The sequence below is a fragment of the Schistocerca cancellata genome, chromosome 10 (assembly GCF_023864275.1).
Source record: "Schistocerca cancellata isolate TAMUIC-IGC-003103 chromosome 10, iqSchCanc2.1, whole genome shotgun sequence".
NCBI lineage: Eukaryota > Metazoa > Arthropoda > Insecta > Orthoptera > Acrididae > Schistocerca > Schistocerca cancellata.
This window is the reverse complement of record NC_064635.1, coordinates 157,453,454-157,597,632: the sequence shown is the minus strand read 5'-3', so window position 1 is coordinate 157,597,632 and position 144,179 is coordinate 157,453,454. Positions and strand designations below refer to the sequence as shown.

Sequence of the window (144,179 nt, the reverse complement as noted above, 5' to 3'; positions counted from 1 at the left end):
GACGATGTTCACTATGGACAAACGGTAGTTACTGTTATTTTGAAGAAGCTTGGATTATCCCTGCTGAAACCTACGTAAATTCTTGGTAAACGGTGCAATTGAGGCTGTTGATTATTAAAATTTAAATAAAGTCTTTTGAAAGTATTGCGTAAACGACAATACAGGAGGCAGAGACGGAAAGCGGACTTTTTGTTGTCCAGTATACGAAGCTGCACACATTAAAGAAAATATCTAGAGGCAACTACCTGAACCGAAACTCCACAGTCAGGTTACGAACGTAGGACCAGCTGCTCGCTAGTGGCCAAACTCGTAACTATCAGTGCTGAAATCGATGTAAGTGGGGTTTTAGTTTATCTGAGGTCTGTTCTTAAGTTGCCCGAGTATACTCAGCATTTTAAGTTTGTGTTAGAATAATAAAAATGAGGTAACTTGGGGTTTCATGTTGAGGGGTCGAAACCCTTTTTATATAAGGACTTGCATCAGTATGATTAGTTACTTTCATCAGTATGATTAGTTACTTTCTTGTTTGTGCCTAACTTATCAGTCTATTTTAGCAATTACTCCTCGATAATTCTTATATGAATATGCTGATAATGCAGAAACTAAAACAAAAATGAAACAATGACTGCTATGATGAGGAGGATCATCCAATTAATTTTCCGTGCTTTTAATTTGTTTTAGTGTGGCTTATACACATTTCCTTACACCTGTCATATTATAGGCTTCTGTCAGTTTGGAAGCATTGGAACTTTGCAACATTGTAGAATGTGCGTGACAACACTGTGGGAGTAGGTACACTTTGAAGTGACACGCAGTTATGTAGAAATATATATTAGTGTCCGGCAGTCGTAGGCCAGTGGAGCAGAAACTGTTCTGATCAGGGCAGGCAGCAACGAGGTGTTTCTCTTTTCCAAAGTTTTACTGTTACTGGCAGGTTAGAAAATTAAGTGAATTGTATCTGATCTTCCAACAGATTGATACTGTTTGCTGACAGGCAAGGTTTTGTTTACTAAATTACAGAAAAAATGGGTTAGTAACACAGCTTGCCTTTTGTAGAGTGCGACATTTACCACTAGCAGATAGTTCGGCAGAGTGGCTCGAGTGGTAGGCAATAGAATCTGTGAAAATTTCCTCATCCTACTGTGTCACCTGTTTGTGTAGCTCACCATTATGTGATATCATTTCAGTAATTACAAAATCAAGTCAGGTTTATACATTGAGTAGCTATGACAGCTGGGTAATTGTGATTTGATCAAATAAGGCAATGAATGCATTGAACAGGTGCTAATCCAATGAAAGGAGTCAGGGAGTCAGAATTCTCATCCAGTGTGGTGTAATTCCATTATGACAACTTTGTTACCAGACTACATGTGGTGTTTGGTGGTCCGATGTGTCGACGGTAGGTTTGCATACATAGTATCTGGGTATCTGGGTTCGATTCCCTCCTCAGCAGTGGCTATTCATTGGCACAAACAGGTCCTATTTGCCTCCTGCAACAAAAATGTAACATTGCATCACAGTTCCAGATTTAAGTAAAACGTGATGCCCCTTCACCACTGACCAGGCGTTTGTTTGAGCCACAACACGGGTGCAAGTGGCAAGATGTAGTAACTCTGCACCAGTTACTTTACTTACGCTTGTAATTTTATTTTAGTTAAAGGTCATGTAATGATTCAGGACTCTTACTTCATCTTTTATTTGAGCTTGAGATGTTGGGTATATTCGATCTGGACTCAGACATTGTCTTTGAACTTGCAGGATTTCATGTCTTAGTGATGAGGCAGTTCCATGAATTCTTTGCCTGCTCAAGATTTGAAACTCCTCAGTGTTTCCACAAAATGAGCATGTGTGAGGCAATGGCTTAGGCACTGACAAGCCTCTGTGGATATCAAACTTATTTATACCTGGTGACCTTACTGCTAATGAGTTTGCTCCCCAATGAATTTAATTACACATGTCGTGCAATGGATTACCTTACTGAATTTTATTTCTTAAACTGTGGTAGCTTTAGTGTACATTAAAGATGAATGTTGTAGCTCACAAAATAATAAAAATGGGAAGTTTTATGAAACTACTGAATGAAACAATGGTCAATATTAGACCCCACTTCTTCCAATTTATTGTAGACTTCAGTTTAAACATAAGTACACAAAGACATGAAATCATTACATTTATTAAACCTTAATCAAAAATTAGGTTGAAGTTGATTTGAAAACATTAATACGTGATTTGAATACATTAAGGTGACATTTTAATTCACAAAAATGTCATAGTGATTGTCTAACATTACTCAGGGAGAACAGGAAGAACTATAGAAAGAACCATGTATGCACCCATTATCTGCATGGAGCACATTTTGAGTTTGAGGCTGGTAATAAATGTAATTAAATTAGAAAAACTTGGTGTTCATCCCATCAGTCAATTTGTGAATTCTGCAGTTGCCCACCGTACTTAGCATTGCCGTTCTCTATGAGTGGTGGCAGACAGTTGAAAGTGATCTGGCTTGACTGATGGCTGCTCTCCCTCAGGGCCCAGAATTGAAGCCTCTCTCTCAGCAGAAGTATCCCCTGGCGAATGTGGAATGGAAGAAGTTCCATGTTGCTCTCCCAGCAAAAAGAAGCATTTTTGTGTGTGACCCTCGTGCATAATTTTGAGTACAAATGACAGCGTTTCTTCCCATTACTGACAAGTAAGGTCCATTCTAATAATGCAACAATCGTGCTTCCGTACTGAGTGTAATCATAATTAACCAGTGGGTTTTTTGCCAGAGTTCAGAACGTGCAGCTTCTGATCCCCACCATCTGCCCTAGTCTTCATCTCAACCTTACCCAGTGGTAGCTGCTCTTATGGTTTCTCAACAACAAGGCAGTTAACTTAGCACCAGTCTGACAGCTGTCGGTGCCGTGTTCTCAAATGCAGAAGATTCAGGTGCCCTCTCCTCTTGCTCCACGCCAGAGATCTTATCTTTGCACTGCCCCACTTCCGACATTTCCCATTTTCTGCAGAGTGCAGGGCACTTCAGTACTGTGCTCCCTATCATTGTGTGCTCGCCGTGCGTCTCCTTGGCACCGGCAGACTTCCCACATTGAAAACAGTGTATAACCATACTGTCATTTAGGATACAAAGTAGGTGGCAACTCGCCAGTGGAGCTTGGCACTCGTATCGTGTACTGGTTCCATATTTGTTCCTGTCTCCTCGTCCCCCTGTGACAGTGGTGCTGTCATCTTTTTTTAGAGGACTGCAGCCTCCTCTAATAATGGCTGAACCCTGCCCCCCTCTCACACATTTTCATTCATCGTTTTATATAAATTTTTCAATTATTGTCTACTCAAATTCCCCATTCACACTCATTTGCTTTATAAAAATTGCAATGCCTCAATATTAGCACTCGCTCACTAATTGCTTATGAACTACTTTGGACATATTCCTTATTGAACACAAAATGCTTAAAATCACTGAAACTCATACTTTATGCAATTAAAGATTCACTATCATTCACACTTTTGGATGTCTATGTATAATATGAGCATTATGCCAAATTATTGTGCAATGTTTATTTCTTCTACGTAGTTCTCAAGATTTAATGATATTATTGATGCATGTTAGATTTTATCACAAATATGCAATGATTATTGCATTGACTATTAATTCGACATAAGACTGGTAGTTCCTTTGTAACAGGTTGATACTTTTGGTTCATTATTAACACCTTCAGTCCAGTACCTGTGAACCAAAACATGCAGCACATATGAAGTTCATTACTCAGTCCCTGTAAGAAAAATATAACACACAAATTTATTACAAATTTGAGTTTCTTCAATGTGCTCATCACGTGAGATAAGAAAAAATATTAAGGAGTCACAGTTTACTGGAATGAAGCCATTTTCGTTTGCAATGTAGAATTGACTTTCCATAATTGTTGGCCAAACTTACGAGTTTCATCTCAGCACAAAGTTTGTCCTGTCTTCTTCTTGTCGTGCACCAGTGTATGTTAACTCACTCACACCCTTCTCTATATTCAAATTGTTCTAGTATAATATTTAGTCACCACTGTTCTTGTATGTTCTAACTGCATACGAGATTGTTAGCTAATAAAAGTCCAGTCTTTCAATAATATTATTAAATTTAAGGAACCTTAAGCAGATAATAGTGTCCCTTCACTTGCTCAAGAGTTGGAGTATCACTTGTCACTTCATAATGAGAAGCATTACATGATAGTGAGTTCAATTACATCATCTCTTCTCCCTTAGCAAATTGATTGTGTCTTGTGCACAGTATGTTGTGCTCATTGCTCGCAGTTGTCATAATTGAATGTGTGATGTGAGTGAAGAGGAATTCATAGAGATACATGAGTAACACATAATAGATCTCTGCCAGCCGGGGTGGCCGAGCGGTTCTAGGCGCTACAGTCTTCAACCGCGCGACTGCTACGGTCGCAGGCCCGAATCCTGCCTCGGGCATGGATGTGTGTGATGTCCTTAGGTTAGTTAGGTTTAAATAGTTCTAAGTTCTAGGGGACTAATGACCTCAGAAGTTAAGTCTCATAGTGCTCAGAGCCATTTGAACCAATGGATCTCTCTATAGTGTCCTCATGCAGACCCCATCCGCCATATCTGGCTCATTTGTTGTTATGTGAGCTCTACCCATGTCGGGGAACTCTGGCTCCCACAAACAGATTAAATGAAGAATAAGCATCAATATATCATTATTGTTGTCACTGATCCGAACTTTATTTCATGAGCTCCTTCCTCTGCAGCACAGACTGAGCCCTTTTCCCACCAGTTTTCAGAAAGAGGAGCTGTAGTGGAAAGTGTGGGTGGGGAGGGCCTGGGAATTTCCGAGAGGGGGAGGGGTTAGTTAATTGGTGAATTTAATTAATTAATCAATTAATTTCATATTAAAATGGCGCTTATATTGGTGAGGAGCAGAGGGAGGGGATGGTGATTTCCCAGAGGGTGTGGCTTTGGTAGGGGGTTCTCTAGAGGTGGGATTATTCCCATGGGGTCATAAATCGACCATCTGGAGCCATAAATCTATTAACAGAACAATAGGTTAGTCAATGAATGTATACGTCCTCCCGAACGGATGCAACACTGACAAAGAAAGTGGCTCAGAAACAATGTTACCTTACTACTAAGGCCATCATGAAAGATGGTGTTCTGAAAGCAAATTAGTCAAATTAATTTACATGCCTGCTGAGGACCTGTACTCATTCGTGTCCATGATTGACAGTATAGGTTTGTTGTCAGGGTTGCACAAAGTATGTGTCCTTTAGAGAAAGACAGCAACTTTTGGTCATCAGACCACAAGGATCAAATTATCGCACATGTGCGCCTAGCCAATTCTTACGGCGTAGAGACAAACATATAAAAAATCACGAGTTCACGCTGAGCGAGCGAGGCATGCGCATAGCTGCTGACGTTTGCTGTGCTACTGGGTCCGAAGGAGAGCTGCGGTGGTGTGCTCCTGCTGTGGCGTTTGCTCAGAAGCAGTTTGTCATGCTTTGAGCTGCAGCATGGGCAAAAGAACCACGCAGAAAGAAGCAGAGAGAGCTGAGGCTACAAAGAGGCCTTCTGTCAAGCAACTCAGCGAGCATGCCAATTGGCAGAAGACCGAAGACGACTGTACACCTGTCGCTCATCTCTACACCGGCTGCAGAGGTACAGGTCGGACAGAGACGTACGACGATAGAGCCAGCTGCTGCAAACATAAGATCGGTATCGCGTCGGTCAAATATGATGCTACGATTGAGCAGTGAGTGTGGCCGACTTGAGGGCACTAAAGAGCAATGTGATCGCCCACATCTTCGAGACACTTGAGGGGAAGAAGATGCCAATGACACATCGCAGTTAGTCGACTGAGGCACTGCTCTGTAGCCTGCCGTGCACCTGTAGGGAAGAGACTCTCAAAGAACATCTACATCTATGTGATTACTCTGCTATTCACAATAAAGTGCCGGGCAGAGGGTTCAATGAACCACCTTCGAGAGGGTTCAATGAACCACCTTCAACAGTCTCTCTACCGTTCCAATCTCGAACGGCGCGCGGGAAAAACGGGCACTTAAATTTTTCTGTGCAAACCCTGATTTCTCTTATTTTATCGTGATGATCATCTCTCCCTATGTAGGTGGGTGCCAACTGAATGTTTTCGCAATCGCAGGAAAAACTGATGATTGAAATTTCACGAGAATCCGTCACAGCGAATAACGCCATTGTTTTAATGATTGCTACTTCAATTCACGTATCGTGTCTGTGGCACTATCTCCCCTATTTCGCGATAATACAAAACGATCTGCCCTTCTTTGAACTTTTTCGTTGTCATCCATCAGTCTCACCTCATGCGGATTCCACACCACACAGCAATACTCTTAATATTGTATATAATTGCTAAATATGGAGCTATTGTATCACAATACTCTGAGATGAACCTGACTGCTATACAATCTTGACCGGAAGTCTTGCCTTCATCAAGGATTGAAGCTGCTATGCGACACCGAGGAAGAGCCTTTGCATGCTGGTTTCACAGATGTGGCAGTCAAGCTGCAAAACCAGACATACATTAAGTAGCTGCCACTGGCTGTCATAGCTGTGCGAACAGCAGACGACGTCTTCATGCTGAAGAAGCAAGCTCCTAGGCTTGCCGATTCAGGTAGGAGGCCTCCCTCCAGGTGTGGACACTTAGTCCCAGTGCTTCAGGTGCCAGGATGACGATAACGGAGCAACATTTTACTGCCACACCCTGAGACGCATCAAGTGCTCTCGTGGGCACATGAGCACCTGTGACAGATGAAGAGAAGACACTCCGGCAAGTGCTCGCTACGCTGACTCACATGTCACCAAGTGGCTGCCCGGCCTTCTCTGGTCACAGCCCAGCCATGGTCAAAGGGAGACCCCAACAAAGAAGAAATCCCTCTGAAGGAAAGATGCTGGTAGACGGCGACAACACGACTGAGAGGCGAGCAGCCAACTGCAGACCACGATAGGCAGGAACATCCCACCAGGGTCAGAGCTGTGGAGGGCCGGCCACTAGCAGAGGAGCGACGGATGCTGCCTGCAGCAGGCACGCGTGACTTGCTGACGGCTGCTACCGAGCAGGTGACTGTAGCCTTCGAGGCAGCCACAGTAGCAGAGAGGGCTGCTTTCGTGGCCATCCTCACAGTGGAGACCGAGGAAGCGTGCCGCAATCTGCGTCAGTTGCACGCCGCTCTCACGAATTGACCGGCAGCAGAGGCAGAAGTGGAGCCAGCCCCAGCCACTGCCTCAACTGTGGAGCGGATAGTGCAGGAAGGAGCCATCGAGTAGACAACCACTCCCGTCGTGCTGGGGCGAACTGAGTGTAGCTTCAGTTGCCTGAGACTGCAGTCTTGTGTGTGTGTGTGTGTGTGTGTGTGTGTGTGTTGCCTGATTTCGACATGGCCTTACTGGTTGAAAGCTATATTTCTGACATTCTCTTTGGTGTGCCTATTTGCGATTCAGCATCTCCACTACATGGTGTGTACAAGGTGTATACGCGGACATGGAAAAAAAATTCCCGTATTTTTCCCGGATTTCACGCTTAAAAATACATTTTCTCCCGGGTGAAAACACACTTTTTCCGTGCTAATTGATAGTATATTTTCCCTCCGAACTGCAAAACGTATCAATCCTTTGAATGGTTATGGTTTTATACACGTGCATAGAATTTCCTGGCGCTTTAGAAAACGCAAGTGAGGGAAAAAGACACGTTTTGGAAATATATTTGATGTGCAGCAACATGCACACCGCATATTTTCCTATTGCGAAAGTATGCATTGGAATTCCACCAAACACCGCATGTTACTTCCCGAACATTGAAATCGATATTGCCATGAGCTTTTGTAAGCCAGTCATAGCTCATTTCACGTGATCTCACCAGCCGTTGACAACGGATATTCAGAGCACAGGACACGTGATGTAGTCAGCCAACAGCAACATCACTGTTAAGTAGCACGAACACACGAACAGGAAAAGTCCAAATTCATATACACAGTCTTGCTACAAGAAAATCAAAGCTTTCACATATAATATTGGTCTCTAAGGTTAATAAGCTGCAAGAGAAGCTAAACTTTCGCAGCTAATGTTGAACTTTTTTGCGCGTATTACACTTTAAGATATATCACACAAGCGTACCACTACAATTTTTAACAATGACATAAATATCTGATCTTCAAGATTCAAAATTCTTCTAAATGGCTCGTCAGCAAAGAGTTGATTTTTAAATGAGAGTCAAACGCCCTGTGATTTAAGAAATTCGTGGTACATGCTTGTACATAGTTCAACTTACATAAAAGGATATTTACTTGAAAAGTAACGCTTTTCAGACCACCATTCGGAATATTTTCCCGCGACCTGTTAGAAATGGGTTCTATAATGTTACTTAAAATCCATCTTGATTGCAAAAATTTTTTTTATTATTCATATGACCGGTTTCGGTTCATTCAGAACCATCTTCAGATCTGATATTTCAGTTACAGGAGTAACCCGTCCAAATCCAGCACCTTTCACATGCTACGTCACATGTGACGTAGCATGTCCGCGTATACACCTTGTACGTAGCATGTGAAAGGTGCTGGATTTGGATGGGTTACTCCTGTAACTGAAATATCAGATCTGAAGATGGTTCTGAATGAACCGAAACCGGTCATATGAATAATAAAAAATTTTTTTGCAATCAAGACGGATTTTAAGTAACATTATAAAATCACTGATTGCTGTTATCCCATAAGACATTATGTCTGTTTTTGCAAAGAAATGGGTTCGTTTCAGCATTTGCCAGAGAGTGCAGATAACAGACGACACTGAGCTTGCGCAGCTACCATGACGTAGGCTCAAAATCAAAATGGTTCAAATGGCTCTGAGCACTATGGGACGTAACATCTGAGGTCATCAATTCCCTAGAACTTAGAACTACTTAAACCTAACTAACCTAAGGATATCAGATGCATCCATGCCCGAGGCAGGATTCAAACCTGCGACCGTAGCAGCCGCGCGGTTCCGGACTGAAGCGCATAGAACCGCTCGGTCACCACGGCCGGCCATGACGTAGAAAGCCCGTACGTACATACGTGTAAATCATTGAAAGATCATACATTATGTCATAAAATAAACAAGACATCAGAGGATACTCCAAGAGCATCAGAAATTTCATGAACCATACTAAAATGTGCACATATAAAGTGCATACTTAAAGTGCACATTCATATGTCCAGATTCACAACGAAGTAGACATCAACCTGATACTAAACTTTTCAGTGTGGTTTTAGGGATGTAAATTTTCTTGGAGCACCAGTACTGTATTACATCATGTTTTGTTCTTTATTGTGGCATAATTCCATACGCACTAGAAGATGAAAACGTGCACTTGCAACGCAGCAAACACAGTTGAAACTAGCCAGTACTGCGGAATTAAACGACTGCCTCTGAGGAAAAGGTTAATAAAAGTCAAATTTCTTTAGCAAGCAGACCAAAAATATCTTCATTGTTCTGCAAGGCGGTAATGCTTGACTGTCAGAAAGATGGAAATAAAATAAAATTTGAAACTAATAACATATTTTAGCTTTCCGTAATTATATGACTATATTTTAATTCACTTGATAGCTCCTGGCCACACATATCTCTTTTGTTTTCATTTGATGTGAGAGTAAACTAAGGGGAAACAGCAAAATCACTAAATGTAAACACGGGTCAATACTAAAAAAAATCGAATTTTCAAAAATATGTTCATCTTGTAGCGCACATCCTTCTGAAAAGACTGAAACACAAAACTTATGTGTTCGAGAAAATATAAGACATTTTATTTGGTCTCCAGTGTGTCAAAGTGCAGTGCCACACTTGTTCATACAGCATTCTTCTATCGCACATCACTGTATGTCATTCTGTAGTACTCAACCATGTAATATTTTGTAATGGTTTTGTGTGACATAAAATTAAATATAGGATACATAAAACCAATAAAAACAAGAGAGAAGCAAGAAAGTACACATTTCTTCAAACCTTAGCTCCTAGCATTTTTTTCTCAATCTTGCTACAGCTTTACATGGCATGCTTTCCTTTCTGCGAAAAAATCTATTACCTTATCAAAGTTCGTGGAGCGTTGTGCTACATGAAAAATTGAAGTGTTATCTAATACTGAGAAAGCTGTTAATACAAGTAATACCCAAGACTGGTGTGGTCTCTCGATCTGATTACGTCTATTTTGTCACTGACTGCTAGATAAAACAAAATAGGCCTTTCTAATATTGCAGCAATTTTGTAACACATACCAAATAAACGAGACTGTTTTGGCACAAATGGTCATTTTTATAACACGACAGAATATAATTCACAAAGTACCAATGTCAAATGCATATTAGGCCTACTACAAGCAAAAAGTTTTATGTTAGGAAATAGTTTCACATTTCATTCATACACACCAGTTTCTCAAACATGAGATCTAAATCTGGTATTACAAAATTTTTATATAAATTTGGAATCGTCTTATTCTTCCATAATTTGTGTGATGTTCCCGCTTATTCTCCTTCCTCGTTCTAACAAACGACCTTGTAATGACTAATTCTGTAGCTGTTCCTGCCATTGTCAAAATCTGTACACTGATTATCGTCACTAACCCTGCCAGAATCACCGGTTTAATTATTCCGTGATTATTCTCTGTTTATGCGTTGTTACGTGTTCGTACAACACGTTTTCCGAGTTTCTTCCAGAATAGAGCATAAGCGGACGCTAGCTGGGGACTGTATAGTTGGTCCTTACTAGTGTAGCGATCTGGCCAAATATTTTCTGTCAAAATTTCATTTTCTCGCATACACGAAGAAGATAAAATGTAGTCATTCGCATCTGCTATTCCTGTTAGTCGTTTATTTCCACTCTGGTAGTATGAATCTATGGATTTCGCTTGTAATTATAATAACGCCGATCATTCGCAAACCCAATCAACCACATAATCAGACAGTGATTGGCATTCATCCGTTCAGCTTTTCTAGGCTCAGCTCGTATAATCCCGTCCTCTTTTGTCTGCGGAAAGTTTATTTCTAGATGTGACGAGGATACTCCTGACAGATACATCACGTACACTATGCACGCATTCAAAAATCAACTTATGATTCATTCAGTAATCACCTTAAAATGTATTCAAAAATATTCAAAAACCAACATGGATGCGTTTCAAAATCATATGAATAATCGATAGACCAACGTGCGCTGGATGCTATGCGCTTTGTGATACAAGTTTTTTTCCTCAAGAATTCGAATTTTGCGCCCCCTTTTCCCGGTAGCATCTAGCTGCTTGCTGAGACTGCTTATACAGCCAACAGCCACAAACAGCCTCATTGCTGTAACCAGAAGCGGGAGAATCTACTACTCAAACGCGACTCAACTGCGCAAGCGCATTAGCCTGCTCGTAACTGCTAAAACGAATCTAATGTAAACAGTTGTGACTTCACGCTCATCGGAAGCAATTTTTTGTTATGAATCATTGCATAGTGTTCCTAAAGCCTTTGACACGTTTCGCTGTTGGCAGACGTTTGCATGAGCACTGTGTGTCGTTGTTATATATGGTGGATTTCCTTCGCAATTTAAGTTATTTTCGCTTTTTTCTCTCATTTATGTTTTATTGTTGAAGTATTATTCTGCAGGAGCGGGATACAGTAATATCCTTTGTTAGTGTATCGGTTCTTACTAGTCAAAATTATAAAAATTTAACAGAAAAATAAAACAATGAAAATTTCCCGGAATTGTAAAAAATTCCTGGGTTTATGCTGGATGAAAACATTCCCGCGTCTCCCGGGTCGTATACACCCTGTGTGTAGCTACTTCCTTTTCACAATATTGAATACCTGGATTCCGTGGAGGGACTCCACGAAACCACACTGCCTGATATAACTGCATTCACCAGCAAACTCACAAACACTGCCACTTCAGATACAGAGTATAGGCATGTGGTGAATTTCTGGCAGGAGTTCAACATCTCTGGCTTAGAGGGATATACAAAATTTTACATAAAGACAGATTTGCGTTTGCTCACACACGTTTTTAAGAAATTCCAGGGTGCACACCCAGGCACATATACCCTGGACCCTGTGTTCTATTACATCGTGCTGTGGGATTTGTGGGACGCAACATTCAAAATATGTGTATTGTTATCGAATTGTTGACTGATATCGTTATGTTGCTTTTCTTCAAACACAGAAGTCGCAGGCGACTTTGCCAATGCTTCACCAGAGAGCTTCTTTTCACCCGAACGAGCTAAGGAAGTGACGTCAAAAGGACGTAGCTTACATGAAGTACATCGATCGGGGAGTACAAATCAAGTTGACATAAAAGCTTAGGCCAGCCATGGGCATTAGGGTGCAGGTGCAGACTTACACGGAGTCTCCGCAAAAATAGACTGTGTTAACCACGCAAGAAAAATTTGTAGTTAACATGTGGATAAGTCATTGAGGTTTCTCTTGTATTCTAATTAACTATACTGTGTCTGTTCAGTGATCTGTAGCAAAGTATGCATACGACCTGTCTTCCAATTGTATTTGCCAAAGTTTATGTGCTTTTCCTAGTCAATTAATGACATGCCATATTAACAGACGTAATCCAGAAAAGTGCATATAGAATCGATAAACGAGTTAACTGGTTTGTTGCAAAATAATTCATCAAAGTATGATTAAAAAACGAAAGTTGTCATAGACTCAAAGAGTTCTTTCTCTACATTTGCTGCTGTATATATGAAACGACCATGTCACTATATCATTTAGAACATTCATTCCCATGCTGTATCCGGTATTTCAGAACTGAATGTGGATGTTCAGACGACTACTTAAAAAGACTATTAAAAAAAACGTAAAAAAATTATGAAACAAATACCTGTACTCTTAAGTGAATGCTATTTTTCTGAAAATGTATGCATTGTTTTACTGTTTTCATTAAGAGCAATCTACAGTCTCCACCCAAACACATAATCATGATTCCATACATACAGTACTGTACCAATAGTGTGCAATAATGTGTTAATAAAAATTGAAAATAATATATGGCTACCTTCTGAGTGGTAGTGGGTGATTAAACAAAATTCACAACCTAAATATTCAGGTAAGTGTGTGATCTGACTGGCTGTTGGTTGGCATAATATATGCAGCTTCTGAATCTTTTTTACCCTTAGGGGAGGGGTGGGTTTATTAAACAGCAACAATTTGTATTGTGTGAAAAAAGTGCATCACTGATATTATTTCTTTGTGTACTGTATCATTTATAAAGTACTCATCTCTATTTGGAATGTATTCTCATATGCCAATACTGAATGGAAATTACCAAAGTAGTTAGCTTGTATGGAAAGTAGCTGCATAGCCCATACAAATATGTCAGTTACACAGCCACAAATATGTTTTATTTGTTTTTGCATCCAGATACTGATGGTGGAGACTGTTTTCATACAGTGACAACACTGCTTTAGTATTGATTCTGTTGTGACTTGGCAAGACAGCCAAGCCACTATGATTGGTAGCCGAAAGGCATGCGTTAAGCTCACGCAGGCTGGCGTGAGGTCTGGAACAGTTAAAGGAGTTGAGTCTAGTAAAAATAATACCTAGCTGCTGGAATACTTAACTTTAATCCATAATTGGTGAACATCGGTCTGATGGTACATGCATCACAAGATAAATAGCAAATGATAATGGCGCCTTGCTAGGTCGTAGCAAATGACGTAGCTGAAGGCTATGCTAACCTATCGTCTCGGCAAATGAGAGCGTAATTTGTCAGTGAACCATCGCTAGCAAAGTCGGCTGTACAACTGGGCGAGTGCTTAGGAAGTGTCTCTAGACCTGCCGTGTGGCGGCGCTCGGTCTGCAATCACTGACAGTGACGACACGCGTGTCCGACGTATACTAACGGACCGCGGCCGATTTAAAGGCTACCACCTAGCAAGTGTGGTGTCTGGCGGTGACACCACAGATTCTTCTTGCACCATCACAGAATTTAGTATGTGTTGTCCATTGCCGTGCCCTCAGTTTCAGAAAGGTTATTTGCAATAATTTTAGCCACACTTGTGACAGTATTTTATGCTAGGACACTGAGACCTCATTTTTTGGTAGCATAAAACCAGTCAACTTCATGGCATGAAAGTGAGATGTAAAGCAAAAGTGGCAGAGCTTGGTGTCCTCTACAGATGTAGTACAATATCAAATATCCAGTTCAGTCTGGTGTCAATCATTTTCTACTTTAGTTATTGTGATTAAAATTATGTTTGACATTTGTTAGCAAGACAGACTGTCAGGCACTTTACAGAGGTAAATTGTAACAGTAAACAGTGGCTGGACAGAATACTATTTATTCTCAGGCTCTGAACATATTCGTGTATTCATGGAGGAGATGAGGGAGCCAAAAACCAATATTGACAAAGCTCCTAGCTACACTTTTATATGATGGCATGGAGGATGGGGTGCAGATGAAGACAGTAATGGTCAGGGTACAAAAGGACAGAATTTCATGGGACTGGGCTTGTCTACTCTGTTCCCAAAGTAGTTCTCATTATTTTTTATACATCAGTTTTCTTTTCAAATACTGTCAGTACTATATAGAGGAGACTGTCATAAACTAGAGTTTATGGTTGCAGATTTTTCACTGTACCTCTAACTGGTTGTAAACTGCAGAAACACTGAACAACTAAGGTCTTTCTTAGCTCTTTCAGTTAAATAATGTACATTACAAATTCCCAAGATTATTTCTCTTTTAGTACTAGGTGAAGCAGATATGTTTCTTATCATACAAGTACTGCATAGATATATGTGTGATTTATAAACTGTCAGTTCTTACCAGCTTAAGATCGATTTTCATCTGTGTACAGGCCTACAATTACTAGTGTGCAATCATTTGTTAATTTCTTGTACATCTATACATGTTTGCACAGAATAATTACACATCCAGTCTACAATAATGAGTTACATGATTGTGTCCATGCAGCATTCCATGGTGTATTATGAGAAGCACAGCAAATGATGGTGGTCTGCACACTCTATTGTGTTGTTCAAGCACCCAGTGAATAGGTTTGTGTTATGCTTTTCAGCAAGATGATGGCCCAGCTCTAATACAGACAGTAGAGCGCTTGCTTGCGAAAGGAAAAGGTCCCGAGCTCGGTCCAGCACACAGCTTTAATCTGCCAGGAAGTTTCATATTAACACACACACCGCTGTAGAGTGAAAATTTCATTCTAGAAACATCCCCCAGGCTGTGGCTAAGCCATGTCTTCACCATACCCTTTCTTCCAGGAGTGATACTTCTGCAAGGTTCGCAGGAGAGCCTCTGTGAAGTTTGGAAGGTAGGAGACGAGGTACTGGCAGAATTACAGCTGTGAGGATGGGGCGTGAGTCGTGCTTGGGTAGCTCAGTTGGTGGAGCACTTTCCTGTGAAGGGGCAAAGGTCACGATTTCGAGTCTCGGTCAGGCACATATTTTTAATCTGCCAGGAAGTTTCAGATCAGTGCACACTTCACTGTAGAGTGAAAATTTCATTCTATGTGCTTCTAATGGTTGAAAAATGAATAATTGGTGGAATTTCACAATGTTGTAAAAGATATGTAAAAGTAAATAATAAATATTTAAAAGGTTTTAATAATGAAGAAATATCAAATTGTATAATGTATCTAGAAGCAAATAATTTATATGCTTATGCTATGAACCAATATTTACCATATGGCAGATATCACTGGAACGAACCAAACAATTTTTATTGTACAAAAATAAATGAAATTTCCAACAATTGTGAAAATGGGTAAGTATTTGAAGTAGATCTACAGTATCCAAAAGAATGACATGATGTATGTAAAGATTTACCATTAGCTCCTGAATAAAAACTTGTTCCAGGTACAAATGAAAGTAAATTAATAACTACTTTAGATAAATAGCATTATTAAGTGTTACATTACAGAAATCTTAAACAATATTTATCTTTAGGAATGCAACTTACAAAAATACATAAAGTTTAAAATTTAACAATCTGATTGGTTAAAGAAGTATATAGATCTAAACACACAGCTAAGAACTATAGCCACGAATGATTTTGACAAAGATTTCTATAAATTAATGAATAATTCTGTATTTGGAAAAACAATGGAAAATATAAGAAAGAGACAAGCTATGAAATTAATTTGAATCAGTAAAATTTGTGATAATCTTGTAGCTAAACAAAACTTTAAACATAGAACTATATTTAATGAAAATTTTGCTGCTATTCTTATGAGTAAAACTAAAATAATTTTTAATAAACCTATTTGTGTTGGATTAAGTATATGTGATATATCTAAAGAATTAATGTATGATTTTCATTATAAAATTATGAAACCTAAATTTTGGAAAATATTGAATTATGCTATCAAGATACAGATAGTTATATTTATAATTTTAAAACTGAAGATTTCTATGAAGGTATGAAATCGATGATTGATTACTTTGATACAAGTGATTATTCAACAGATGATATATATGGTATTCCACAAGTAAACAAGAAAGTTGTTGGTAAAATGAAAGATGAATGTAATTGAAAATGAATGGAAGAATTATGTGGCTTAAGAGCAAAGATGTATGCTTACAAATTTGTCGATAAAATAGAGAAAAAATCTAAAGTTATTAAAAAATTTGTTGTTAAAAACAGAGTAAGTTTAGAAGATTAAAACGATTGTTTGTTCAAGAATATAGAACAATATAGAAAAATTAATTTAAATAAAAATGAAAAACAAGAAATATATACAATTCAAGTAAACAAAACACCACTAAGTCCTCATGATAATAAAAGATATATATTGGAAAATAAAATAGATACATTACCATATGATTATTATAAAAATAATTCTATATAAAATTAATAAAATTTTTATATAAAAAGTTTTTAGATATAAATTGAATCGTTTTACAGAGATAAAATAAAATTTTACATGAGTCAAATAAATCATAAAGTTGAGTGTATAAAAAAACTATGAAGATTAAATAAATTAAACAATGGAACAATTAAAATAAAAGATGAAAGAATTAAAATCAAAGATGAAAGTACTAAAGTAAAAGAAGAAAGAATTAAATCAAAATAACTCAAATTCAAAATTTGATGGAAATATTTGATACTTATTTTTTAAAACATAATTGATTGTTCAACTTATTCTTTAAGACAGCAGAAAGTTGACTTAAGACTGCATTTTTATAAAATTAGTTTATCTTTATTTACCCAATTGTTGTATGTATTATCAAAACCTACCAATTTAACATAAGCTTTATTAACTTTATTTTTTAAACTTTTGTAAACTAAGTATACATCTGGATATTTAGTTTTTTGTAGTTCCTTTTATATCTTTTAATTTATATGTAATTGGATTAGAATGAATAACATCTTCAATTTCAAATATTTCTGTTGACCAATAAGCTGTATATCCTTTTTCAAAAAGACCTTTAAGTTTATCACCTTTATTAAATTTAGGTTCTTCATTAGATATAATATTACTTATTTTAAAATTATTTTCATTTACTTCTACTGGTTTCATTTCGTTTGTAGAATGTTTTGTATTTTTGTATTAATGAATTACATTTTTTACTAAATTTAACCATTAATAATTTCTTGTAAAGCCAATTTCTTCCACATCATTCCTTTAAGTGTTCTGTTACAATGTTCAACAATAGATACTTTTAAATCTGAAAAAGTCGAAAAAAGATTAATGTTATATCTCTTCATTAATTCTTTAAATTCTTTGTTATTGAATTCTTTACCATTATCGTCTGTAAATTATTTGGCTTTCTATCTATAAAATCTTTTTGAAACACATCAAGTACATTCTTACTTGTTTTATCTTTAATAGGTTAAAATTCTTTCTAATGGGTTTATGTAATGCATTAATTATTTTTCACAGATATTATTATTATTATTATTATTTAAACATTCATCATTTACAAAATTTCTTAACAAATTTCCTTTTTTGACATTTACATAATGTACAGGCCTTCAATTCATGGTCTTCCATTTTTAGTTAATATTCTATGTGGATTTTACATTTGAAACAATACATATGATAGTCATATTGAGTATGATTTTCCATTTATATAGATAAAAAATTTATTAAATTTTAAATTTTTTCACCAAATACAATTATATTTATTCTACAGTAACAGTTTTAACAGAATGTTTCTCTATTACAGTTATAAAATTTGATTTATGTAGCATTATTGATTGATAAATATTATTCATTTGATATAGCTTATCAGCTACACTTACTGTTACAAACAAAATCAACAAAGTTTAAATCTCTATTTATATTTTTAACAACAATAATAAACCTTTTAGGTATGAAATCATTTTCAAAATTATACATTTTTGTTCACCACCTATTATAAAAGTAAATTCAATTATTTGTTTATCACATACCTTTTCTTTAAGATTACTTAATTGTCCTAAGTATGGAGTAAAATCTGTTTCTGAAAAATAATCTGAAAAAGCTTTTTCTATATCCTTTTTTGTGAAATAATCTGAAAAAGGTTTTTCTAATTTCATGACATTATTGATAGTCAGGTTGTCATTTTGATTAATCTGATTCATTTTTTCATTGAACTATGTATTGGTTTCATAATTATTAAATTATGTTAAAATGCAAGTGCTTTCTGGTTTCGTAACATTCTTTTTCTGAAAATTGTTTGTTAACTACATCTTTCAATTAAATTGGATCATTTACATTAGCTAGTCTTCTATTTTTAAATTCAATATAACCTTAAGTTATTTTAAAAATCACATTACATAATTTTTGAAATTGTTGAATTGCAATAGTTATCTTTGGATCTATTGATGATTGTAGTTGTTTAATACTATTTTAGCATTTTCTATATTTAATGAAGATGTATTAATTACTTTTTCATTTTGTTTAATTAGATGTATCTTATTTCCAAAAATGACCTTTTATTAAATCTAAAACATTATTAAAATTACAATTTTCACAAAGCAAATCATAAAACAAATAAACATAAATGACCACCTATTAATTCATCAAAATTTAGTATTCTTTCTGTATTGTATCAAAGTTCACTTTTTCCTAAATAGTTAACTAATTGTTTTGGTATATTACCACCAAATGATTCAAAAACAACTTTTTTATAGATTCAGTCCAAAGACTGCTTTAGCTCTTGCTCAATATTTTTATAACAACAAATCAAATATGTACCAGGATTATCAGATTTATCTAAATTTACTGTACAACATTCAATTTTAAATGACTTATTTGGCAGTTCATCAATCATATATAAACAACGACAGTTTTTAATTTTTAATTATTTAGTTAATTGTTCTATATCGAAATTGGTTAATGCATTAGAATATTTATTAATTAGTTTTTGAAATTTTTTTCTTTAGTCCAGCACCAGCTGAAGCAGGCTTAAGACTGTGTCCAGTTCTTGCTTTCCTTTCCATTCTAAGTTATGTCTTTTTTGTTCTTCTAATTCTTTATCATTTTTCTTTTTATTTAATACTGCATTTGCAATTACTGCAGAACCACCAGCTAAAGAGCCAGTTGTTCCTAAATATGGTAATGCAGCTAATAATAATGGTAAAAATCCACCTTCATGTTGTGTTAATCCTTTATCTCCTTTCTTTTTTGTTAAGTTTTCAATAATTTTTAACAACAGGAATAGCTAATGTAATAATTAAATTTCCACCAAATTTCTTTTCTTTTTTATGTTTTTGTGGTTCACTTAAAAATGGTTCAATTGGATTCAATTATTCATTATTTTACTTCAATTTTATTGATTTTGGTTTAGTTTTTCCACTGGGTAGCAAAGTATAATGAATTGTAAAGTTATTCATTTATATAGTTAAATTTTAAATAATGCTTTTATATATAGTTAAAAATTTATATAGTTTAAATTTATTATGATATTTAATGTAGTTAATATTTTACAATTATTTTTTACATAGCTTCAAAATTTATAACCCCCCACCATTTTCATCAACATTAACTGCAGCACCAGCTGAAGCAGTCATAGCTGCACCCATACCTAATTTACATTTTTCATACATTATTCCTCTAACTGCTGTTGGTGCTACTATTTCACCAAAGTAAGTACCATTTGCATACATTCCTTATTTTGCAGTTAACTGAACTTCTTTATCAGCTATATGTCTTCTTCGTAAAAAGTTATTATCTCTATAACCAATATCATTTTTTTACAATCTTCATCTAGTGGATTTATACCTTTATCATGTATAGCTAATCCATTTATAATAATTATATTAATAATAATTATAACCTGGAAGATGCATTTCAAATAGTAGTTTGTTAATTAAGTATTTAGTAATTCTTTTCCATATTTATCTCTTTTCCAAAATGTATGTGGATGATTATCCAAAAAAGTAATTAAATATGGAATTCCTTTCGGATTATCAATTTAAAATCACTAAATTTATTTGCTCACATTTGTGCAATACTGACTTTTTCATTGTGATAATTTTTATTTCCAACAATTTCTACCCCATGAATTAATACTAATCTATGAATTAATTGCCTAACATTATTTAACAAAACATATTCAATTCATCCATCGGTATATTTTTTAATTAAACCTTTACCTTTTCGTTCTGGAGAACTACTATGTGTAGAATCCATAGTTCGTTATCTTAAATTTGGAAAATTAACATCAACAATTCCTTATAATAATTTTTATATTTATTACTTGATCTTAATTTGTTTGGATTATTATCAGAATATAATGCTCCTGAATTAAATATTATATCTGCATAATTTGATAAATCTACAGAAATGAAACTTTTTATTTAAAACTTCCATAGTAATATGTTTTTCAGTTAAGAGTTTCATTAATCCATCTGTACCTTCATGAGTCTCATCACCAATTTTTAAATTATCAGCATTAAATTGTACAGGTAAATTACCAACAAATTTAAATATTCCAACAGTTTTTAAACCAAATACTTTATCTTCAGTATAATTAATATATTTTAACATTATTCAACTAACATTTATATATTTACTTTCATTTATATTTTTACATTTATTTATACATTTTATTTCTATTTTCATTTATATTTTTATTTTTATTTTCTTCTTGATATTTATTTAATATATCAGTAATTTCTGTTTCACTTAATGGATAATTATATTTTCCAGGGATATCATCAGACCAATGTTTTAAGGGTTTAATTCGTGATAAAACTCCAAAATCGTATATATCATGGTGATATGGAATGCTTTGTTTTTCAACTTCCCTATTTCCTCCAATTGCTTTTAAAACATTATCACCTAAACCTTCAATACCTTGTTTTACTTTTTCAATAGCAGCAATAACAGGTCATCATCTTTTTTATATTTTTCATATTGTGTTCTTTGATGCTTTTTCAAAAGTTTAAATTTTTCTTTTAATTCATCAGCTTTCTTTCTATTTTGTTTAGCTTTTTTGACATTTTTTTCATCATACTTTGCAAACATTTATTAAGGAAGAATAAACATTAATTATGTTTATGTTTAACATCCATGTTTATCGTTTATGTTTACGTTTAAGTTTACATTTAATGTTTATTTTATGTTTATACTTATACTTACCATATATGTTTAACATTTACGTTTATGTTTAATGTTTATGTTTTGTTTTGTTTTAATGTTTAACATTAATGTTAATGTTATAATGATTAGTGATTATGTTTTTAAGAAATCTTGTATTTGACTTCCAAACTTACCTTCATTTGGTTGTCTAGATATATCTACTGTTAAAACACCAAATTCGTCATTACAACATTTCCTACAAATTTCTTTAAAATTATCAAACTTTAAATCTCCACCAACAAACTCATGCTAAATATGATTTAAATTTGTATGATCTTGTCCAAATATAGTTAAAAAATTTAAATTGTCTCTAACTGTTTTGGTATTTTTAATATCATTCAGCTAAATAAAAACAATCTATACCTTTGTGGCAGCCTATAGTAAAATAATCTTTAACAATATCTTAATTTTCTAAAATAAAATCATAAAATACTACAACTTAATTACTTTCACATTTTTCTATAGGGTTAATTTCTTCATTATTTTCAATAAAACTAACAATATTTTCCTTAATTCTATCTTCAATTTTTTTCATTGTTTTATCAATTCTTGATACTTTGGTTGTTCTAAACTTTTTGAATAAATAGACAAATGTTTAATTTTGTTCCAATTTAACCATCCTGGAGCAAAAATATAATTATCAATCATTAATTCTGTTTTTCCACACCACTTGTCCAATTAATGCACATCTTACAGTATTTGGTAAAAGTTTTCCATGTTTGTATTTTGAATTATTTTCTGGAAATCTTACTTTAGCTTCGCAATCTGTTTTGTTCATTTATTTAATAATTTTTTTATTTATTTATAATTTCAGTTATTTATATTTTTACACTTATTTATATATTTCATTATTTTATAATTTTTATATTTATTAATAATTTTTCAGTAGTAAATGAGCCGTTTATTTCAACTTACTGGTGAATCTTCTATACCTAGAAAAAGATTAACTGTTCCAATAGATTATAATTATACTAATGTTTCATTAGTTGGTTTTTATTCTACTTTTTTAACACAATATATTTCAACAAAAAATAATAAATTTTATTGTTATGGTGAAACAATAGCAATTCCTGTAGGCCAATATAGTTTTTAAAATTTTTTAAAAATTTATACATTTAAAAGAACGTAATATACACATTAAAGCAGATGAAATTTTAAGCTGAAATGTTATTGAAAGTGATGTAAAACTGTATATGGGTATAAAAGATATTATTGGCTATTTACTTGGTTTTAATAATCAAGTTGTTTTAGCTAATGTAAAAGATGTAGCTACAGGTGTTCCTAAAACAATTCCTTTTGAATTAATAAATATAAATTTTTATCTTCCTAATGAATTGTATGTAAAACATAATGAACATTTTCATAAAGAAACTAACATTATTGCTTCATTTTAACATAATGCAGAAAATTGGTGGAGTAATAATTTATGAAACAAAATATCCTATAAATGTTCCGATTTTTAATACAATTCAGAATTTAGTTGTTACTATAACTGATGAAAATGATATTTAAATTGACTTTAATGATGCTACTGTAACAGTTATTTTAAAAATATCTTAGTTGCAAACTTAAGTCTGCTTTAGCTGATGGTAATAAATTTTTTCCATGATAAATAATAATTTCTTAAACTATGTTAGACTGTGTGATGAATAAAGTTGAAAGTTATCAGTTTTACTCATTGCCTGTTAATGAAAAAACTAAAAATAATGTAAATGTTCCTAACAAAGATACAGAAATTGAAATAAATATTGCTGATGGTTGGATACATCCAAATCATGCACAATTATACATGAATTTTAGTATTATTATGATGGTACAGATTATCCAACTTATGATGGAAAATAAAATAAAAAATTAATTTATAATTATGTAGCTAAATTGTATGAGTTTGTGCCAACAACATAAAAGAAATTATATGTTATCTAGAATTCAACATCCTTTTATTTCATCAACTGGTTTATTACATTTAACTTCATCTGTTACTGAGAAAATAAGTTGAGAAAGTCGTATTCATAATACAGGAAAAATAAATTGCAGAATATGTATTTGAAAAATGGTAGAAATGAAGTATTTCCTCAAGAAATGTCGAACATTAATCCACTAAATAATTTTCTAAAAGCATATAATGCATATTTAGATTTTAAACGAATTACTTTACTAAAATCAGATATTAATATTAGTCCATTTAGTTTTACAACTAATTATCCAATTTATGTAATCAATATGACATGTGGAAAGAATGTTGTAACTACACAAAAAACAACTATGAAACTTTGTGCAACTTTTAATGATAAAATTCCAAATGGTACGGTTGCTTATGTAATTATGTATGTTAAAAAGAATCTTACATATGATGCACAACATAGAATACTTACTGAAAATTTTTCATTATTAACATTTGCTTCTATATAAATGAATGAAAAACTTCAAAATTTTAAAAATGTTAACTTCATGTTGATATACATTTCTAAAACATTTCAAGAAAGATATAAAAATAAAAAGTGATTTTTAAAAATAACTTACCTTTTTTAACTAATTGTTTTTAATTATATACTTACATTCAAAATGCGATTTTTAAAATAATGTACTTTGTTAATTTATTCATTTTATTTATTTTCTTATTGTTATCCGTTTTTTGTTGTACATATCATTTTTAATATAATTTACTTTTGTTAACTAATTCATTTTAATTACTTTCATAAAAATTGTTTTCAAAAAGTAGCTGAAACTAGGTAGGTGAAAGCAAAGTAAAGTATTTTTCTTACACATCTGAAAGTAAAGTATTTTTCTTACATACCTGAATGTGGTAGAACTGTAAATAAGTATTATCTCAAGAAACATTTACGAACAACAAATCATAATAATCTAATGGACACATAAAGTAAAAAGTAAATAAAAGGCACTGCTGGCGGCTCACCTCCAACTGTGCAACGCTACACGCTGTTCACATCCAGCTGCCCAACACTACAATGGCAGACAACAATGCAAACTAGCCACAGACTGCACACAGCACAGCCAGTGATTTTCATACAGAGAGCGCTACGTAACATTGCCAATAAGAAAACATAAACAGCCTACTTACACTACTAGGAAAAATATGGAAATAGATTCATATTCTCTGTATCACACAAATCCTATAGTTCAATATGCTTGTCTATAACATTTCATTCACCTTTTATTGAAGTAATGCTGTAGAGAATTTTTATATATTTGTAGTACTACTGCACTCAAGCCAACCTGTACAATATACATTTTGCAAATCCGATTTTCATCCATAAGGAAGTCTTTTTTAATGTCTCAGTGAATTGCAAAAAGAAATTGTTACACTGTGTCACTGATAACTACACTGATTCTTAAATGGACAATATTGGTTGACAATAACTTGAAAAATTATTTTGATACGCTTTCCATGTAACATGATTGCCTCATGGACCAATCACATCATAGTGTTAGCACAAATTTGGTAAACACTTACATGAAGCAGGAATTTGCTCAATGACGTACTTTCCAGTGAATGTTTCTTCTGAATCTGTATTTCTGAAGTCAAACAATCTATACTAGGGAATAAGTTTTCTCTTTTGCAGATTTTAAATAAGCTAATGTTTCAGTGAACCATAAGTATACCTGAAAACCAGTGCAATTATTAAAGAAAAACTAAATAATACTGGTCTAATGTAAAGTTTAGGCAAAATTTTCACGAAAGTTTGCAATTTAAACAAGAATGTGACAAGGAGGTGGCGTGTCTCTGTTACCTTACAACTCCGTCTCATAAGAATCGAAAACTTGAGCAATTCAGAGCTTAAAACGGACCAATCATTCAAGTTAAGAACTAATAACATAATAATCTGCTTAGCTCTTGCATACAAACTAGTAATTCCGTGTTTGAACATACAAACAGAACGAAAAAAATATATATTCTTAACTGTGCATTGCATGTAATGAGCATTGGAAGTCCTTGAAGGTCTTACTGCTTAAATTTTCTTGTAATTCTTGATTTAATTTCAAACTCCTTTCCAGTATTCTTCCGCTTACCATCTGGCATCCCTCTTATCAAATCCACACTAAATTGTTTTTCAGGATTTTTGCACAGTTCAAAATATTTTCCAAAACACAATTAATGCATACGCAGTTCTTTAGAAGCCCCTTACAGTTATACATGTTTTGAATTCCATATTGACTTCTACATTCATTTAGGAGCCATTATTAATTGAGTAATAATTGTAGTAGAGGCAGTTGTGGTATTACCAGTAGCAGCAGCAGTAGTAAATGTAGTAGTAGTATAAGAGACAAAATCATGGTAATCACCTTCATTTATTAGAGATGTCGATAAACCTTTGAGATTTTCGCAATCACATGATTTATTGTTACACAATATTTTTGTTCAGTTCAAATGGTTCAAATGGCTCTGAGCACTATGGGACTCAACATCTTAGGTCATAAGTCCCCTAGAACTTAGAACTACTTAAACCTAACTAACCTAAGGGCATCACACACACCCATGCCCGAGGCAGGATTCGAACCTGCGACCGTAGCAGTCCCGCAGTTCCGAACTGCAGCGCCAGAACCGCTAGACCACCGCGGCCGGCACTTTTGTTCAGTGCTGTTACGGTCACCATCATGGTTAATTTAGTTTATTTGTTGCCTCATTGCTGGTAATGCTGCCATCGTGAATTGTTTAGTTTTGCATTAGCGGTCGGTCGAGTAATACATATTTTTTATTGCTTTATCAAGAAAAATAAGAGACTCAGTGTGTGCAATAGCTGCTAATTTTGATAGTGTTCCCACTCAGTGGTTTGAAGAAGCCAATTCATGCGAAGAAGGAAGTATTTTTCAAGATAAAAGTAGTGAAGAATCAGACTTTGAACATGTTGATATGAATGTTCTCTAAGAGTAGATTATTTCAGATAGTGTTACTTCATCAGAGACTGAAAATGGAGTTCCACATCAACAACTCGGAGATACCAGCACAAACACCAATCTCAATGGAACCATTTGGAATTTAGATCCTCCTGCAACTTCTTGTACACGTCTTCACAATATCATACAGAAGGCACCCGCTCCAGCTTTTGGTTATGTAATGCTACGTCTTCATATGCTTTAGATGAAATAGTCTACATGGGAAGGAAGCCACATGAACCTGTTTAGAAAAATCTTAGACTGAATTTGGTGGAAGATCTTGCTAAAAGTATAGAAAGATCTTCCAAAAATATTGCAGTTGACAGTATTCAGCTGGCAGAAGAGATGCTTCAGAAGCAAATTACGATGGTGGGAATCCTCAAACAAAACAAAGCGGAAATTCCCAGTGAGCTGAAACCGTCGCTGTCAGGGGAAGTGCATTTATCATTTTTTGCCTTTAGAGTGAAATCACAAAGGTGAGGTATGTTGCCAAAAACAAAAAAATGAGTAGTTCTCATTAGCAGAATGAATCACAAAAAAGACACGCAAAAAAGTTCTACAGAAGAAGATGGTCATTTGCATTATGGATGAATATGACAGTTGTCGCAGCCATGAACACTGAAGTTTTATTTTCTGCACACCATCCGACATATCATAGTACAAGACCCAAAAGGAGGCATTTGTTCCTAAGAGATTCAGTAGAGCAAATAGACCACTAATGGAACTTCGTACTCATATCACCTATTCCCCCCCCCCCCCCCCCCGAAGAAAAGCTTGTGTCACGAGAAAAAGAGTAACTATTCTAATCTTGTTTATAAAAGGACAGGTACACGTTTTGAGCCCAAAGTTTTATACGCTATGGAAAAAGAGCTTAAGTTTCTCTGTATTTCAGCAAAACCATTTAAGAGACAAGCCTCTTAAATATTATTTATGAGATTCATTGTGACAAAATTCAAACAGCTTTAACCTTATGGAAGAAATTTACAGTAGAAACTCTATAACATGATCATCAAATCATAGTTTCTTGTGATTCTGTAATATGCGTTTTGTAAAAAAAATAGGCATTGAACTAATCCGAAAGAGAACTAGGCAAGTTGTGAAGTTCTACAAACCTCGCAGCAAAGATAAAAAAGGAACAACCAGCGGAAAAAATGCTTCTTTCGGAGAACATTGGCGAATATGTTCAACTTTCACTAAATTCTGACAGAGAAGTGGGGAAACAGTTGCGCCTCAGTCCTCAGTCTGTCTTCTTCAGCCTCGGGCAGGGATGTTGTGATGCCCTTAGGTTAGTTAGGTTTAAGTAGTTCAAAGTCTAGGGGACTGATGACCTCAGATGTTAAGTCCCATAGTGCTTAGAGCCATTTGAACCATTTTTTTGTCTTCTCCAACAAAAAATTTGGGATACGAACAAATCCTTTTAGCCAGTCTCTCTTTGCAGTTAATCCTTCATACTCTGCATCTCTCTCTCTCTCTCTCTCTCTCTCTCTCTGCCACTGTCTATATACGTCTCAGTTTTCTCCCATTCATTTACAGTGTGTTGTGTTGCCACTGTCTCTTCTTTCACTTACATTGTCCTCTTTGTCTTTCTTTCCCCCTGCCATTGTCATCAGCATATTTATGGCAGCTAAAAATTCTGAGGACACTGAATTTATTTTATCCCTCAATACCCACAAGTTTAAAATTTTGGTAAAAATGCGCCCTTCCCTACACCTATGTGTTAAAGTTCGCTGTCTGTGGGGGTCCAGACCACCTAAACTATATATGGTCTCCACTCATCTGTACTTTTCATTTCCCCTGTCTCCTCTTTCATTTGCTCCCACTACTACTACCTTCACAATCTCTCATTCCTTTTGCTGCTATTTTCACCCACGTCTCTTTCTCTTTCATTGACACTCCTGCTTTCGCTGTCTTTTCTCTCTTTCTCTCCTACTAGCACTGCCTCCTCTCTCTTTCACTGTCACTCGCTCTCTACTACCTCTTTCAGCATCAAAAAGTGCAAATGTGTTTGTATGCCAACACTTCTGGCGAACAAGGCGGCATAAGGATTGAGGCAGCTATTTGCCCACTTTTCTGTTAGAGTCTTTTAAAAAGTAACATATTCACCTACTTTTACCCTCCAACAGGAACATTTTTCCAATGATTTCATTCTTTTCCCATCTACAGCAGGGTACAGTACTTATACAAAATGAATTTTGTAGATCACTAAAGTTTTTGCATTTTATTTATATACTTCGACACATTTATATACGTTGACATATATAAACAGCAAATAAGAATGCATTACACAAGGGTAACACACAATCGTTTGCTTTACTTTGTTCTTATATCACAGTTCAATGAAAACGCTCAGCTTAAATTTGTATCTTTAAAAGAGCAAAAATATTGTCAGACATATTTTAATTAGTTTGCAAATTTTTGCAGATTTATGTAATTTTTAGGAGTCATTTTAAGTCATGTTAAGAGCCTTTTACTCCATTTTTGTCATTGTGGTACCACTTTGTGCATATTTGTAAATGCATGACATGGAGAGACATCACGTCAAAGTTTTATTGCTGAAAAAAAGGTGACTAAAAACATATTTTGGTGACCTGAGAACCTTTGCGATTGCACTGTTACCCTTGCCATGCGTTCATTATGTCAATTTAAACTATATTTTATATCATCATGCATATCTTACGTGCAAATGTATAATAAATTTGGACCTCGGGATTTCGATGACGAATAATGATATCGAGTAAAGTTTCTAGGTTCCTGGAGAATATCACCTTAAGAACGTGTGGTCAAATTTCGACTATCTGTCATTAATAGAAACTATAGAAATGGCCATCTCCGCTATTGGTACTTTTTGTACCCAAGAATCGTCGTTTTCCGAGGTTTTCTCAAGAACCGCACATGAACAAATGGTGCTTCGATCTACTACATCATATTCCGCAAGCCACCTAATGGTGCGTGGCGGAAGGTACTTTTGGTACCACTATCTGATCCATCCAACACTGTTCGACTCGCGACTAGTGCGTGGGAAAGTGGCTCTGAGCATTATGCGACTTAACTTCTGAGGTCATCAGTCGCCTAGAACTTAGAACTAATTAAACCTAACTAACCTAAGGACATCACACACACCCATGCCCGCGGCAGGATTCGAACCTGCGACCGGAGCGGTCGCTCGGCTCCAGACTGTAGCGCCTAGAACCACACGGCCACTCCGGCCGGCAGTGCGTGGGAAGAATGATTGTCGGTAAGCCTCTGTATTGGCTCTAATTTCTCGAAATCTCTCCTCGTGGTCAATACGCGAGATGTATGTGCGTGTGTGTGTGTGTGTGGGTGGGGGGGGGGGGGGGAGTAATATGTTGTCCCACACCTCCTGCAAAGTGCTGTCCCGAAATTTCAATAGTAAACCTCTCTGTGATGCACAACGCCTATCTTGTAACGTCTGCCAGCAGAGTTTGGATAGATGAACAATACTCAGTAATCGGGCGAACAAGCGTCTTATAAGGCACTTCTTTCGTGGATGAGTTAAATTTCCTTAAGATTCTTTCGATGAATCTGAGTCTGGTATCTGCTTTTGCCACTATCTGTTTTATGTGATCATTCCACTTAAGGTCGCTCTGGATAGTTACGCCTAGATATTTTACGGTAGACGCTGTCTCCAGCTGTTTGTCATCAGTAGTGTAGCTGTACAGTAGTGGATTTCTTTTCCTATGTAGGCGCAATATATTGTATTTATTTTCGTTCATAGTCAACTGCCAGAACACCATTCGTCAAGTCTGTGCATGCCGTTCTGCAAATTCTTACTATCTTCTGGCGTTGCTAGTTTGCTACAGACAACTGCACCATCTGCGAATAGCTTTAAAGAGCAGCCTACACTTTCTAGCAAATCATTTATACACAAGGTGATTATAATTACAGTTAAACTTTCAAAAAACACCACTGGTCAGAATGGCGTCAAATTTCAATGGAATATTATCGGAGAAGCGGGCTAACGTATGGAGCAAGAAGAAAAAAATTGAAAATTTATCAATAGATGGCGCTGTATGTGTTATAATACGTAAATTAAAACACCTGTCATGCGCACTACCCACTGAAGTTGGTATAAACAGGCCGGGTACACGGCTTTTCCTCTTTTCGCGCCTGCGACGTTCGCCATGACAGTCCCAATGCAGGATCGCGTGCTGCTTGTAAAGCTGTATTACAAGAATGATGACTGCACACGTCGCTCTGCAGAAGTTACGGACACTGTAGGGTTTGAAAAACGGCGTTGGTTCGATGACTGCCGTGGGTCTGGAGAAAATGATTCGAAAATTCGAAAAGATGGGTTCTTTTAGTGTGCAGCCTGATAGAGGGAGGAAACGAATTGATTCGACGTCAGTGGAAGCAGTGGTCACAGAAATGCGGGAGGAGAGGAGTGGTGGTGTGCAAACATATAGTGTACGGAGAATTGCCCGAACATTGGACATACCCGTGACAGGGTGCGTAAAATCCTACGAAACATCCTTCTATGCTATCTTCGGGAGGACGACGGTTCAATCCCGCGTCCGGCCATCCTGATTTAGGTTTTCCGTGATTTCCCTAAATCACTCCAGGAAAATGCCGGGATGGTTCCTCTGAAAGGGCACGGCCGACTTCCTTCCCAATCCTTCCCTAATCCGATGAGACCGATGACCACGCTGTCTGGTCTCCTTCCTCAAACCAACCAACCTTCTATGCTATCCATTCAAAATTACCCATGTGCACGAGTTGCTTCCTGTTGACCTTTGCTTTAGAATTTCTTGCTCGCATGGAAGTGGACAATGATTGGCTGTGGAAGATTTTGTGGACAGGATATGTCAATAGACAGAATTGTCGAAAATGGGCAACGGAAAATCCACTTGAAAATCAGCCAGTACCACTTCATCCTGATAAGGTCACTGTGTGGTGCGGGTTTACGGCATCGTTTCTCATAGGGCCACATTTTTTAGAAGATACAGATGCTTCCGCTCCTATTTCCTGTACCGTCACTGGTAAGAACTATGAGTAACCACGTCTTTCCAGCTCTCGAACAGCTTAGATGGGATCGTTTTTATGCAAATTCAGTTAAGGAAGTGCTGAAGCGCCATTTCGGAAATGCTAGAATTATCAGCTGTCATCTCCCTACAGCCTGGCCATCCCGGTCACCTGATCTTAATCCGTGTGACTTCTGGCTGTGGGGCTGTCTGAAAGATGCTGTGTTCAGTGTTCCGATTGCAAACTTATCTGCTCTGAAGGCACGCATTGCGCAACACTTTCTGAACGTGACCCCGAAACTCTTCGATCAGTTGTGGTACACGCAATTTCTCGATTTCAGCTTGTAGAAAACGGTGGACAGCATATTGAACATGTTTTGCGCCAATCACACGGACATTAATAATCCGATTTGATTTTGATCGATGCTTTTTATGAGGTTTTTGGCCTCAGGACAATTAAAAACCGATTTTTCCCATCCCATGTGATATGACCTTACCGTGGTGTATGGGCTTACGTAACTAACAGTACCACGCCTGTACACCCATGCACACTGAGTGGTACAGTTTGTTTAACGTCAAACGTACACCTTAGGCATTGCTGTATGATTCATTTGTCATTTGTAGTCGACCACTATTAAATTATGGTGCTTACAGCTCCATCTATTGCTACATTTTGTAACTATTTATTTTTCTTCTACCATACGTTTTCTCCCTTCTCTGATAATATACCGGTGCAATTTGACATTACTCTGACCAGTGGAGTTATTTCCACAGTGGTTTGAAAGCTTAACTTCAATTATTATCACACTTCCCTGTGGTACTCCGGATATTACCTTTACATCTGTCGATTTTGTTCCGTTAAGAACGACATATTGAGCTCTATCTGCAAGAAAGTCTTCAATCTGTAACCGCCCTGTTAAATTTTTAAAAGCTTAGTCAGTCAGCGTCGTAATTTTGAAATGATAGTTCGTATGGATGTCGCGTGATAAATATTTCGCATGAAGAACCGTTCCGACACAGGCAATGGTCAATTGTAGAAACTAAGTCACTGAATATTAAAAGTAATTTTACTAAGGAACACACCCAACTGACTACCCAAAATAAGAGGGCACGTACATTCGCGAGTGAGTGGTTCAAATAAGAATTAATACTGTAAGAGAAATGGGTTATACGTATAGTTACGTCGGTACACACTCGGTTGTATGCGAATGTACGATCACGATAGAGGAACGTACATTCTAAGTACCATCATTCCCCGTGGATTGGGTAAAAATAATTGTGGTTAAAATGCATTTACTCATCTCAAAAAGAAAATAATCGAACTTAGTAATTAAATGAAAAGAAAGACTGCAGGATCTGAATGTCGCCGCAGATAAGACCAAAATATTAAAATTGACGTACTTCCATTATTGAGTAGAGCCGTCGTGAAGATCGTCGCCTCCATCTAAATTCTCCATAGAAAATTAAAATAATAATAACCTTCCAGAGTTACAGGAGTTGGGATCCATGGTATCGTAAATAAAAAAGTCCCTTTGTTTCAGCACTTGCTTTCATTATTTAGCACAATATTACTAGTAATTACACAGCACGTCTTACCACCAGGACATGAGAGCAACAAAAGGTAACTATTACCAGAACCAATGAACGAAGATCGTAAATCTTCTTTAGTCCATCAGTGTCAAATACTTTTCAAATTAATCTTCATCTACATCTACATCTACATTTATACTCCGCAAGCCACCCAACGGTGTGTGGCGGAGGGCACTTTACGTGCCACTGTCATTATCTCCCTTTCCTGTTCCAGTCGCGTATGGTTCGCGGGAAGAACGACTGTCTGAAAGCCTCTGTGCGCGCTCTAATCTCTCTAATTTTACATTCGTGATCTCCTCGGGAGGTATAAGTAGGGGGAAGCAATATATTCGATACCTCATCCAGAAACGCACCCTCTCGAAACCTGGACAGCAAGCTACACCGCGATGCAGAGCGCCTCTCTTGCAGAGTCTGCCACTTGAGTTTGTTAAACATCTCCGTAACGCTATCACGGTTACCAAATAACCCTGTGACGAAACGCGCCGCTCTTCTTTGGACCTTCTCTATCTCCTCCGTCAACCCGATCTGGTACGGATCCCACACTGATGAGCAATACTCAAGTATAGGTCGAACGAGTGTTTTGTAAGCCACCTCCTTTGTTGATGGACTACATTTTCTAAGGACTCTCCCAATGAATCTCAACCTAGTACCCGCCTTACCAACAATTAATTTTATATGATCATTCCACTTCAAATCGTTCCGCACGCATACTCCCAGATATTTTACAGAAGTAACTGCTACCAGTGTTTCTTCCGCTATCATATAATCATACAATAAAGGATCCTTCTTTCTATGTATTCGCAATACATTACATTTGTCTATATTAAGGGTCAGTTGCCACTCCCTGCACCAAGTGCCTATCCGCTGCAGATCTTCCTGCATTTCGCTACAATTTTCTAATGCTGCAACTTCTCTGTATACTACAGCATCATCCGCGAAAAGCCGCATGGAACTTCCGACACTATCTACTAGGTCATTTATATATATTGTGAAAAGCAATGGTCCCATAACACTCCCCTGTGGCACGCCAGAGGTTACTTTAACGTCTGTAGACGTCTCTCCGTTGATAACAACATGCTGTGTTCTGTTTGCTAAAAACTCTTCAATCCAGCCACACAGCTGGTCTGATATTCCGTAGGCTCTTACTTTGTTTATCAGGCGACAGTGCGGAACTGTATCGAACGCCTTCCGGAAGTCAAGAAAAATAGCATCTACCTGGGAGCCCGTATCTAATATTTTCTGGGTCTCATGAACAAATAAAGCGAGTTGGGTTTCACACGATCGCTGTTTCCGGAATCCATGTTGATTCCTACATAGTAGATTCTGAGTTTCCAAAAACGACATGATACTCGAGCAAAAGACATGTTCTAAAATTCTACAACAGATCGACGTCAGAGATATAGGTCTATAGTTTTTCGCATCTGCTCGACGACCCTTCTTGAAGACTGGGACTACCTGTGCTCTTTTCCAATCATTTGGAACCTTCTGTTCCTCTAGAGACTTGCGGTACACGGCTGTTAGAAAGGGGGCAAGTTCTTTCGCGTACTCTGTGTAGAATCGAATTGGTATCCCGTCAGGTCCAGTGGACTTTCCTCTGTTGAGTGATTCCAATTGCTTTTCTATTCCTTGGACACTTATTTCGATGTCAGCCATTTTTTCGTTGGTGCGAGGATTTAGAGAAGGAACTGCAGTGCGGTCTTCCTCTGTGAAACAGCTTTGGAAAAAGGTGTTTAGTATTTCAGCTTTACGCTTGTCATCCTCTGTTTCAATGCCATCATCATCCCGGAGTGTCTGGACACGATGTTTCGAGCCACTTACTGATTTAACGTAAGACCAGAACTTCCTAGGATTTTCTGTCAAGTCGGTACCTAGTATTTTACTTTCGAATTCACTGAACGCTTCACGCATAGCCCTCCTTACGCTAACTTTGACATCGTTTAGCTTCTGTTTGTCTGAGAGGTTTTGGCTGCGTTTAAACTTGGAGTGAAGCTCTCTTTGCTTTCGCAGTAGTTTCCTAACTTTGTTGTTGTACCACGGTGGGTTTTTCCCGTCCCTCACAGTTTGGTATGAGAGTCGAATTATTATGTGTACATTTATCAATGAGAAAAAAATTGTTAAGTTCCTTTATATCACCCCCTTGGGTGAACTGTCTCAAGAAATGTCAACTTCTGGGCAATAAACCCAACCAATTTACGCACTGACAGTCCTTTCACTCCTTTACACACGTCATTGAAGTGTCTTTTAAGGGATTTCTTATCACCACTTTGCTTACATAGTTTTGGTACTGGCCCTGGCACGTAGCAATGAAAACAGAACATACACACTAGGGTACACAAAATTTACACTAACTTACATACCATACACAAAAATTACTGCATCGTCCTATACGTCAAATACATTATTATTACATTACATTATATACAAGTCCATTGTTCAGTTCTTTACGACTGTTTTCAGCGTCATTGTTAATGTGTACAAATAACATTTTCCGTAGCACGTTGAAAACAATATTACATTTCACAAGTCTTTTCTATGATTCTACAATTACATTTTTCGTGAAAATAAAAAAAAAGCATTCACAAGAACGTCGCATATTTTTGAGTGTCGATCCAGGGTATAGGGTTAGCAAGGGTATCTGGAGTGGTAAGTCTGATAAATTCTTCCTCAAAATTGCTTATGCTCCCCACTACGTCCCTCTTTTATACCATTATCTATTTGATAGCGTCCCAGTTTATGTCCTTTATGGCTTTTTATCGTTGTCTCATCACGGGCGAAATAAACATATACCAAATAAAATTCACAGAGATTAGTGCTTAGTCTAACTTAACCCTAACATATATTATACATAAACATAGGTATTGTTCCGACTTAAGTTCAACGAACAACCGGCCGGAGTGGCCGAGCGGTTCTAGGCGCTACAGTCTGGAACCGCGCGACCGCTACAGTCGCAGGTTCGAATCCCGCCTCGAGCTTGGATGTGTGTGATGTCCTTAGGTTAGTTAGGTTTAAGTAGTTCTAAGTTGTAGGGGACTGATGACCTCAGAGCCATTCAACGAACATGGGTGTGGTTTTTATTTCGTAACGTGGGACGTAGATCATGAGCTGTAGTGGTAAGACTTTATGAGGTGGGTCAGGAAATTGTGTCTCTAGATCTCTTTGCACTTTGGTGAGTGTCCATTTGAAGGCAAACTTTGCTTTCCGTTCAAATTGTCCTCCTGCTTCGCGCCGTCAGTCAATAATAACAACCACACACGCAACAATGAGTCTGGCAGCACGCTACTCACCGTTTGGCGTCCAGTAGCCGTGAACCCACCTCAGGGTAGCGACGTCGCGCATGCCGGTCAATACATCTTTATGAAGTGTTTTGTGCAGCGTTCGCAGCATTTGCGAAACTACTGCAACCGCTTTAACTCGTCCAACACATTAGATGCGAGAAGGGACCACAGGGCACATCCCACGTTCACTGCACGAAGGTAAGTACAGCACTTTATTGTTGTTTACCTTGCCAACGACACACTGTCCTAGTGACAAACACGCGTACCGTAGCAGGCTTCCTCGATTCACCAAGTCTCCTTTATTTCCAAGCAGAAGGCTCGTGGTATAAAACTTGTTCTCACTTGCCTCTATGCGTATAAATCACTGTCACTGAATAACTCACTGTCACTGAATAACTATACAATGTCCCATTCATTTTTACCGTTAAAAAATACAGTAGCTCATGAGACCACTGGCTAGTTTTTAGTAGTTTATGCCCACGTTCGTTATTTGCTCCTGTATTCTCTTTCAAAGCTTTATCGGTGTATAAATTGCTCAAAATATTTCATTATACAAGTTGGTAGGTGAATGTGTTCTCAGAAAATACGTGCCTCTGGTAGTAGAGTTCCTGATTGCGGTCATATCTTACATCTCACAAGGCATAAGAGAACACATTTTCGAGAACAACAGCACTTCCCTAACTTAGGATCGTGCTACAAATGCACTTACACATCTAAACGACTAAAAAAATGAATGTACCAAAAGTACTTATAGAAATTGTCCCCAAATGAGGCAAAATCTGTGCATTAACTGCCCGTGAGTTACTGAGGGGGTGGAGAGTGGGGGGGGGGGGGGGGGAATTTCATATTTATATCACCCAACATTGTAACAACGCGTAGTACATATATCAAAAACAAGTAGAATGAAATGAAAACATAAATAAACGAATCACTACACTTACACTCCTGGAAATGGAAAAAAGAACACATTGACACCGGTGTGTCAGACCCACCATACTTGCTCCGGACACTGCGAGAGGGCTGTACAAGCAATGATCACACGCACGGCACAGCGGACACACCAGGAACCGCGGTGTTGGCCGTCGAATGGCGCTAGCTGCGCAGCATTTGTGCACCGCCGCCGTCAGTGTCAGCCAGTTTGCCGTGGCATACAGAGCTCCATCGCAGTCTTTAACACTGGTAGCATGCCGCGACAGCGTGGACGTGAACCGTATGTGCAGTTGACGGACTTTGAGCGAGGGCGTATAGTGGGCATGCGGGAGGCCGGGTGGACGTACCGCCGAATTGCTCAACACGTGGGGCGTGAGGTCTCCACAGTACATCGATGTTGTCGCCAGTGGTCGGCGGAAGGTGCACGTGCCCGTCGACCTGGGACCGGACCGCAGCGACGCACGGATGCACGCCAAGACCGTAGGATCCTACACAGTGCCGTAGGGGACCGCACCGCCACTTCCCAGCAAATTAAGGACACTGTTGCTCCTGGGGTATCGGCGAGGACCATTCGCAACCGTCTCCATGAAGCTGGGCTACGGTCCCGCACACCGTTAGGCCGTCTTCCGCTCACGCCCCAACATCGTGCAGCCCGCCTCCAGTGGTGTCGCGACAGGCGTGAATGGAGGGACGAATGGAGACGTGTCGTCTTCAGCGATGAGAGTCGCTTCTGCCTTGGTGCCAATGATGGTCGTATGCGTGTTTGGCGCCGTGCAGGTGAGCGCCACAATCAGGACTGCATACGACCGAGGCTCACAGGGCCAACACCCGGCATCATGGTGTGGGGAGCGATCTCCTACACTGGCCGTACACCACTGGTGATCGTCGAGGGGACACTGAATAGTGCACGGTACATGCAAACCGTCATCGTACCCATCGTTCTACCATTCCTAGACCGGCAAGGGAACTTGCTGTTCCAACAGGACAATGCACGTCCGCATGTATCCCGTGCCACCCAACGTGCTCTAGAAGGTGTAAGTCAACTACCCTGGCCAGCAAGATCTCCGGATCTGTCCACCATTGAGCATGTTTGGGACTGGATGAAGCGTCGTCTCACGCGGTCCGCACGTCCAGCACGAACGCTGGTCCAACTGAGGCGCCAGGTGGAAATGGCATGGCAAGCCGTTCCACAGGACTACATCCAGCATCTCTACGATCGTCTCCATGGGAGAATAGCAGCCTGCATTGCTGCGAAAGGTGGATATACACTGTACTAGTGCCGACATTGTGCATGCTCTGTTGCCTGTGTCTATGTGCCTGTGGTTCTGTCAGTGTGATCATGTGATGTATCTGACCCCAGGAATGTGTCAATAAAGTTTCCCCTTCCTGGGACAATGAATTCACGGTGTTCTTATTTCAATTTCCAGGAGTGTATATTCACACATTAATAGATAATTGTTTCCCCCCGGTAGCTGAGTGGTCAGCGCGACAGAATGTCAAACGTAAGGGCCCGGGTTCGATTCCCGGCTGGGTCGGAGATTTTCTCCGATTGTGTTGTGTTGTGTTGTCCTAATCATCATTTCATTCCCATCGACGTGCAAGGCGCCGAAGTGGCGTCAAATGGGAAGACTTGCACCCAGCGGACGGTCTACCCGACAGGGGGCCGTAGTCACACGACATTTACAATAGGAAATTAAAATGCTAGGTAATACGAACAACAGACTGATAATGAAGTCTGGCTGCTGTACGTTATATTGTTTCCTAAGTCTGTCTGTGTTTGTACATCTTTTCATGTTCGTGTGTTCATCATTGTATCACTGGTATGTGCACAATTCTTTTTTTTATATAGGCTACTTTTTTATACTGAACGTGATCTTAGTCACTCCCTACTTTACTTCTTCCACAAAATATCTTTAACTCAGATTGGATAAAATATTACAAACGCAAGAGAAAATCAGTGTACGTATTCTCCCAAAGTCAACATAGATTCTTAGTACTTTCATGCCGAAGAAAATCTCTGGTGTTACTGAGCTTCAGGCAGTGTACTTCTCAGCGATATTGGAAATATTTTATAACGTCGATTGTAAATCGTAGTGACATTAGTGTAACTTAGTTGCTTCTCATCGCCGGTTGAAGTCTCGTAGCATCTTGATGAACGCCACCTCTAAAGAACTGTATTTGTTTTGCCATTACCTAATTTCTTTGCCGGTCAGTTTCCTGTAAGTTACATCGTACATATTCCTTTCTTTCTTTTTTTTTATTAGTATGAGAGAGGGTGTTAATTTTGCCTCAGATAACGTTTACAAATCGTACCTCAAAAGTGTACTTGCATTCTAACATGTGTACAAAGTTGAAAAACTATTTGTGTTTCAGTAAGATCACAGTAGTTTTTATTCATAGGTTATATCTTTAGATGCACTTTGCTTAGATTAGCTTGTCATGCGGATGGTATATACCGCGCTGAACTTTCATTAGCAGCCAGAAATCATTTCATCATATCAGCATAAAAAAAAGTTAATACCGTTTTTCACGATGTATTCACAGATAATGCCTAGTGGTGTGGATATGTCAGAAAAAAATATTCTCTCTTGGGACCATATACTTATGTAGTACCTTACGGAGTCCAATATTTTCTGTATCTTACCCAGTACTTTACAATCTTGATGCACAAGTGGCATAAAAAAAAACTTACAGCTACATTGTTCTGAGGTCTGTGCTAATTGTTCGCTCTAGAATCCTTCGTACATAAACTTAAAACTAAAATACCACTGTGATCATAAACTATTCAGTCAAACCTTGCAAGTACACCCTGTGCTTACATTGTTAGTCATCAATTGATGTGTATATCCTAGCTTGCTTGTGTATTGTGTATACAGTGACTGACAAATCTAAATAAAGGTAGTGAAATGCTCTGATTCAAGTAGCTGCATGAAATATACTTACTTTACCCTGATCGTATTTCTTCTTTTTTCCATAGGTTACTTATTTCATTTGTGTGCATAAATAGATGTGAAATGTGATACTTAAACATGATAGAATTTCTTCAAGTCTCTTGTGTGCGTAGAGTCCTTTGATTTTACCTTTGTGAGGATACGCAAGTACATAACATCCGTCGTGCGGAATATATACAATAATGTACGGACCAGTATACCTTATTTGCCACTTAGCGTTTTTCCCGGCTAAGAGAAGATTTCACATGGGTCTTAAGTAATACTTTTGCTCTAACCACAAATATAGCTGTTTGTCAAAGTGTTTCTTACGGCGTTGAGCTTGTTCTGTATTGGAGATCAATACCTGTCTTACCTTGGATCGCCCCCACGACTATCTGTAATCAACATTGGGGAGCATAATTAGGCCACGTTTAGTTTAACGCCTCATTATTAGTGTTTGTAGGTGTTCCGTTTGTCATTTCTATAATATTCACTGCCGACGTGTTGTTCCTCTGTTGCACATTCCGATCATGATTCTGTCCTGAGTTTATAGGCGTAATATTAATTTGGGCTTGTGACTGATAAGATTGATTACTAATTAGGTACTGCCACTGCATATTTCGTGGGTCTTATCAATAAGAGAAAAAATATAAGTTCCTTTATATAATCCAGCCTTCACCGATACCCCGTAAGCTCGTGTTTTTTTCATTAAACAGCAATGCGGGACGGTGTCAAATGCCTTACTGAAATCAAGGAACACAACATCAACCCGAGCACTGTTGTCCACTGCGCTGTCGGTCTCATGTAGGAACAGAGCGAGCTGAGCTTCGCAGGTTTGCGAAATCCTCTCTGATTTTTATGGAGGAGATATTCATTTTCCAAGAACGTCACAATACTTGAGCATAAAACATGTTCCATAATTCTACAACAGATTGACGGCAACGATATAAGTCTATAGTTGTGTGGATCTGTCTTACGGCCTTTCTTAAAAACGGAAATGACCTGCGCTTTTTTCCAGTCGTCAGGCACCATTTCGTTGCTCAAGCTATCAACGATAAAATACTGCTATAAGGGGAGCGAGTTCTTTCGCATAATCTTACAGAAACTTACAGGTATCTCATCTGGTCATGACGCCTTTCCACTACTAAGCGATTGTAGCTGCTTTTCATTTCCGCATCGGTTGTCTCAGTATCTGCGATTTCGACGTTCGCACGACGATTGAAATGAGGGACAGTGTTACGATTTTTCGCGGTGAAACAACTTCGGAAGACCGAATTCAGTATTTCGGCCTTCTCTCTATTATCTTCCGTTTCGTTGCAAATGTGGTCGCCGAGAGAATGAATAGATGATTTTGACCCACCTACTGGTTTTACATACGACCAAAGTCTCTTAGGCTTTCTACTCCGGTCGGTTGACGTCTTACTTTCAAAATCATTGAACGCTCCTCTCATTGCTCTCCTTTCGCTCATTTTCGCTTCGTTCAGCTTTTGTTTGTCAGCTAGGTTTTTACTTCTCTTGAATCTGAGATGAAGTTCTCTTTGTGTACGTAGCGCTTTTCTAACACGGCTATTAAACCGTGATGAATCTTCCCCATCCCTTAAAACCTTACCGGAAGATACTTGTCTAGAGCATATTGAAGGACACCTTTGAATCTTTTCCGTTTGTTCTCCACATCTTCGTCCTCATCACAGAATATTTGATGCTGACCGCTGAGATATTCTGAACTTTGTATCCAGTCCGTCATAGATATTGTCACAGCCTTGTGATCACTGATACCTTCCTCTACGTTAACTGATTCGATAAATTCAGGTCTGTTTGTTACCAGGACGTCTAAGACGTCACTCTCACGAGTTGGTTCTCTATCTGCTCAAGGTAATTTTCAGACAAGACATCCAGAACAATGCCAGACGAATCCCTGTCTCTGCCACCAGTTTTGAAGGTATAACACTCCCAATCTATACCTGGAAAGTTGAAGTCACCCCCTATTACAACGACCTGATCAGGAAAATCACTAATGCTATTCTGCAAGTTCTGTCTGAAGCGCTCTACAACTATATTACCTGACACTGGTGGTCTATAAAAGCATCCTATCACCATTTTTGACCGTTCTTTGATACTCAGTTTCAGTCAGATTACATCACACTCCGTATCCGTGATAATTTCGCTAGATTTTGTCGAATTTTTTACTGCAATAAACACGCCGCCACCATTGGCGACTAACCTACCCTTACGATAAACATTCCAATCTAAACTTAGAATTTCGTTGTCATTGACGCCTAGTTTCAACCATATTTCTGTGGCCAATACCATCTGTGCATTATAACCTTCAGTAAGCGATACTAATTCTGGGACCTTTCCTTGGATGCTCCTGCAGTTTACTAAAACCATAATAATCTTTTCTATCTCTGATTCGCGAGGACCAAGATTCTCTGAGGTCACTATGGATGATTTAACAGGCAAATCGTCTTTGATCCCAAGGGAGGAGTTCTGCAGCCTTTCATAAGCCACTTAAGGTCCACTCTAGACTACACGTAATGCAAAAGAAGAAACTGATTTACTCAAATTGCCTTGACTGGATGATGTGTGTAATGTGTAAATTTTGACCTTGTACTGCAGGACAGATACAGTAAACTCATTCTTCCAATAGGTAGACAAATGATCATGAGACCAAGGGCTATCTAAACTACTTAACTCATTATTTCTATGATCAACAGAACCTGACATATGACGCTCTGCAAAATCTCGTTTTTGCTGGTGGCTTTTTAGAACAGATTGATAACGTATGCTATTGTGCACCGACCGATGAAATGAATCACAGCAGTAAAAGGAGACCTGTAACAACCGCGAAAAGAAGAATTTGGGTAGAATATTCAGAAATGAGCAGTTATCCAAGAAGTAAAACCAAAGCCGACTTAAACTACTTGCTCATGCTGAAGAAGTGACTGTAATATGGGGGCAAGGAAAGGGCAAAAGACAATTCAGTAAGGTCTAAACGTGAATAATAATAATGACAAAACTGTCTTCAGTCGTTACATGTTTATTGTTACCACTATTTAAAATGAGCTAAGCTACGTTTCCAGCTTTACAGTATTCGTTCAGGTGAACTGGCTTTCGAACCTTCCACTAATTTAAAAATATAATAACTTTCGTCAAGGAATTCAAAGCTACCATTGGAGAATGACAGCTGATGGGTGTCGCCAAGGTTAGTTTACGGAACCGTAATTTAGCAATACTAAGAGGACCAATGAGCAACAGACAATGTAGTTTTCTGCACTTGCACTGACAAGCCACTACGAGACTGAATGCTGACTGGTGGCGTTTTGCAAATGAAACACAGTAAGGAAAGTATATGAGAAGAATAGTGACGAACGAGGATTCATTCCATCGATGAAAGCGATGGAATCTTCCATCCAAAACCTCAACATTCACAATTATGCTTCTCTAACCACTCATAGCCAACACTTGGTTCAAGAATCATAAAAGGAGGTTGTATACCTGGAAGAATCCTGGAGATACTAGTAGGTATCAGATAGATTATATAATGGTAAGACAGAGATTTAGGAACCAGGTTTTAAATTGTAAGACATTTCCTGGGGCAGATGTGGATTCTGACCACAATCTATTGGTTATGAACTGCAGATTGAAACTGAAGAAACTGCAAAAAGGTGGGAATTTAAGGAGATGGGACCTGGATAAACTGAAAGAACCAGAGGTTGTAGAGAGTTTCAGGGAGAGCATAAGGGAACAATTGACAGGAATGGGGGAAAGAAATACAGTAGAAGAAGAATGGGTAGCTCTGAGGGATGAAGTAGTGAAGGCAGCAGAGGATCAAGTAGGTAAAAAGACGAGGGCTAATAGAAATCCTTGGGTAACAGAAGAAATATTGAATTTAATTGATGAAAGGAGAAAATACAAAAATGCAGTAAATGAAGCAGGCAAAAAGGAATACAAACGTCTCAAAAATGATATCGACAGGAAGTGCAAAATGGCTAAGCAGGGATGGCTAGAGGACAAATGTAAGGATGTAGAGGCTTGTCTCACTAGGGGTAAGATAGATACTGCCTACAAGAAAATTAAAGAGACCTTTGGAGAGAAGAGAACCACTTGTATGAATATCAAGAGCTCAGATGGCAACCCAGTTCTAAGCAAAGAAGGGAAGGCAGAAAGGTGGAAGGAGTATATAGAGGGTTTATACAAGGGCGATGTACTTGAGGACAATATTATGGAAATGGAAGAGGATGTAGATGAAGACGAAATGGGAGATAAGATACTGCGTGAAGAGTTTGACAGAGCACTGAAAGACCTGAGTCGAAACAAGGCCCCGGGGACAACATTCCATTTGAACTACTGATGGCCTCGGGAGAGCCAGTCATGACAAAACTCTACCACCTGGTGAGCAAGATGTATGAGACAGGCGAAATACCCTCAGACTTCAAGAAGAATATAATAATTCCAATCCCAAAGAAAGCAGGTGTTGACAGATGTGAAAATTACCGAACTATCAGTTTAATAAGTCACAGCTGCAAAATACTAACGCGAATTCTTTACAGACGAATGGAAAAACTGGTAGAAGCCGACCTCGGAGAAGATCAGTTTGGATTCCGTAGAAATGTTGGAACACGTGAGGCAATACTGACCTTACGACTTATCTTAGAAGAAAGATTAAGAAAAGGCAAACCTACGTTTCTAGCATTTGTAGACTTAGAGAAAGCTTTTGACAATGTTAACTGGAATACTCTCTTTCAAATTCTGAAGGTGGCAGGGGTAAAATACAGGGAGCGAAAGGCTATTTACAGTTTGTACAGAAACCAGATGGCAGTTATAAGAGTCGAGGGGCATGAAAGGGAAGCAGTGGTTGGGAAAGGAGTAAGACAGGGTTGTAGCCTCTCCCCGATGTTATTCAATCTGTATATTGAGCAAGCAGTAAAGGAAACAAAAGAAAAATTCGGAGTAGGTATTAAAATTCATGGAGAAGAAGTAAAAACTTTGAGGTTCGCCGATGACATTGTAATTCTGTCAGAGACAGCAAAGGACTTGGAACAGCAGTTGAACGGAATGGACAGTGTCTTGAAAGGAGGATATAAGATGAACATCAACAAAAGCAAAACGAGGATAATGGAATGTAGTCAAATTAAGTCGGGTGATGCTGACGGAATTAGATTAGGAAATGAGACACTTAAAGTAGTAAAGGAGTTTTGCTATTTAGGGAGTAAAATAACCGATGATGGTCGAAGTAGAGAGGATATAAAATGTAGACTGGCAATGGCAAGGAAAGCGTTTCTCAAGAAGAGGAATTTGTTAACATCGAGTATAGATTTAAGTGTCAGGAAGTCGTTTCTGAAAGTATTTGTATGGAGTGTAGCCATGTATGGAAGTGAAACATGGACGATAACTAGTTTGGACAAGAAGAGAATAGAAGCTTTCGAAATGTGGTGCTACAGAAGAATGCTGAAGATAAGGTGGGTAGATCACGTAACTAATGAGGAGGTATTGAATAGGATTGGGGAGAAGAGAAGTTTGTGGCACAACTTGACTAGAAGAAGGGATCGGTTGGTAGGACATATTTTGAGGCATCAAGGGATCACAAATTTAGCATTGGAGGGCAGTGTGGAGGGTAAAAATCGTAGAGGGAGACCAAGAGATGAATACACTAAGCAGATTCAGAAGGATGTAGGTTGCAGTAGATACTGGGAGATGAAGAAGCTTGCACAGGATAGAGTAGCATGGAGAGCTGCATCAAACCAGTCTCAGGACTGAAGACCACAACAACAACAACCACTGCAGCGCGATTTTTGCCTTGTGACATGAGATAATGAATGTTGACATTTTGGCCACCAAATTCGTTCACTCTGAAGTCGGTGGAACACATATGGGATGGTATTGGACGCCAGCTGCACATCCACAGAGCACTGGCTCTTAATTTATGGCAATTGCGTAATTCGTGACTAGATATTTGGTGCCACGTTGTTGTCGTTGTGATCTTTCTCCTGTAGCACCACATTTCAAAAGCTCTCACTCCGTTCTCCTCTGAACTGCTTATCTAACTAGTTTCACTCCTGCACAAGGCTACAGTCCAGACAAATACCTTCAGAAAAGACTTCCTAACACTTATCCGTTTCAGACTCACTGATGCAATTGTGTAGATTAAATTTTGCTGTCTCTTCGTTGCAACAGAACAATTTTTTTCCTACGTGGAAACCTCACGAACACTTTTGTGAATGTTCAGTCTTTTTATCATGTACAAGTACTGCCAACTATTGGTCTTCACTGTAAAAATCTCAACAACGCACCGTAGTAGTGCACAGCAACTTGTGGCCGCCAGAATACACAGACGTGTTTTGGTACTTGTGTTCTACAGTGTAAATGAATATTATTATTGTTATTTTGCATGGTAATTCTTGAATGATCAGTTTATTTATTACAGCAGTGAATATTTCAAAATTAGTTATTTTAGTACATAAAAAGAAGAAGTGACAAAGTACTTTCTAGAAGTGGGTACATAATTTTGTATAAATCTTGCATCTAAAATGACTGAAAGATCACCTAAGAGCGTTACAGCATAAAGAAATTGTTTCTTCGTCCAGAAGAAATACAGGTGTGAAAGGTTTAAGCTGAGATTAGATGTTAATAAACTCTCCTTTTTTTATAATACTTCTCTTGCTATTGCCAGTCAAAATTTTGTATCCTCTCTATTTCGGCCACCATCAGTTATGTTACGACCCATAGCGCAAAAATTCTTCTACTATTTCTAGCGTCTCATTTCGAAATCTCATTCCCTCACCATTCGATCACAATCCTTTACCCTTGTTTTGCTTTAATTCATGTTCATCTTATATACTTTCAAGACACTGTTTATTCCGTTGAAATGCTCCTCCAAGCCCATTTCTGTCTCTGGCAGAATTCCGGTGTCATCGTCAAACGGCAGAGATTTCATTCCTTCTCCCTGAACTCTAATTCTCTTCCTGTATATCTCCTTCGTTTGCTTCACTGCTTGCTCGATGTGCAGATTGAATAATATTGGAGATACCTACGATCCTGTCTCACTATCTTCTGAATCACTCCTTGCCTTTCATGCACCTCACCTCTTATAGATGCGGACGGATTTCTGTACAAGTTATAGATACCATTTCACTCCCTGTATTTTATTCCTACTCTCTTCAAAATTTCAAAGATTATAGGGCACTTAACATTGTCAAAAGCTTTCTCTAAATCTAGGAATGCTATAAACATAGGTTTTTCTTTCTTCAATCTATCTTCTTGGATAAGTGGTACGATCAGGCATCTGTGTTCCTGTATTTCTCTGAAACCCAAACTGATTTTCCACATTGTTGCCTTTTACCAGTTCTTCCACTCTTGTGTAAATAACTTGTGTCAGTATTTTGCATTGATGACTTATTAAACTAATGGTTCGATATAATTCACAACTTAGAGCGACTGCCTTATTTGGAATTGCAATTATTACATTTTTCCTTAAGTGTGAGTGAGTGTATTTCCCCAGTATCATATATCTTGCACACCAGATGCAATAATTTTGTCATGGTTAGCTCTCACGCCGGCCTCAGTGGCCGAGCGGTTGTAGGCGCTTCAGTCTGGAACCGCATGACCGCTACGGTTGCAGGTTCGAATCCTGCCTCGGGCATGGATGTGTGTGATGTCCTTAGGTTAGTTAGGTTTAATTAGTTCTAAGTTCTAGGGGTCTGATGACCACAGATGTTAAGTCCTATAGTGCTCAGAGCCATTTGAACCATTTTTGAAGTTTCCCTTGTATAGACATTCTATATGTTCCGTCCGCCTTTCATTGTCTCCTTTGCTTAGTACTTGCAAAACTCTTGATATTCACACAGTCGCTTCTATTTTCTTCAAAGGTCTCATCCGTCCCCTAGTTCTGCATACCATTCCTGCTTACCTGTTCTGCACTTTCTGTCAATTCATATTTTATACATTTGTATTCTCTTGCTGCATTTTTATATTTTCTCCTTTCATCATTTAAACTCAGTTATTCAGGGACTTCTACTAGGTCTTGCTTTTTTACCTATGTGATCGTGTGCTGCCTTTACTATTTCATCTCTGAAAGCTATGCATCCAACTTCAATCGTATTCCTTTCACCTGTTACAGTCCAGTGTTTCCCGATGTTCTCTCTGAAACTTTCCTTCAGCCACATAGTCTGGAAAACTACCAAACAATTATCGAACGCATGTCAAGCACATTCGCAGCTGTATTGCGTTCCAATAGTGGAGGAACGCGCTATTAAGCACATGGTAATTCTGTTTTGGCTCAGCAATATATGCATTTGCTACAACAAAGCATTTCTGGGTTATCATCTGATGCTGATTTCAATTGTTTTGATGGTGGCCAATGGTGCCTAATTGTGCATAATGATGCAAAATATTTTCTGAGATCACATAAAAAAATTTGTACAATTCAAAAAATTAACTCTTTCATACCCAGCAGCGAAGAACCTGTCCATAGCTACCAAGGTGTGCGTTTTGTGAGCCAGTCTTGGTGAGTCTTAGTAGCAGAGAGAACCACCGTTCCCATTTCTGGAGGCTTCATGTTTGCTGAGTTACAGAACTCTACTTAACCCGAAACAACAGCCACACTGCAATACTCACGTCCGGTGGTCACCATTCTTCACTCAGTCTCTTTCCTGGTGTATTCAACTACAAGTGTCCAACAATTGCTCCAGCCACTCGTCAAACACACACACTATTTGTTCATCCAAGACATGAGGTCATCACACATATCTTACCAGATGGATCCTCACAGGTTACCTGCGCCCAACAACTGTTCCAGCTCTCTGTAAATGTCGCCCAATATGTTCACATAATCCCTCTGATTACACAATAGGTAGAAATTCTCCACAAAGCTTATGTCCTCATGGACTGCCTTCCACACCTGTTCGTTTTTAGGGTTGAGCCTGTACAGGTCCCCACCAGCCTCTAGCAGCTCCAGACCTGGGACACTGCCCACATCCTGGCGCTGAAACATGCTGTGGCTACTGTCATCGAGGCAGACGTTCGTCAGCAAGACGCATGTGACTCTGCCCTTCACCAGTGACTTGCAAATTTCTCTGTAGGAGGTGCAGTACTTGCTGAGACTGAAGTCAGGCCTGGGAGACAGGGTCAGCCACATGCGGCTGGGGATGGTCTTCCTCCCAGAGGATTTGTGTTTGACCTGGACGAGCAGGGCGTGCGCCTCAGAATGTTCCTCGCGTCGCCACACCAGCACCACATCGTCGAACTTGCCTGCATCGCGATTGTTGGGAGACAACTGGAAGAGAAGCCCACGCCTCAGGCAGCGGAGGAAGACTAGGGCCAGCACACGCTTCTCGTACAATGCTGCAGTGAGTGCTCCCTTCTTGTACTCCATAGCAGCAGACCTACAACAAGCAGGATGATGATGATGATGATGATAGTGGTGGTGGTGGTGTTGGTTTTAGGGTACTCAAGTGCAAGGGTAGCAGCACGCTTTCTGAATATGAATGTACTTATTTAGTACGAAAGTAAGTCAAAAAGTATCTACACAACACCTTTCTAATATATTAGAACACCATTATAAAATCTACAATGGCACAATTTCGCAACATAGACACCCTACCCTGCCTGCCAACATCTTCTGTCTATCGCTGCATCAGTTTTCCAGTACCTTTAGAAACAAGTTTCTCAGTTGAGCAGCATGGGATGTACTCGCCACTCCCTTCCAAAATCTCTTTCTTCACTGGAGGAGAACTGACAGCCTTTTAAATTAGAGGTGCTGTCTGGGCTCCAACAGGGTGGGCAGCTCCGTCAAAAATTTAAAATTAATACCAATAGTTTGGTGTGGGGTTCCTTACAATCTTGCAAGACGAAGACGTAATTATTTTGATTGGACTGCTTGTGCTAAACACATTCACTTTTCAAACTTCGCTCTCCATCAGGACAAACTCCGAGTGGTTCCCGGACAAACGAATCGCACATGAATTAACATACTCAAAAGACTTTTAAAAGAAGTTTTAAAGGACTTTCAGATGAGTTGGTATCCAGCGAAAGTTGATATCTTCCGTTCCTCGTTTCATCCCAAAGTTGGCCCCATAAGGCATCAAACACTGTTCCCCTAATATCACTGCTGTGAAATGACGTACTTGCCCCTTATAATCGCAAAGAACAGTGGAAAATTGAAATATATCAGAAGACGGATTCGAACCTTCATATTATAACACAAGGCTCAACGATTTGACACCATTGAGTAATGAAAGTGACGTCTTAAAACAACTAAGTTAACAAGGTATTATAAGAAGCTTGATGAGAACAACGAAGTAAAACAGTCGATTCAGTGGTTTGTTAGAAAACATTCGACTTACTCGTATTTGGTTGTAGTTTGATGTATCGATTGAATGCTTCATTCATCCTTTTGAGTGAAACCAGTCTATGGAGACAACTAAAAGGAAATAATTTATTTAGCTAGCTGTTGTTTTGTGGCCATTCATTTCTTTTGAGAGAAACCAGAAACCGAATGAAAACAGGGGGTACATTCTGTTGTAGTTATACATATTGACTAAGTTATTAGTTATTTCTTTTCAAGTGAAACTATTCTGTAGTCTTTCTGTTGGCCACCCGTTAGATTAACTGTTGTTTACCTGTTCATTCTTTTGAGAGCAGTCAGTCTGTGGTCCTTCTATTTGTTGAACCAAAGAACTGGTATATATCGGGCATATCTGTGGTACGAAAACATCTCGGTGGGAGAGGCGGGGGAGGAGTGAGGGGGGTGGGGGGCGGCCGTGGCTGGAGGTACACAAAAGTTAAAATACGATATTGCAGTGCCTGTAGCGTTCAAAAGTACGATGCTTAGTTCCTTCAGCTTGCATGCATGATCGAAGGAACAGGTGTTGTGGCAACTACAGCCGTTATGAAAACCATCAGCTGTATATGGGAATGATGACAATGAAAATTTATGCCTGACCAGGACTCGAGCTCGAATTTTTCGTTTTATGTGTGTGGTCGCCTTAACTGCTTTGGCTATCTGTGTACGACACATGGCCAGAACCAACCTTCCATATGTTGTCGTTTCTGTCGCGACATATATTCATACACACATTATGTAACTCCCATACTGGAGAGGACATTTTAATTGAAAGTTGCTGCCTGGTATCGGTGGATAAACACACTATTGCAGTGTCTGTGTTGTCAATAATGACACATTCATCCTTTGGATATGCCTGCATATTCAAGAAGCGATGGTAGAGGAGAGGAATAGAGAGGAAAGAGGAAGAACGGCAAGATCAAGGCATTTAGCGACAGAGATGTGACATGTGTCGAGAGCTGTAGAACCCCGCCACAAGCACAAGAAGAAGAAGAAGAAGAAGAAATATTATGAGTGATGGATGAAAACTAGCGAAAAACGATACAAAGAATTTCAAAAATTCAAATCAAAAAGTAGTTGTTCATATATCCGAAGTGCAAATTTAAAATGGAGAAACTTTGACGTCAACCGAATATTGATATGTAACAGCAGAAGTACGAAAAAATATTTTTAAGTAAATGAATAAGTGAGACAGTTTAGAACTATAGCTTTTTTACATCTCTTTGAAATGAGATACATTTCTTGTGCCTCAAAATTGTCATAATAATGTAGTAACGAGTACCTGGTGCCCTTGTCGCTATCCAGCCAGTACTCATGCCACTTCGCTGTTTGCCCACAGCCACTGGAGCCTGCTGGAGACCCCACCTGAGCCTCTGGCAGGGGTGTGGTACACCCATCTGGAGCATCAGTGGCACGACAGGGGCTGCTGCTGTTGTTGCTGCCATTTCCTCTCTTCTCGCGAAGATAGCTCAAAACTCCTACTGTTCTGAAGTTGTGAGGGTCAATGAAAATGGGCACCTGAAAAATAACACCTCTCTTTAGAATATAATCGCAACAAAGTGATAATGTAATAAGAACAGTAACTGTTTTGTGCTGTCTGCAGTACTAGGTACCCTTGCCTGGGGGCAAGGGGGACCGTGACCAACCCCTAATTCTCAGGAAAGGAGAAGTATTATAGTGTAATCAGCTGTTTTTCTTTCGAGGAAATGATTTAAATATCTGTATTACGGAGGTTTTTAACATAGTCGGAACTGGAACTTTTTTTTATGGCTACTTACAAGTCACCGTTCACCTTCCAAAATGCACGTTAAGACAAAAAAAAAGTACCACAAAGGAACTATCCGACTGGGATGGAAATGGGTATTTGTGATGTGCATATACAGCCAAACAAGTGATTGCAATTTCAGGAAAAGTGGGTGATATATTCAAGAGAAAGATCTTCACAAATTGGGCAAGTCAGTAAATCGTTGGTCCACCTCTGACCCTTATGCAAGCAGCTGCTCGTCGTGGCTTTGGTTGACAGAGTTGTTGTATGCCCTCCTGACGGGTACTGTCCCAAGTTCTGTCCAACTGGCGCTTTAGACACTCAAAATCTCGAGCTGGTCCCTTCCAGTAACGCTAATCTTCTCAATTGGGGAGATATGTGGCGACCTTGTTGGCCATGATAGGGTTTGAAAGGCACGAAGACAGGCAGCATAAACTCTCGCTGTGTGTGGTTAGTCATTATCTTGCTGAAATGTAAGCCCAGGATGGCTTGCTATGGAGGACAACAAGCCTGGCCATAGAACATCGTCGACATATCGACATACCGCTGTGCTTTAAAGGCAGCTCAGTGGACAACCAAAAAGGTCCCGCTATGAAATGAAATGGCATCCCAGATCATCACTCCTGGTTGTTGGGTGACAGTCAGGTTGGTATCCCACCACTGTCTGGGGCGTTCAAATGGTTCAAATGGCTCTAAGCACTATGGGACTTAACATCTGAGGTCATCAGTAGAACTACTTAAACCTAACTAAGGACATCACACACATCCATGCCCAAGGCAGGATTCGAATCTGTGACAGTATCAGCAGTGCGGTTCCAGACTGAAGCGCCTAGAACCGCTCGGCCACAGCGGCTGGCGTCTGGAGCGTCTCCAGACACGTCTGCGCTGGACATTGGGGCTCTATTCGAAGCAGGGTTCCTTACTGAAGACAATTTTACGCCAATCAATGAGATTCCGGGCCAAATGTGCCCGACACCACTGAAAATAGGCTTGTTCACTTGTGGGTGTAGAGAGGTCAATGGTAGTTGGTGCAAGAGACGCCGTGAGCTTAGTCCACTTTTTGGCTCTGAGCACTATGGGACTCAACATCTTAGATCATAAGTCCCCTAGAACTTAGAACTACTTAAACCTAACTAACCTAAGGACATCACACACATCCATGCCCGAGGCAGGATTCGAACCTGCGACCGTAGCAGTCCCGCGGTTCCGGACTGCAGCGCCAGAACCGCTTGGCCACCGCGGCCGGATAGTCCACTTTTTGTGAACGTATTAATGGTCTCTGTGGGTTTCTAGGTCGACCACTTTCTTCCTGGCATTATATTCGACCATAGTTCACTCATTTCTGGAAACGTCGTCGAATACTGACATCAGTCCCATTCAAATGTCGAGCAAATTACCTATTACTCCAATTGGCTTCTTTGAACTCAACATCCTCTCTCAAACGCAGACATCTGTGCCTATTGCTCATGTATCTGTCTGTGGGGCATAATCACTGTGCATATGAATATACGGAACGAAATTTGGAAAAACTTTATGCCCTGGTATCGACACGACTGTTGTTTACTATCCTTGCCAGCTGTGAGGTGAAACTGCTCTGCAACATCACACATCCATCCATCGGCCGCCAAAGTTTATATATTTGATTTTCTGTCGATACCTTCATGATTTACAATTTGTGACCAACTTGCATAACTCTGTATCGTTTTCTTTTTCTTAAGAGTGGATTAAAAGTACTCCGTATCACCTGGTTATCCCCCCCCCCTCTCCCACTACAAAGTAACGTATGGGCACACTTCGGTACTACAACTCAAAAATAAGTAATAAGTTTGCATAATCTATATACTGACTGGTTATAGTTAAACTTACCCTATTTAACACGTTATAGGACAGAAACTAATTACCGTACAAGTACCAAACTTGGTAGCATTAATCTCCGGAGAATTAAGTTCACGATTTCCATGTTTCACAGCGCCACCGTCCAGTTCCAGCTGTGGCCACCAGGTGTCATGTTCAGTCATTGTGGTTCACAGTCTCACACACCTGACCAGCCGCAGTGCACTTGACATGTCAACATGGCCTTGGACAAAAGGAGCAGGGCATTATTGGTGAAGCTCTATTATCAAAACAACAGCAATGCTGCAGCTGCACTTCGGGAATATTGCTGGCTGAAAGGATTACGGAAGGGTGTTCTTCATCCACGTGCTGTGTGGAGCATTATGAAGAAGTTTGAATCAACTGGAGAAGAGGGAAGAGGCCAACGACCGCTTGCACCACAGGTTGTTGATGAAACCGCTGTTGCTATGGCAGACAAGGCGGCTCAAAATTCCCGATCGTCAGGCAGTACACGTGCTGTTCCACGACAGTTGAACATCCCGTGGTCCACTGTACGGAAGGCGCTTCGAATCATTCTCAAATGGTGTCCATAGAATATCCATATCGTACAGCAGCTTGCACCTCAGGCCGCACGACAGCGTCCCGATGTCGCTCTCCACTTTCGCGTAAGGATTGAAGTTGACAAGGGCTCGCCCTGGACCATCTTATGGACAGACGAAGCTAATTTTTCTCTGACGGATGAGGCGAACACACAGAATTGCCGAGGGTGGGAATCTTCACCACAATTCATTGTGCAGGAAGTTCTCTGTATGGTGAACGTGTCAGCATATGGTGTGGCTTCACAGCTACGTTCATCATTGGCCCATTCTTTTTTGAAGAGATTGGCGCTATAGGATGAAAGACGTGCAGTGTGAGTGGCCAGCGTTACTGCAATATGCTTCTCCAGCATGTCATACCCGCTCTGCACTAGAGAGGCGCCTTGAACTCAACAGTTTTCATGCAACATGTGACCCCCACCGCATATCGCTCGTGAAGTTCACCTGCTTTTCTGAAACACAGTTGGAAACGATCGAATTATTAGCCGGTCGTTTCCAAATGCTTGATCGGCAGCATCACTTGATCTCACTCTCTGTGACTTCTGGTTGTGGGGCTTATCAGTAGGACAGGGTTTACCAGGGGAACATTCACACATGTGCTGGTCTGAAGTGCAGCATATCAAGAGAGGTAGCCACCATATCCATTGACATGCTTCGTTCTGCCGTGCAAAATGCAATCCTGCGCTTTCAGACTCTTCTGGACACTGATCGGCGCCATATTGAACAGCTTTTGTAGCAGTCATGATACTGGTTTGTATTGGCATGATGTACCGTAGCAGCGCATTAAAAGTGTTTCAATTGAATTGATTCTGCATTATTTCTTTTCCTTAACATTAATGCCACCAACTTTGGTGTTTGTAGGGTAATTAGTTTTCATGTTATAACGTGTTAAAAAGGGAAAGTTCAATTGTAACTATTCGGTATATAAAAAAGAGTGTTCGTTTGATTATTTGTTTGTAATTCAAAAAACTACAGTTTTATTGCGACCTTCATGATGTTTTTCGTACTTTATCTTCTAGACAAGAGGAAGATCATTTTTGTTGTGGGTTGGCAAGAGAGCCAACCCGGTATACTAGAGGAAGCCGAAAGGCACGCGTTTTAGCTCACGCAGGCTGGCGTGAGGTCTGGAACAGGACAAGGAAATTAGACTTAAGAAAAAACTGACGTGGCAGGTGGAATACTTAACTTTAATCCATAAATGGTGAACGTCGCTCTTGACGGTACATGTTTTACAGCATCAATAGTAACTGGTAATGGCGCCTTGCTAGGTCGTAGCAAATGACGTAGCTCGGCAAATGAGAGCGTATTGTGTCAGTGAACCATCGCTAGCAAAGTCGGTTGTACCACTGGGGCGAGTGCTAAGAAGTCTCTCTAGACCTGCCGTGTGGCGGCGCTCGGTCTGCAATCACTGGTAGTTGCGACACGCGGGTCCGACGTATACTAACGGACCGCGGCCGATTTAAAGGCTACCACCTAGCAAGTGTGGTGTCTGGCGGTGGCACCATAATTTTCAACATAAGATTTCTGACTATAAATATATACATGTGTAATCTATAAAGGGGAAAGGTGGTTGCCAAAAATCTCTAAAAAGTTTTTGGCCGATTTACTTCAAATTTCGTAACGATACTCTAGTGAACATGTGAGCGGACATAGGCTACATATTTTTTCTCCCCCCCCCCCCCACCCCCCCTCTCTCTTTCTCTCTCTCCCCATATGTATACAAGTTTAGTCAGGAGATAAGGTACGTGTTTTGATGGATGATACTACTGGTGATTCTGAATAAGAAAACTTCTAATAAATATATGGCCTTTTCTTAACTGTCTCTGGGTAAACCAATGAAAACAGCTAGGAGCAGGAAAGGTGCAGGTGACGGAAAATTAAGATACTTTAATGTTATGGTTTGTTTAATTGTGCACGTTTCCTCGCAGAAGATGTTCAAACAGTCCATCGTCAAATTCAGTGCATGATGCTGCTCTTGTAGACAGGTGTTGCGTCGACGATCGGAGCTCAGTTTCGCATTCCTTTACTTGGGCACAAGCACGTAAAATACGAGCTAGAAGTTCCTCTCTTGTGTCCACTCTGCGCTTGTAGACGTCACTCTTCAGCCAGCCCCACAAACAGTAATGCAGTGGGGTAAGATCGGGTGACCTCGGTGGCCAAGCAATGACTCCACGGTGACAGATCCAACGACCAGGATACGTTGTGTTGACATACTGTGTTACTTGGTTGTTTGTGGGAAGAGACCAAACAGCGAGGTCATCGGTCTCATCGGATTAGGGAAGGAAGTCGGCCGTGCCCTTTCGAAGGAACCATACCAGCATTTGCCTGGAGCGATTTAGGGAAATCACGGAAAACCTAAATCAGGATGGCCGGACGCGGGATTGAACCGTCGTCCTCCCGAATGCGAGTCCAGTGTGCTACCACTGCGCCACCTCGCTCGGTACTGTGTCACTGGCCGTACGGAATGTGTAGGAGCTCCGTCATGCTGAAAGTACACACGGGCTCATGTTGCCAAATGAATATCCTCCACGTATTCAGATAACACATTTTGAAGAAACTCAAGATACCGTGTCCCAGTAAGACAGTTATCTAAAACAACTGGAGCCATGAGTTGGTCATCAATAATACGGCATCACACGTTGACTGAGAAACGTCGTTGAAATCTCGTTTCCACAGTAGCGTGCAAATTTTAATTTGCCCGTACATGATAGTTGCGCGTGTTGTTGATTCCGTTGCGGGTAAATACTGACGTATCAGTGAACTGAATATGTGGAATTAATCGATCGTTGGCAATGATCCATTGACAGAATTCTTGCCGGGCGGCAGCATCATCTTCATGCAGATGTTGTACACTCTGCCGATAAAAGGGATACAGACTGTGCTCGTGTACTGTGCGTATCACTCGTGTCTGTGGAATACCAAGCTGGGCAGCAATTCTTCTAGAGCTAGTAGTGGGGTTGCGTTCCACTAATGAAGAATGTTCTTAGCTACATTAAGAGTTTGTTGTACGGGACGTTCAGAGACAACATTTACGCTGGGAAGCGTACCACGCTCACGGAATCAGTGAAACACCCAGCTAAACCCCCTGCTATCTGGCCCTCTGCGATTCGGAAATCGTTGTTGGTATTCTCGCACAGCACCTCTTTAATTCCCATTGGACAAACCATAGACAAACACCATGTCAGCATACTCTGCATGTGTGAAGATCCGTGGCATTTTCACCACACAAAACTGTATTCGTTGTTCACGTAACAACACTGTAGTACCTTACACTACGACAAGCACTGTCGGACTGAGACTTGAGGTAAACAACTGCACAAGTGAACTGCGTACTGACATAGTTAGTAAGGACGACGCTGCACGTTTCCCTTTCCTAGTAGTTTTCATTGGTTTACTCGGAAACGATTACGAAAAGGGCACATGTTTATTAGAAGTTTTTTTTTTGTTGTTCAGAATCATCACTTGTATCACCCATCAAAGCATGTACCTTTCCTCCTGACTCACTCTGCATATACCCTCATCAAAAGAAGTTTTGCATCACCTCGGTTCCGAGAGTTCCGGAACCTGTACAGAAAATTGGAATAGAGACCCACATAAGCATCATTGCACGCCTGTATTCGTTGTGGCATAGTATCCACAAGTTCATCAAAGCACTTTTGGTCCAGATTGTCCCACTCCTCAACGGCGATTCGGCGTAGATCCCTCAGAGTGGTTGGTGGGTCACGTCATCCATAAACAGCCCTTTTCAATCTTTCCCAGGCATGTTCGATAGGGTTCAGGTCTGGAGAACATACCGGCCACTTTAATCGAGCAATGTCGTTATCCTGAAGGAAGTTATTCAAAAGATATGCACGATGGGGGCGCGAATTGTTGCTCATGAAGACGAATGCCTCACCAATATGCTGCCGATATTATTGCACTATCGGTCGGAGGATGACATTCACGTATTGTACAGCCGTTACGGCACCTTCCATGACCACCAGCGGCGTTCGTCGGCCCTACATAATGCCACCCCAAAACAGCAGGGAGCCTCCACCTTGCTGCATCCGCTGGACAGTGTGTTTAAGGCGTTCAGCCTGGCCAGATACCCTCCAAACACATCTCCGACGATTGTCTAGTTAAAGGCATATGCGACAGTCATCAGTGAAGAGAACGTGATGCCACTCCTGAGCGGTCCATTCGGCATGTTGTTGGGCCCATCTGTACCGTACTGCATGGTGTCGTGGTTGCAAAGATGGACCTCGCCATGGATGTCGGGAGTGCAGTTGCGCATCATGCAGCCTATTGCGCAAAGTTTAAGTCGTAACACGATGTCCTGTGGCTGCGCGAATAGCATTATTCAACTTGGTAGCATTGGTGTCAGGGTTCCTCCGAGCTATAATCCGTAGGTAGCGATCATTCACTGCAGTAGTAATACTTGGGCGCCACGAGCGAGGCATGTCATCAACAGTTCCTGTCTCTCTGTATCTCCTCCATGTCTGAACAACATCGCTTTGGTTCAGTCTGAGATGCCTCGACACTTCCCTTGTTGAGAGCCTTTCCTGGCACAAAGTAACAATACGGACGCGATTGAACTTCGGTATTCACCATATAGGCATGGTTGAACTACCGACAATACGAGCCGTGTACCTGCTTCCTGGTGGAATGACTGGAACTGATCGGCTGTCAGACCAGCTCCATCTAATAGGCGCTGCTCATGCAAGGTTGTTTACATCTCTGGGCAGGTTTAGTGACATGTCCGAATAGTCAACAGGACTGTGTTGTGATACAATATCCATAGTTAACGTCTATCTTCAGGAGTTCTGGGAACGGGGTGACGCAAAACTTTTTTTGATGTGCCGATTTGCTTCAAATTTCTACATGCAGATGAGATACATAATCTGATGATGACTCAACATGGCACAAGGACACTCACTTTGTGTGGTAGTGAGAACCGCACATGTATGAAACCATCTCAAAGGACATTATGGGGCTGATTCCCCATCGAAAATGATCATACTACTTCAGTGCAGCACGACTGCAATATTCGCTCCTGCCAAGTTGTTCGAGTTGCCTGCAGGCAGACAACCCCTCGGCACACCTTCTGTTTCACGTGCCTTCCTGTAGGCGCCTAGGAATACTTGACAGGTTGAAACTTCCTGGCAGATTAAAACTGTGTGCCGGACCGAGAATCGAACTCGGGGCTTTGGCTTTCGTGGGCAAGTGCTCTACCATCTGAGCTACCCAAGCACAACTCACACCCCGTCCTCACAGCTTTACTTCTGCTAGTACCTCATCTCTTACCTTACTGCGAGTTCGAGTCTCTGTCCGGCACACAGTTTTATTCTTCCAGGAAGTTTCATATCAGTGCACACTCCGCTGCAGAGTGAAAATCTCATTCTGGATACTTCACAGGTTGTTTCAGTACAGTTTCACGTTTAACATTCTCGATAAAAATAGGTAGGTGGATTTCCTGAACCAAAGAGTCTTAGAGGAACCCTTTGCCACTTTGTTCACATGTGTGTCAATGTTGCACCCCCTCATCACCAAGCTACAGGAGGATGCGAAACAGGAGGTTTAAAAATCATAAGCACCTTCTGCTGCTTCGAGTCACGTTCAGATTCCATCGAATGGTACTGAGGGGTCCCTAGTGGTTGGTTGGGTTGTTTTGGGGAAGGAGACCAGACAGTGAAGTCATCGGTCTCATCGGATTAGGGAAGGACGGGGAAGGAAGTTGGCCGTGCCCTTTGAAAGGAACCATCCCGGCATTTGCCTGGAGCGATTTAGGGAAATCACGGAAAACCTAAATCAGGATGGCCGGACGCGGGATTGAACCGTCGGGTCCCTAGTGGTGCCAACCTCTACACGAGAGTAAAATTGCCGATCGCGCTGCATTCCGAATGAATGCAATCACGTTCATTAGAGGTGCAACCCCCCAGTGTGCTCAGGGAAGGCTTGAAACGTCGAGGGTTGTCAGTAGTGTCGAAGGCTGTGAAGCACTTCGTCCTGTTGCCCATCGCATTCTGAACTGTATGGATATCAACGCCCCAGGGAAAATGGTGGTTCCATTTATGAACCCCCCCCCCCCCCGTAGCCCTTTCGTGTGGATCCTGAGCGGCTGTGTGTGTGAAACGTTTCCCTCGGGCACCCGTAAACAAACCACGTGACTTCAACGCTGGCGTCGCGGTTCTGACCTCCACAGCAGAGGCGTCAAGAGAAGGGGTGAAATGAAATGTGGGTAAGAGGGGTTGCGGCGACCTTCCCATCGTGAGACACGCCGACGGCGGCGTTGGGAAGAGCTGTAGTGGAATTTGGTGCCAATGTGACACCATTAACCCACCTTACACCTCACATGAAGTTCTGAGCTTTGGCCTTTTCTTCGCATGTGTCGACACGTTGCTGTTTGAAACACCGCAAGGCAAATGCTGGTTGGCACCTTTTAGCCAAATTTCAACCCCGCCTCCGCGTAGCGCAGGGGTAGTGTTACCGCCTACAGCGCTAGGGGGGCCCGGGTTCGATTCCCAGCAAGGGGCTGGGTGTTGTGTGTCCTTCACCATCATTTTCATCATCACTGACACGCAAGTCGCCGAAGTGGTGTCAACTAAAAAGACTTGCAATACGGCGGCCGAACCCCGAAGGAGATATCCCGGCCAATAAATGCCGTACGCTCATCTCATTTTCAACCCTTTGCATCGCAATTGGGAATAACTGCGGAATGAGGGGATTTCGAAAAAAATAATCCTATAATTCTGTTGCGCAGCGCGCAATATTAGCCATAGACTTTACCACTTGTAAATAGTTAGGTCAGTAAAAGCTAATTACAGTTCATTTGTCAGTATATTGTACACTATATTAGGCAACCTTCAATATCATCTTAAGACGGTCATTATTATTGTGCAATATGAAATATTGCGCAGTATGATCGCCAGTCTATGGGCCACTTAAGGTACGTTTCACACGTAGCGTAGATGAGCTAAAGAGAAATTCCATTGGCTAATTATGTGATTGTCTTTCAGTAATCGTAATTAATTCAGTTAAGGACTTGCTGCGTCAAGATTGATTGTTAGATCCACAGTAAAGCAGTAGGTATTTCTATGCAATCAGCGAGTACTCATGATCATATGTGCTTCTTCTTCGACTCTCTGGAGTCATTCATTGTGAGCTAAGAAGGGTTTCACTTACTGGCTAAGATAGTACATTTTTTCAGTGAATGGCTTCAGTCGTGTCGAAGAAGTGACTTTTGTCGTATTGGGATACGTGACTGAATGCGAGTTTGCACATTTCATCAGATACTTACACATTTTTTTCGAATGCGCCCTCCTCAGCTGACATGGCCCTTCACTGCCCCAAACATTTTGCCTACTATATTCCTAATGAATATTCTTCAGTCCCAATTTTCACATGCATATGTTGAGTATAAGTGATTTATAGATGCCCGTTTTTGTTTTTCTATATATACATTTGCCCTTTAGGATACCACACAAGGCATAAAATATTTCATGTACGTTTTCAATCCTAATTTTACGTTGTGGGCTTCATTTACGAATCCTCCATCTCACATATCAACATTTCATTTATTTCTTCAACTGTTTCGGTTTGGATGTTTATAATTCTTATTATCTTTGGCAGTATAAGTGAGCACAGAATAATTTGTTTTGTTGCTGATATTGTTGAAGGTAAAGCTAAGAAACTGAAATTTGGATCTTCGGTAACACTTGAACATTTTAAGTGTCAAATTCCTTAAAAAAACATAAATTCAAGGGGAAGTCAGAAAGTAAAGAGATTTTTGAGAAAAAGAAGCCGGCCGCGGTGGCCGAGTGGCTCTAATCGCGAAGTCCCGAACTGCGCGACTGCTACGGTCGCAGGTTCGAATCCTGCCTAGGGCATGGATGTGTGTGATGTCCGTGGGTTAGTTAGGTTTAAGTAGTTCTCAAGTTCTAGGGGACTGATGACGTCAGATGTTAAGTCCCATAGTGCTCAGAGCCATTTGAGAAAAAAAATATTTATTCTGACGACAGAAAATTGAAACACACATTATTTTTCTACACAACCTCCCTGGACTTCAACACACTTTGTGCAACGTTTCACAAGTTTTTTGATTCCGTCGGAAAAAAGCTTTCTGGTTGTGCCTGTAAACATTCTTGCACCGCATCAACGACGTCTACATCGGTTTGCGAATCTTCTTTCCGCTGAGCGCTTCCTTCACTGGTCCAAACATGGAAACCGGTTGGAGCCAGGCCTGGACTGTATGGCGGGTGTTCCAGCAATTCGAATCCCAGCTTCTTTACTGTTCCAGCCCTCCGTTTGGAAGAATGTGGCCGAGCGTTTTCTTGCTGCAGGGTAACAACTTTTCGCAGTTTCCCGCGACGTTTGGATCTTATTGCAAGATTCAGTTTAGTTCGCAACACATCAAAGTAGCTCTCACTGTTCACAGTTTCGCGTCTTTGGGTAAGCTGAACGGCTACAACACCTTCCATGTCCCACAACATTGTTAGCATAATCTTACCAGCTGATGGCTGACGTTAAAATTTCTTAACCTCTGGTGATGATGGGGGCTTCCAAACCATGCTCGCGCCCTTACTTCCCAGTTCGTTATGCGGCATCCACGTTTCGTCTACCGTAACGATTTGCTGTAAAAATCAATCTCCCTCGCGATGATAACGAGTCAAATTTTTACGAGAGATGGCCATCCTTTGCGCCTTACGCTACGCTGGAAGTTCGTCGGTACCCATCTTGCACATACTTTCCGAAAGTTTAGCCTGTCGTATAAGATGGAATGTGCTGAACCACGGCTGATATGTAAAGCATTGGCGATTCCGTCCACTGCGTTTTCCATCACCACTCCCTCAACGACTTCAAAATTGTCCACAGTTGTTGACGTCGATGACCTGCCCGATCTTGCCTCGCCATTCCTTGTTTCAAGCGCTCTGTTCATTCGTAGATCTTGCTACGCTATAAATAGCTGTCACCACACTACACTTGCATTCGACGAATAATTTTCACAGGTTTAACGTCTTCTGAAAACAAAGAGCGAAAGACTGCCCTTATATCCTCCTTGGTGCAGATCGACAATGGAGCTGCCATGTTCCACGGTCTGCTACAATACACAACTAGCGCGAGAATAAGACTGACACGTTGTCTAGAACTGTTCCAGACGACATACTTCAGCCCTGGATACTAGCAGTGTTACCAAGCCCTTCGGTGGCAAACTGCAAAAGTCCCTTTACTTTTCGACTCCTCCTCGTTGTCGCCGAAAGATTTACAGTGAAGCGCCAAAGTAATTGGTATAGGCATGCGTAATCAAATATGGAGATTTGTAAACAGGCAGTATATGGCGCTCCAGTCGGCAATCCCTATATAAGACAACAAGCGTCTGGCGCAGTTGTTAGATCGGTTACTTCCGCTAAAATGGCAAGATATCAAGATTTAAGTGAGTTTGAACGTAGTGTTATAGTCAGCGCACGAGGGATGAGACACAGCATCTCCGAGGTGGCGATGAAGTGGGGATTTTCCCGTACGACCATTTCACTAATGGACCTTGAAATCAGGAATCCGGTAAAACACCAAATCTCCGACATCGCTCGGTCGGATTGAGATCCTGCAAGAACGGGACCAACGACGACAATCATTCAATGTGACAGAAGTGCAGCCCTTCCGCAAACTGCTGCAGATTTCAATCCTGGGCCATCAACAAGTGTCAGTGTGCGAACCACTCAACGAAACATCATCGATATGGACTTTTGGAGCCGAAGGCCCACTCGTGTACTCTTGATGACTGCACGACACAAAGCTGTACGCCTTGCCTGGGCCCCTCGACACCAACATTGGACTGTTGATGACTGGAAACATGTTGCCTGGTCGGACAAGTCTCGTTTCAAATTGCATCAAGCGGATGGACGTGCACGGATATGGAGACAACCTCATGAATCCATGGACCCTGGATGTCAGCAGGAGACTGTACAAGCTGTTGGAGGCTCTGTATTGGTGTGAGGTGTGTGCAGTTGTATTGATATGGGACCTCTGATACGTCTAGATACGCCTCTAACATATGACATGTACGTAAGCATCCTGTTTGATCACCAGCATCCACTCATGTCCATTGTGCATTCCGACGGACTTGGGCAATTTCAGCTGGACAATGCGACACCCCACACCTCCAGAATTGCTACAGAATGGCTTTAGAAACACTCTTCTGAGTTTGAACACTTCCGCTGGCCACCAGACTCCCCAGACATGAACATTATTGACCATTTCTGGGGTGCCTTGCAACGTGTTGTTCAGAAGAAATCTCCACCCCTTGTACTCTTACGGCTTTACGAACAGCCCTGCAGCATTCATGGTCTCAATTCCCTCCAGGACTATTTCAGACATTAGTCAAGTCCATGGCACGTCGTGTTGTGGGACTTCTGTGCGCTCACTGGGGCCGTACATGATATTACGCAGGTGGACCAGTTTCTTCAGCGTATTTTCGAAAGGAAATCTTATAGTTCCACTCAAACCAAATGCTTAAATTTGCAATAGGCGTGAACCACTGAACAATCGAATTACAATATCATAGTGCAATAACGCAATCAGAGCCCCTCCAAATATTTTCAGTCAGAAAAATTTCACAGACCTTAATGTGACACCTCCCTCATAGATAAAGCATCAGTTGTTATAAAAAAATCATCATACTTACCCATACGTGTCCTTGCTCCCAGGCCTTTTCGGCGATGAGATTGAGACACTGTCTTGGGATATCTTCATATATCAGGTTTACAGCAAACTGAAACGTGAGACTATGTCAGTAGGGATTCTATTTTTAATGATCTTACTTGTGATAAAACAAAACAATAATCACTAAGAAGTTATTGAGTTTTTCGATATGGCTACATTTTGTGCCACAATGAAAAAACTCTTTCGTCCCAATCTTGTCACAAAGCACTCCTGAACTATTAGTGTCGGCCGCGTTTGTACGGTAAACATCGTAGAGTTCTGGATAGTAAAGTGACCAGTGCGATTTTTTACATTAACTACAGCAGCGCAGATACATCGAAAATGATGCAACATATTCACATGTTAACCCTGTCAAAGTGTGTGTACTGTTCCATAGCTCTGTATTTTAATCACTTCACACAAATTCCACATTTGCACTTCGATAATGAATAAAGGAAGCACCTACAGAAACACATCACCTTCTGTTTTGGGAAACATGAGTGTATAAGCAAGTGGTAACATACAATGTTTCGAGCAAATGCTGGGCTTTTTGCCAAGTAATAACTCATTTATGACTCTTGTGAATCTGATGGATATAATAGTTATCCATTACACTGTAGTGTGTATTTTGTATTGAAGCAGGGACCTACAAACGACGGAGAGGCTTCGTCTCGCCTTAGCTCTCAGTGGTTCACAACCCCACAACAGGCCACAGCAGTCCACCCACCCCACCGCCGCCCCACACCGAACCCAGGATTATTGTGCGGTTCGACCCCCAGTGGATCCCTCATGGAAACGTCTCATACCAGACGAGTGTACCCCAGATATTTGCGTGGTAGAGTAATCATGGTGTACGCGTACGTGGAGACAGTGTTTGTGCAGCAATCACTGACGTAGTGTAACTGAGGCGGAGTAAGGGGAACCAGCCCGCATTCACCGAGGCAGATGGAAAACTGCCTAAAAACCATGCACAGACTGGCCGGCACACCGGACCTCGACACTAATCCGCCGGTCGGATTTGTGCCAGGGACCGGCACGCCTTCCCGCTCGGGAAGCAGCGTGTTAGACTGTGTGGATATCCAGGCAGGCCAGCTACATGTCCTTCTGTAGTCTTTACGACCATTAAGAGAAATTTGTGGCACAACTTGACTAGAAGAAGGGATCGGTTGGTAGGGCATATTCTTAGGCATCAAGGGATCACCAATTTAGTACTGGAGGGCAGCGTGGATGGTAAAAATCGTAGAGGGAGACGAAAAGATACACTAAACTGATTCAGAAGGATGTAGGTTGCAGTAGGTACTGGGAGATGAAGAACCTTGGACAGGATAGAGTAGCATGGAGAGCTGCATCAAACCAGTCTCTGCAGTGAAGACCACAAAAGCAACAACCTCCAAGCATTGACTGCACATATAAACTGAGTTTGAAAGTTAAATGATCTTGATAGGTTGCAGAACTGATTCGTCTTAGAATTTTAGAGGTACTTTTATTCGACTGCAGCCGTTCGTCACAGGGTACTTCTCTTGTTGTAAATAAAAGGCGGTAACGTGGAAAAGCGAAATACGTTTGTAGAAAATGAAAAACGTCGCAAAATATTTTTTATGATGAATGTACAATTTTTCTCTCATCGAACAGCGATTATATTCCGAATATCCCTCGAATGTCACCAACAATACTGAAATGAAACTGCATACAAAAACTTAAAACTGCAAGGTCCATACTATATTTCACTAGTCAAGGTAAGAACTGAAGTAAAGTGCCACATTATTACGTAAATTAAAAAGGGAGTTAGACTATGAGCTACACAGGAATGGCATACCGTATCTGATAGTTAATGACATGTATACATGTTGCCGTTCTTAGGAGTCGTCAATCGCGTTTTCTGTGGCATTTCGCTAGTTATTTGTAAATTTCTTTTTTTCCAATGTGTAGCTGGAGTCAGCACAGACAAATGCTGCTCATCACAATTGTAAGCGACGCCAAACGTCAACGGAAAGCGTAAGTTTATTTCCCATTACAAATAAAATTTTATGTGCCCAATCGGCAGAGCGGTGGCAAATTAGTCTAGTGCGATATTCCTTTTATCGATGTGTATTAACGGCGGCAGTAAAACACGAAGAATAGCCATTACCCCAGCACCGCTATGGCCCACTGCGTTTGCTACCGCGTGCAGCAGCACTTGTTAGTACCTGTGTAGTGCTGGTTAATCTTCGTGTTTAACTGTTGCTGTTACGAGAGTCACTCCAAAAGAAATGCACACTATTTTCCTAAAAATACAGTTTTCATTCTGCATGTGTGAAAGTTTCACAGTGTGTAGATAAATCATTCCCGCTTGTTTTCAAACTTAGTTCAACTTGCTCCCGTGAGTGGCGCCGTCGCGGCATGCCTTCAAGATGGCTGCTACACTTGACGTTCGTCAGAAGCAATGTGCTGTCATAGAATTCCTGTGCTGTCAAAACGAGACAGTGGGAAACATCCACAAGAGGTCGAGAAAGGTGTATGGAGATGCTTCTGTCGATTTCAGTACAGTTAGTCGGTGGGCAAGCAGGTTACGTGATGAAAGCGGGCACGGCAATATTGAGGATTGTCCTCGCAGTGGCAGGCCTCGTACTGCACACACCCCAGACAATGTGCAGAGAGTTAACGAATTGGTGACTGCTGACAGACGCATCACGGTGAACGAATTGCCACGCTACGTCGGGATAGGGGAAGGAAACGTTTGCAGAATACTGAAAGTGTTGGCGTTATAAAAGATTTGTGCGACGCTTAGGTTGAGGCCGTGTTCCTTGATTTCAGTAAGGCATTTGATACCGTCCCGCATTGCTGTTTAATGAAAAAAAATAAGAGCTTACGAAGTATCGGAGCAGATCTGCGATTGGATTCAAGATTTTCTTGCAGATAGAACTCAACACGTCGCTCTTAACGGAACCAAATCGACAGATGTAAAGGTAATATCCGGAGTACCATAGGGATGTGTTATAGGACCGTTGCTGTTTACAATATATATATAAATGATCTTAGAAAGCGTCGGCTGCTCTTTAAGGCTATTCGTAGCCGATGCAGTTGTCTATACCGAAGTAGCAACGCCAGAAGATAGTAAGAATTTGCAGAACGAGCTGCAAAGAATTGATGAATGGCGCAGGCTCTGGCAGTTGACCCTGAACGTAAATAAATGTAACATATTCCGCATACATAGGAAAAGAAATCCACTATTGTACAGCTACGCTATTGATGATGAACAACTGGGGACAGCGTTTACGGTAAAATATGTAGGAGTAACTATCCAGAGCGACATTAAGTGGAACGACCATATAAAACATATAGTGGGAAAAGCAGACACCACACTCAAATTCATAGGAATAATCTTGAGGAAATGTAACTCATCCGCGAAAGAAGTGGCTTATAAGGCGCTTTTTCGTCCGAGTCTTGAGTATCGTTCATCTGTCTGGGACCCCTATCATGGAGAACTGATAGAGGAGATACAGAAGATCCAACAAAGAACGGCGCATTTCGTCACGGGATCGTTTAGCTGGCGAGAGAGCGTTACGGAGATGCTAAGCAAACTCCACTGGCAGACGTTACAAGAAAGGCGTTGTGCATCACGGAGAGATTTACTACTGAAATTTCGGGACAGCACTTTGCAGGAGGAGTCGGACAACATATTACTTCCCCCTACATACATCTCGCGTATTGACCACGAGGAGGTAGTTCGAGAAATTAGAGCCAATACAGAGGCTCACCGACAATCATTCTTCCTTCCCCCGCACTGTTTGCGAGTGCTCAGTGTTGGAGGGATCAGATAGTGGTACCGAAAGCACCCTCTGCCGCACACCATTAAGTGGCTCGCGGATTATGATGTAGGTGGAGATTTTCCGCTGCGCATGTTGAAATCGCGAGCGTGAGTCGCAAACACGTAGGCAACGACGGCCTGCGTGGTTGAGTCACTGCAATGCTCCAATCCTGGGCAGTCGTCATGTTACCTGTGTTGACGTTATTTCAGCTCTGTTAAGGGGGGAAACCACATCAGTAGGTTAAAAATATACGATTTTTTTTTAAATTGCATAAATCGGTAGGTTAACTATCTAAGAATACCTGTCAAAATTTCAAAGCGAAATTCGCATTCGTTTAGATTTTCTGGGCGTAGAACCGAGTGCACATCGGGTCCAGAAGGAAATTCTTCCGGTATATTAAGATTTAGCAAGGGATGAATTACTGGAGAGATGTTTAGGTGGCCACACTTAAACTGCGAATGAAAGTTTTAATTCCACCTCCTAAACACTTTCACTCCGGACTGAAAGTCGTTGAATTGGCATCGTATGTAGCAGCGGGCTTATTCAATGAAGGAAATTCATCCCCTCTGATGGTGATGAACGAGGCAGGAATTGCGGTAGGCACACGAAGCTTCAGTTAAGCCGAACAAATGGATAACCAGCGCGTGAGCCGGCAGAATCGACGTAGTTAGATGCAATCGAAGGAAGGTCGTTAAGCTCGAAAGCACTGCTGCAAGTGCAAAACGAAGCCTATGACGAAGACGAAGGATTGGTATATAATGCTGGACTCGCAGATTAATCGATAAGCATTTTACGCTATTGTTAACTTCTTTGAATTTCTAGTTTCCGTGAATTTATTTTTCAAACGCGTTTATCTCGAAATGACTTTTTTCACATTTGCATGCCGTCTAACTCAAAAAGTATAGAACGGATCATCATGAAAATAGATAGTATGATTCTTTACAAAATTACGACTATATATGAACTAAATCTGAGATGATATCATGAATTTAAGGGTATTTTTATTTGTATAATTAGAAAAAATATGATGAAAATCGAAGAAAATTATTCCAACGCCTGTAAAACGTTTAATTTTCAGTATTTTCACCTGCATTGAGGTTCATATTCTTAGAAAATAAGTAATTAATGTAAACTCAAAACCTTTTTGATTTCAGATTAAAATCGGAATGACTTTACTGCACGCAATTGAAGAACCATACTCACGGCCTTCAGCGGACATCACAACGTAACTTCGTTATTTTTGGGTGAAATTATTGAAAAAATTCGCAAAAACTGTTCGAAATATGAATGAAATGATGTCAAAATTTGATTAAATTCTAATTAATTCTTACCACCCAACAAAATCCCAAAAAATCAGCCGCCTAATGTGGTTAGGGTGGAAGGGAGATTTACTGTCACTGAACCACGCAACATTTATTTAATTTATGGCCAGTTAAAAGGTGTTGCGAGGGCAGCTATACGAGATTGTCGAGAACGCTTCCCACGACGAAGAGTTCCCAAACGATCGATATTTATTGGTATTCACCAAAGGTTTATATCATCATGAATCTCTACTTTTAGTCGATTATTTTGATTGGTTCGTTGATTTGGGAGAGAGGAGCAAACGGTGCTATAGGATTAGGAAAGGATGGGGAAGGAAATCGGCTGTGGCCTTTCAAGGAAACCATCCCGGCATTTGCCTGAAGCAATTTAGATAAACCACTGAAAACGTAAATGAGGATGACCGGATGCGAGTCTGAACCGTCGTCCTCCAGAATGCGAGTCCAGTATGCTAACAACTGCGCCACTTCGCTCGGTCGATTATTTTGCAATTCACTCGTAACACAGTACACCTGTTATCAAACTGCCCGTTGGCTTCTGTCTATGGTTCTGCGGCCGATGTTTGTTTGATGATTTTTCTGGCGTTTCGCCAGCTCAAATGGCTGGCATTGTCTGAGCTTCATCCTCCATTTCTGGGGCGGACAAAAGCCAACAGACAGTTTGTCAACAAGAGGTCACGAAAACCGTAACAATTTTGTACAGTAGTTATCTTTACTTTTTCATATTTAAGTCTGTATGCGAAACCGATTGTCTGCTCTGATATGCTTCCGTTTTATTATCAAATAAATAATCACAGACTACAACTTACACTACCTACTTAATTTGAATAGATTGAGAGATGCTGCTCTTTACTAACCCACACAGATGGCAGAGGCCCACAACGCGAAGAACGTACGTTGGAGGCTGAGGAACAAATTCTCGACTGCATCCACGAAGATCCTACTCAGGGTATTAGAAGCATCGCCCGCCAGGTGGGTGTATCGCACACTGTCGTTTGTCGCAGTTTGAAAGAGGAGCGTCTGCGGCCTTACCACATTTAACCCGTACAAACGTTGGAAGAGGAACATTTCCCCCCGCGACGACAATTCGCTGTGTGGTTTTTGTTACAAAGCGCGCAGCATGTTTTTGTAAACAAAATACCCGTCACAGATGAATCGTGTTTCACACGCGACGGAATAACTAATTTCCTTAACATGCAGACATGGAGTGTACACAATCCACACCAAATAGTAGCAACACTTTTCCGTAAATGTATGAGCGGATAAAGTCGATGCTTAGATTATTCCGTCTTACGTTTTACCTGCACAATAGACTGGTAACCATTACCGAACCTTTCAATAGGAAACATAGCTACCAACTTTATTAGAAAATGTTCCGTTAACTGTAAGTCAATGGCATGCGGGGTAGCCGCGCGGTCTCAGGCGCCTTGACACGGTTCGCCCAGCTTCCCCCGTCGGAGGTTCGAGTCCTCCCTCGGGCGCAGGTGTGTGTGTTGTCCTTAGCGTAAGTTAGTTTAATTAGTGTGTAAGCCTAAGGACCGATGACCTCAGCAGTTTGGTCCAACAGAACCTTACCGCAAATTTCCAAAAAATTTCCGTACGTTATAACATGTGGGTCCTCAACGATGGTGCTGCATCCCACGTTAGTCTCAGAGTACGAAGATTTTTGAATAGACGATTTCCAGGACGATGGATAGGACGTTTTCGTCCACATTGATAAACAGCACGCAGCCCTGATTTAAACCCACTGGGCCATATGAAGGAACTTATTCATGCTCAGAAAGTAATTAATGTGGACAAACTTACGCAGAGGACTTTCACGGTTGCCAGAGCCATAAAGGCAAATGTGCATGTGTGTGAACGAGTGCGACGAATTGGGTGCGCCGTAATGAGGCATTTGTCGAACCGAATGGTGGGGGGTAGGGGGGGGGGGGGCGCTGATGACCTTGCCGTTTAGCGCCCTCCGCTATAAATTATCATCATGCCGAATGGTGGGCATTTTAAACACTTATTTTAATATTTGTGTACAGGAGCAAAGTAATCTCGGTTTCATTTTCATTGCGGTACTGTTGTAGAAACGGAACATAATCTGATTTTAATTTTCGTTATGGTATTGCTGTAAAAATCGGAAACAGTTCATTGTAATTAATGCATAACAAATTACGTGGTAAGTGGTTCATTTTGTACTGAAGGAAACACATTTTATTTTATGTTAGCTTCTCTTTAGTACCACAACCTTCGTTATAGTAACGCTGTAAAAGAGGAAACGTCTGTTTGTACTAAATTCATTGTTTATGTAAAACGAATTACACGTTCTTGACAACCCTGTGACCGTTTACATTGCTTGTTTCGGTAGTACCTAGCCGCCGCGCCGTCTCGTACACATCCAATGTTTACATTTCTCTGGTTCGTCCGTTACCTTTCTCTGACCGCATCAGTTGAGAATGTAAAGAGAAATGCGTCTACCATCAAACCTATAAATATCTGTTTTTTAGGAATACAAAAATAAAGAACGTGATTCAACGATATTTCAGTAGACTTTTTTGTCAAGCACACCGAGATGTGCCGCCTGAGTAATTTTAGTAGCTTATACCGTTTACACCTTGTACCAAGTAAACCAAAGTTGTCGCTGATAGGGCGACGTAATACCAGTATAATGATACACACTTTCCCTCCACTGTCACTAAGGTCGCAACTACATATCTTTGTAGCATATTATGACGAATCTATTTTTAAAAAAATATCCACGTGTCTTAAATTTCTGATTAGTCTTGCCGAGTCTACGAGACACAGGCAGAGTTGCAGAGTGTCTGTGTTCTGCTGATCATTCTTCTTCCGTTTCCCTGTCTACTATGAAGCCCGCTTTTTCGAGTTTGGAAAATTTTATTTTATTACTTAACTTCGAGTCCAGGCATATGCTCTTCCTAACGCCATAGTCGTGAAGGTAGCCTAAGTGGAGGAAGTCGTGTACACCCTCTGTGTGTGAAGCCTGTTAAGTCTCTTGTGTGTGTTCTCGTACCTTAACTGTGTACATATCGTATACTTGGACGTCAAATTCGGGGAGCAGCGCAGCATTTGCGCAAACGACCGTGACAGTTGCCTGAAAGTCACGCGCAGGGTGGTCGCTGTACCTTATCACGACCGCTATTGCGACGCGCATTCGATTCAGGTCGGACTCACCTCCCTGTCTAGCAGACTAACGCGTTACATGTTACGTTATTTGAGGTGGTCACTGTTATGTTCAGACTCATTATGTTAATTCATGTCAGGGCACGGTGCTTCATGCTTCTTTTTTCGTGATAACAGTGCAGACGGGTGTCAAGCTGGGTTCAACTTTCAAGTCTGGTTTAGTGTAAACTAACAAGGCCTTCGCCTACTGCTAAAGATAATGTCTGTTTTCGATGGGATGACTTTATTCACATTGTGACAGCTGTTACGGCGGGATCGCACTTTGTAATAAACAGCGTACATATAAACTGCACTATTATTGGCGGAGAAAATTACGTGCATGATTGCTAATTGTAAAGGTCTAGTGACATTCACACATGCACGTGTTAAGAGAATATTAGTTATGTTTATTATGAGGAGTAGTCAATGAAATCCGGACTCCTGCCACAATGGGACATGGAATGGTTCCATTCAAAAGTATTCACCACATGCGTCGACATTTATCCCACTGGGAAACAAAACGATCAATTCCTGTTTCGTAAAATGCGTTCGGCTACTGGCGTTTCCACAACCACACCCACTCTTACACTTCCAGAACCCTTACACAACTGAAATCGACGTACATGCACGTCTTTCTTCACGTTACCAACGTTGAGAAAATCGCGTGGTGAAATATCCAGGCTGTGCAGAGGGATCCCAACCAAATCGCTGAAGCGTAGCCTTCGTCTGATTGGCAACGTCGGGAGTAGGCATTACAGTGCAACGGGACGATTTTATGCAACAGCATTCCAACAGCCGGCCGTTGTGGCCGAGCGGTTCTAGGCGCTTCAGTCTGGAACCGCGCAGGTTCGAATCCTGCCTCGGGGATGGACGTGTGTGATGTCCTTAGGTTAGTTAGGTTTAAGTAGTTCTACGTTCTAGGGGACTGATGACCGCAGATGTTAAGTCCCATAGTGCTCAGAGCCATTTGAACCATTTTGAGCATTCCAACAAGCCAAAGGCAAACAGCAATGACGATAGTGTAAACATTCCACATCTACCTCACCAAACAAATCCAAAGCTGTTTTCAGAAGTTCCGCTAAGGTGATGATGACCTGCTCTTTCAACCGCAGGGCCCCTCTACGCATTAAGTTCCCCGCCTGTGGGATCACAATTGATCTCCAATGCTCTGAAGACACTTGCAGAGAACCAGTGCGCCATAAAGTCAAAATTCCCAGGAATGCTGTCAGAGGGATTGATCCTGTTGCACGATAGCGCCCATCCCCACACTGCCAATCGGACGAAGTCTACACTTCAATGATTTGATTAGGAAACACTCCAACATCCTCCGTACAGCCTGGACTTTTCACTGTGCGATTTTCAAGTCTTTGGTGACTTGAAAAAAGATGTGTGGACATCGGTTTCAGCCAGACGAGGAAGTACAAGAGTGGGAAATGTTGTGAATCTGTCATTAATTGCGCCCGGGTTCCCGGGTTCGATTCCCGGCGGGGTCAGGGATTTTCTCTGCCTCGTGATGACTGGGTGTTGTGTGATGCCCTTAGGTTCGTTAGGTTTAAGTAGTTCTAAGTTCTAGGGGACTGATGACCATAGCTGTTAAGTCCCATTGTGCTCAGCGCCATTTGAACCAAAATCTGTCATTAACTGATCACATTCTATGAAACTGAAATTCATCATCTTGTCTCCCAATGGGGTAATTGTCTTAATACATGTGATGATTACTTTTGAATGGAACCATTGCACGGTCCCATTGTGGAGGGAGCCTGTTTTCATTTAAATGTCCCTCATAATTTCACTCCATTGCGGAGTGTGCACCTTTCTTGGCAAATGAAAACCGCGAGCCAGACCGGGCCTCGAACCTGCAAGCTTTTCCTTTTGCAGACTGTTGTGTACATAGTTCCACGTAGTCAGCGCGTGCACAACTTTTCCACTAGAGCGCGCCCCGCTAAGCACAACAGCGCAGGCGCAGCGCTCGTCCGTCTCTGCACTACGAGATGGCGCTGTCATAGAGACGGACCAAATTCTGCTTCCACCGATCCGCGTATTAATATGTAACGCAGCCAATGAGATTGCTGCTAACGTAGAACCTTTTCTCCTCGTGGATCACACTCCCGCAGTGATACCTGAACGCTCGAGGTATTATAACGAGTGTACAGACCTCCAATTAGTCAGTCTGCATTAGTCTGTACCTGTCTATAGTCAAGTTTCAGTCTGTACCTAATAAGATTATCATATTCCTGTACATAGCCATGAAGATAAATGTATAGACACTTTGTTAAGCATCAGAGATATGGAGAATAAAAATTAAGGTACCAAGACCAGAGGAACTTCAAATTGTCAATTGTAAACAGCATCCAGAATCAAGTTACGTAATATCTATGATTTTTATAAATCTGTGTGAAAATTAATCTAGTTCTGTTTAAAGTTGGTCACCGTCAATCTGCTACTCTAAGCGTGCAAGTGGCTTTTCTATCGTCTGACCTAACGACAGAAGATAAACACGCCACGATAAGACCACGAGACATATTGCTGGCACTCACGTACTTCGTTAGAGCGACAAGTCAAATAATCTGATGGTGTGTGTACCGAAGGTCTTACAGTACGCACACCACACAGACAAATACTCTTATGTACTGAGCTACTGAGGCACGACTTCCAAACCACTCTCACAACTACACTTCGTCTCTCCTACGTTCTCAGCTTCACAGAAGACATTCTGCATAACGTTTGGAACTAGTGCTCCTGGAAGAAACGAAGGCAGAAAACACTTCGCTGCATAGTGAAAATTCACTTTGGAAACAATCTCCTCAGCTGGGGTAAGCCGTTTTTTGGCAATATACACTCCTGGAAATGGAAAAAAGTACACATTGACACCGGTGTGTCAGACCCACCATACTTGCTCCGGACACTGCGAGAGGGCTGTACAAGCAATGATCACACGCACGGCACAGCGGACACACCAGGAACCGCGGTGTTGGCCGTCGAATGGCGCTAGCTGCGCAGCATTTGTACACCGCTGCCGTCAGTGTCAGCCAGTTTGCCGTGGCATATGGAGCTCCATCGCAGTCTTTAACACTAGTAGCATGCCGCGACAGCGTGGACGTGAACCGTATGTGCAGTTGACGGACTTTGAGTGAGGGCGTATAGTGGGCATGCGGGAGGCCGGGTGGACGTACCGCCGAATTGCTCAACACGTGGGGCGTGATGTCTCCACAGTACATCGATGTTGTCGCCAGTGGTCGGCGGAAGGTGCACGTGCCCGTCGACGTGGGACCGGACAGCAGCGACGCACGGATGCACGCCAAGACCGTAGGATCCTACGCAGTGCCGTAGGGGACCGCACCGCCACTTCCCAGCAAATTAGGGACACTGTTGCCCCTCGGGTATCTGCGAGGACCATTCGCAACCGTCTCCATGAAGCTGGGCTACGGTCCCGCACACCGTTAGGCCGTCTTCCGCTCACGCCCCAACATCGTGCAGCCCTCCTCCAGTGGTGTCGCGACAGGCGTGAATGGGACGAATGGAGACGTGTCGTCTTCAGCGATGAGAGTCGCTTCTGCCTTGGTGCCAATGATGGTCGTATGCGTGTTTGGCGCCGTGCAGGTGAGCGCCACAATCAGGACTGCATACGACCGAGGCACACAGGGCCAACAACCGGCATCATGGTGTGGGGAGCGATCTCCTACACTGGCCGTACACCACTGGTGATCGTCAAGGGGACACTGAATAGTGCACAGTACATCCAAACCGTCATCGAACCCATCGTTCTACCTTTCCTAGACCGGCAAGGGAACTTGCTGTTCCAACAGGACAATGCATGTCCGCATGTATCCCGTGCCACCCAACGTGCTCTAGAAGGTGTAAGTCAACTACCCTGGCCAGCAAGATCTCCGGATCTGTCCCCCATTGAGCATGTTTGGGACTGGATGAAGCGTCGTCTCACGCGGTCTGCACGTCCAGCACGAACGCTGGTCCAACTGAGGCACCAGGTGGAAATGGCATGGCAAGCCGTTCCACAGGACTACATCCAGCATCTCTACGATCGTCTCCATGGGAGAATAGCAGCCTGCATTACTGCGAAAGGTGGATATACACTGTACTAGTGCCGACATTGTGCATGCTCTGTTGCCTGTGTCTATGTGCCTGTGGTTCTGTCAGTGTGATCATGTGATGTATCTGACCCCAGGAATGTGTCAATAAAGTTTCCCCTTCCTGGGACAATGAATTCACGGTGTTCTTATTTCAATTTCCAGGAGTGTACTTTCTTCCGAGAGTGCCGATCCCTGGTATGCTTCCAAACTTCAGTGGAGTTTGAAAGTAGGGGAGAGTACTGTCGGAAGTAAAGCTGCGAGGGTGGGGTGCGAGTCATTCACACCTGAGTCGGTAACAGCATTTGTCTGCAAAGGCCGAGGTTCCGAATAAGGTTCCCAGCCAGCAGTACTGGATTAGTTACATGTAATGCACGGTACATCTTAATTTACCTCTAATTCTTCTCGCACCATACAGATGTAAGTGTCATTCTGTACGCGACGTTTCACCTCCAGGATGTGCCGGTACAGGGCCCGGCACCCGCCCTGCTCGAACGCGGCCTGTAGTTGTACGGGGTCGTGCTGCCCCGCCTTCACGACCCCCAGGTGGCTGAATTCACTTCCCGCCATCAGCAGCACTTCCACAGCAGACCAGCATTTGCGCTCCCAGGCGTACCTCACCGGCGTCCACCCGAGCAGCCCGTCCTCCGCAGACAGCGCGCCCTCCCCCGCGCGGCTGCACAGTCGCCGCAGCAGAGGGAGCGAACCGCGGGCCGCCGCCAGGTGCAGCGCGTTGCGGCCACACGCGTCCGTCTGCCTCCAGTCGGCACCCCCGGCCAGCAGCGCCCTCATCTCCCCCTCGTCGCCACCCGACAGGGCCTCCAGCACCGCCTCCAGCAGTGCTCGGCCCCTCGCCGCCCTGCGGTCGAAGGACTCTCGAAAGAAATCCAGTCTCTCGTTGAGGTAGGCCTCACGGTACACCTCCGCACGGCTCCGATCTCCGTACCCGAGGAAGCACCACTTGGCGAGGAAGTGTTCGGCGAACGTCCTGTGCAGGAACTCCGGTTTCCTGTAGGAGAACTCGTACACGATTCCGGCTCTCACGAAGTCTCCCCTATCGGACGGTGACATTGCCGGTACGTCTGCGCTGTGCAGCAGAACCGACGCCGCGAGGAGCATCAGCTGTTCTTCGTGCTTCTCCTGCGCCTTCTCGACCTCTCTCCTCTTCCCGGGAGCGGAAAAGTTGTCACCCCATTTTTCCTCGTACAGCCTTCTGAATTTATTTCGGAAGAAAGCTTCGTACAGAGTCACAATGTCATACGTCTCATCTATTTTCTGCGACAGATTTACAAACATTTCAGCAAACAGAGGGATCCTCAGAAGATTCCTCAAGTTCTTGTCGAGACCACTGACGGCTGGGATGTTTCCCTTCGAGGAATGGCTCGTGAAGAAATATTCTAGCTCCGATTCACTGAAAGGCTCCAGCGTGTGTGCCGACACTCCCATCCGAGCCTCTAAGAGCTTCACCGGTTCTGGCCTCGTCGTCACCAGGAGCTTTCCGTTGCGTGGAGACAGCAGAGGCAGCACCTCGAGACACTTGTCGACATAGTCGGGGCACACCTCGTCGAAGCCGTCCACGAGACAAACGACTTGCGTGGACTGCAGCAGGCAGTGTCTAAGCAGGGTGTACTCCAGTTCACCTAGAACACCCTCGTTAAACACTGTCCCCCTCAAGATGTCTTCCGCAGCACTCACACCGTTCTTACTGTCATCTAAAACTGTGTAAAACTTAAATAGATTAACTCTCAATAGCCAGCAGGAAGGGACCTTCTCTTTTATTTTTTCCGCCACGTGTGACAGCATCTTCGACTTGCCCACTCCGGGCTTCCCCTCCACAATTATTGTGTTGTTGCTGGTACCTTTGACGTGCTCTTTCTCTCGCTCTCGAATCTTAACCAGAGTGGAGAAAAACTCGCCCGTCAACACCCGCTGGTCCACGAGCTTCCTGGGCACGTAGTGCGCGGGCAGAGTTTCCAACTCCCGGCCCATCCTCAGAGGCTGCGACAGCTGTGCCAGAGCCAGCAAGAGTGCCGGCTCGCCGTCCAGCAGTGACTGGAGGGCGTCGACGTCCGCCACCAGGTCCTGCAGGCGGCATCCGTAGCGGTCCCCGTTCAACGCGACACTAGTGTTCAGGAAGTCGTTCCAGCTGTCGCCGCTGATGTCGGCTGTGCGGCAAGTGTCGCTGAAGCAGTGCCTGCCCCTCCACGACACGACGACGAGGCGGCGTTGACTTCGGCGTTCACTTTGCATCTCGTTCGTAAGCTCATCCAGAATCGCAGAGCTATCTTCAGTCTCATCATCTACAATCACCTGAAGATAGTTGAAATAGATCAGTTAGACACAAATATATTCAAAAATCGTTTTTTCTAAATACAGCTTGCATAATTATTTCAGAATTTTCGCATATTGAAATTTACACTACTTATTCACAACATAAAACAGCTTTAAATGCCTTGTTTCTCTTCAGAAGAATCAATGAACACATTTTTGTTCTATCTCTGTATGATTCCATTTTCACTTCGTAGTAATTAAACTTGATAAGATCTATTGGCACTAAGAACCACCATTACTCCCAGTGAACTAATACACTATGTGGTCAAAAGTATACGGACAAAAACATAGGTTTTTCATGTTAGGTGTATTGGGCTGCCACCTGCTGCCAGGTACTCCATATCTGAGACCTAAGTAGGCATTAGACATCGTCAGAGAGCCGAATAGGGCGCTCTGCAGAACTCACGAACTTTGAACGTGGTCAGGTGATTTTCATTGTGTCATACGTCTGTAAGCGAGATATCAACACTCCTTAACATCCCTAGGCCCACTGTCTGCGATGTCATACTGAAGTGGAGATGTTGTGTACATAGTTCCACATAGTCAGTGTGTACACAACTTTCCCACTAGAGCGCGCCCCGCTAAGCACAACAGCGCAGGCGCAGCGCTCGTCCATCTCCGCACTACGAGATGGCGCTGCCATAGAGACAGACCAAATTCTGCTTCCACCAATCCGCGTACTCATGTGTAACGCAGCCAATGAGATTGCTGCTAATGTAGAACCTTTTCTCCTCGCAGATCACACTCGCACAGTGATACATGAATGCGCGAGGTATTATAACGAGTGTACAGACCTCTGATTAGTCAGTCTGCATTTGTCTGCCCCAGTCTGTACCAGTCTGCATTAGTCTGTACCAGTTTATAGTCAAGTTTCAGTCTGCGCCTAATAAGATTACCATATTCCTGTACATAGCCATGAAGATAAATGTATAGACACTTTCTTCAAGTATCAGAGATATATGTGAGAATAAGATTAACATACCAATACCAAAGGAACTTCAGATTGTCAGTTGTAAATAGCATCCAGAACCAAGTTAAGTAATTTTTATGCTTTTTATTATATTAATAAATGTGTGTGAAAATTAATCAAGTTCTGTTTAAAGTTGGTCACCGTCAATCTGCTACTCTAAGCGTGCAAGTGGCATTTCTATCGTCTGACCTAACGGCAGAAGATAAACACGCCACGATAAGACCACGAGACATACTGCTGACACTCGCCTACTTCTTTAGAGCGACAAGTCAAATAATCTGATGGTGTGTGTAGTGAAGGCCTTACAGTATGCACACCACAGGAGACGTGAAGGGACACGTACAGCACAAATGTGTATAGCCCACCTCGTCTGTTGACTGACAGAGGCCACCAAGAATTCAAGAGGGTTGTAATGTGTAATAGGCAGATATCTATACAGACCATCACACAGGAGTTCCAAACTGCATCATGGTCCACTGCAAATACTATGACAGTTAGGCGGGAGGTGAGAAAACTTGTATTTCATGGTCGAGTGGCTGTTCTTATACCACACATCACACCGGTAAATGCCAAACGACGCCTCGCTTGGTGTATGGAGCGTAAAACATTGGACTAATGAAAAGTGGAAAAACGTTGTGTTGAGAGACGAATCACGGTACACAATGTGGCGATCCGATGGCAGGGTGAGGGTATGGCGAATGCCCGGTGAACGTCATCTGCCAGCGTGTGTAGTGCCAACAGTAAAATTCGGAGGCGGTGATGTTATGGTGTGGTCGTGTTTTTCATGGAGGGGGCTTGTACCCCTTGTTGTTTTGCATGGCACTATCACAGCACAGGCCTACATTGATGTTTTAAGCACCTTCTTGCTTTCCACTGTTGAAGAGCAATTCGGCGATGGCGATTGCATCTTTCAACACGATCGAGCACCTGTTTATAACGCACGGCCTGTGGCGGAGTGGTTACACGACAATAACATCCCTGTAATGGACTAGCCTGAACTGAGTCCTGACCTGAATACTATAGAACACCTTTGGGATGTTTCGGAACGGCGACTTCGTGTCAGGCCTCATTGACCGACGTCGATACCTCTCCTCAGTGCAGTACTCCGTGAAGAATGGGTTGCCATTCCCCAAAAAATCTTCGAGCACCTGGTTGAACGTATGCCTACGAGAGTGGAAGCTGTCATCAAGGTTAAGCGTGGGCCAACACCAAACTGCATTCCAGCATTACCGATGGAGGCCGCCACGAACTTGTAAGTCATTTTTAGTCAGGTGTCCGGATTCTTTTGATCACATAGTGTAGATTTTGTGGGGGACAAGAGCACTGAAATAGTCTGTGTTAGGCGAAACAGTTTATTGTAGAAATATTCCATTCAACACCTATTTTAGTAATACTGTACAGAGATTTTATGTGTTTCTAACACTAGTGCTCTTATAACACTCCATAAAATCAGTATCTTGTAAAAGTGATTTAAATGTTCAAGGAAGTCATATTTTGTGACTCAATAAACGACACAAAAATACACTCCTGGAAACTGAAATAAGAACACCGTGAATTCATTGTCCCAGGAAGGGGAAACTTTATTCACACATTCCTGGGGTCAGATACATCACATGATCACACTGACAGAACCACAGGCACATAGACACAGGCAACAGAGCATGCACAATGTCGGCACTAGTACAGTGTATATCCACCTTTCGCAGCAATGCAGGCTGCTATTCTCCCATGGAGACGATCGTAGAGATGCTGGATGTAGTCCTGTGGAACGGCTTGCCATGCCATTTCCACCTGGTGCCTCAGTTGGACCAGCGTTCGTGCTGGACGTGCAGACCGTGTGAGACGACGCTTCATCCAGTCCCAAACATGCTCAATGGGGGACAGATCCGGAGATCTTGCTGGCCAGGGTAGTTGACTTACACCTTCTAGAGCACGTTGGGTGGCACGGGATACATGCGGACGTGCATTGTCCTGTTGGAACAGCAAGTTCCCTTGCCGGTCTAGGAATGGTAGAACGATGGGTTCAATGACGGTTTGGATGTACCGTGCACTATTCAGTGTCCCCTCGACGATCACCAGTGGTGTACGGCCAGTGTAGGAGATCGCTCCCCACACCATGATGCCGGGTGTTGGCCCTGTGTGCCTCGGTCGTATGCAGTCCTGATTGTGGCGCTCACCTGCACGGCGCCAAACACGCATACGACCATCATTGGCACCAAGGCAGAAGCGACTCTCATCGCTGAAGACGACACGTCTCCATTCGTCCCTCCATTCACGCCTGTCGCGACACCACTGGAGGCGGGCTGCACGATGTTGGGGCGTGAGCGGAAGACGGCCTAACGGTGTGTGGGACCGTAGCCCAGCTTCATGGAGACGGTTGCGAATGGTCCTCGCCGATACCCCAGGAGCAACAGTGTCCCTAATTTGCTGGGAAGTGGCGGTGCGGTCCCCTACGGCACTGCGTAGGATCCTACGGTCTTGGCGTGCGTCCGTGCGTCGCTGCGGTCCGGTCCCAGGTCGACGGGCACGTGCACCTTCCGCCGACCACTGGCGACAACATCGATGTACTGTGGAGACCTCACGCCCCACGTGTTGAGCAATTCGGCGGTACGTCCACCCGGCCTCCCGCATGCCCACTATACGCCCTCGCTCAAAGTCCGTCAACTGCACATACGGTTCACGTCCACGCTGTCGCGGCATGCTACCAGTGTTAAAGACTGCGATGGAGCTCTGTATGCCACGGCAAACTGGCTGACACTGACGGCGGCGGTGCACAAATGCTGCGCAGCTAGCGCCATTCGACGGCCAACACCGCGGTTCCTGGTGTGTCCGCTGTGCCGTGCGTGTGATCATTGCTTGTACAGCCCTCTCGCAGTGTCCGGAGCAAGTATGGTGGGTCTGACACACCGGTGTCAATGTGTTCTTTTTTCCATTTCCAGGAGTGTATCTTACAATGTTTCAGTTCTAACTACAATGATCGCTTCACTGTACAGTATTTAATAATAGTAAACTAGAAAACAGCTCTGCTTAGTGGGCCATAGACAACTGTAATGCTAAAACAATTTCGGTAAATATGAAGCAGTTGGAGGTCAAAGGCATACTTGCCAGAATATGTTCGTTTCGAATCTATTACTCAGAAATAAAAAATGTATCCTAGGGGATAATTTTTCACCTTCGTAGACTTTAAATAAGCTTATGACTCAGTGGACCGTAACAGCCCCTTCAAAAATCTAAAGGAGTTCGGCCTAGACCTCAAAGTCAGTGCACTTATTAGACAAACACTAGATTGTGCAAAATCTAACGTAAGGTTCAGGGAAAATTTTCAGCATACAGTAATGTGATAAGATGGTGGAGTGTCTCCATTAATTTCCGTCTGTCCCTCTCAAAACTTTTCGAAAACTTGAACAAATCAAAGGTTAAAATGGAACAAAGAATCAAGTTAAGAAGAGCCATTACCATGGTAGTCAGATTAGCTCTTGCATAATAACCTATTATTATGATTTGGAACATTCCAACAGATCACAGCGAGTACATATTCTTAAAGAAACAAAAGAAAGGGAAAGAATCCGTACCTCGTCATAAAAGGAAACATAAGTGTTTGGCATCCAAAAAAAGAGAGAGCTTCCCTATTTTTTGGCGAAATCATTTAAGACACTAGCATATAAAATATTGTTTATGAAATTCAGTACCGCAAAAACTTAAACAGCAAGATATTTACGATAAAAGATGCATCAGAAAATGGACAAAGCTAAGAAGCTGTAATATGATAATCAAATACTAGTGTTTTATGGAGCTGAAACGTTCATTTTAAACAGATGCACTGAATAAATCCAAAAATATCTGGGGGAAGCTGTGGAGTTCTGCAAAACTCGCAACTAAGCTAAAACTGGAACAATGTAACTGATCACTGCAGTAAAAGAGGCCTGTAAGATGAGGAGGTAACAAACACAACGGGAAAGAAAATTTTGTAGCAGAAAATTCATGGCCACTTAGTCAGCTAGTCGTTAGGTGTTTATTGCCTAATTTTCAGCTTTCCCGTGTTTATTTCCAGATGAGCTGGCCTTTGGAGACATTCAGTAATTCAAGACTGTAGTAATTTTCATTAAGGAATTCAGTGCTACAGATGGAGAGTTTGCTTAAGGAGCTGCAATGTGACAACATTATGAGGACCGATGAATTACAGACTATACAAGATGGTCAGAAAGAATCTGAGAAACTTTTCAGGGTGTTGCATGGTAAGGTGTGCTGAAAAATTATTGTTAAGAAAAAAATTCGATACATTGCGACGTTTCAGAATTAACTAGCATTTAAGTTAGCAACCCGTTGCTTGTGCAAAGCCAAACGACCCGCCGTAGACGGTGTTGCCAAATGTGTTCTTCGTTTCGTTTCCTAAAACCAAACAAGAGAGCGATACAAAATTTGGACATGACGATATTAAGGGCCGAACCAGAGCCAAATGCTGAGCTATCGCGTGCGCTGTCACCAACAATATGAGAATAACTGACACTAAGCGTTTCTGACGGGGTGCGTGAACTTCCGCTCAGCGTTCTGGTTGGCTAACTTCAATGCTAATTGACTCGGATACGACGCGACGTATCCAAGTTCTTTCTTGGCAGTTATTTCGGATCGCACCTACCCTGCAGAACCCTTACAAGCTTTACAGACTTTTCCTGACCGCCCTCCGTATGAGTCAAAACATTATGACCATTGCCCACAGCGAGACTGAACGCCGAATGATCACGCTGCAGTCATATGACAGGGTGAGCAAAGTATACTAGTGCAACAGAGACCAATGGGGAACTGTCATATCGACGATACAAACGGCAGTTGAGGTAATCCACCGATGTAAGCGACTCTTACAAATAGCATGTTACTATGGCCCAGCATCTGGGAACGCGTATCTCGGAAATAGCGAAACTTGGTAGGCTGTTCGTAACTACATCTATGAAAAATGGTTAAACCATTGTGGAACCACAAGCAGGCGCCAAGCTGACTGACCTCCACGCCTCGTCACAGAACGTGGAGGGCAAAGGCTTGACCACCCAGGACAGAAATGATGACAGAGTACAAGGCTGGTGCAGGCACAAGTGTTTGCAAGCTCACCATTCAGCCACGTTTTTGCACACGGAGCTTCACAGCAAAGGACCCCTATGTGTTATCTGCATCTACACTACTGGCAATTAAAATTGCTACACCAAGAAGAAATGCAGACGATAAACGGTTATTCATTGGAAAAATACATTACACTAGAACTGGCATGTGACTACATTTTCACGCAATTTGGGTGCATAGGCCTTGAGAAATCAGTACCCAGAACAACTACCTCTGGCCGTAATAACGGCCTTGATACGCATAAGCATTGAGTCAAACAGAGCTTGGATGGCGTGTACAGGTACAGCTGCCCATGCAGCGTCAACACGATACCACAGTTCATCGAGAGTAGTGACTGGCTTATTGTGACGAGCCAGTTGCTCGCCCACCATTAACCAGACGTTTTCAATTGATGAGAGATCTGGAGAATGTGCTGGCCAGGGCAGCAGTCGAACATTTTCTGTATCCAGAAAGGTCCGTATAGGATCTGCAACATGCAGTCGTGCGTTGTCCTGCTGAAATGTGGGGTTTCGAAGAGATCGAATGAAGAGTAGAGCCACGGGTCGTAACACATCTTAAATGTAACGTCCAATGTTCAAAGTGCCGTCAATACGAACAAAAGGTGACCGAGACGTGTAACCCATGGCACCCCATACCCTCACGCCGGGTGATACGCCAGTATGGCGATGACGAATACACGCTTCCAATGTGCGTTCACCGCGATGTCGCCAAACACGGATGCGACCATCATGATGCTGTAAACAGAACCTGGATTCATCCGAAAAAATGGCGTTTTGCCATTCGTGCACCTAGGTTCGTCGTTCAGTACACTATCTCAGGCGCTCCTGTCTGTGATGCAGCGTCAAGGGTAACCGCAGCCTTGGTCTCCGACCTGATAGTCCATGAAGCTGCAAACGTCGTCAAACTGTTCGTGTAGATGGTTGTTGTCTTGACTCAGGGATCGAGACGTGGCTGCACGATCCGTTACAACCATGCGGATAAGATGCCTGTCACATCGACTGCTAGTGATAGGAGGCCGTTGGGATCCAGCACGGCGTTCCGTATTGCCCTCCTGAAACCACCGATTCCATATTCTGCTAACAGTCATTGGATCTCGACCAACGCGAGCAGCAATGTCGCGATACGATAAACCGCAATCGAGATCGGCTACAATCCGACCTTTGTCAAAGTCGGAAACGTGACGGTACGCATTTCTCCTCCATACACGAGGCATCACAACAACGTTTCACCAGGCAACACCGGTCAACAGCTGTTTGTGTAAGAGAAATCGGTTGGAAACTTTCCTCATGTTAGCACGTTATAGGTGTCGCCACCGGCGCCAATCTTTTGTGAATGCTCTGAAAAGCTAATCATTTGCATATCACAGCATCTTTTTCCTGTCGGTTAAATTTCGCTTCTGTGGTGTAGCAATTTTAATGGCCAGTAGTGTATATCTACATGATACTCCACAATCCGCCATAATGCGTGGCAGAGGGTACCCCATACCACTACTAATCACTTTCCTTCCTGCTTCACTCGCAAACAAAGGGAGGGAAAAACGACTGTATATGTTTCCGTATCAGCCCTAATTACTCGCATCTCATCTTCGTGGTTCTTACACGCAACGTGTGCTGGAGGTGGGAGAATCGTTCTCCAGTTAGCTTCAAATGCCGGTTCTCTATTCTCAATAGTGTTCCTCATAAAGAATGTCCTTCCTTCCAGGGATTCCCATTGGAGTTCCCGAAGAACCTCCGTACATTTGCATGTTGTTCGAATCTATCAGTCACAAATCTTGCAACTTACCTCTGAAAATATCTGATGTCTTCCTTTAGTCCAACCTGGTACAGATGCCGAACGCTCGAGGTCATCATGATGATTCAACGACATCATCAGTTATGATTCAGTGGTCACAGGATCATTGAGACTTGACCGTGGATAAGTCGAAACGTATCTCCTGGTCAAATGAATCTTGTTCCTCACTACACACAATCGGTGGTCATATCCAGAGTTGCCGTCATTCGAGCGAATGCCTGTGCGAAACATTCGCTGTGTCATGCTAGGACTCTGGTAGTGGCAGTATTGTGCTATGATGGAGGTTCCTCTGGACTTCCAGGGGACCTCTGGTGGTAATCCAAACCACTATGGGACCTGTGGACTAGTTACTATTGTGGCCCACCTGGATTCCTTCGTGCTACATGTCCTCCCCGAGGGCTGTGACATCTCCAGCAGAATATCAGTTCCTGTCACAAGGACAGAATTCTGCTGCAGTGGTAATACGAGCATGTTAGTTAACTCATGTAGATGTTTTGGCCACAAAATGCACCTGTTCTGAAGTAAATCGATGGGACACATACGGGACGCTATGGGGTGCCAATGTATATACATCAAAAAAGTTTTGCATCTCCTCGGTTCAGAGAGTTCCTGAACCTATACAGAAAATTGGAATAGAGATCAACATAAACATCATTGCCGCTCTTTTTATTGTTCATGAAAACCACACACTGAATGTTGTACCACGATACAGCGATACCTTCAGAGGTGGTGGTCCAGATTGCTGTACACACCGGTACCTCTAATACCCAATAGCACGCCCTCTTGCATTGATGCACGCCTGTATTCGTTGTGGCGTACTATCCACAAGTTCATCAAAGCACTTTTGGTCCAGATTGTCCCACTCCTCATCGGCGATTCGGTGTAGATCCCTCAGAGTGGTTGGTGGGTCACGTCATCCATAAACAGCCCTTTTCAATCTTTCCCAGGCATGTTCGATAGGGTTCATGTCTGGAGAACATGCTGGCCACTCTAGTTAAGCGATGTCGCTATCCGGAAGGAAGTCATTCACAAGATGTGCACGATGGAGGCGCGAATTGTTGCCCATGAAGACGAGTGCCTCGCCAATATGCTGCCGATATGGTTGCAATATCGGTCAGAGGATGTCATTCACGTATCGTACAGCCGATATGGCACCTTCCATGACCACCAGCGGCGTACGTCGGCACCACATAATGCGACCCCAAAACAGCAGGGAACGCCCACCTTGCTGCACTCGCTGGGCAGTGTATCTAAGGCGTTCAGCCTGACCGTGTTGCCTCCAAACACGTCTCCAACGATTGTCTGGTTGAAGGCATATGCAACAGTCATCAGTAAAGAGAACTTGATGCCAATACTGAGCGGTCCATTCGGCATGTTGTTGGGCCCATCTGTACCGCAAAGATGGACCACGCCATGGACGTCGGGAGTGAAGTTGCGCATCATGCAGCGTATTGCGCACAGTTTAAGTCGTAACACGGCGTCCTGTTGCTGCACAACAATCATTATTCAACATGATGGCGTTGCTGTCAGGGTTCCTCCGAGCCATAAGCCGTAAGTAGCGGTCATCCACTGCAGTAGTAGCCCTTGGGAGGCTTGAACTACGCATGTAATCAACAGTTCCTGTCTCTCTGTATCTACTCCATGTCCGAGCAAAATCGCTTTGGTGCACTGCGAGATGCATGGACACTTCCCTTGTTGAGAGCCCTTCCTGGCACAAAGTAACAATACGGACGCGATCGAATCGCGGTAATGATCGTCTAGGCATGGTTGAACTACAGTCAACACGAGCCATGTACCTCCTTCCTGGTGGAATGGTTGGAACTGATCGGCTGTCGGACCCCCTCCGTCTAATAGGTGCTGCAGATGCATGGTTGTTTACATCTTTGGGCCGGTTTAGTGATATCTCTGAACAGTCATAGGAACTGTGTCTGTGATACAATATCCACAGTCAACGTCTATCTTCTGGAGTTCTGGGAACTTGGGTGATGCAAAACGTTTTTTGGTATATGAGGGAGAGAGACACACATACACACTCATAAGTCATGCTCAGCCTACAGGCGTCACTGGATGCGGATATGGAGGGGCTTGTGGTCAAAGCAACTTATCTTGATGAATTTCTCCATTTACAGCCCATATCTTTGCTAGGATGATCCCCTGTTACCAAGTCACGCGCTCGCAACACCACTAGGTGGCATCCTATGTCATGTGGTCAGCACACCGCTCTCCTGGCTGTATGTCAGTTTCCAAGACTGAAGCCACAACTTTTCTATCAACTAGCACCTCAGCTTGCCTTACCAGGGCTGAGTGCACCCCGTTTGCCAACAGTGCATGGCAAACCGGATGGTCAGCCATCTAAGCTTCTTCCAAACTGTTGGATTGGAAGCAGAGGACCTGCACCTTGGCTGGCCCATTCCATGGATTTGACGCCTGTAGACTTTATTCTGTGGGGAAAGCTGAAAGATGTAATCTACAAAGGACATAGCAACTACACCCGATGATATGCAATGATGTATTACTACAAGTCTGCTGAAATGCTGGTATGTGTGCAGACGTTTTTTCATACCAGACTGGAAGCAGTATTGCCACTGATATTGTCGTTTTGAACACAACCTTTGATGGTCAATTGTCTCAATACTGGTCATAATCCGCATAACTAGTGTATAAACTTGTGTCGTTTAGTGTGTGCTACCATAGGTATCGTACAACTGTTGGTATAGGGACTTCGCAAAATACGATATCTCATAAAAGATTCTCACTAAAATCCTGCAACAAACACCACTGACATTCTGATTTACACTACTTTTAGTTTGTTAATGTCAATAGGCACTGTTCCATTCAAAACGTATATGTTCGCACAAAAAATGTACTTTCTAAGTAACATTAAAACAGGTTTACTGGCTAACAATACAAGCCCCTGACTAGCAATACATTCTGTGAAAGCCACACATAAATAGCACTTTCCAGTTCCGCAATATTTGTGGTGCAAATTTTAGGTGATACATCCTGTATACAGGGTGTTACAAAAAGGTACGGCCAAACTTTCGGGAAACATTCCTCACACACAAAGAAAGAAAATATGTTTTGTGGACATGTGTCCGGAAACGCTTACTTTCCATGTTAGAGCTCATTTTATTACTTCTCTTCAAATCACATTAATCATGGATGGAAACAGACAGCAACAGAACGTACCGGGGTGACTTCAAAAACTTTGTTACAGGAAACGTTCAAAATGTCCTCCTTTAGCGAGGATACATGCATCCACCCTCCGTCGCATGGAATCCCTGATGCGCTGATGCAGCCCTGGAGAATGGTGTATTGTATCACAGCCATCCACAATACAAGCACCAAGAGTCTCTACATTTGGTACCGGGGTTGCGTAGACAAGAGCTTTCAAATGCCCCCATAAATGAAAGTCAAGAGGGTTGAGGTCAGGAGAGCGTGGAGGCCATGGAATTGGTCCGCCTCTACCAATCCATCGGTCACCGAATCTGTTGTTGAGAAGCGTACGAACACTTTGACTGAAATGTGCAGGAGCTCCATCGTGCATGAACCACATGTTGTGTCGTACTTGTAAAGGCACATGTTCTAGCAGCACAGGTAGAGTATCCCGTATGAAATCATGATAACGTGCTCCATTGAGCGTAGGTGGAAGAACATGGGGCCCAATCAAGACATCACCAAACGTTCACAGAAAATCTGTGTTGATGAAGTGATTGCACAATTGCGTGCGGATTCTCGTCAGCCCACACATGTTGAGTGTGAAAATTTACAATTTGATCACGTTGGAATGAAGCCTCATCCGTAAAGAGAACATTTGCACTGAAATGAGGATTGACACATTGTTGGATGAACCATTCGCAGAAGTGTACCTGTGGAGGCCAATCAGCTGCTGATAGTGCCTGCACACGCTGTACGTGGTACGGAAACAACTGGTTCTCCCGTAGCACTCTCCATACAGTGACGTGGTCAGCGTTACCTTGTACAGCAGCAACTTCTCTGACGCTGACATTAGAGTTATCGTCAACTGCACGAAAAATTGCCTCGTGCTTTGCAGGTGTCCTCGTCGTTCTAGGTCTTCCCTAGTCCCGGGTCATAGGCTGGAATATTCCGTGCTCCCTAAGACGCCGATCTATTGCTTCGAACGTCTTCCTGTCGGGACACCTTCGTTCTGGAAATCTGTCTCGATACAAACGTACCGCGCCACGGCTATTGCCCCGTGCTAATCCATATATCAAATGGGCATCTGCCAGCTCCGCATTTGTAAACATTGCACTGACTGCAAAACCACGTTCTTGATGCACGCTAACCTGTTGATGCTACGTACTGATGTGCTTGATGCTAGTACTGTAGAGCAATGAGTCGCATGTCAACACAAGCACCGAAGTGAACATTACCTTCCTTCAATTGGGCCAACTGGCGGAGAAACGAGGAAGTACAGTACATACTGACGAAACTAAAATGAGCTCTAACATGGGAATTAAGCGGTTCCGGACACATGTCCACATAACATCTTTCCTTTATTTGTGTGTGAGGACTGTTTCCTGAAAGTTTGGCCGTACCTTTTTGTAACACCCTGTATATGTATTTCATGTGATAAAGTATTAGTTGATTACCATCTCACACTATGTTCAATCTTTTTGATGATGACCAAAAGTGGCTGACTGGCTAGCAAAATATATTTTCTTTGATTGCATCAAATCTCAAGTTAAAATAACAATTTCTTACTAGCTTCCATCACTCTGAAACTTACCAGCCATCGGCAGTACGGTCCCCAACAGCGGAGAATCCGGTGTCGCAGCACTCTGAATCGGTCCACAGCCACCATGATGTGCGTTTCATTAGCCAGTGCCTGGTGAATCTTCGTAGCAGAGAGAGCCGCCATTTGCCTTTCTGGAGGACTCAACCACGCTGGGTTACACGACTCCACGTAGCTCCGCACATTTTCCACATTGCAGTACTCGAGTCTGGTGGTCACTGCTCTGCACTCGGTCACCTCCTTCCTGACGTATTCGTCCACGAGTGCCTGCCATGTGCTCCAAGCACTCGTCAAACACGCACTTTGGTTGTTCATCCAGTCCCTGATGCTCTTGCACAAGCTGTCACACAAGGTTTCGCATAGGTCACCGGCGCCCAGCAATTCTTCCAGCTCCCTGCAAATGTCGCCTACAATGTTATTAGAACTGCTCTGCTGGCACAGCAGGTAGAAATTCTCCACAAAGCTGATGTCCTCATGGACTGCCTTCCAAACCTGTTCGTTGTTCGGTTTGAGCTTGTACAGGTGGCCACCAGCCTCTAGCAGCTCCAGACCTGGGAAGGTGCCCTCATACTGGCGCTCAAGTATGTCGAGGCTACTGTCGTCCAGACAGGCGTTCGTCAACAAGGCGAATGTGACTCTGTTCGTATCCAGTGTCTCGCTAATTTCTCTGTAGGAGGTGGAGTACATGCTGAGCCCGAAGTCGCATTTCGTGGCCTCTGACAGCCACGCGCCACTGTGTACGGTCATGGCCGTCGGGGAGGTCTTGTGCTTTAGCTGGACGAGCAGGGTGTTCACCTCATTTTGTCCCTCAGGTCGCCATACCAACACCACGTCATCGAACTTCCCGGCATCGTCATTGTTGGCACACAACTGGAAGTGTAGCCCATATCGCAGGCAGCGGAGGTAGACCAGGGCCAGCATGCGCTCCTCGTACCGGTCCCCCTCTCCTGTAGAGTGTGATCCTTTATTGTATTCCAGAGCAGCAGACCTACAACAAGAAATATGATAAAGATGATGATGATGATGATAGTGATTATGAAGATGGTTTTCGTGTGCTCAAGGGCGAGGGTAAAACACCCTTGCTGTATATGAATGTATGCATATACGAGGGTAATCCCAAAAGTAAGGCCTCTTATTTTTTCATAAGTAAGTAGACCTGTTTATTTCTACAATGGTTTACGTCAGTTTACAGCTTGGACATTTAGCTATTTTGCGAGCTAATCAGCATTACTGTCGATGCATTTGTGTAGACACCGTAACTATTCTGTTTCTACGGGTTATTACGTTATTATTGGGAATGTAAATACTTATTGCTTGTGAAGTTAACGTGAGAAGATTAGGGTCGCCACCGACTCTAACCATACAACTAATCGAAGGTTTGGTCGAGTCGGAAAATAAATTAATTTGATCACAGACCAAAAACTCACAAAAATGCATACGTTGTGATGTCGCTCATGGGGGATACGATGTAATTAATAGTATTGCCCATGCACTGTTCACGACAATCAAACATTTAAAAAAAAATAGTACATGAATGAACACTATGCAGAAGATCAGCTCGCAGCAACACACCTGAAAATAAGACTTAATCTAAAGCATTTGTTAAAAAATACAAGGGGAGACTAATCACTGGACCTGTGCGTAAGGAAACGCGTTGGGTGTGCTATCGGGAAAGCTACGAGGTGAGTGGCTTAGGTGCAAAAAAGTAATCTCGGAACACAAGAGAAAATTGTAGATAAAATCATTATTCCAAAGATAAGGATGTGAGGCATGTACACAATTCCTGATAATATTAATTCCTAAAACATTAAAGAAAAGCGTCGATACGTTCACCGCTATAATCTACAACTACAATCATTGGTGTGAATCATTCATACAACTGCTGTTGCCCGGTAACTGATCGCAATAACTCGTGAAACGGTACACGTTTCGCAGTACACCCGCGTGCCCACGTGGTTTGTGGAGACGCAATTTCTAGGTATCGTGGCCAAGCTGCAACAATATCACATCATAAAATCATGAACAGTTAACGTTCTTTAAAACAAACATGATACCGGACAGTTAGTGATGACGGTAGCCCAACAAAACTTGAATGTTGAACCACGTGGTCGGCTCCCCACGGACGAAAGATACATAAAGCAAGGAAAATTTGCGATAAGGCAAAGCTATTAATATTTAGAAAAATGAAAGCTTATACAGGCACAGCTGAAGGCAAACAGACATTCATACAGAAGCGAGTGCTCACTTCTTCTCGACACCTTTGTGTGGCGCTCTTCCGGTGGATCCACGTCTGCTATAGAAATTTACTAAAAGAAAAATCTGCCAAAGTTTTACATTCCTTGCTGCGACAAGGCAAAGCAATCTTTCAGAGTTGAAAAGCGAGACCAAAAGCTAACATCTCTCCTCTCTCCAAGTAACAACGCGCCACGCGGTCAGTCTAACCCACCCTTCTTCGACTGGAGCACAGCTGTGGACGCTTCCCGTACCGGCGGCAGACCGCCTTCCGCTTCTTCTCCAGCCTCTTCCACGCTTCACGTGGCCCGGAAAACCCAAAGATGCCACTTCCTCCGCCAACCTAACGCAGGTGGATTTCTCACAAGTAGCGAAAACCTGTTTGCCTACTTGACCACTACGAGAGTTGGCTATTCTGTACAACTGCTGCTGAATCTGTACGACTATCGCAGACTTCCTGCAGCAGACTACGCCACCGTCTAGCAACGTGACACACAACCACATTCATTCTATCACACCACTATGATAATTATGAGAAAAGAGAAACAAGGAAGGAAAGAGAAATACCAGTGAAAATGGGCTACCGGACAAACGAAAGGTGGCTACAGGACCCTTTCAACACTGTAGCAGTTTTTGTTTTCCCATGTCATATCTGCTCGCCGCCGTGCTGCTCAGAAAGTTATGAACCTTTTCTTTCACCTCGTCGTCGGAGCTCAATCTCTGGGACCACAGTTAACGCTGACAGGTACTGTGAGACTCTGAAAAATCTCAAACGGGCAATTCAGAACCAGAGAAGAGGAATGTTGGGCAAGGGCGTACACATTCTCCATGACAACACTCGCCCACACATCGCTCGCCAAACCGTTGCTCTCCTGCAACAGTTTCAGTGGAACATAATCACCCACTCTGTAGTCCTGACTTGGCGCCAGTGAATATCACCTGTTCCCTAGGTCAAATGAACATTTGGCCGGAAAGCGATGCAGCTCCGACGACGAGGTGAAAGAAGAGGTTCATAACTTTCTGAACAGCATGGCGGCGAGCTGGTATGACATGGGCATACAAAAACTGCCACAGCATCTACAAAAATGCATCGACAGAAGTGGTGATTATGTCGAATAACTAAATGTTCAAGCTGTAAAATGATGCAAAACATTGTAGTAACAAACAGGTCTATGTACGTATAAAAAATAGGAGACTTTACTTTTGGGATTACCCTCGTAGCACAAAGGAACATGAAACAGTATAGTTTCCAGATTTATCATAACAGTATAAAATTTACAATGGTACCATTTTCCTAGATAGGAACCCTGCTTGTCAGTGCAATCGGTCGATCATTGCACAAGTTTAACGATACCATTAGAAAATTAGAAACAAGTTTTTCATTTCAGCAGCAAATGATGTACGAACCACTCACTTGCTCCACCTCTCCCTTCACTGGAGGTAACTGGATGGCCTCTTAAATCACGGCTGCTATCTAGTCTGCAACCTAATGGCCAGCGCCATCACAATTTAAAATTAAATATTGATGATGGCTCTGAGCACTATGGGACTCAACATCTTAGGTCATAAGTCCCCTAGAACTTAGAACTACTTAAACCTAACTAACCTAAGGACATCACACACACCCATGCCCGAGGCAGGATTCGAACCTGCGACCGTAGCAGTCCCGCGGTTCCGGACTGCAGCGCCAGAACCGCTAGACCACCGCGGCCGGCAATTAAATATTATGTTGTGTCATCTCCATTACAGTCGTGCAAGACGGAGACGTAAATGGCTTGTTTGGCTGAATCACCTGATGGACAGCTGCGATGAGTTGAGGCAACATTCATCTCTCAGACTTCGATCTCTATCACATCAAACTCGCAGTAGGATCCATAGTAACGCGTGGCGCTTGTGTTGGCAAGACCGCAACAGTTTTAAAAGAATGGTTAACGGAATTTTGGCTGTTTCATATCAGTTCGATTCCACGAAAAGACAATTTTTACCGCACCTCACTTCATCCAAGTCAGCACCAATAAGACATCAAACATTGTTTTCCTAATTCTGGACACACTCTAAGAACATCATTTATGATCACAAATAACAATTGCAAAATGGCAGTTTCAAATTTGAAACTGAACATAAAATGGCTTTGAATCCTCTTCTTAGAAGACAAGTTTCAACGTTTTGGGATTGTTAATTATTGAAAGTGATGTTTGAGGGCAACTGAATCAGGAAGATACTATGAATAACTTCCGGAGCTGCGTCATAGTCGCGAATTAAAACAGTGATCCAGGAAATGTAGAGTAAATTTCTTTTACATTTATTTTCGTCAATGATCACAAGACTTTTGCCCAGAAATGATCACATTCATACCTTCAACGAAACATTGGAAATGAAGTACAACTAACAGATTACATCTTAAAATAATAAAATTTTCCATAATGAAAAATTATTACTTTCATACATGTGGAAACAAGCGCTTAAAATATGACGAGGCATACCTATTTTCTCACATATACTACTATGAAAAAGCCGTAAAATGTTCACAAAATCAGCTTAGCTTGTCACACATTTAAAATACGGTGTAAACCAAGCCACAGTTCCGACGGAGTCATGCTACCAATAGCGCTGCTGTTCATAACACACTGCAGTACAGAAACACAACATATGTTTGTCCCATAAGCTCGTTAGCTGTCGCTTCTGTAAGTCTACAAAGTCTATAAAATTGTACAGAATGCAATAAGTAAATAGTGCAACAGGTAAAGTCTACAGCAGACTTGCCAAGTGTGTAACTTATTAAAGTGATAAAATGTAATAATTAAAACATGAATAAAGGTAAATTTAAAATTGTTGAAAAGTAAATGGTTAATTGATAATATGCGATTCACAAACGATCTCATTGTCATTTTAGAAACTTGTCTGGTGATTAGAAACTGTACACTGCAACCTCACCTTATTGGCCAAATGTTTACTATGGAGATTTCTTCCGCTACCAGTGTTTGAATTGGCTCTCTCTGAGCCAAGTGCCACAGCACAACAGCGCCGTACCAGCATTGACCACAGGGGTATGTATACAATTAGTGAAACTAGCATCCTCTTACCTTGTAGGCAATTCACTCGTGTTGGTGTATCAAGACTGCCTGGCAATATCAATCAGCTGCTGTAGGTACAACAAACCTTTTGCAAATTCCGTAAAGAGTAAACAGAATACTCACCCTTCATGACCAGATGCCATTGCAGTTACTATGTCCTGTAGCGTAGGCATTCTGGAAAATAAAAAGAGGAATATGGAAACAGAAATGGCAAGCTGTATTAATTGCATCATGATTTTTTTCTTTTATTAAGAACTATAGCCCCATAGCAATCATATGTTCTCACACTCTCTCACAAGCATGCATGTGCACACACGCAATATACGAGGGTGAGTCAAATGAAAGCCTTAAATAATTTTTAAATATTATTTATTGTGCAGAAGTGGTACAGAGCTGTATCACTTTTCAACTCAATCTCCCCCACGCCCAATGCAAGTCCTCCAGCGCTTACAAAGTGCATAAACTCCTTTAGAAAAAAATTCTTTTGGTAGTCCACGCAACCATTCATGCACCACGTGGCGTACATCTTCATCAGAACGGAACTTCTTTCCTCCCATTGCGTCTTTGAGTGGTTCAAACATATGGAAATCTCTTGGGGCATGGTCTGGTGAGTATGTTGGATGAGAAAGACACTCAAAATGCAGGTCTGTGATTATTGCAACTGTTGTACGGGCAGTGTGGGGCCTTGCATTGTCATGTTGTAAAAGGACACCTGGTGACAGCAATCCACGTCGCTTTGATCTGATTGCAGGCCGCAGATGATTTTTTAGGAGATCTTTGTATGATGCACTGATGACAGTGGTTCCTCTAGGCATGTAATGCTCCAAAATGACGCCTTTTTCGTCCCAAAAGAAAGTCAGCATAACCTTCCCTGCTGATGGTTCTGTTCGAAACTTCTTTGGTTTTGGTGATGAGGAATGGCGCCATTCCTTGCTCGCTCCCTTCGTTTCCGGTTGGTGTAAGTGAACCCAAGTTTCGTCCCCAGTAACGGTTCTTGCAAGGAAGCCATCACCTTCTCGTTCAAGGCGCCGAAAATGTTCTTCACAAGCATCAACACGTCGTTCTCTCATTTCTGGAGTCAGCTGCCGTGGCATCCATCCTGCAGACACTTTGTGAAACTGGAGCACATCTTACACAATCCTACTCCATTCGTAGACTTGCTGCAGTGACAAACCTGCATCATCGTTCTGAACCTTCATTCGTCGATGAATTTCAATAGGTTTCACACCTTCACTACGCAAAAACCGAATAACAGAACGCTGTTCTTTCCTGGTGCAAGTCGCAAGTGGGGCGGCCATCTTTATACTGATACTGCGGCGGTAGGTGTGCATCTGCACTATGATGCCACCTACAGGCCATTTTGCACGCCTGTTTGTAGCAAGTTTACCAACTTACAAGGATAACGGTGCGAAATTTCGATTTGTTATTACAAATTTAATGTTTTCATTTTACTCACCCTCGTGTATATATATATTCTTTCTCATTTCGTATATTTTCAAACAGAAACTGTCTAAACAACAATGTGCTGTCCTGTTTTCGTCCTCCCAGTCAGTTTTCAGAGGAAGTGGGAAAGTTCAGTATGTAATCTGAATTTGCAAATAGCAAAAAACAAGGCTCAAGATTAGAGAGGGAGGGAGGGGATATACATAGAGGAAGTGATGCACAGGGAGAGAGGAAGAGAAGAATAGAGAGAGAGAGGAGGGAGAAGGAGATGATCCACGTGAGGAGAACGAAGAGATGTACAGAGAGAATGGAGAAGGAGACTGGTACATACATCTAATTCCCATACATATTTAGCAATTGCAAAGCATTGGCAAGACCATTAAAACAACATGATAACAGTGCAAATGTCGACGGGGTGTGCTGTGCGCCATGTTTGGAAAGAATATTGTTCCACTTACACATGGAACTTCTTGACAACAGACGCCCACTTTTCTCCATGTCCTCAACCATGCATTCAGCACTTCTTATTTTTGCTTAGGTTTATTTTCCAGCAGTGTAAAATGTGCATTAACGATAATGGAAAGGTTTATTGATGGAGACTTAACTGACACGTAGGGTCTACCACGTGTACGAATTCATTGAGTGCACTGAAAGAGCGACACAACGAACTGTGGTGAAATTTTCCCACAGCGACGGCACCCACAGCACAGTACCATAGGGTCTGTCTGAGGGATATTGCATTACTCTGTTTCGCATTGGCCTGCTATGTGACGAGCCACAGGTCCCTTAATCCGAGGTACTCAGAAAATATCCCCGCAGAAACTTCGAAATTCTTGTCGGAGGAGTCGTATTTACGCTAAACGACCCCAAAACTGGAACAACGTTGTGATTATTCTCTTTCACAAGAAACTGAACAAGTAAGACTCATGTCGACCTCATGTTCGTAATGTACAAGATATCCATTGAAATTATCACGTCACACAGAACAGAACAAATTAAAAAGCTGTTTTGAGAAGCTGATATAACACAGAACGTCATTTGCACACCTAACATGGATACTCTGCAAATCACATTTAAGTGCCTGCTAGAGGGTTAATCGGACCCCCTTCACAATTCTCTATTATTCCAATCTCGTATAGCGCGCAAAGAATGAACACCTATATCTTCCCGTACGAGCTCTGATTTCCCTTACTTTATCGTGGTGATCGTTCCGCCCTATGTAGGTCGGCGTCAACAAAATATTTTCGCATTCGGAGGAGAAAGCTGGTGATTGGAATTTCTTGAGAAGATTCCGTCGCAACGAAAAACGCCTTTCTTTTAACGATTTCCAGCCCAAATCCCGTATCATTCCTGTGACACTCTCTCCCATATTTCGATATAATACAAAACGTGCTGCCTTTCTTTGAACTTTTTCGATGTCAAACATAGGTATTTAGTTGAATTTACGGCTTTTAGATTAGACTGATTTATTGTGTAACCGAAGTTTAACGAGTTCCTTTTAGTACTCATGTGGATGACCTCACACTTTTCGTTATTTAGGGTCAACTGCCACTTTTAGACCATTCAGATATTCTTTTATAAATCGTATTGCAGTTTGTTTTGATCTTCTGATGATTTTATTAGTCATTAAACGACAGCGTCATCTGCAAACAACCGAAGACGGCTGCTCAGATTGTCTCCCAAATCGTTTACATAGGTAATGAACAGCAAACGGCCTATAACACTACCTTGGGGAACACCTGAAATCACTTCTGTTTTATTCGATGACTTTCCGTCAATTACTACGAACTGTGACCTCTCTCACAGGAAATCGCAAATCCAGTCACATAACTGAGACAATATTCCAGAAGCACGCAATTTTACTACGAACCGCTTGTGTGGTACAGTGTCAAAAGCCCTCCGGAAATCCAGGAATACCGAATCTATCTGATATCCGTTGTCAATAACACTCAGCATTTCATGTGGATAAAGAGCTAGTTGTGTTTCACAGGAGCGATGTTTTCTAAACCGATGTTGACTGTGTGTCAATAGACCGTTTCCTTCGAGGTAATTCATAATGTTCGAACACAATGTATGTTCTAAACTCCTGCTGCATATCGACGTTAACGATATGGGCCTGTAATTTAGTGGATTACTCCTACTACCTTTCTTGAATATTGGTGTGACCTTTGCAACTTTCCAGTCTTTGGGTACGGATCTTTCGTCGAGCGAACGATTGTTTATGATTGTTAAGTATGGAGCTAATGGATCAGCATACTCTGAAAGGAACCTAATTGTTATACAGTCTGGACTAGAAAACTTGCTTTTATTAAGTGATTTGAGTTGTTTCACAACTCCGAGGGTATTTTCTTCTACGTTACTCATGTTGACAGCTGTTCTCGATTCGAATCCTTGAATATTTACTTCGTCTTCTTTTGTGAAGGCATTTCGGAAGGCTGGGTTTAGTAAATCTGCTTTGGCAGCACTGTCTTCGATAGTATCTCCATTGTTATCGCGCAGAGAAGGCATTGATTGTTTCTTCACATACGACCAGAATCTCCTTGGATTTTCTGCCAGGTTTCGAGACAAAGTTTCGCTGTGGAAACTGTTATAGGCGTCTCGCATTGAACTCCGCGCCAAGTTTCGAGCTTCTGTGAAGAATCGCCAATCTTGGGGATTTTGCGTCTGTTTAAATTTGGCTTGTTTGTTTCGTTGTTTCTGTAACAGTGTTCTAACCCGTTTTGTGTACCAAGGAGGATCAGCTGCTTCGTTTGTTAGTTTATTTGGTATAAACTTCTCAATTGCTATCGATACTATTTCTTTGAATTTAAGCCACATCTGGCCTACACTTATATCATTAATTTGGAATGAGTGGAGATTGTCTCTCAGGATGACGTCAAGTGAATTTTTATCTGCTTTTTTGAATAGGTATATTTTTCGCTTATTTTTCGAGGATTTGGGGATAACAGTGTTCAATCTCGCCACGACAACCCTGTGTTCACTAACCCCTAATCGGTTTTGATGCTGGTTATTAACTCAGGATTATTTGTTGCTAAGGGGTCAAGTGTGTTTTCACAACCGTTTACTATTCGCGTGGGCTCATGAAGTAACTGCTCGAAATACGAGTAATTTTCAGAGAATGCGATTAACACAATTTCGGATGATATTTTATGCGTACCTCCGGAATTAAACATGTATTTTCGCCAACATATCGAGGGTAAATTGAAGTCATCACTAACTACTATCGTATGAGTCAGGTACGTGTTTGAAATCAGACTCAAGTTTTCTTTCTACCTTTCAGCAACTGAATCATCTGAACTGGGAGATCGGTAAAAGGATCCAATTATTTTATTCCGGTTGCCAACAATGACCTCTGCCCATACTGACTCACAGGAGTATCTACTTCAATTTCGCGACAAGTTAAACTACTTCTTAACAGCAACAAACACGCTACCGCCAACCATGTTTGGTTTATCTTTTCGGAACACCGTTAGGTTCTTCGAAAAAATTTCGGCTGAACTTAAATCTGGCTTTAGCCAGCTTTCAGTGCCTATAACGATTTGAGCATCCGTGCTTTCTATTAGCGCTTGGAGCTCTGGTACTTTCCCAACACAGCTACGACAATTTACAACTGTTATACCAATGGTTCCTGTATCTATGTTTTTCCTGTGTTCAGCCTGCGTCCTTTGTGACTGAAGCCCTTCTTGTGTTTTCCCGAGACCTTCTAACCTAGAAAACCGCGCAGTCCACGCCACACAGCCCCTGCTACCCGTGTAACCGCCTCCTGCGTATAGTGGACACCTGACCAATTCAGCAGAACCCGAAACCAACCACCCTTTGGCGCAAGTCGAGGAATCTGCAGCTTACACGGTCGCAGAACCGCCTGAGCCTCTGATTCAGACCCTCCACTCGGCTCTGCACCAGAGGTCCGCAATCGGTCCTGTCGACTATGCTGCAAATGGTCAGTTCTGCATTCATCTTGCAAGCAAGACTGGCACCCTTTACCACTTCTGTTAGCCGCTCGAAACCAGAGAGAATCTCTTCTGATCCAAAGTGTCACACATCATTGGTACCGACGTGAGCGACCACCTGCAGTTGTCTGCACCCTGTGCTCTTCATGGCATCCGGGAGGACCCTTTGCACATCTGGAATAACTCCACCCGGTATGCACACGGAGTACACATTGGTTTTCTTTCCCTCCTTGTCAGCCAAGTCCATAAGGGGCCCCATAATGCGTCTAACGTTGGAGCTCCCAACTACCAATTATCCCACCCTCTGCGACTGCCCGGATCTTGCAGGCTAAGTGGTTTCCTCTGAAACAGGACAGGCAAAGGCATCCGGCTCAGCGACAGTGTCAGCCACAGACAATAGGTGGAACCTGTTTGTGAGACAAACCGGGGAGGCCTTACGTGCGGCCGCCTGGGAAGTCTTACGCCGCCTGCTTCGCCCTGGGGTGACCTCCCACTCGACCACAGGTGAGGGGTCAGCCTCAGTGCCAGCAGTAACTGGATTGGCCACCGGTGAGGGCCGATCGGAGGACTCTGACGCGCTGGACGTCCGTTGGATCCCCACGGCCGTTCCACAACAGTGGTGCCCATCCACTGCAGCCGAAGCTATCACAGCCTGAAGCTGAGAGCGAAGTGTCACCAACTAGGCTCGCATCCAAATACGACAATCGCAGCACCTGGCCATATCAAAGACCGTGGAAAACTAAACTATGCAGATAAACGGACTATCGACTCGAGCTACGGAAATCTACTGCAGACCCTGACGAAAACGCACGAACTGTGTCTAGTAAAACGCAGATATTCAAGAACTTAACTACCGAAGCACTCAGGTGAAACTAAATAATTTCCCCCTGACAAGTAACTTGTAATATATGACAAAATCGGTTTACTTTCTAACGCAAACGAAAACGCGAAAACTGTGGCTATTATATTTTAAATTGACACGCAGAAACTCAAGAAACTAAACTATTAAAGCACACAGATGATATAATAAAATTCGCTCCTGGTTAGGAACTCGTAAATGTCACAAAAGCGGTTTACTTAACTGTTGCTGCGTCTGTCGCGGTCGGCTACTATTGCCTGACTGTACATCATGAACGTAATTATTGAACAGAGCAATGAGTATGAAAGCCGTTCACTTAGTTCAACAAAATCTTTAATGACAACACCTGAGAGCACTGCGCCCGTGCAAGTATACTGACTAAATATTTAGGTTCATACGACGACTTCCATTATAATTGAACAGGGTAATGAAATCAAAACTGGAGACTGTGTCCAAAAAAATTGCATGTTCCCTAAACTGATCTTAGCGGCCCTTGAGGACGTAAGCAGATGTTTGAACTGTGAAAGCGGACATGTGATGCCTGTTAATAGCACAGTTGAAGCACCCTCGGTTTGCTGATGAAATATGAAAGTTATTAGGAACACTAGAAAGACGCTGTACGTTAAAAAGGAGGTTGTAGTTTTTGTGATACTTACGTCTTTGCCGCAAGGAGACTTGTAACTAAGCACATGAGTGAAGTAGATCTCTTTTTATTCAAAGTTTATGTTGGTGTTAGCTAAAGTCACAACTAAGGATTATGTCGGTTGTACCTGACGTCAGTCTTCTTTCTCGCCAATTCTCTTGTAAATTCCTTTTTTGGCGAACTTAATGCGCGGAGGCTGTTTTTCAGCACACTGTCGCTGTCTGTTTATGTATGCTGCGATCGCTAATATCCCCTTAATAAGCATAGGGCAGATTATACATGTGAATTCTATACAAATAGGATCATTGAACGTAGCTGAAACTTAGTTGTTGTGATCTTCAGTCCACAGACTGATTTGATGCAGCTCTCCATGCTACTGTATCCTGTGCAAGCTTCTTCATCTCCCAGTACCTACTGCGACCTACATCCTTCTGAATCTGCTTAGTGTATTCATCTCTTGGTCTCCCTCTACAATTTTTACCCTCCACGCTGCCCTCCAATACTAAATTGGTGATCCCTTTATGCCTCAGAACATGTCCTACCAACCGATCCCTTCTTCTAGTCCAGGTGTCCCACAAATTTCTCTTCTCCCTAATTCTATTTAATACCTCCTCATTACTTATGTGATCTACCCATCTAAAAAAAAAAAATGGTTCAAATGGCTCTGAGCACTATGGGACTCAACTGCTGAGGTCATTAGTCCCCTAGAACTTAGAACTACTTAAACCTAACTAACCTAAGGACAGCACACAACACCCAGCCATCACGAGGCAGAGAAAATCCCTGACCCCGCCGGGAATCGAACCCGGGAACCCGGGCGTGGGAAGCGAGAACGCTACCGCACGACCACGAGATGCGGGCATCGACCCATCTAATCTTCAGCATTCTTCTGTAGCACCACATTTCGAAAGCTTCTACTCTCTTCTTGTCCAAACTATTTATCGTCCACGTATCACTTCCATACATGGCCACACTCCATACAAATACTTTCATAAACGACTTACTGACACTTAAATCTATACTCGATGTTAACAAATTTCTCTTCTTCAGAAACGCTTTCCTTGCCATTGTGCTATTGCCAGTCTACATTTTATATCCTCTCTACTTCGACCATCATCGGTTATTTTGCTCCCCAAATGGCAAAACTCATTTACTAATCTTATACCCTCAGCAACACCCGATTTAATTCGACTACATTCCATCATCCTCGTTTTGTTGCTTTTGTTGATGTTCATCTTATATCCTCCTTTCAAGACACTGTCCATTCCGTTCAGCTGCTCTTCCAGGTCCTTTTCTGTCTATGACAAAATTACAATGGCATCGGCGAACCTCAAAGTTTTTATTTCTTCTCCATGGATTTTAATTCCTATTCCGAATTTTTCTTTTGTTTCCTTTACTGCTTGCTCAATATACAGATTGATTAACATCGGGGAAACTTAGTACTTACCTATTTAATTACTATTCTGGCTCCAAATATGTAGACTTTTTCCATGCATGTTTCCATATTTTGACCATTTGGGGACAAATACCTGCATAATGTACATATAAAGCACTTTGCGCTTAACTGTGTGTATAATACACATATTTTCAGTTCAGATGCATATTTTAATGGTTTTGTGCAGACACTTCAGTTTTTTAGTTTTTATGATCCTGATATACGCTTCAGGAATCGGACTTGAAGAAGGGAAAGGAGGGGGGGGGGGGGGAGGAAGGATAATACAAATAGAAAAGATTATCACAAGAGGAAGCAACCCTCTGCAGAACGTGTGTGATAGACAGCTCTATTTATCCACAACCACAACCAGCAAGCCTTTCATTTCATGACAGTGTAAATATAACCTTCTAAGTCAGGTACCATGGCTGACGTGACAGTGACACAGTAGCAGAGTTGTCTTGTGGAATTTGAACAAACCCTGCCAGAGTGGCTGTCAAGAAATTGGTTGCCTCTAGGTCACACCCACTCCCTGTCAGGAAATTAGACACCTCAAGGTCATACCCACTCCCTGTCACGAAATTGGACACCTCAAGGTCACACCCGCTCCCTGTCACGAAATTGGACAACTCAAGGTCACACCCACTCCCCGTCACGAAATTGGACAACTCAAGGTCACACCCACTCCCTGTCACGAAATTGGACAACTCAAGGTCACACCAACTCCCTGTCACGAAATTGGATATCTCAAGGTCACACCCGCTCCCTGCAGTTTGCCAGGACTAAGAGCTGTGGTTCACCCACCCCATAGCTTAATTAAAGAAGCATGAGTAAAATTTACGAATATTTCAGTTTTAATGGCTCTAAATCTCTCAAAATAAATCAGTTACTTTAAAATAATATTTTGTTTTACACAGAGATTTTTAAAGCCACTGCTAGTGTAGCTCATTACGAAGAGAGTCTGCCTCAGTAGCCGGCCGGTGTGACCAAGCGGTTCTAGGCACTACAGTCTGGAACCACGCGATCGCTACGGTCGCAGGTTCGAATCCTGCCTCGGACATGGAAGTGTGTGATGTCCTTAGGTTAGTTAGGTTTAAGTAGTTCTAAGTTCTAGGGGACTGATGACCTCAGAAGTTAAGTCCGATAGTGCTCAGAGCCATTTGAACCATTTTCTGCCTGAGTTACTGTTACCCCATCAGCCTATCCTTACTAGATGGGGTACTTGATTGGGGGCAGTAATGTTTCATTCTTATAATTTTGGTGCCATTAAATCACTATGAAATAAAATGAATACTTGCATATTCAATTCTAAAGCAAATACTTCTTACATTGTAGGTTTACTCACCATATGATGCCGCACGTATCAGAATCGAAAAGCAGCATTTGACTGCAAAAATGTGCAGCAGAATGTAATTAACATTTCGACAAACTACTCTAAATTGTCCTCTACAATGAGCCACGTGTCTCCCATAGGCAGACTCAGTACCTGTTGCTGAGGAATTTCAGAGATTCTTCAGTCGTGGCCTAGGGAAGTGGGATGGTTTCACAATCAGTAACCTGCATTACTAACTCTTTTGTTTCATAAAGATGGTATTTTATGGTGAAAGCGTGAAAAAGAACTTGATCTGAAACTGTCACAAATATTTTCGCACAAATTTGCGCCTATACCTTCTTGTGATCTGGGTAGTCATTTCCTGTCTACATAAATATGTTGACTGATGACTGCAGAAACATCACAGGAAAAAATAGCAATGTTGCCAGTTATTAACCTCACAAAAAGGAGAAGTGAATTAATAAACTGGGAACAAAAATGACAGTGCATATTTTAATGTATTTCAACTTGATATGAAGAGCTACAGACGAGAAATTTAACCGACAGGAAGAAGATGCTGTGATATGCAAATTATTAGCTTTTCAGAGCATTCACACAAGGTTGGCACCGGTGGCGACACCCACAACGTTTCCAACCGATTTCTCATACACAAAGAGCAGTTGACTGGCGTTGCCTGGTGAAGCATTGTTGTGATGCCCCGTGTAAGGAGGAGAAATGCGTACCGTCACGTTTCTGACTTTGATAAAGGTCGGATTGTAGCCTATCGCGATAGCGGTTTATCGTATCGCGACATTGCTGCTCGCGTTGGTCGAGATCCAATGACTTTTAGCAGAATATGGAATCGGTGGGTTCACGAGGGTAATACGGAACGCCGTGCTGGATTCCAACGGCCTCGTATCACTACCAGTCGAGATGACAGGCATCTTATCCGCATGGCTGTAACGGATCGTGCAGCCACGTCTCGATCTCTGAGTCAACAGATGGGGGCGTTTGCAAGACAACAACCATCTGCACGAACATTTTGACGACGTTTGCAGAAGCATAGACTATCAGCTCGGAGACCATGGCTGCGGTTACCCTTCACGCTGCAACACAGACAGGAGCGCCTGCGATAGTGTACTCAACGACGAACCTGGGTGCACGAATGGCAACGCACATTGGAAGCGTGTATTTGTCATCGCCATACTGGCATATCACCCGGAGTGATGGTATGGGGTGCCATTGATTACACGTCTCGGTCACCTCTTGTTCGCATTGACGGCAATTTGAACAGTGGACGTTACATTTCAGCTGTGTTACGACCCGTGGCTCTGCCCTTCATTCGATCCCTGCGAAACCCTACATTTCAGCAGGATAATGCACGACTGCGTGTTACAGGTCCTGTACGGGTCTCTCTGGATACAGAATATGTTCTACTGCTGCCCTGGCCAGCACATTCTCAAGATCTCTCATCAATTGAAAACGTCTGGTCAATGGTGGCCGAGCAACTGGCTCGTCACGATATGCCAGTCACTACTCTCGATGAACTGTGATATCGTGTTGAAGTTGCATGGGCAGCTGTACCTTTACACGCCATCCAAGCTCTGTTTGACTCAATGCCCATGCGTATCAAGCCCGTATTTCGGCCAGAGGTGGTTGGTCTGGGTACTGATTTCTCAGGACTGCGTGAAAATGTAGTCACATGTCAGTTCTAGTATAATATATTTCTCCAGTGAATACTCGTTTATCGTCCGCATTTCTTCTTGGTGTAGCAATTTTAATGGCCAGTAGTGTAGTTCCATTTAATTAATAACGGAAATCTCTAATCGTCCAAGTTTTCTTAGTGAAAATACACTGATGAGCCAAAACATTAAGACCACCTGCATAATAGCTTGTTTGTTCGTCTTTGGAACGAAATACATCACTGATTCTGCATATCAGGGATCTGACAGTGTGTTGGTAAGTTTGTGGAGGAATGTGGCGATAGATGTCTACGAACAGGTCATGGAGAAATCGGCAATTGCGGAGCCCAGCCTCACGAACAAACATAAAATATTGTTAAATGAACCAAAAATTCTGTCCCATGCCTCCACGTACTGAGATTCTCTTATTAAGGAGGCTGTTGAAATAAGAATGTACCAAAAGAACTTTATCCGCGATAGCGCATACCATCTGAGCTGTGCATGGAAACGAGCGCTTGATGCAGAGAAGCAGCAGAGGCGTTCCTTCCAAGGTTTACGTTCAAACGGAAGCTGTGGCGCCACCGGCGCACACAGTGACCCCGTCTGCGACAGCAGTACGTAATCGCCGACCAATCAGAAGCCGTCCACGGGCTATAAAGAAGCTACCACAGCATTGGTGAAAACAGTCAGCTCCTGACGATGACGATGGAGGTAATCGTCGAAAGCTCGAGATTTTATCCAGATCTGACGCGGCAAGAATACCGAGAATGTTTTATATACAATTCCTTCATGGCGCGTCGTTTTTTTAATTATTTTTTTTCTTACAGGGAGAGCTCCCCAGCCGTGTGATCGACTTATTTTTAACTATCTGGCCGAGCGGTTCTAGGCGCTTCGGTCTGGAACCGCGCGACCGTAGCTTGCCTCGGGCATGGATGTGTGTGATGTCCTTAGGTTAGTTAGGTTTAAGTAGTTCTAAGATCTAGGGGACTGATGACCTCAGATGTTAAGTCCCATAGTGCTCAGAGCCATTTGAACCATTTTTTAAAACTATCTGGTGGGCCCTCCTTTGTGAGTAATAGACCAAAAAAAATGGGAATTTTATGTCAGTCAACAGCGTTAAAAAAGGTGCATTAGAGAGTCTGGTTGCATGGTGGAGTGGCTAGGATAAGAACCTCCCATGCAGGAGGCTATGGGTAATCAGGGGCAGTAATCCGTTTTTTCATTGTTAAATCTTTATCAAAATGACTGACCATTTTTATTCACTTAATTGATTTAAATGTAATTTTTTAAATTCCATTCGTTTGTCACACAATTTTAATCATAATATCTACTTCTTCATTTGCTCCCATTTTTCTTCTTTCCTCACTTGAAATCTTTGTTTATGTGTTCTTAATTAATTTTATGTAATAATTTTGATTTAATTTCTTTTGTTTTATAACCCTCTTTTTTTCGTCCACATTATTGCGTACATTATATCTATTTGTCATTTTGCTCGGCTTTCGTTTCACTTACTAATCCGTCTCTCATTTAAATTTTCAACTGCGTTATTTTTTCCATCGGGCATTAGGTATTCAGGAAATGTTTTAAATATTTCTATGACAATTATCGTGCAAAAAAATTGCACATCTGGTAACAAAAATACATTTTTCAGACCATTGCATAATATAAATAGATCATGTCCTCTTTTGTTTTTTAACTGACAGATTGGAACTTTCAAGCAATTGAATATTATAAGAGATAAATATAATTAAATTCATATTCACTACAATTGTGATTGGAAAAAGAACGGTTTAAAGAAAAAAATGAAACAAATGAAAAAGTTCATTGGGTGATGAAAATCATATGACAAAAGAATAGAGATTACATTCAAACCATTTTATTGAATAAAAATAATGATCATAGCAATTTCGATAAAGATTTTAAAATAAAAAAAGTTACTTCATATGAGGAGAATTGTGGAGACAACCTCTTGCATGCAAAGCTATTATCCTATCAAGTATACCACACAGCCAGACTACAGAATGAAACTATTTTAATGCTATTGTGGATTACACAAAATTCCGAATTTCTTTTTTCGTCCAACTGTGCACCACTGAAGACCTCTCCTTGTTAGGGTGTATGAGAATAAGAGAACTTAGCGTCTCCCAAAAATAGCTTTGTCTCGTTTACATGCTTGAAGTCAAATGTTTAATACATAACTCATTTGTAAAGTAAACAGACAACTGAAGCTGTTTGAGACACGGGAGCTAGATTTTTTAAACACTCGCGGGTTTAGTGGTATCTATGCACATATTTCAACATACACAAGACCATCTTTGGATATAAATGAAGATTCTTAACAAGGACACCTTATATATGAATGAGAGTAATACACAGGGTCCATCAAAGGGTTCGAGGCAAATAGTAAATCTGTCCGTGATTATAGCAACCTTCCTTTTGAAGACGGTAATCAAATACCTTGGTCTCTTAATCGACCATAAGCTAACCTGAGAGGCGCACACAAAATATGTAGCTAAGAAATGTGATATGGTTGTCAATGCAATCAGAGGTATGGCAGGACTCGGTAGGACTTTAACGTCTGCACCAAAATTTACCGCACAATGGTATGTCCATTAACTGATTGTAGAAGTTGTTATGGATCTGCACTTGGCACTCAGCTCAACACAATTAATAAATGCCAACAGAAAGTGCTGAAAGCTTGTTAGGGTGCAATACGCTTCACCTCTGCCGATGCCATCTTGGTCGAAGTGCATGAACCTCCAATCCATCTACGCTGGCCGTACATCTGCGCGAAATTTCGCCTTAAAAGGAACCAATATGTATCTAATAACCTGAAACCGATCGCCACAAATCTAACAATGCAGTGCGCAACTGGATGTTTCTGGATCACTAGAGCTCTTCCCCTCCCCCCTCCCTCCACAGCAGCGCAAATGTATGTAGATAATCAGGATATTTCCGTAAATATCATTAGAGAACCTAGACTAAGTAGTTTTAGCATCCCATTTACGGTAAGAAAAAGAGGAATAAAAGTGAGATAGTGTTAATACTTTCATCCTTCTTTACCTCCTCTGCATTACTGCAGATGACGTGTCACTGAGCACATTTGTACCGTGCATGCAGTACACGTGAGGTGCCTAGCTGTTTCCACTGTCCTGTGTGGAATACATAAGTTCTTGTACACTTCACTAACCTGCTGTCTTCATGATGATGATGTCCCCAGCGCAGAAAACAGCACTCAGGTCGTGGATTCTTTTTCTTGAGGCTAAAATTAGCTTCGCAAGGAACTGCTGCTACGAATAAACTATAACTCATTTGGGATGCCACTCGCGTTTTTATTGATGTAGACACGAGAAACTATTCTTGATCACAACGTATTGAACATATCTTTCCACAGTCATTATATCTGGCTAAAATAACATGAAATACATCCCGCCACAGACAACATGTCTGTCTACTGGAACCGTCAGAACTGGAGAATAAAATTACATGAATCAAATACTACTATTACAGACGACATGTCTGTGCCTAGCGACGGTCGGAACTGTGGTAAATAAAATTGCATGAAACAAATACTGCTATAACAGACAACATGTCTGTCTACTAGAACGGTCAGAACCGGAGAGCCGGACTGCCCGAAACACTTCGCGCGCCGAGCCAGCCAGGCGCGACCCGAACGCCACCGAAGTGCATCGGCAGTAATATCGTCAGTCTTTTGTTTTAGTAATATTTTGATTTTAATAATTTTTAAATGACTGATTGATAGCTGGCTGTTGAGAGACGTTTATTTAAAAAAAAATGAGGTAATTTGGATGGCAGGTTTAATTAATGATAGCAACTAAAGTTTAACGTTTTGGCGCCCTACCGCCGAACACAGCAGCCAATCACAAAGCAGCAGCATCTTGCAGGCGGTCTTTCTCACGGGAATGGTACCGAATCTAACATCTGTCACCGGTACCTCATCCCACATTGCGTCATCTCTATGCTTCCTGCATCTCCACTGCCCTGGGAATAGCTTCCTGGAGCCTAATATGATGGCTGAAAAAGCCAGATGTATTACACATTTCCAGTGAAACTGCCTAAAGTGAACATAATAACTGGCATTGCCTTTGAGAATGAGACTCACATTAATAATAAAATTCTGGCGGCGTTCTTATCACAGTATCCGAAAGCCATATATATCTACACTGGCGCCACCAAAACCAGTGATTCTGTCTGAAGCGCTACTGCGTACCATGTTTGCAAAAGTCTGGGCTATTCAAATTACCAACAGAGGCAGTATCGCGATTGCGGGTCTTGTTGCGATGCTAGAAGCACTTCGCTTCCGTTTGCGGCTGTCCACTTCTCTGAATTTCCTACTGCCGTGGAGGAACGTAATGCGTTAGGATAACACCATCCAGTCGTACACGAGAATCACCATAGTTTCACCATACTGGGGCTCTGACGCACTTTCGACTTTTGCGGCGACCCATAACGACGCCATTCGTTGGATCGGCGTTTCAGTTTTGGCTCGCACGATGTGGCCCATGTCTCATCCAGTGTTACGATAAAGCCTCTCCTTCGCGCTCATAGCGTTCCAAGTGCGTCTGAGCAGCGCCGTAACGCATCCATTCCTGTATTTCCGTCAGTTCATACGGAACACATCAAGAAGCAATTTTTCGCATGCCCAGGCGTTCCTTCAGGATGCGAAGCACAGTCGTATGCGCTAATCCGGTTTCGTGGGTGAGCTCACGAATCGTATGGTGTCGATCAGTGTCCACTAACGCGGCAACAGCAGGCACTTCTTGTTCAGAGACGTTGGACGGCCTGCCCGATGCATGTCTGCCACAGTCTGCCGACCTTCGTTGAAGGCTTTTACCCAACGTGCCACTGTTCTGTACGGCAACGCCGATTCCCCGCAGGCCTCTTGAACACCTCGATGACACTGTGGTGCTGTACGACCTCTGGCACATTCAGTCTTGATCCAACTCCGTTGTTCCTGTTTCGAGAACATAGTGACACCGTTACGTTAGACCGCTCGCCCACAAGTGACTGTGTTTCCCTCGACTGTGTACACGCCGGCGACGTGGGACGGGCGAGTCCATTAGCTGGACGTAAGGTAGCTATGTCAACAACGTGTGCTATCAGCGACAATACTAGAATCCACTGCATGGTGTCTCCACAGAAGTGTTGCCACCATTTAAGTTCCATCCCTCGTAAAAGGATAAATTACCCTTCCATGTTGCACAGTGGTGATAAAGGGTCGATATAAACCAGTAAATCGCTTCACTGACAAAGAAGGAAAAGTATAGGTTTCTTTATTTACGCTTTCTTTTCGTATTACTGTGGCATACAACACACTTTGGCCTAAAGCCCAGCCATGAATGTAAAACTGCAGAGTCTGTTCTCACAATGTTATCATATGTTATTCGCAACACAGATTTAGTTGCACTGGTAGATGGAATAAGGGGCCAGTTAAATAGAGTCGTACCCATCCAGTGAAGACCATAACTACATTTATTAGCAATATTTTTCTTTGTCTGACAGCTACTCACAGATACTGACACCCTTGTCACAGGACCTGCAGACTTTCAGATCAATTCCTAGTTTCTCGCAATGCTTCAGGTAAAGCTTTCTACATAGCTTGCTTGCTATTAACAGTCACCTCAGGGACAAAGTGTATGTAGTAGAGGTAAGAGGTATAAATACGAGATGATACTGCCCTAAATTTATGTTTTACAGTAAACTACGACCTACGCAGGACGACTGAATGTAGAAGAAGAAATTTTAACTTGCAGCTGTAGATGGACTGATCTTCTGCTGATGATTTTTTGGATGACGGTTACACAACAACACGAGGGACCACACAAGTACAGGGACTAAGGTAAATAATCTGCAAACCTGGACTGCATGTGCATGAGTAGTTAAATGCGGAAGTGAGAAACTGAGTGAGTGACAGGTAAGGGAACAACATGTGTAGTGGATGGAATGGTTCAAATGGCTCTGAGCACTATGGGACTTAACAGCTATGGTCATCAGTCCCCTAGAACCTAGAACTACTTAAACCTAAGTAACCTAAGGACATCACACAACACCGCATCATCACGAGGCAGAGAAAATCCCTGACCCCGCCAGGAATCGAACCCGGGAACCCGGGCGTGGGAAGCGAGAACGCTACCGCACGACGTGTAGTGGATGGACAGTGACTCAGTTGCTAGTATGCAGGGCAGTGACTAGCAGCCAAGTATTTGGTATAACTGAGCTCGAGAGCTGTAACTTGTGTAAAGTTACCCCACGACTGGTTTCATGTAAAAATAGTAGAGTCGGATTTGTCGTGTAACCTGTAAGTGTATTTACTACGCTAAGGAGGTTATTGGTTTACTTCTGTGTGGATACCTGGTGCAGTAATATAACAAACTTGTCAGAATAAGGGAGGGGGAGGATGTGCCGATACTTTTTACTAAGTTTATGGTCAATCCAGAAAAACAGAAACAAGAAGAGAGAGAAATTAGAGAAAACGAAAGGGAAGGAGATTTAACCTGATTCTTCAATTGTATGAGAGAGAAACATCAAAGCTGAACAATGATTAGAGCATCTTCCTTCTGGTCTAATAGTCGGTTTTGTTCAGTATTAAATATGGTGGAGGCGCAAGTGACAACTCTGAATGCTTCTGTCGCCTAGCGTATAGCAAAAGAGTAACAGAACTGTGATGAATTTCGCAAATTGCGAACTCTGTCCAAAGTGTTTGAGCAGGAACCAGCATTATTGAAAAATGAGAGTCACTATCTCCAGCATGGTTTAGCATCATTAAAAAAGAAGGTAGTCACAGACAGACGTTCAGATGAGGGATGTAGAAAGGCTGAGAGAGAGAATCACATGTAGGTCGATAGGTTAAACTGTTGTTGAATTAACAGATTCAAAATGATTCACATGGCTCTGAGCATTATGGGACTTAACTTCTCAAGTCATCAGCCCCCTAGAACTTAGAACTACTTAAACCTAACTAACCTAAGGACATCACATACATCCATGCCCGAGGTAGGATTCGAACCTGCGACCGTAGCGGTCGCGCGGTTCCAGACTGTAGCGCTTAGCACCGCTCGGCCGAATTAACAGAAATAGCAAAAAGGCAACAAAAGACATCAACTAGTTTTCACTATGCCCCACCACAATATAAGGTACCAGACGGCAGTAGTGAATTTGTGGGACTTGGAAAGAGTATACAAGGGAATATACAAGTAACAAATGGTTCAAATGGCTCTAAGCACTATGGGACTTAACATCTGAGGTCATCAGTCCCCTAGACATAGAACTACTTAAACCTAACTAGCCCAAGGACATCACACACGTCCATGCCAGAACCGCTCGGCTACAACGGACGGCACAGAAATAACATCTAGCAGTCTCTTTAAGAGTATAGACCAGGGTGAGGTAAATCAAGGAGAATGTGGCACCTCGAAAGAAGTGTTAATGTTTGGTACGGGTAAAGGAATGTACAAAAATTTCCCGTATTTAATCCATAGGGGGAAACACATTCAGTATTTCCAAGATGGTTAGAGAAATATACGTTTCGCAACTAACCACATGCACTTTAGTGGAGTTTACTGGATTTAGAACAGTTTGAATAATACAGTCTGTTTGAAATGGATTTCAAAGTAGAATTTTGCTCGCCAGGTATGTAGAAGTGTAGAACTGCAGTTACGGTTGTTGGGCCCATAGTTTAAACCGATTCTTGGGGAGGATACTGGAATGTTGTGGAGCAGTATGCTGCCCAATCAAGAATTTGTGACAATGATGTACCTGAAGCACATTTAATGGAAGTATTAATTAACAGTTTACCTGACGCATCTAGAGAGAAGCTTGTTGGGAGAACGTGGAAAAATAAACAAGCCTTATTAGAACTCTTGGATCAGCGAGATTTCCTAACATGTCCGACGAGAGTTGAGATAATCAGTGTTGATTGGGCGTTGGAGGAAGAAGATTATTTAGACCTTCTGAAAAAAGATGTCAAGCGAATAGTGTGCACTACAGAAAAACTGTACGCTATTCTTAAGCATTCATCTCGTTCCTAAACAAAGCCAATCAGCTGAGTATTGTGTTATTAGTAAGTTACAGTAGGGACTTGATTGGAGCGTAACAGAGTGAAGATTTCATGGATATTATTTGGTTAACTGCCAGACCAGTTTTCGATTTAGTGTCACACTGAACAAAGAACATGCCTCACAACATCCATTAAAAAAGCCACACGATTAACACCAAATAGATGGAAAGAACACATCCTACTACCCACAACGGTCGAACACACGTTTCAGATATGGACAAGAAGACTGAGATGTGATAGTGAGCTGCATTTCACACAACTGGAGGCCAGGACGTTCGGATAACGGTTTTACTTGAGACGTTGTACATTCTAAACAGTCCATTACGACAACGTAATGCGCAAGTAGTAAGGCGTAGTACTAAGACGATTTCGAGAAAATCGCACGCGAAGCTTTACGCGTCGATGATGTACTGTTGCGTTGTGACTCTGACCACGAACTGCCGGCGGTCATGTTAGCGTTCAAGCTCCATACTCGGTAGATCGCCGGAACGAGACCCACTGCTCTTCCATTTCTTTAAATTTATATGCTTTTAAACGCCAGTCATTATTTCGCACATATTACATTTGAAAGGTAATACGATGAGAATACAGGTGTATTTGCATGAACCTTATTGAATTTCCAATGTTATTTTACTGTTTACTAATTTTTGTCATTACAAGTTAAAAAACTTTATCCAGCGCCTTCAGACTTGTTCATATTTTATTGACAACGAACGAGAAATTGCTTCTCGTGAAGATGCTCTCAAAATATATTCTGTCGCACACCACCAATTTTTGACACCGATATTTACATCACTGTTGCGTTACACGTGGTCTGTATCCAAATTGTCGGAAGAAAGAGAAATTTTTCAAAATGTCAGCTAGTTTTGTTTTTTCCCAGAAACTCTGAAGAGTCCTAATGAACGCGGGAAAACTGCATTCGATCCACTTGTATTGTATGGAACTGGGGACCTAGAAACGACTGAGAGGCTTTGTCCCCGCCGTAGCCATCAGTGGTTGACAACAGGCTACGGCAGCCCACCCACCCCACCGCCGCCCCACACCGAACCCAGGGTTATTGTGCCGTTTGCCCCCCCTCCCCCCCTCCATTGACCCCCGGGAACGTCTCACACTAGACGAGTGTGACCCCAAATGTTTGCATGGTAATCATGGTGTAAGCGTACGTGGAGACGTGGCGAAAGTGTTTGCGCAGCAACCGCCGACGTAGTGTAACTGACGCGGAATAAGGGAAACCAGCCCGCATTCGCCGAGGCAGATGGAAAACCGCCTTAGAAACCATCCACAGACTGGCCGGCACACCGGACCTCGACACTAATCCGCCGGGCGGATTCGAGCCGGGGACCGGCACGCCTTCCCTCCGGGAAAGCAGTGCGTGAGATCGCACGGCTAACCGGGCGGGTTTCATTCCACTTAGTAGATGCCTCTTTAAATTATATTTTCCGTGTCTGTACGAAAAATATCGTCCCGCAACTTGTAATGTCGAAAGTACATCCGGCGATTAATCGTACACGACCCTCATTTTCTGGCATATTGTAACTCAATGTATACTGAATAAAGTTATTAGCACTTTACTTATCGATGTTTGCTATCCAAGGCTGTCTCTCGTTCTTAAAACCTGTGTGTACAGATCGAAACGTCCAGGTACAAAGCAGTTATCAGTATCTTACCCGCCCGCAGGTATAAAGGATTTCGGAAATCACAACAAGCATGCATTTTTAGGAAAACTTTATGCGTTTGGTCGTTTACTTGTCGATAATTATAAACGTAACATCTGTTGTGATAATAAAAATTGGCGAACAACCATATAAACCGGAAGTTCAGTATAAGTTCATATGAATGGTTCAAATGGCTCTAAGCACTATGGGACTTAATATCTGAGGTCATCAGTCCCCTAAACTTAGACCTATTTAAACCTATCTAACCTAAGGACATCACGCACATCCATGCCTGAGGCAGGATGCGAACCTACGACCGCAGCAGCAGCTCGGTCATGAACTGAAGCGCCAAGAACTGCTTCTCCACAGGGACCGGCACATATATATACACATGTCGTTTCAGAATATTACCTTTCAGACGTAAAATGCTTAAAATAATATATTAGTGTTGGAGAAAATATTCTTAAATTAAAAAGAAAAAAGAAACATGAGCGGGACTCGACCCAGCGATCCACCGATTACGGAATCCGAATGCTGATCACATACCCGCCACCAGCTCAGTCTCGGAGGTCGCAATGCAGCGGTACATCACAGACGCGTGAAACTTTTCTTGAGATTGTCTCTAATTCGCCTAAGTAGTACCCCTTACTAATTGCACATTATGTAGTCCTAATGTACAAAAGAAGTACAAAGTTTGCAAAAAGTCTGTGATCCAAACCCTGTGTCTTCCCATTGTTAGCAATGCGGCATTCTTTGGGTATATAACTATTGTCATCAGGGGCGGTGGCAAGGGGGGGGGGGATCTATGGGGGCTACAGCCCCCCTCTCCCCAATGGAGTATCATATTACACTGGATAAAATGACTGCAGTAATCAGCGAATTTATTACTTCAATAGAGTCAATCTTTTTTTATAATTATGTAGCAATATAGGTTGCAATGTATTTCAAACACATTTTAACAAAAGAATAAGAGTGGCAGCCGGCCGCTGTGGCCGAGCGGTTCTAGGCGCTTCGGTCCGGAACCGTGCGACTGCTACGGTTCGCAGGTTCGAATCCTGCCTTGGGCATGGATGTGTGTGACGTCCTTAGGTTAGTTAGGTTTAATTAGTTCTAAGTCTAGGGGACTGATGACCTCAGATGCTAAGTTCCATAGTGCTTAGAGCCAGTTGAACCATTTTTAGACATTCTACAGTATATATTCACTGGTTTCTCGTCTTCAGCAAGTAAAAACAGAATAACAGAACATTGTTCAACTAATGCGGACGTTTGAAGCAGACTCGCCACCTTGAAATGTATTTTGAGGCTATAAACAAAACACTGTTGATACATCAGCTGATCAGGGCTCATCCCAGTGATGCCAACTTAAAGCCATATAAGTACCAGATTTGCCCTACTAACGGTTTTTTCCACAGACCAATCAGGTTTAAGTAGTTTTAAGTTCCAGGGGACTGGAGACCTCAGATGTTAAGCCCCATAGTGTTCAGAGCCATTTGAACCATTAAGAGCGGCAAATAGCTTACTATCTAAGCCAATAAATATCATTTAACTTTAAATGGGCATCTTATTATTTATTGTCTACGTTGTATGTATATTAATGTACGAGTACCACTTACAATAATCATGAAAGCCAAATATGCCAGCTACCTGTATGCCTACCAACATTTAAATTACTGACCCCAGACAAGAACTTCGAAATCGCCGGATATCTGGGTCAAATCGTATTACGACGGTAAACCTATTTTTTTTTTGTAAGAACAGAACTCTGTCTGGGTGGCAGTTGGTCATACTGTTATGAAGAGTGCTTCACGCGCTGTGTGTAAACATGCGCACGCAGCGCTGAGGCGCTCAGTCTTGGCTTGGCAGCCGTCGAGAATGGAGCTCCCGTTGGATGTCACCGCCAAGTGCGAAATGCGCGCAGTTATTCGGTTTTTGAACGCAAAGGGCACTGCGCCGACTGAAATCCATCGCCAACTGACGGAAGTGTATGGTGAATCGTGCATGGATGTCAAAAATGTTCGTAAGTGGTGTAGAGAGTTTGCAGTCTGCCGGAAAAATCATGACAACCGTTTTTTGGGATCGGAAAGGGGTATTGTTGGTCGAATTTATGCCTAATGGACCCAAAATTAACGCTGACAGGTACTGTGAGACTCTGAAGAAATTCAAACAGGCAATTCAGAACCGGGGAAGAGGAATGTTGAGCAAGGGCGCACATATTCGCCATGACAACGCTCGCCCATACATCGCTCGGCAAACCTTTGCTCTCCTGCAACAATTCCATTGGAACATAATCACCCACCCACCCTATAGTCCTGACTTGGCGCCCAGTGACTATCACCTGTTAAAAGAACATTTGGCCGGAAAGCGATTCAGCTCCGACGACGAGGTGAAAGAAGAGGTTCATAACATCATGGCGGTGAGCTGGTATGACATGTGCAAACAAAAACTGCCACAGCGTCTACAAAAATACATCGACAGAAATGGTAATTATGTCGAAAACTAGCTAAATGTTCAAGCTGCAAACTGATGTAAACCATTGCAGAAATAAACAGGTCTATGTACTTATAAAAAATAGGTGACCTTACTTTTGTAATTACCCTCGTATTTTCTCTGGCACACACATTCTGTAGACACGATTTTATCCTGAACTCCAAACAGTTACCAAAACTACTTTAAGCAACACAAAATTTTCCCAATTTGTCGGTGGAGGACCCCAGCTCTCCTTTTGTTAAACGATATTTCATTCCCCCAAACCCCCCCCCCCCAACCCTCTCTTGGCCGACTTCTAGAATCGTCCGTGATTGGCACACTACTAGGATACAGAAGCAAGCGAAACATAGTGCACTCCACAAACAAGAGTTACGTAAAGCTTCAATCGGCTCACAACACAGCCAACTGACGTAAAGACTCACAGTCCCTTGCAGATAGGTAGTGGAATGCATTAAATCGGAAGATGACTGAAATGCAGTGATCAAAAACTTCCGCCACATTTTAAACAGTGAGTGAAAGCGGTTTGGAAACATTTAATGGTATTACAGCACGAATAAACTGACCTACAGTCATGTGATTCAGTGCCAAGGAAAGTGGCACGAATTCTAATTAAATCGGACATTTATAGGATTGTCACATTCAAAACTCCTATAGCTCATGAAGGAAACGACAGCCTCATTAAAAGATTTAAATAGAACTCAGAAATATAATACACATAGGAGACATACCCGCTGCTCCCTCCAGACCAAAGTACATAATTACCTCTGTGTCCACCCGATGTGTCGCCAAAATACGCGTGGGAGGAAGAGGACTGTTTGAAAAAACAAGTAGGAGAAAGAGTAGTGTTATGTGTTCACAAGAAAAATTATAAAATGGGAAGACATATTGGGAAATTGATTTGAAGGAAATTTGAGATTCCATTGCACCAGTCATTGAAGACCCAGTGTTGGATAGCAGTGAGGACCGTACAGTGTGTGCGATTTAAAAAGGTATGTGGCTGATTCGCGCCACGATGGAGAGCAGTTGTACACTGCAGTACGAACTGAAAGTAGTGCTAGCTCGCAACAGCAAAAAAGGAGTCGAGAAGTAAAATTTAAGTGTCAGGAGCGAGAAGTTTGTTTGGCATTAGGGTAGTTGCGCAATGAATATAAGACAATGTTAGGTATTCTTATAGACAGTATGACCGGTCGAAAGGAAATTGTATTACTTAAAGTGTCGTCACAGTAGTCTGTTTCGTCTCAATATATTGTCGCAGTGGCTGTATTGTAGAGAATATGTATAAAATGTGTGTTTGATGTTATTATTATATGTTACTTTTACGTATCCTTTCGAACCATATGTTATACTGTACCAGTGCTGATGCGAGGCTGAATTCAAACGTGAGCTTCGAAGAAACCTTTTACAGTGTGCAGGCAGCATGAACGGTTCGAGTGTCAAATATTACTTTGATGGCATTCGGACATGCGAAGAAGAGTCGAAGGCCATCTAAAAATTGAATTAATTGTTAAAAGTAATTGTATCGCTCTACACTTGTCTAGTAAATGGTTGCTAAATGGTTTTACAAAGGGTTACATTAGCAGTGGTTAAAATAATTTTGGAGAAGACTCAACTCAGAAGAACTGAACTGGTTATTCTCAGTACCAGGTGACGTGTATAGTTATTGCTAGCTCTGTTGGCACTAATCTCAGCAAAACAGTAGCACTTGCTGAGTGGAGTTTGTTGTATTGGCTGCTGTGGGAATCTGCAAGGAAGGGCAATAGCCGGACAGGAATCCAATCATCTGTACAAAACACTCTGCAAGAATAACAGACACTTTCTTTCTATAAATAAATGAAAAACAGTGTGGTGTCACCGCCAGACACCACACTTGCTAGGTGGTAGCCTTTAAATCGGCCGCGGTCCGTTAGTATACGTCGGACCCGCGTGTCGCCACTATCAGTGATTGCAGACCGAGCGCCGCCACACGGCAGGTCTAGACAGACTTCCTAAGCACTCGCCCAGTTGTGCAGCCGACTTTGCTAGCGATGGTTCACTGACAAATTACGCTCTCATTTGCCGAGACGATAGTTAGCATAGCCTTCAGCTGCGTCATTTGCTGCAACCTAGCAAGGCGCCATTACCAGTTACTATTGATGCTGTAAAACATGTACCGTCAAGAGCGATGTTCACCAATTATGGATTAAAGTTAAGTATTCCAGTAGCTACGTACTATTTTTGCTAGTCTCATTTCCCTGACCTGTTCCAGACCTCACGCCAGCCTGCGTGAGCTTAAACGCGTGCCTTTCGGCTTCCTGTCATTGTGGATTGGCTGTCTTGCCAAACCACAACAAACAGCTTGCTCCATTACACACTATTACTACTCGCAGAGCGCAGGTTACGTATCGTGTTCCTATTACTAAGTACTGATGCTATCGAAGTCTGCGACAGAACTGGGCCTACCACCGATGGGAAGCTAATTAAATCAGGGCTGACAGGGGGCGCTGAACTCTGTCTTCCTAGAGATATGGTGCTGCTCGCTCTTGGTGGTACTGATTAACTCTATATAGTCGGAGGATTGATATGTTTCTCCAAGTGAATTCTTAGTAAACGGTTAAAGAGTTGAACGTTTAACGTAAGGAAAGAGATCTGGCTATTTGATAGTGAGGAGTGGGTTAAATATTTATTCGAAGCGAGTGTTGTGTAGACAGTACGGAGACCAGATTGTAGTCAATAAGTCGTGATTGTAAACGGATCTGATCTCACTGGTTCTCTAAAATCGTATAAGTCTCCCAGTCCGCAAATTCATTAATGACTGATTGTTGCTATAATCATTTGGGGTAGGAATTTGGTTCACATTGATAGAATCGAGTGATCGACGTGGAGAGTTATAGAATTATGCACTCGTCGAGAGAATAGTGTGTTGCGTCATTGTTGTAAAAAAGCTGACTGGTTTTCGCTTTGCGGAATAGAAACCTATCTAGCGACGATTGGTATTTTGTTGGCACTAACGAATTTTGGGACATGATGATTGGTCGTAGAATATTAAAATCGTTGACTTATCGACAAGATCTTACTTTAAAAGTCGATTAATAATCAGATGGAATCTTTTACTTATCACCTTCAAAGCTTTTTCTGTGTGACGGGTGGCCTTTAAAGTAGGAAAAGTTAGGTAGGTATTAGGCAACATTGGAAGAGATTTAATTTTGTTCTTATTATTAAGTGTATGGCACAAAATGGTTGTGGCAAGCATTTATTTTTTTATTTTCAGTGTCGAATAGCATTCTTGCGGGTTAGCATTACTTTCAATCGTTCATTACCGGACACAGAATTCAAATAAAGCAAAGGTGTGTTAAACTGAAATAAAATACCTACTCTTAATTTCAAAGAAGACTGATGATGATGTTTTGTTTGTGGAGCGCACAACTGCGCGGTCATCAGCGCGCGTACACAGTCCCAATTCTTTCACAGTCCTATCTAGCCATTGTCACGAATGATGAGGAAGACAACACAAACACCTAGTCCCCGGGTAGAGAAAATCCCCAAGCCGGCCGGGAATCGAACCCGGGATCCAGAGGCAGCGACGCTAGCCACTAGACCACGAGCTGCGGACAAAGAGAAATGAAAATATCCCCACTACAAGAAGTACACTTTAAGACCTTTTTTCTTCCTGATGAAATAAAGGGAATTATACGAAATAAAATAATAAGATTCATTACAAGGAATAGTACTGGACATTACCAGACAGATATTTTCTTCGATGCTAATATTTGAGTTTGCAAAGTTCAAAGATTTAGCACTTTAACATCATGTTTGAGATACTGTCTGAAAATAATTACTACTGAAGTCCAGAAACTTTCAAAACAGTTCGTTTAGTTTAAAGGCAGGAGATGTGAAGACTATAATTCTGGATTATTTATTTGAAGACTAAATAGATATGTAGCAAGGACATTAATATTTTTTTACGTGAAAAAACAAAAACAATCTGCGGCGATGGAATATTATATCGCAGACTGAACACCCAGTTACATCTCTGGATACTAATTTGACGCCAGATATAATATATGAAATTTAGGCTTCCTTAACAAACCAGTATCGTAAGTAACAAGTGATCAGTTAAGTCGTTTTACGTCATTTTAAGGCAGAAAACGATGATACAAATTGATCAACGGCGCACGTAGACACATTTTGTCATCTTAATTCTTTTTGAAGGTTTATTTATCAAAAGATTGAGTATGATAAGGAAATTCGTTGAAATTCATTACATTTGCTAGATAACTGCAGATACCTACTGTGAGGTTTTCGCTGTGATAATAACGACAGTGTGGTGCACGCAACCTTGTTCGTTATGTGCCGAGAATTCATTTTTATTAGTGATCATCATAAAGGTATATTACGTGCGTAAAATCACAAAAAGTAAGTAGCGTATACATCAACGTGCAGGCTTTAACCGTAATATTAGGATCGATTCCAAACTTACGATTTTATGCCTACAAAGAAAGTGTGCAAGAACTAATCATAGCGTGTAGGCTTTCACGGCCGGCGTCTTCAGTAATTAAAACTTCCGGGCTAAGAGGCCGTGGTCCAATAGTAGAAACGTCGAAGTATTTCTACTATTGGACCACGGCCTCTTAGCCCGGAAGTTTTAATTACTGTGCAAGAACTGTTAATCTTAGTACTGTCGATCCAGATGCGTGCGCATATATGATTGCAAGAGTTTAATCACTTAATAAGTAAAAACATCTTATTCTGGAACGCAGTAACCTTAGACAAATAGTCAGGACATTTCCACACAGTAACAATTTCGTTGTGTGTAGGAATTAGTAGCACACTGGGTCACACGATAGGTGGTGACTTATAGACTGCTTCTTAAATTATAAGTGGTATTTATTGTAAGAAGCGTACACTGGTATAAATTTTGTATAATTTACTACTGCTTAAAGTTAACTGCTTCCCGAATTCCACTCTAGGTAAAACAATACAAGAAGTGGTTACCGACTAAGATCTGCTCCTAGCTACTGCACAAGGAGGTGTTGGACCGCTGACAGTATTTCTTTACTTGCAGTAGCCCACAAGGAGTAACGTTGCTGTCAAAATTGTCGCTTCTGCGTATTAACAAATTAAGTCGCTTCTGCGTATTAACAAATGAAGTAGCGACAATTTACCACACAAATATTACTACGCAACTGTTGTTCCGTCACATTGGATCTACGACTGTATTTGAACATGACTCGAATTTTTCGAGCCGTTTAGGCAACAGTCCAGGAAATCTCAGATTATGTTCGATCTTTTCATAATGCACTGTGGATTTTAGTTACAAAAATAACTGTGAAACACTGACTGAAATATCTTCCAAGGTGCAGCTCACGCGTAACAACAGCAACTAACAAATAAAAAACTTCAATCATGATCTGTCCAATTCTCGAGCTTTCGCTCGTCCTGCCATCTAGTGAGATGTAATGTACTATCTCCAAGACAGGTCTTGCGGCTGTGATTCATTCTCACGATACAAATTACTGTTACTGTTACTTTATTACGATACATTTCAGTTGTTCGGCATTGAATTCTTGATTAACAGTCTCCATTGTTTCATCTGAATGTTGCAGTCTTGTGTTCAAACTGATTAAAAGCTGGTAATGTTTTTGTCTGTTATTCTATTATGTGACCAGGGATTTAACTGCTCACTTACAACCTATCATTACTGCCTCTCATAGACAAATAAAATATTTTAGTGAGCTCAGTCAAGTAATACTTTCTAGAGGACAATAGTTTCTTCTTTGTTACCTTTACTTAGAAATCAACATAAATGTTTATCTATCCTTACAGATCGGTAGTGTATGAGAACTCGTATTGTAAATTTCTTCAAAAACAACAGGAGTTTGTGCAGTGGTAGGATTTAATGCTATTTACTCCAGTGTTTCAAGAAATTGCCAAATCTTAAGCAGAGCCATAACTTTTTGTTGTGGCTAGTACGTAGTTTCTTGCCTCTCTCTTGCATTCACTCTGCGCTAATCAAATGTCACTTGATTGTTCGAACTAGCTCGATACTGCATCAAACGCTGAGGCGTCTCAAGAAATCTCGAGCCCGTTCGAATGCGAGTATCGTTTGTCCAGCCCTAAGTGGAACAGTATGTCACATAAAGGAAATGCAGTAAGTAGTGACCACTAAATTATGACCACGAAGTAGTTATGAGGAGAGCACGTGGCTAAGAGGAAGCAATGTCGCGACCAGTGGTCAAGGGATATTTAAACAATTATGAAGTAGCCACAGCATTAGATCGAGGGAACGGTTATTGTTTAATTCAAGAAGAGTTATGGGTAAATGCATGTAAAGTGTAGAGGCTAGAGTACTTTCTAACTTCTGTGTGTATTTACAACAATATCTGGAACAAATGGCTGTTAAGTACAGGAAGAGGTTCCAGTAAATTTGTGGACTGAGGATATGCAATATACACAGTCATTACTGTCGACAGCAAACTTGAATGGAGGTGCTTTTGCTTGGTCTAGAGTGGTTTGCAGGGAAAAAAGTTGTAATGATGGTGAATTTAAGTTTTTCTCTTTGTTTTTCAGTCTTGGCAGTAAAGAGAGAAGTGAAGGCAAAAAATAAAACAATGATATATCGCTGATGAGGTACTACTACGTTTGGGTAATATAATAATAATAATAATAATAATGAGTGTATGGCATTGGTGGCCGGGAGACCCCTCGCGGAGTGAACCGGGCCGCCGCTCCAACCAAGTTCTCTAACGCCACTACGGCGACTTTCGAGTGAATAAGGATAAAATGATGGTAAAATACACACAAAACCCACTCAACTCGAGGCAGAAAAATTCCCTGACCCTGCCGGGTATTGAACCCGGGACCCCGTGCGCGTGAAGCGTGAACGCTACCGCAAGACCACGAGCCATTAATTAACAACAATATGTACTAATAAATAACAATCTCCTCTGTGTGGATGGACAGACTTTGTTGACTGTGCAAGATGTTGTGGGGCGGTGGGTGGAAAATTTCTATATATTGTTGTTGCCATTCTCAACACAGGCTCTCTAACTACAATGTGGGCAACCAGAAAGTGATTAACAAAAACGTGATGCCTCTAAATAAAGTTCACTGTGCCCACACAATGGAAAGCAAATGAATTCTATATATCGTGAGTAGGCTGCTTCCATATAACGTGACTGACGTTTACTAAAGAACAGTACAAGGGGGTAACAAAGAAAAAAGCAGAATCAATTTTTGAAAGCTATATGTTGTGTACATAGTTCCGCGTAGTCAGCGCGTACACAACTTTCCCACTAGAGCGCGCCCCGCTAACGCCGATATTACACTATCAAATTTCTTTGTCAAATATCTTTATCCAAAATCTTTGTCAAAGATATTTGATGGTGTAATAGGAACTTTGTCAAATGTCGTCCAATATTTGTTCAAATCTAGGGCCTCGCTGTAGATTTGATCAAAGAAATCGCTTGTCTTCTGTTCACTGCAATGTGACATGTTACCACATGGAGCGCTAGCATCGCTGCAGCGTTCCGTCGTCTGTAGTGTTTTTATAAACATTGCCGGTAAATACAATTGGTGTGTGCCGACAACTACAAAATTAATAGAGATGTATGAAGCTGATGAGGCGCTTTACAACGTGAGGCCCCATGAATACAAAAATAAAATAAGAAGATTGGAGACGAGACCTGACCTAACCTAACTTAACATAACCTAACCTAACATAACATAACCCTCTCCTGTAGCAAGGAATCGGAGTGTTACAGTGAGCCTGTCTTCTGAAGATGTAGCAGTTCTTAAGTGAATATTGTGCTTTGTGATATGAGGATACACTTCACTGAGCACATACAGGAATGTATGCTCATCCATTCGTAAGTAATTGATGTACCACTTGACGTCTTCCACTGTAAGCTCACGTAAGAAGTTTTGTTGAATGCTTTTATTGTGTCGTCGTAAAACCCACGGCTTCACCCAGATTAGATTAGTTTTTCGTTCGACAAGGCGCCATTTTTAGATCGAGCAAACCACTCGTAAACTTGAGTTTCTCCAGTAGAGTCATCTTATTAAGTTGTTCTCAACATTAAAACAGTTTCAGCAGCATTTTTACCGAGTAGAAAACAAAATTTCACAGCGTTGTTCACTTAAACTTGTCGTCATAAAAAAGCTAAACAAGAACAAAACAGTGTTAACAAAAACAGTCACTGCAGATAAACAGCACGAGCCCGGTGAACACAGGCGGAACTGAACTGGCATTGAGTTGCGCTACACACGCCTCGCAGCACGAATGTGTACTACACAAGCTCCGCCCACGGCAATGTTATTCCGGTTTTTTTGGGTACCCCCTCGTTTAAGCATATATCGGCCGTGAGAGTATAAAGTGCTGAAAAGCTTGATTGGTGTAGTACATGAGAGAATCACAGGACCAGAGAAAGAAGTATGGGTGCCAGATTAGGTCAGTGTTCTAGGCTTCTAGGACAACTAAATGTAAATATCGTGTGACTAGGGCCTCCCGTCGGGTAGACCGTTCGCCAGGTGCAAGTCTTTCCATTTGACGACACTTCGGCGACTTGGGCGTTGATGGGGACGAAATTAGGATAACACAAAACCCAGTCTCTGACGGGAGAAAATGTCCGACCCATCCGGCAATCGAACCCGGGCCCTTAGGACTGACATTCTGTCACGCTGACCACTCATTTATCTAGGACAACTGAGATAGGAACAGCTCCTGCGGTGAGCCAAGACTATGTGATGTAGATGATAATGTTTACTGATGATGCAGTGGGAATTATTTGAGTACACATTGATGAGATGGGTAATTGAAGGGGAGGCAGAAGGCCGTAAAAGCAAGTGAGTAACACAGAGGTTTATAGAAATTACTTGGTATTAGTTGGCTGGTACCTGCATTATATTATTGCGGGACCAGAGAAGCAACACATTTTTTGTTTACCGTCCATGCTTAATGCTCTTCTGGGGTTAGTTTCTGTTACACTCTTGCAGACATTTTATCAAAAAAGGATAAAATATGCATTAGGTACTGGCCAGAGAGCTAATATTAATCAGAGAAGGATAGAATTCTACCGCGGCAGTCCACAGTCTTTTATTTTTGTGGATGTCACCTGTTTTGACAGTATTAGCAGCCAAATAAAATAATAAATCACCATTCTGCCATGCACTGGAGGTGAAGAATCGATTTCAGTGCCATAAATCACTGCAATGGGAAAGAGGGAAGGCGCACTATCAGTTTTTTTATAACTTTTTTGTGTTGCTGACCGAAGTAAACATGAAAACGTACAAAAACAGAGGTTTTTTGCTATTCGACTAGCACTTAAAAGTTACTCTGGCCTGGAGAGGAGTCAAATGTTAAATAGCTCACTGTTATCAAATGTTATTTGTAACATTACATCTAGCAGTTTCGTTAAATAATGATGTATGCGTCCCCTCCCCGCCCCCCCCCCCACTTTGGAGGGGGGATGGGGGAAAGAGAGTAATAGAAGGGGGGCGCTGGCTTTCATTGAAATCTTTGCATTTCATATTATAACGGACATCCGCCCAACAAATATTGTTAGCGTCAGATTCTCCTTCCATGAACCAAGTTAGGAAGTTGCTGCATCGGCAAATAAATGTCGTGTGTCTAGGGCCTCCCGTCGGGTAGATCGTTCGCCAGGTGCAAGTCTCTCGATTTCACGTCACTTTGGCGGCGTGCGCGTCGATGGGGATGAAATGATTAGGACAACACAACACTCAGTCCCAGAGCGAAGAAAAATCTCCGAGCCAGCCGGGAATCGAATCGCGGTCCTTGGGATTGACAGTCTGTCGCTCTGACCACTCAGCTACCGGGGGCGGAGACAGCATCGGTAATTCGCTGATTTATTTCGCAAGAACTGATCAGCAGTTCCTGTCAGCAGGAAATCTGAGAATCAAACCAAACACGCAGATGTGTAGTTGCTTACCAAGCATTTACCAATCACCAATGACAATAAACCACTGGACAATGTGACTGCCACTTCTCTACAGCGCTGACTTCAATAGCAGATTGTTAATCATAGTCACTGTGACGGTCCACACGATTTAAGACAAGCTTCCGAAACCAGTCGAAAGGTAGTACGTAGGCTAGAAGCTGAGTACTAGTGCATGTTCATTGGAAGCAGTCAATTGGATTAAAAATAAAGTAATCCGAGTTCCTCCATTGCCATGGATAAATGAAGATTCTCAGTGGGGACAAGAGATCGCACGGTAGGGATTTACCGAGTGCCTTCTCCTTCGGAAGTATGCGATTCTAATAAGGAAAAAGATTCGAATTTAATCAAATTCACGAATCTTGTGTGTCTTCCTCTGTTCTTATCAGCGATGTTAGTTCTAAAGCAAAGTGCTAAACATTTAGTTGATAATCTGGCACTACAGTTTAGCAGCACCAGTTTGAATAACGAGGAAGATTGTAATGTGTTTTTTATTTAGCCAACAATGGCTCGCAGAGTGTCTAACTAAGGAGACACCTGAAAAAAAAAAACATCCAAATCGTATGAGTGAAACCCTCGAATTTTTACAGCGTAATTAGCAACAACTAAGACGAAATTTCAGATTCCTCAAAAACCAGGTATTAGTTTCTACGAAAGCATTACGAGCATTCAAGATTTATCGTACTTAATTGCAATATGCAAATCAGCACCCATTGTTTGTAAGAAATTACTTCTTCCCACAGCCGTCGAAATACACGGAGAAAGTGTGGTGTCACCGCCAGACACCACACTTGCTAGGTGGTAGCCTTTAAATCGGCCGCGGTCCGTTAGTATACGTCGGACCCGCGTGTCGCCACTATCAGTGATTGCAGACCAAGCGTCGCCACACGGCAGGTCTAGTCTATAGAGACTCCCTAGCACTCGCCCCAGTTGTACAGCCGACTTTGCTAGCCATGGTTCACTGACTACATAAGCTCTCATTTGCAGAGACGACAGTTTAGTATAGCCTTCAGCTACGACCTAGCAAGGTGCCATATTCAGTTACTATAATTACTTCAAGAATGTATTCTGAACAGATAATATTGTGAACCATGTACCGCCAAGTGCGACGTTCATCATTAATGGATTAAAGTTAAGTATCAAACTAATTATGTCCGCTTTCTGAATTCTCATTCCTTGTCCTGTTCCAGACCTCACGTCAGTATAGTTCTTCCCTCCTTACGCCAGCCTGTGTGAGCTAAAACGCGTGCATTTCGGCCTCCACTCGTAACACGGTGTTGGCTCTTCTGCTAACACAAAAGAAAGGTTTGGCGCGAGTCTGAAATCGATACCACTCTCAGATGATACCGTGATCGTCATATTAATGCTATAACGTGACATGAAAAAGTAATTCAAAATTCTCCCTGCGACTACATGACAGTACTGATACCGGAAATCTTTCCCAGCTTCTTGTTTCACTACGCTAGTGTTACGACCGCGAAATACTCGAGGACGGTCTATTTTGTAAATCTCTGAAAGGGGGGACCGCAGGCGAAGATAGTTTCTTTTCTGTAAATTACTTTTTGCTGACAACAATCTGTGATGGACAAATTGTGTTGTTATATGTAACGATGCGGTAGCAGCGTTTACTGGAACTGAAAAGGGGTTCACGGAAGAGTGCGCCCTTTCTGCTTCTGTAAAATTCACATATTTTACGGTACACAGGGATGCATTGTCTTATAAAGTAGTACGAACGGAGTTAATGAAGTGCTGAACGATGCAGACGAGCCTTAAACAGTAGGCCATTTTCCGTCTTTGTGAGGAGACGGGTTCTAACCATGATCGCTTATATCGCACGCGGAAGTACGTCGGTTGTCTCGTGAATTATTCTTCGTCGCGTTGTGGATCTGAAGGATAATGTTCGTCTTTTCCTGTTGAACAGCTGAACCGACGTTTAAGAGAAACTGAATGATCTTAACATATCACTTCAAGATCAAAATAATAATATATTTCTAAACGATAAAGTGCATGCGTTTAAGAGAAGACTTGGACTTTTGAAAACACAGATGGAGAATAGCAACTGCGAGATATTTTCTCTGAATTCGTCAAGAGGAAAGGGCTTGCATCTAGGCAAAATTAGTAGAATTGGCTTACTATCTCAAAAACCTTCGTCATCGATTCAAGGACAGATTTCCAGAACCTTCAGTTGAGTACGACTTGATCCACAACCCGTCAGATCCTATCATACTACACCATTAACCACACTTAAAACAATAGAACACGAGGAGTTAACAGAACTCTGAAGTAATAAAAAATTTGGAAATAAATTTATAGCGAAGTTTCTTAAAAACTTCTAAATGCAGATTCGGAATGATGAAGGGCAGTGGACACGTTATTACCCTTCGCATTAACTTACATGTGTGAGTCAACATTTTTCGCAATGGTATTAAGACGAAATACAGGCCTCGAATGCGGCTGGAAAGGGATCTGCGAGTTCCTGTTTCAGAGATACGCCAAAACTGGTTCTGCTTTCTTCACAAATTCACGTACACACATCACAGTAAACGTGCTAATTAAAGAAACAGCCTGAATTTTCATCGAGTGCATTATTGCTCATATTTCCTTTTTGGATGATCAGTTTGAATACAAGAGAGTTTTAATTGGCATTTAAATGTTGACTGTTCTATCGTCATTTGTACGTCGTAATATTTCACATAATAAAACGTTTTAAATCAATTAGAAGCAATGTAGACGGAAAAAGCTAAAAAAATGTGTAAAAAAATTCAGTGAAATGAAGACTTTGTTCAGATCTAATAACACACACAGTCAAATGGTTCTGAGCACTATGGGACTTAACTTCTGAGGTCATCAGTACCCTAGAACTTAGAACTAGTTAAACCTAACTAACCTAAGGACATCACACACATCCATGCCCGAGGCAGGATTCGAAACTGCGACGTAGCGGTCGCGCGGTTCCAGACTGTAGCGCCTAGAACCGCTCGGCCACTCCGGCCGGCCACACACAGTCGTGGTTATTTATAAACTAGAAGTAACCGTTAAGTTTCATCTCCTTTGAATAACCCTAATGTGTGGTAATTTAAAAAAAAATGTTTGATATGTTTGAAGGGCAGTCTCTAATTTTTATTATTATTGTTATTGTTGTAACTGTTAGTTGCAAAAATTAGAGCGCAGTAAGTGGACTATTTTTGTGCCAAGGACGAGAAGTGCTGAGGAGGATAGAAAAGTAGGAGGGGGAGGGCAAAATAATTTTCTGTTTCAGAAGGAAAGCACGACGGAAAAAGTTTGAGAACTCCTGGTTGAGCCGACTAGTCTCAGAATTTTGAAATCTGTACTGGCCTTAGCGAGTAGTCTACAGTTATATGCAGGTATAGTTACATGCAGGCATAGAAGCACGTAGAATGACGTGAAAAATCATAATCCACCCAGCGAACTTACGTTTGGAGATACCCGACCTTGCCGCGTGACGCTAACTGCGAACTCACACAACGGCCGCCCCGCCCGAGACTTCGTCAGCGCTCCGCGCATGCGCGGTGCGGTTTTCCTCTTCGATGCTGATTCCTGCTACTGCGCGGCGCGAGGCAACAGCAGCGGCAAGCGTTTTTCCACGGTGACTCAGCGGCTCGCGGAAATTGGCGTTCCCATCTGGAAGCGGCGGAAGATAGCGGTAGCCAATGACGGACCGCCGCTGAGGTACCCGCCGTGTATTTGATTAGCCGTACCGTGAATCTACAAGAAGAAAGACGAAGTTGGGTCAAGACACTGCAATTCTTTACTTTCTTTACGACGTACTCTTTCACACATTTCATTATTCGTGTTTCCTTGTTTCACAATAAACAGATTTGATGATTAACGTTCACGATTGTTCACTGTCTCATTTAGAAAACCGATCGCCTCAGAACAGAAACTAATTTTTTTTTTCATACCAGCTTTTAGTATTGGAAATTGCAGTGCCTAGACGCAGTTTACTATAACGATAGAACGTTACCTGTTATGTGGTAGTCAGGTATTTATAACTGAAAATATCTGACAGTTGATCCTCGGTATTTTCTACGTTAAGATCATGTATTTCAACCACTCTGTGAGTGTTAGCTATTGAAACTGCCAATGAAGTAGTATCACAAAACTCAGCTCCATCTCTAAACTGCCAATAACATTATCATTACCGAGACAGACATGACGCTAACATTCACACCACGGTGATACAAATGGTTCAAATGGCTCTGAGCACTATGCGACTTAACTTCTGGGGTCATCAGTCGTCGAGAACTTGGAACTAATTAAACCTAACTAACCTGACGACATCACACACATCGATGCCCGAGGCAGGATTCGAAGCTGCGACCGTAGCGGTCGCTCGGCTCCAGACTGTAGCGCCTAGAACCGCACGGCCACTCCGGTCGTCACGGTGATACAGGTTTACATGCCTACCTACACCACAGATGATGAACTGATTGGAGCAATGTACGATAAAAGAGATTATTCAGATAGTTAAGCGAGACAAAAGTTTAAAATGTGATGAGACAGTGGAATTCGTTTGCAGATGTAGAAAGAGAAAATAGTAGGAAAGGGTAGAGCTTGGGGAATGGATGAAAGGGGCAGCCTCCTGATTGAATTCTGCGCAGAGCACAATTTTATCATCGCCAACACTTCGCTTAAGAATGATGAAAGAAGGATGCATATTTGGAGTAGAATTTTCGAAACTCGATTTTAAATTGTAATCCATTTCCCATTGCAGACGCTTACCGAGGATATTTTATTGGCTATGAAATGCAGTTACAATTAAAGAGACCGTAAATGATAGCAGATTGAGGATATGGAACCTGAATAATTTAAGACCGAGCGTTTTTCGATAATCTTAAAGGGACCATTAGGCATCGACTAACTGAAACAGAGGAAGGAATCCACTACAGTACAGTTGAATATCTTTGAGAGAGGAAGTGGTGAAGGCAGCAGAGAATGTAAATGGGAAGAAGTTACAGTAGAAATCCTTGGATGAAACGCGGTATATTGAATTTAATTGTCAACAGGGGAAAACATAAAAATTCAGCAAATAAAGTAGGCCATATGGAACAGAAATGTCTAAAACATGACATTGATCGAGAGTCCAAAATCGCAACTGTGATTTTGCGCTTGGAGAATATATATGCTGAAATTGAATAAGCTCAAGAGGGAACAAAACTTTGTTCAAGAGAGAACTGTCAAGAGGTCATTTGCCAAGCCAGATCTAAGCAAAGAAGAGGAGGCTGGAAGGTGAAAAGCGTACTCGTATTTAGAGAGGGGAGGGAGAGGGATTATACAAGCTAACATTGGATTCCTGCGAAATGTCTGAACACGCGAGGCAATACTAATACTGCCACTTAGCTTATTAAACAGACTAAACAAAGGGAAGCTTGTGTTTATGGCATTTTTATGTTCAGAGAAAGGAATGACAGTCTTAACTGAAAGACACTCTTCGAAACTCTGGAGGTATCAGCTGTAAAACACAGAGACACAAGATATCTGCAACTTGTACAGAAATCACACTGCAGTTGTAAAACTTTAATGACTTTAAAGGGATGCAGTAATTGAGAAGACAGAAGTAGGGGGGATATAAAATGCAGACTGCCAACAGCAAAAAGAGCGTTTCTGAAAAAGGAAAATTTTTTGACATCGTATAGATATTTAAATGGTTGGGGAGTAGTTTATGAAGGTATTTGTGTGGAGTGTAGCCTTGTGTGTAAGTGAAACTTGGCCAATGTACAGTGCTGTCAAGAAGACAATGGACGCATTCAAAACGTGGTGATAAAGAATAATGCTGAATATTAGGTATGTAGATTGTATAGCTAAATTGGTACTGAATCAACTGTGGAGGAAAAGAAAATTGTGGCACAACTTGTCTAAAAGAGGGAATTATTGACAGGCAATATTCTGGGGCATAAAGGGATCATCAGTTTGGTCGTTAAATTGCAGAGAGAGAGAGACCAAGGCTGGCCAACGGTAAGCAGATTCGATTGGCTGCAGGATGCAGTAGTTAACGTAGAGGCGAAGAGGCCTACACAAGAGAGAGTGTCGTGGGGGCACTGAATCAACACAGTCTTCAGGCTGAACCTCACAGCAAACGAAACAGTGAGACGAAATGTATTTCTTGTTAATGCAACCCAGTAGCAGTATTTATTGTCAGAATATTTCTTTAATATAGCTCCTAGCACATATCACTTGTGATGTATTTATGTATGCACCTCTATTCCCCATTACAAACAGATTTATGTTAGGGAAAAGTTACAAAAAAAAAATGGTTCAAATGGCTCTGAGCACTATGGGACTTAACATCTATGGTCATCAGTCCCCTAGAACTTAGAACTACTTAAACCTAACTAACCTAAGGACATTTCACAACACCCAGTCACCACGAGTCAGAGAAAATCCCTGACCCTGCCGGGAAGCGAGAACGCTACCGTGAAAAGTTACAACTTGAACGCAATTTTCTTATGGGACTCTCAGCAAATGATAAAGTTGAATTACTGTTTTGGCCTCTCTGACCAACAGCCAATGATCGGTTACGTATTATCCATGATTTTCGAATCCACGGGCAGTTTTCGAACTGTGTAGAAGTCATCCATGAGAAATGTATCGTAATGCAGTACTTACTGCATATGCCGCCATACGTTGTTTGTGAAGTGGAAACTTTTCCGCTGACTTCAAATATCATGTGACCTTTCTCAGGCATATTAAAGGATGCATTAACGTCGTATAAAATTATTTTTGATTGCCGTTTGCGTTGGTAAAGCAAGTTAATCAAAAAATGAATGCAGCATTTTGGTAACCAAATATCGAATCGGAAATTTGATCATAACATCTAAAGTAGTAACTATGAAACCAATTATTATGACTGATCCTTCGTAACTACTTGCAGGACCGGAATCAATGAGACTTTAAGGATACTGAAGATGACGCACAGAATATTATATTTGGTACTTTATACCAAGGTGTTTGACACAAAGATTCGATTAGGGATTTAAAATCGTTCGGGAACAGAAATCAACAAATCAGATGCAATATATTCTGTCTGTGAAGACTATTTCAGCCATGCTGGAAAGATTAATTGGCAATCTGGAATTACTACATGTAATTATGAAGTATTCTAAACGCTGCAAATAAACAAAATGTCTTAAGGCAAAACGAAATAATTAATAACAAGTTTGTTTGCGTGGCCATAGTCCGCAGCAACACACAGAAATATCCGCTTTTTAAATAACAGACGCTTCTTTCTTGCTGCAATATATTTTATTTGCTCCAGACGCTTTTGCCTTTTATTTTAAGGCATTTCCAGTGGAATCTTTGCGATAGTTGCGGATTGTAAAACAGTTCACGTCTTACTTTTGTACGTGAATAAGTGTCAACGTACAGTTAATCGAGAGTATGGCTGGCATCTGCGTTTCCTCTCATCTGGTCGCAGGCTGTAGTACGGGACATAAGCACAATTTCACGTTACAAACATTTTTCTCCCCGTTTTTCATGTTCTCTCCTCCAATTGGTGAGGAACACTGTTATTCTTCTGTCACTAGCTGAGGGTATTTTACCAAAAACTGATTTTAAATCATAGCTACTGTGTCTTCGATTTATGTCTCTTCTTATTTGGTTTGTTTATGTACACATTGCCAACCTGTGCCAACCTAAGGAAGAATATGCTGAAAACTAAAGTCTGTTCATTTGCGTTCTCGTCTCTACATCTGTGTGTGTGTTTGTGTTTGTGTGTGTGTGTGTGTGTGTGTGTAGTTAGGGAGAGTTGAAGAAAGTTGAATGTGAACGTAATAGCTCTCAGATAGTGGTTGAAAGTTTTCGTGTTCAGCTGATCTGAGTTTTGGTTTAAACGTTTTGTGGAGGGGTTCATGTAAGATTGAGGAGAAAGGGGTTGGATGCTAATGTTCTAATAATAATCATGTGTTGAAGTGATATTCTATCATTTTATTTATTAATGTAAGCAATGAGTTTACTCTTACATGAACCCCCCCACCCACAAAAAAATATATATATAAACCATAACTCAAGTCAGATGAACACAAAAACTTGCTGTCACGTCCAACTTTCTATATCTCTCACTGACTAGCCACACACACTTACAGATATGAGGAGAACAGAAATGAACACATGTTACTTTTCAGCATGTAATTCGTTAGGTTGTAGGTTGGCAACATGTATATGAACAAACCAAATTGGAAGAGATATAAAGTCTACAAACTGTGGTTACAGCTTAAAATCACAGTTTTCTGTAAAAGGTACATAGCTAGTAAAGCAAGCACTCCATCTTCAGGCCACAAGTGGCCCATCGGGACAATCCGACCACCGTGTCATCCTCAGCTGAGGATGCGGATAGGAGGGGCGTGTGGTCAGCACACCGCTCTCCTGGTCGTTACGATTGTTTTCTGTGACCGGAGACGCTACTATTCGGTCGAGTAGCTCCTCAATTGCCATCACGAAGCTGAGTACACCCCTATATGGCTACTGACAGACGAATAATAGGGCTCCACACCAATTAGCGCAAAGAACATGAAAAAGGAGAAGAAAAAATTTCGAACGTAAACACGTGCTTTTGTTTTGTACACTGTGTGATCAAAAGTGTCCAGACACCCCCAAAAACATACATTTTTCATATTAGGTACATTGTGCTGCCACCTACTGTCAGGTACTCCATGTCGGCGACCTCAGTAATCATGAGGCATCGTGAGAGAGCAGAATGGGAACCCACGGACTTCGAACGTGCTCAGGTGATTGTGTGTCACTTGCGTCATACGTCTGTACGCGAGATTTCCACACACCTAAACATCTGTAAGTCCACTGTTTTCGATGTGAAAAGTGGAAACGTGTAGAGCCACGTACAGCACAAAAGTTTACAGGGCGACCTCGTCTGTTGACTGACAGAGGCCGTCGTCAGTTGAGAGGGTCCTAATGTGTAATAGGCAGACGTCTAAACTGCATCAGGATCCACCGCAAGTACTACGATGTTAGGCGGGAGGTGAGAAAACTTGGATTTCATCGTCGAGCGGCTGCTCATACGCCACACATCACGCCGGTAAATACCAAACGACACCTCGCTTGCTGTAAGGAATGAAAACATTGGACGATTGAACAGTGGAAAAACGTTGTGTGGAGTGACGAATCATGGTACACAACGTGGCGATCCGATGGCGGGGTTTGAGTATGTCGAGTGCCCGGTGAAAGTCAGCTGCAAGCGTGTGTAGTGTCAACAGTAAAATTCGGAGGCGGTGGTGTTATGTTGTGGTCGTGTTTTTCATGGAGGGGGCTTGTACCCCTTGTTGTTTTGCATGGCACTATCACAGCACAGGCCTTCATTGATGTTTCAAGCACCTTCTTGCTTCCCACTGTTGAAGAGCAATTCAGCGATGGCGATTGCATCTTTCAACATGATCGAGCACCTGTTCATAATGCGCGGCCTGTGGCGGAGTGGTTACACGACAGTAACATCCCTGTAATGGACTGGCCTGTACAGAGTTCTGACCTGAATCCTATAGAACATCTTTGCGATGTTTTGGAACGCCGACTTCGTCCTAGGCCTCACAGACCGACATCGATACCTCTCCTCAGTGCAGCACTCAGTGAAGAACGGGCTGTTATTCCCCCAGAAACCCTCCAGCACCTGATTGAACGTATGACTACGAAAGTGAAAGCTGTCATGAAGTCTATAGGTGGGCCAACACAATAATGATGGAGGGCGCCACGAACTTGTAATTCATTTTCAGGCAGGTGTCCGGATACTTTTGATCACATAGTGTATCATCCCATTTCAAGCAAACTATTTCGTGAAAAAAATTGATTTTTCTGCATCATACAGCCTGATATTTTCGCTCGACAAAGGACTGAATTTGTTTTGCTTATTCGTCGTGGTTACTTGCTGCATCACTTTTATGTAAACCACTAGACGAAATTTTATTCAGTGTGCAGAGGTAAAAACACATTTCGTCCACTTGCGTATAGTTCATTTTAGGTGGTATATTACTGTGTATGAAATTTAGTCAACATAGCGAAATCATGTTTAAAGTTGAGAACAGATCGATAGCTATCACTTGTGGAGATATTGGATGACATATCGGCGGACGCACCGCGCGGGGCGCTCGCGATACGACCGATACTTCGCCCTGCACGTTATAAATCATGTGGCTGTATCGGCCCCAAATTTCTTAAACGGTACCAAATGTAGAAAACTTTTTTTTTTCAAATGATTGCTCGTAAAGAGTCACGTATTTTTTCGCATTGTAAGTATGCAAAATCTATTCATCTATTGGGACTTGAAAGTAACTATAGTTTTTCTCAATGGATCGATGAACTTTCTTAAAACGGCATTTAATAGCATATGAAATGAGGATTGCAGTGACATGGACCACATCAATATTTACAATATACTATGTAGGTCTACAGAAGTTAACCCAAAACTAATTTGCTGGTGTGTCATAAAATGTAATTTGCTAAGTATCTACGACTATTTATTATTTCGTTTTGTAAGTAACAAACGCATCTTACTTGCTGCAATCTATTTTCTTCGTTCCAGACGCGTTTCGCCTTTTGTTTTACGACATATTCTGTGCAATCTACACTATTTCAATTTTGCTTTGATATGCGATAGTTGTAGATTATAAAGCAGTTCGCATCTTCTTTTTTATGTAAATGAGTTATTACTTACAGTTAATCGAGATTTTGGCTGACCTCTGCGTTTTTCTCATCTGGTCACATGCTGGAGCTCGCACTAAAACTTAACTTACACTGTATGATCAAAACAGGGTGTGTACGTGGACAAGGAAAAAAAAATTCCCGGATTTCCCGGTTAAAAATACACTTTCTCTCGGGTGGAAACATACTTTTTCCCTGTTAATTGACAGTATATTTTCTCTCGGGACTGTATAACTTATCAATCCTTTGAATGGTTATCGTTTTATACATGGGCGTAGAATTTCCCGGTGCTTTAGAAAACGAATCACCTTTTGGAAAGATGATTGATGTGCAGTAACATGTACGCTGCATATTTTCGTATTACGAAAGTATAAATTCCACCAAACACCGCATGTACTTTTCTAAGCATTGAAATCGAGATTGCAATGCGTATTTGTAACCCAGTCATAGCTCATGTCACGTGATCTCGCCAGCCGATGACAGCGGATATTCAGAGCTTCGGACACATGGTGTAGTCAGCCAACATCACTGTTAAGTTGCGCGAACACACGAACAGGAGAAGTTAATGGTTTAAATTAATATATATAATGTTGCTACAAGAAAAACAAAGCTTTCACTTATAATATTGGTCTCTAAGGCCAATACGCTGCAAGACAAGCTAAGCTTTCACATATAATGTTGGTTTTTTATGCACGTATTACATTTTAAGATATATCACACAAATATGCCAGTACATTTTTTAATAACGATATAAAAGTTTGATCTTATGGGCTATAAATACTTCTACATGGCTCGTCATCAAAGAGCTGATTTTTAAGTGAGTCCCAGATTCCCAGTGAAGTAGGCATCGACCTGATATTTAACTTTTCAATGTGGTTTCTGGATGTAAATTTCCTTGGGTACCAGTAGTTTATTATCTCATGTCTGGTTCTTTGTTATGGCATTATGCCATATGTGTTAGAAGATGAAAATGTACACTTGAAATGCAGTGAACAGTTGAAACTAGCCAATAGTTTGAAATTAAACCCTTTGTTTCAAATATATTGACTGCCTCAGCGGAAAAGATTAATAAAAGAAAATTTCTTCAGCAAACCGATAAAAATAACTTCTTTGTTCTGCATGGCAATTAATGCTTGACTGTCAGAAAGGTGGAAATAAAATAAAATCTGAAACTAATAACGTAGTTTAGCCTTCCGTAATTATGTGAATGTATTTTAATTCACATGATAGCTCCCGGCCAAAGAAATCAATTTTGTTTTCATTTGACGTGAGTGCACTATACACGGGTCACGTGAAGACTACCCGCTTCCCTATTATAACTCAGACTGCTCTGTGAATCAGACCCGTATCTACGATATTTCCGAACCGGGGCAATAGTAGATAGTGGCGTCCCTCGAGCGTTTGAGATAGGACGTCAAAAAAAAAAAAAAAAAAAAAAAAGAATATATATATATATATATATATATATATATATATATATATATATATATATAATTAATGAATTTTTAAAAAATATGTTCATTTTGTAGCGCACATCTTTCTGAAGACTGATAAATAAAACATACATGTCTGAGGAATTGTAAGATATGTTATTTGATCTTAAGTGTGCCAAAGTGCAGTGCCACACCTCTTCACACAGCATTCTTCTATCACACGTCACTGTATTTCGGTCTGTGGAATTGAAACGTGTATATTTTGTACTGGATGCCATCAAACTACATTCAGGACAGTGGAAATTAAAATGTCCTATGGTGGCTCTCCTGCTTCCAGTCGGCTGGTTTTTACATCCTGCCCCTCTTTTATTTAAAAAAAAAACAAAAACAAAAAAAAAAACAAAAACAAAAAAAAAACAAAAAAAAACTCTTCAGAAAATTTGCACTCTTTATTCCCTATTAGCTAACAACTTGCTGCTTTGTGTGACATAAAATTAAGTATAGGATACATAAAACCAGTAAAGAGAAGAGACAAGCAAGACAGTACACATTTCTTCAATCCTTAGCTCCTAGAATTTTTTTTGTCTCTAATCTTGCTATCGCTACAG

At 41.9% G+C, this 144,179-nt stretch overlaps 1 protein-coding gene across 1 annotated transcript; it reads right to left on the bottom strand.

The window, feature by feature from the left end:
• Positions 1 to 45,965: 45,965 nt before the first annotated feature.
• On the bottom strand, positions 45,966 to 135,022 carry LOC126106210 (uncharacterized). Its single transcript, XM_049912441.1, has 7 exons — positions 134,912 to 135,022; positions 98,131 to 98,181; positions 92,696 to 93,689; positions 78,135 to 80,051; positions 65,365 to 65,451; positions 51,796 to 52,031; positions 45,966 to 49,554 (listed from the first exon to the last, which is right to left on the bottom strand). Exons 2-7 carry the CDS (start codon positions 98,178 to 98,180, stop codon positions 48,936 to 48,938), a joined length of 3,903 nt encoding a protein of 1,300 aa, XP_049768398.1. The 5' UTR covers position 98,181; positions 134,912 to 135,022; the 3' UTR covers positions 45,966 to 48,935.
• Positions 135,023 to 144,179: the final 9,157 nt, after the last annotated feature.

Excerpts from the sequence above, each read along its gene's own strand:
- LOC126106210 (XM_049912441.1), bottom strand. The coding sequence starts at position 98,180 with ATGCCTACGCTACAGGACATAGTAACTGCAATGGCATCTGGTCATGAA. Across the intron at positions 93,690-98,130 it reads ATGGCATCTGGTCATGAAGG|GTCTGCTGCTCTGGAATACA; the intron begins GTGAGTATTCTG and ends TTCTTGTTGTAG. Across the intron at positions 52,032-65,364 it reads GGGAGCAAGGACACGTATGG|GTGCCCATTTTCATTGACCC; the intron begins GTAAGTATGATG and ends GTTATTTTTCAG.